The sequence below is a fragment of the Ceratotherium simum genome, chromosome 33 (genome assembly GCF_057802395.1).
Source record: "Ceratotherium simum simum isolate JZ-2026a chromosome 33, ASM5780239v1, whole genome shotgun sequence".
In the NCBI taxonomy this organism is placed as follows: Eukaryota; Metazoa; Chordata; class Mammalia; order Perissodactyla; family Rhinocerotidae; genus Ceratotherium; species Ceratotherium simum.
Genome location: NC_141932.1, coordinates 248454 through 377885, shown reverse-complemented (window position 1 = coordinate 377885; position 129432 = coordinate 248454). Strand labels below are relative to the sequence as shown.

Genomic DNA, 129432 nt, shown 5'->3' with positions numbered 1-129432 from the left:
GATTCATTACCTGATGAACAAAAAAAGCATGCTTGGTTTACAGATGGATCAGCTAAAATGTGAGGAGGACAACAAAAATGAAAGGCGATGGGCCGGCCCCTTGGCTTAGCGGTTAAGTGCGCACGCTCCACTACTGGTGGCCCGGGGTTCGGATCCTGGGCACTGCTTCTCCGGCCACGCTGGGGCCGCATCCCACATACAGCAACTAGAAGGATGTGCAACTATGACATACAACTATCTACTGGGGCTTTGGGGAAAAAAAAAAAAAGAAAAAGGAGGAGGATTGGCAATAGATGTTAGCTCAGAGCCGGTCTTCCTCACCAAAAAGAGGAGGATTAGCACGGATGTTAGCTCAGGGCTGATCTTCCTCACAAAAAAAAAAAAAAAAAAAAGGAAGGCAATTGCATATAACCCAAACACCCAACAAACAATCATAACTACAGGGAACAACAGGAGTAGCCAACATGCTGAATTATATGTGGATATCAAGCAATACAACAAGAACAAGGGCGACAATGCCATATATATACAAATTCATGGGCAGTAGCTCAGGGAATGGCCACCTGGACGCCTCAATGGAGGCATCAACAATGGAAGATAGGGGACAAACAAATATGGGGGCAACCTTTATGGGAGGATATATGGACTTGGAGTCAAACTACTGTAATAACTGTTTTCCACGTTGATGTTCATAGCCCCTTGATCTCAACAGAAAGAAAATTTAACGCTCAAGTGGATCAGCTGGTACAAATACGCTCCACAGCCACCAATCCAGGATTGGTGAGATGGGCCTACGAAAAAAGTGGACATTTGGGGGAACAGGCGTCATACAGGTGGACAATGCAGAGGGGAATCCTTGTCACACATGATGATATCACTTCTGCCATACAAAATAGTACTGTTTGTCAACAGCTTAACAAAAGAGAAATTCCCCATCCATATCGCGGGCAAATTAAACGGGGAACCTCCCCAGCTCAAATTTGGCAAACAGATTATATTGGACTTCTTCCGCGATCATGAGGCTGTATATATATTTGTACAGCAATTGATACCTTTTCTGGATATTTAATAGCCATCCCATTCCATGCAGCTACCCAACAAAATACTATAAAACTCTCAAATTTGTTTGTCAATATTATGGTATCCACCAATAAATACAAGGTGACAATGGTTCCCACTTTACAGGTAAGTTGGTAAAAATATATACAAAGGAAAATTATATTGATTGAATATATCATATACCCTATTACCCTCAAGCTGCTGGTCTTATTAAACAAATAAACGGGCTCCTAAAACAACAATTACATAAATTGGACAATGGGTCCCTCCAAGGTTGGCATACTCATCTGATTACAGCCTTAAATATATTAAATAATAGGCCTATAGGGCCAAATGACACTCTCCTGTTACCATCATTATCCTCCCCACCCCCCTGCACAAACAAAAGCCAGTTCACAAGGAGTTGTCTCCTTAAAATATTGGCCCCTTTCGGATAGGGCCATAACCCCATACAGGGCCATGGCTGGGGCCACAGGATTAGATTTGACAACTATTGCTATCGTTCATATACCAGCAAGGGGACAAAAACTTATCTCCACTGGACTAGGGATACAATTCCCGCCCAACAAGTTTGGGCTATTGCAAGGAAAATTAGGCTTGGCTATCAAAGGGACAAATGTTCTGGGAGGAATAATAGACCCTCACTATCAAGAAAAATTAAAATTCACCTTGTTAAATACCAGCACTACTGATATTGTCCTAAATCCAGGGGACAGAGTTGGGCAATTACTAGTACTCCCTTTATTAAATCCAAAAATAAAAAAAGGGGATCCTCCTACCATATTAACAAAAAGAGGATTACAGGGATTTGGATCTACAGATAAATGAAAACCTGGAGCCAAAGTTTGGGTGACATATCCCCCGAATACATCTCCCAAAGTTGCTGAAATAACGGCACAGGGACCTATTGCCACAGTAATAATAATGTATCCACAAGATACCAAGCTATATCATGTTCCTAAACATGCTATCTCTTTACATGAATACATGATGTTGCTGATGCACTGTCTAATCTCCACGATGCCTATAGTCACCTCCTGCTTCCTGAGGATACAAGCTCCAATGAACGTCACCGTGGGGGACCCTCTACATCAGCAATGTTAGACCAACCGTTCCACACCGATTGGACCAATAACCTGGACCCTGAATGGACAAACTATTTGGGCACATAAACTGACGGTTACTTCCCTTTATCCTAACATTTCAGATCAATCTCATGGTCTCAATACTAATTATTCTATCGTGTTGCCTACTGTTACTCTATGTAGTGGAGGTACATGCGCCTGTATTAAATAAAAAAAAAAAGCCAGATACCCCTTATTTGAATCAATCTCAATTTGTTAGCATATTACCAAATGCCACAAGGGCCTTAGGAAATTCCAATATATGGATGCATTTGGCTAAAAATGTGCTAAATGTTACCTCCTTTTGCTTATGTAATAATGATGACCCCAATAGTCTGCTCCATGCCAATTTATTAGGAATAAGCTTATCTGGCTTATACGTCCCAACCCTCTCCTAATACAACTACTATCTTTCCTGTATCTTCTATTCCTATTTCTGGGACCACGTCCACCACCTGTTATTGTCTCAATTGTACTTATATCCCAAATTTTTGTAATACTACTAAAACACCCTGCCCGGGGCAATTAACTCTGCCCGCAGAAATATTCTGGTTATGCAGAGATAAAGCTTTCTCCCATATTCCTCCTGAAAACTCTATGGCTTATGGAATGGGAGTTATTATTCCTTTGCTAGCACATTATCCCCTTGACACACATCGACAGACTCGTGCACTGGCCACAGATTATAATCCACATGTAAATTTATTACCAATATCTACTGTTGCTACTCTAGCCGCTTTGCTATTACCTGACCCTAAATTAACTATAAATAATTATTGACGTAGAACATTTATCCTGTTCATTAACACATGTGATGAATGATACTGTTAGAGCATTATTTGTTTTTTTTTTTTTTAAAGATTTTATTTATTCATTTTTTTCCCCCCAAAGCCCCAGCAGATAGTTGTTATGTCATAGGTTCACATCCCTCCAGCTGCTGTACGTGGGACTCGGCCCCAGGCTGGACGGAGAAGCGGTGCCTTGGGGCGCGCCCGGGATCCGAACCCAGGCCGCCAGCATCAGAGCACGCGCACTTAACCGCTAAGCCACGGAGCCGGCCCTAGAGCTCTATTTGTCATTTCAAAAAAATTACAAGAGTTAAAAAAAAAAGCCCTGATTCAACGGGCTACTTTAGATCATCTGTTCCTATTGCACAAATTATCCTGTACCCAAATACCTGGGATGAATTGTTTTAATATTTCTTTTTTTTTTTTTTTTTTTAAAGATTTTATTTATTTATTTTTTCCCCCAAAGCCCCAGTAGATAGTTGTGTGTCATAGCTGCACATCCTTCTAGTTGCTGTATGTGGGACGCGGCCTCAGCATGGCCGGAGAAGCAGCGTGCTGGTGGGAGCCCGGGATCCGAACTCGGGTCGCCAGCAGCGGAGCGCGCTCACTTAACCACCAAGCCACGGGGCCGGCCCATGTTTTAATATTTCTAATAAAACCTCAGCTATAAAAGACATGATTAAGGATCTACAAAATCAAATAGACAATATTTCTTATTCTAAAGGTTTATTTAACTGGTTACCGTAAAATGTTGGATCATTGTTTCAAGATTGTTTACTATTTGTAATACTTCTGGGTATCCTCTTTATGGGATGTATGCTCTGTAATTGTGTACAAAGTTCACTGGCTGTGCGGTTGGTTTCCTATGAATAATGGAGAGACCACTGCCAAACATAAATTGACGTAAGTAAAGCCAAGATGGACGCTTCATGACCCTCAAAAACCATCTGCACTAAAAAAATACAAAGCAGTTGCTTGTGATGGGAACTGGCCCTTCTCCCACAATACAAACTGCAATTGTTTATGTCTCAAGACTCTAGGAACGTCAGGAGCAAGCAGAGACTGGCCATCTGTGTCGGCTCCGGACAATTACTGGGAGTCACAGTGCACCGACACACTAGACAACACCTAATGTCTAAAAAAAAGAAACACCAGATGTTCCCATGTGGGCCCTCGATGAAATCCTAAATTAGAATCCTTGCTTAGCATTGCCTGAGCAGGAGTCTCACCTGTGGAGGGGACGCCTTGCCCAGGATCCTTTCTCTCAACCGGCACTCCCGCCTGGCTGTGCTGTTAGGACTCCCCCAGCTAAAGGCGTGGATGTTGTGAGTACCCGGTTTGATGTTACTTTCATTTTCCCATTCTTGTATTCTCGCATTTTACTGATTTTCTTTCCCTGTAGCTGTTTCAGCCTAATTTTGTATATCTCTATTAATAAACAATCATTGCTTACTTATTAGATATTTGCTCTGAGTGGTCCTTTGGGCAGAAAAGACACTATTCTTCAACTGATCTGACCCCTTTTCCCTGGTTAAAACAGAGGGCAAACAAAAAATTGGTAAAGGCAAGTTTTTCCTTATGGAAGAATTCCAGCAAATAGATGCAGAAGGAATGATATAATTAGAAAACCACTATTTTGTAACTCCTAATGAAATAACGGGTATAAGCAATGATCGCCAATGATTGCTAAGACCATTCTGTGAAAAATGTGGAAGAACTTTGTAATAGGTGGATCAAGCTGTCAATACTTCAATGATCAAAATAAACATCCCAGACGTGCCCCAGACATGTGAATTCTGATATGATGTAAGAAGAAACATACGCAACACCTATGAAAGACTGTCAAAGAAAAGTACAAACTTGAATCTAACTAAGCCTCTAGATCCAACTACCAGTTTACAGGAAAAACAAGGGAAAGAGGAATGACACCATAAGGGTACCATCACCAAAATCCAGAATGTGGTAAATCCTATGAGAAAAATTTACCTGGTTTCAACACATAAAAGGAAATAAAAGGAAAAAGCACATGAGGGGGAAATCCATAAATTACAAGACTTAAGCATACATTAACTAAATACTAGGTGTGAACTTTGTTCAGTTCCTAATTTGAATAAATAAAATGTAAAAAAATTGACACAATTGGGTGTAATTTGAACACTGGATACTAGATATTAAAGAATTATTATTAATATTTTCAGGTGTGTTAATGATTTTGTGGTTATGTATTTAAAAATCATTTTTCCCCATTATATCTTTTGTTTCCAATAGGTGTTGGTAACTTTATGTACTGATTTTTAAACAGCTTTACTGAGATATAATTCACATACAATTCATCCACTTAACCTGTACAATTCAATGATTTTTTTTTTTTTTTTGTGAGATCAGCCCTGTGCTAACATCTGCCAATCCTCCTCTTTTTTTTTTGCTGAGGAAGACTGGCCCTGGGCTAACATCCGTGCCCATCTTCCTCCACTTTATATGGGATGCCGCCAGAGCATGGCTTGCCAAGCGGTGCGTCAGTGCACGCCCGGGATCCGAACCGGCGAACCCGGGGCCGCTGCAGCAGAGCCCACGCACTTAACTGCTTGCGCCACCTGGCCAGCCCCTCAATGATTTTTAATACACTCAGTTTTACAACCATTACTACAATCAATTTTAGAACATTTTCATCACCTCCAAGAGAAACTGATATCCACTTAGCAGTCACTCACATTTCCCCTCAAACTCCCCCAGCCGTAGGCAACTACTAATTGACTTTCTCTATGGATTTTCCTATTCTGGAAAGAAATCGTTATCCTTTAGAGATAGACTCTTAGGTATTTATGGGTGAAATGACATACGTGGGATATACTTAAAAATAATCCAGTGATAGCTGGGAGCAGGTGGGGATAAGACTAAGTTCAAAAAGCAGAGTGCTAATGAAACCGAGCACGAAGAGGTTAAAAAATCTTCCCTGGGCTAGAAGTTAGCAAAAACTTGGAGATAAGCTTTGCTAACTGCAGCTGTGCATCCTCAGCACAATCAACTGTTGTTTAAAACTAACCATATCTTTCTGTCCCTCCTTAGTATATGAGTGAGCTGTCTTTCCCAGGAAATCAAGGTCCAGACATCAAGATTCAGCCTCAAGGCCAAACGCAGGCTGAAGATGAAAACTAACCACAGAAGTCCAGTCAGTCAAGAGAAAGAAATTCAGTCTTCAAGGCCAAACGCAAGCTGGTGGGAAGGTGCCAATCAGCACGGCCACACGCTCCCCCCTCCCTTACCTAAAACCCCAGCACATGCTCTCCCTCACAACCTTTAAAACCCCTTGCCTTGCATCTTTCAGGGAGATGGGACAAATTTGAGAGCTCTTGTCTCCTGGCTGATGTCATCCGAAATAAAAACTCTTTCCTTGCCATAAGCCTGGCATTCCAGTTTTTATTTGGTACCTCTTGTGTGGCGGGTAAAGACCCTGGGTATGTATCCGGCAACACTAACAGTAAATAAAGCTGGATAACGTATGGGGTTTCATTACACTATTCTCTTTACTCTTGTATAGTTGAAATTTTCTATAACAAAAACAAAAACGGTGATTTATGATATCATAAGGAAAAGCCCCAAAGTGGGCATAGGCAACATTAGTAGATTCGGTGTTAGCTGATTCAGTGACTCGAGAAGGATCCCATTACTGACTCTGGTTCTTTCCATCTTTCTGCTCTGCCATTCTCAGCATGCTGACTTTGCCTCATGGTGCTGGCATGGCCATACCGTTCTAGACATGACATGCAGACAATACCATCCAGAGGGAATAAAAGGGGACACACTAGTGTCCTATGTCCATTTTTGAGAAAGAGGAAAACTTCCCCGGAAGCCCCCAGCAGACTTGTCATTTCTCCTTGGCCAGAATGCCCTTGCCTAATTCAATCTCATAGCAAGAGACATGAGACCACTTCATAAGTCTCTCCCTTTGGAAGTTAGACTCCAGACTTCCTGGAAGACTCTACAAATCTCAGGGTCATTTTAGCAAGTGTGGGGTACGCAAGTAAGGTGACCGCTGTTGGGTAAAGCAACCAACGAGGTCAGCCCCAAGAGAGTCAGGCAAGGAAGGCTGGCTACAGGAGCACCAGACACAGAAGCACAATCCAGGAGCTTATGCGGCCTGAGGTTCGAGCAGAGCCAGAGTGGTCCCCGCCAGAAGGTCGGCCGGGGAAGGTTTCCTGCGGTCCCTCCTTGAAGAGCCAGGGCGCGTCAGCAGGCGGTGGGTCTCAGAGTCTGCTCCCTACAGGCCGTGAGCCTGAACATACACACAATGGCCAGACCAGACACAACACAACTCTGACCCACAACCCCTGCAGCCATCGGCCCCAAACAGTCAGGACTTGGTCACTAACTGCCAGCTTCCCTATTTTTTGCCCCTTGTCGCACTAAGGACCACTGGAGAAAGCCAAAGATGCTCCCCTCAGCGAACATGGGTGACGCGCTTCTAGTTAGCCGGCCTCCAACTTCCACACGCAATCAACCGGGCGCACGGAGCCCTTCCTGTCTGTCTCATGAAGCTTTCCCTCTCCGCCGCCGGCACCGAGCCTCGCCAGGCGCACGGGACGGCGGCGGCCGCTGAGGAAACAGCTCTTCACCGTCCTCCTCAGGCGGTCCTCGTTCGCGCCCACGCAGGCGAGGCGTCGGGAAGGCCCACGAGGAGCAGACGAGGCGCAGCACGGATCAGACACGAATCCAACCCGCGACGTCGGTCGCCGGCGTCCGCGCCGTGGCGTCGCGGCCTCAGTCGCCGGATGAGGAGAATCAGAGTCGTCCGTTGATCCGGGGCCGCGGGGAGAAGGGCGCCAAGGAGCAAAGCCAAAGGAAAGCAACGCCTTAAACCACCACACGAGCCGCTGTAAAATGAAAAAAGCTGTCTCGTCGACACCCGGCCTCAGGCTCCAGCTGGCGCCCAGACACCGTTGCCCTCCACGCCACCGCCGGCAGAAACCCCCACCGGCGCGCGGCCTTCTGGGACTTGTAGTTCGTTGCGCCGAGCTCGCGCACTTCCGCTGCCCACCGGAGGCGTCGCCATTGCCCCGCGAGCTCGGGTGAGTCTGCCGCCTGGGACCCGGGGCGGAAGCTCAGATGTTAGCGGTGTGGAGCGGGATGGAGGACAGGGCCTGGGCGGGCGGAAGTGACCTGGGCCGCGTCGTGGCAGGGAACGGGCCCGCCGAGGTCCCTCCTCCTGCGGCGCCGGGCAGCGGCCTGTCAGGTTCAAGTCTCTCCGGCTGCAGGAACCGGGCGGGAGCTGGTCCAGTCGGGGCCCCGCCTGCAGCAGAGCCCGACTGGGTCTGATCTTGTCCGAAGCTCCCTTGCTGCAGGACGGGGCAGGGGCCGGGCTGGTTGAAGCTCTCCTGCCGCAAAGGAGGCCCTGGGTGGAGGCTGGAGCGGCCTGTCAGCACCTAGCTGGTGGTGAGGATCTCAGGCCGGCATAGGGGGTCTGGGGCCTGCCCACCCAGCCCAGCCTAATGTCTCGTTTCCTCCCTCAGTGCATTGACGCCGCCCACCCTCAGGAGGCGCTCTCTGCCGGAGGTGGTAGCCAGGAGCCTCCTGGCAGCGGCCCCAGAGGCCACTCTAGCCCCAGAACATGGACACGTTTTCTTCCACTGGTACGTGAACTTTGAACTCAGTTTGAATAGAAAATATATGTTTTCCAAGTGAACAAAGAATTTGGGGCGGTCCAGGCAGAGCAAACAGCATTGACAGACTCCAGGGTGTTGGGGCCTACGTTGGTTGTGTTTGCTGACGCCCCAGGTTAGGGGCTGCAGAGGTGAGCAGGACTGGAGGTGTGGAGAGCAGGAACACGAAGCTTCCCTGTGCTGAGGGCTTGGGGTTGGATTTCAAAGAGCCTCAGGGATTAGAAGTATCTGGCTGTGGAAATAACTCAGTGCAAGGGGGAGTGGAAAGAGCAGGACTTTGAGTTTCCATTTCTAGTGAGAAACCAGGATGGAGATCACAGTGCAAGAGAGAGAGAGAAGGAATTTCTGGTCACTCTCAGCTGTGTTTGGGTTGAGGAGTCTGTGGAGGATATGGCTAGATGTGGAGGAAGGAATGGCAGTGGCAGGGTGCCTGGGAGGGAGGTTAGGGTTAGGGCTGGGCTGGACATGAAGCCTGGAGTAGTACCTGAAACTCCACCCCACAGGCGGGGAAAGAGGAAACTGGAAAAGGGAGGAGAAAGAGCACCCTCCTCCCCAGCCCTGCAGCCCAGAGGGACCCTGCCAGACCAGTGCCCTTCAAAGTCCAGCGTGAGGAACGGAAGGGGAATTTTATGTCCAAGTATAGTTGGTACGACTAAATCTGCCACTACTGTGTGTCAGCACGATGTTAAGCTCTATAAATGCAACTCATTTAATCCTCACAGCAGCACCATGAGGCAGGGCCTGCAGTTCTCCCAGATGTCCCAGGTGAGGAAACTGAGGCCCAGAGAGGTTAAGGAGGGCTGTTCAGGGTTCCACAGTGCCAAGTGGTGGAGCTGGGACTTTGAAAGCCGGCAGGCTGGCTGCAGAGTGGGTGTTCCCAGCCCTTGCCCTTGGATGCCTCTGGGCAAGGAAAGAGAAGATCAGAGGGTGGAGATGGACACAGACAGTGGGAGATTGCTCAAGGATGGGCAGGAGTGTCAGGACAAGATGGTTTCATGTAGGGTCTTGGGCACCCTTCTTGGGTGTAGTGTGCATTTGTGTGTGTTCAGAAGTGAGAGGGCAGGGAAAGGAGGAGGGGACTGGGAGTATTGGCCCTTCTGTCAAGGGCTCATCTGTGAGGAGCAGGAGCATAGGGGTAAGGGTGGGGCACTGGGATTCAGGAATTACCTTGACCAGAAGGAAAACCTTTCCCCTGAGCAGTTGAGAGGACCCACTAGGGAGGGTGCAGGCCTAGAGGAGTTTGTGTGCCAGGAAGGTGGAGTCGTCCAGGGTCATCCGTTGGAGTGAATTGGGAGGCGGGATTGCACGGAGAGGATAATGGTGAGAGGGGCCAGAAGAGGGAGTGAGAGCATCGACTTGCTGCTGTAAGTGGGATGGAGATGGAGTGGATGTCGGTGTCCCTGCATACCACCCAGGACTCAGAAGCTAGCAGGGGCAGGCAGAGAGGGCCGCCGGTGACATGGGGCAGATTGTGCAGAGCATCCAAGTGAGAGAGGCTGACTGGTGGGCCCCGGATGGAGGATGCGAAGAAAGAAGGCAGGGGCAGTGGGCTGGGCAGGGGTGTACCAGATGGGGAGGCTGAGAGCCAGGATGGCAGTGTGTTTAGGGCCATGGGTGCAGAGCTCCTGGCTTCCTACTCCCCAGCTTCACTCAAGCTTTTTCTGCCTCAGTGTCTTTATCTACAAAATGGGGACGATACTGTTAATCTCACTTGTGGGGTTGCAGGGAGGATCAGATGCATGAATTCAGGCAAAGTGCAAGGCACAGCACCTGGTTTATAAATACAGCCTGAGTCATCACTGGATTCTGAGGGGTGAAAGGCAAGGAGAGTGAGCCAGGGGAGGAGATTGGGGTCAGAGGCCCCATGCTGTTTTAATTCACATGTCTTGACTCAGAACAGCTTTTTGCCTTCATCAGCCATGCAGTTTATTTTGCTATGGATTACCTGTTCATGTCTGTTACTTGCTCCTCTTCTTTCTCATAAGTCTTTATTTTAATTAAAGAAGCTTCAGTATCATTTTGTCGAGTTAAAAAAATGATCCTTTTGATATTTTTATTGAACTTACATATTAAATTTAGGGGAGTTAATTATTTTTTTAACAGGATTTGGTGTTCTGATCTCAGAGCAGAGGGAATTGGCCTCTCTCACACTGTTGGGGGGAGTCATAGTGGTGTGAATGGCAACAACCATTTGCCGGAGCTTCTGCAACATTTACTGAAATTTTGAAATGCAGCCACCATCCTTTTGACCTTGCAGTTCTACCTCTTGGCATTTCTTTCTTTTTTTTTTTTTTTTAAAGATTTTATTTATTTATTTTTTTCCCCCCAAAGCCCCAGTAGATTGTTGTATGTCATAGCTGCACATCCTTTTAGTTGCTGTATGTGGGACGCGGCCTCAGCATGGCCGGAGAAGTGGTGCGTCGGTGCGCGCCTGGGATCCGAACCCAGGCCGCCAGCAGCGGAGCGCACACGCTTAACCGCTAAGCCACGGGGCCGGCCCCCTCTTGGCATTTCTGTTTCAGAAATCCACAAGTGTGTAAAATATACGTGCAAAGCTGTTTGTTGCCCATTACTTGTAATAGCCAAAAAACGGGACAAACTTAAATCTCCATCAAAATAACTTATGGTCCCTGGGTAGAATGGATGAGCAGAAAGCCATATAAAGGAGTGCAGCTGATGTGTGTATGGATACAGAACAGAGTTCAGGAGCCGTAAGTGAAAAAAGCTGCCAGTTAGTACACATTGATTACATTTGTGTGTGTGCACGTGTGAAGATAAAGCACATATTTTATACAGTATAAAATAAATATGAGCTTTTAGACAACATTTCTGGAAAGATACGCAAGAAATCACAGCCTTCCCTTTTGAAAATGGGACAGAATATTCTGACATTTCGTCTTGCACCTTTGTTTTTTATATCATGAATATGTGTTGGTTTTTTAAACATTGTCACCATTATGATTGTGACAGTGTTAGATAAAGAAATAAAAACTTTTTTTAATTTTATTTTTTTATTTATTTTTCCCCCAAAGCCCCAGTAGATAGTTGTACGTCACAGCTGCACATCCTTCTAGTTGCTGTATGTGGGACGCGGCCTCAGCATGGCCGGAGAAGTGGTGCGTCGGTGCACGCCTGGGATCCGAACCCGGGCTGCCAGCAGTGGAGTGCATGCACTAACCGCTAAGCCACGGGGCCGGCCAAAAACTTTTAAATATTTTTTTAAAAATATAAACCGTTGGGGGCCGGCCCCGTGGCTCAGCGGTTAAGTACGCGCGCTCCGCTGCAGTGGCCCGGGGTTCACAGGTTCAGATTCTGGGCGCGCACCGACGCACCACTTATCAGGCCATGCTGTGGTGACATCCCATATAAAGTGGAGGAAGATGGGCACAGATGTTAGCCCAGGGCTGGTCTTCCTCAGCAAAAAGAGGAGGATTGGCATCAGATGTTAGCTCAGGGCTGATCTTCCTCACCAAAAAAAAAAAAATCTAAACCGTTGTTGTTAATTGGTTGTAATTGTTGTGTAGGTTTCAGGAAAGAATATTTAAAGGAGACCAAGCTCTCTGTAACGATAGAAAAACATAATGTTTTTGGTAGGCAGAATAATGGCCTCAAACATATCCACATCCTAATCCTCAAAACTTCTAGATATATTAGGTTACATGGCAAAAGAGTCTTTGCGGGTGTGATTAAGTTAAGGGTCCTGAGCTGGGGAGATTATCCTGTATTATCTTGGCGGGACCAGTGTCATCACAAGGGTCCTGATAAGAGAGAGGCAGGAGGGTCAGAGTCAGAGAATGGGGTATGAGGACAGAAACAGGTCAGAGTGATGCGATTGCTGACCATGGGCCACAACCAAAGATTGTAGGCCCCCCTAGGGCCCCCAGAAGGAACGCATCCTGCTCACATCTTGGTTTTAAACCAGTGACCATAAGATAATAAATTTATGTTGTTTCAAACCAGGAAATTTATGCTAATTTGTTACAGGAGCAATAGGAAACTAATACAGAGTCGAATTAATTTTCTAAACTGTTTCAATAGAAATTGAGGGTTATGAGGAGGACAAAACATAGATGTTAAAGAGGATTGAATTTCTTGTCTCCAAGCAGGCAGGCAGGCAGGCAGGCCTCCTCACTGTTGGTTTGTGGTAAATCAGTAGAGATAGTGAAGTATAGGGAGGTGTTTAAAGTGTGACAGTTAGTAATAGTGGAACAGGAACATATGGTATAGCTCCCAAATCACCAAAGGGAAAAGCACATTTAAAGGAATTTGAGGGCCGGCCCCGTGGCTTAGCGGTTAAGTGCGCGCGCTCCGCTGCTGGCAGCCCGGGTTCGGATCCCCGGCGCGCACCGATGCACCGCTGCTCCAGACATGCTGAGGCCGCGTCCCACCTACAGCAACTAGAAGGATGTGCAACTATGACATACAACTATCTACTGGGGCTTTGGGGGAAAAATAAATAAATAAAATTATTTAAAGGAATTTGATTCCTCATGAAAAAGTAGAGAGGAAAAGCAGAAATAATAGAAAACATGATCTGCAGTGGGAGGAATGAGACCAGTTCTCACAGTCAGTGTGATAGATGAAACTCTGCTTTCACAGGCACTTTCAGACTGAATTAAAAGTAGAAAAATTAAAGTTATGTGCTGTTTACAAGGGACAGATGATCAGGGTGGCAAGGATGGGCATAGGTCTATTGGTGAAAGCAAATAACAAGGAAATGGGTGGCAAGATAACGTCAGATAAAGTGAAACTTTAGTGCAACAACATTAAGAGAAAGATACTTTTAGGGATAAAAGTTAGGCTGTAGGAAGATAGAATAATCTTGGTTATTGTTTGTGTACACCAGACACCATCACAAAGCTATAAAGCAAAAACTTACTAACATAAAGGAAACATGAGAAAAACCACAGGGGAAACTTGAACACATGTTTTAAAATTTGGCTGATCAAGAAGACAAATTAGAATATAAAATATAAAAAGCAATTAGAATATAAAATAAAATATATAAATTTAAATTATTTTAAATGTAATATCAAGCTGGATTATGTGTAGTTATTTATCTGCACACCTTTCTCTGTGCCGTGCAGACAGAACTGTTTGCTTTTCCCAGGGAAAATTAAAAAGATTGATCTGGACTTTCTTCTCTGTACACGGGCTGTTCCTTCATCGGATCTGTGAATCATGGAGTTCCCTCGGTCCTGGGTCCTCTTTTTCTCTCTGTAATTTCATTATTGTTCTTTAATTTAAACACTACTAAGTCTTATGGATTTAAATATTTTTATGTTGTTGGTGCCCCAGTTCCTTCTCAGGCTGGCAGATCTAACTGCCTGTGTAACATCTCCGCTTGGAAATTGTGTCCAATCTTAACCTGTCTTGATTCTCCTCCCTGTCCCCCACATCTGTCACACAAGCCATTCTGCCTCCAAGGTAGAGAATGAATCTGCTCGTTTCTCTCCATCACCCTGCAGTCCTTCGAGTCCAGGACTCTGACAGTAGCCGCTTCTCTTCTGTCACCGCAAGAGAACTCCCTCTTGCTACCTCTTTGTATTCACACCCAGCCTGCACCCCATCCTGTCCCTTGGCAACAGCTGATATGTTCTTCATCCCTATGGTTTTGTCCTTTTGAGAATGTTTTACTAATGCATTCATACATTATATAACTTTTTAAAAACTCTTTGTTTTGAAATAATTATAGATTCTTAGGAAGTTGTAAAAACAAAAATGTGTGGGGAGATCCTGTGCACCTTTCACCCAACCTCCCTCAGTGTCCACGTCTTTCATAACTATCTACAATATGAAAACCAGGACGTTGATATTAGTGCTTTCCAAGGAGCTTATTCAGATATCACCAGTTTTACATGCACTCATTAGTGTGTGTGTATATAGTTCTATGCAGTTTTATCATGAGTTGCTTCATGTAACCACCTCCACAGTCAAGATACAGAACTGTTCCATCACCACAAGGCTGCCTGCTATGTGTTTATATCGATACCCACCTCTTCCCCCCAGTCTCTAACCCGTGGCAACTACTAATCTGTTCTCCTCTATATTTTTATTATTTCAAGAATATTATAAAAATGGAGTCATACAGTATGTAACCTTTTGGGCTTGGCTTTTTTCACTCAGCATAATTCCTTCAAGGGTCATCCAAGTTGTTGCATGTATCATTAATTTGTTCTTTTTTATAGCTGAGTAGTATTTCATGGTATTGAGTATCACCGTTTATTTAACCATGCACCTATTGAAGGACATTTTGGTAGTTTTCAGTTTTGGTTATTATAAATAGAGCTGCTATGAACATTTGTGTACAAGTTTTTGTGTGGACATAAGTTTTCATTTCTCTGAGATAAATGCCCCAAGAGTACATTTGTTGGATTATGTGGTAAGTCCATTTTTAGTTTTAAAAAACTCCCAAACTATTTTTCACACCACAAATGGCTGTACCATTTTACGTTCCCACCAGCAGTCTGAGGGTAATCCAGTTTCTCCACATCCTCTCCAGGATTTGGTATTGTCACTTTTTTTGAATTTTAGCCATTCTAATGGGTGTGTAGTGATATCTCATTTTGTCTTTAATTTGCATTTCTATAATGACTTTTTATGTTGAGCATCTTTTCATGTGCTTATTTGCCATCTGTATATCTTCTTTGGTGAAATGTTTTTTCTTGTTTTTTGTCCATTTTCTAATTGGATTTTTTTTGTTTATTTAATATTGAGTTTTCACAGTTCTTTATGTGTTCCAGCTACAGGTCCTTTGTCAGATATGTGGTTTACAAATATTCTTCCAGTGTATAATATGTCATTTTCATCCTTTCGCATGGGCTTTTACACAACAAACATTTTTTTAAATTTTGATATTATTCCAATTTATGACGTATTATGCTTTTGGTATCAAGTCAAAGAACTCTTTGCCTCGTTGTAGGTCCTAAAGATTTTCTCCTATTTTTTTTTTTAATATTTTGTTTTATATATGTCTGTGATCCATTTTGAGTTGATTTTCATGTAAGATGTGACATAAGTTGAGGTTCATTTCTTTGCCTATGGATAATCTGTTGTCGGCACCATTTGTTGAACGTTTGTCTGTCCTCCATTGGATTCTTTTATACCTTAAAAAAATGATAATAAACTGGGCATATATTTCTGGGTCTGTTTCTGGGTTCTCTGTTCTGTTTCATTGGTCTAGGTGTTCTTCTCTCTGCTTATACCACACTGTCTTTTTTCTTTTTTTTTTTATAATTTTATTTATTTATTTATTTTTTCTTCCAAAGCCCCAGTAGATAGTTGTATGTCATAGCTGCACATCCCTCTAGTTGTTGTATGTGGGACGCAGCCCCAGCATGGCAGAAGAAGCGGTGTGTCGGTGCGCGCCAGGGATCCGAACCGGGCCGCCAGCAGCGGAGCACGTGCACCTAACTGCTAAGCCACGGGGCCGGCCCAATATACCACACTGTCTTGATTACTGCAGCTCGGAGTAAACCTTAACATCAGGCAGAGTGATTCTTCCCGGTTTATTCGTTTGTTTCAAAATTGTTTTACATATACTAGGGTCTTTCTCTTTCCATAGGAATTTTAGAATAAACTTGTCTATGTCTACAAAAAACCCTGCTGGGATTGTGATAGGATTGGTTAAACCTGTAGATCAATTTGGGGAGAATTGACAAGTCCTCTAATCCATGAATGTGATATGTTTCTCTCTCTTTTGTTTAATTATCCTATGAGATTGATGTTTTTCACTAAATTTAATGCCCTTGAGAGCTATCCAGGTTGTTGCATGTATGATAGTTCATTCTTTGTATTGCTGAGTAATTTCCCATGGTATATATGTACCACTCTTCAACTGTTCACCCATCAAAGGACATTTTGGTTGTTTCCAGTATTGTGTTATTATGGAAATTTCTGCTATCAACATTTGTGTACAGGCTTTTGTGCACATGTTTTCATTTCTCTGGAATAAATGCCCAAGAGGGTGATTGCTCTGTGACTTTTAAATAAATTAAATAAATTAAATAAATTTAATTTAAATAAATTAAAATTTTTACAACTTTGAACATTCCTCATGAATATTATTTATTGAAAGCCTTACTTTAAAAGGTCCACAATAAAACATCAAAAGGATGTTCCACAGATTGCTTTTTTTTTTTTTTTTACTTTTTCCCCCCAAAACCCCAGTGGATAGTTGTATGTCGTAGCTGCACATCCTTCTAGTTGCTGTATGCGGGACTCGGCCTCAGGATGAACGGAGAAGTGGTGCCTCGATGCGCACCCGGGATCCGAACCCGGGCCACCAGCATCGCAGCGCGCGCACTTAACCACCAAGCCATAGGGCCGGCCCTCCACAGATTGCTTAACTCTTCGCATTGAAGGTTTAGGCTACATCCCCCTCCATCCTTTTTTTTTTTTTTTTCACTATAATGTGATCTACATCTTTAGCCTTAAAACATGCTCTGTCTTTTCTTTTTTTTTAAAGATTTTATTTATTTTATTTTTTCCCCCCAAAGCCCCAGTGGATAGTTGTATGTCGTAGCTGCACATCCTTCTAGTTGCTGTATGTGGGACTCGGCCTCAGCATGGCCGGAGAAGTGGTGCCTCGATGCGCACCCGGGATCCGAACCCGGGCCACCAGCATCGCAGCGCGTGCACTTAACCACCAAGCCACAGGGCTGGCCCATGCTCTGTCTTTTCGATGATGGGCTTTCTAGACTCGAGATCTTGATAACTCAGGCTGTTGGTATACAGAGCAGCCACGCTGCTCTCCATTTGTAACAAATTCCCTCCGAGCAGCTCTTGTCACCACACCTCAGCCTGTGTTTGGGGTTCTTGGTTCTGGTGAGGTTGGGTAGCTTCCTGGCTATTCGTTTACTCGTTTCTGACTTGGCTGTTCAGACTTCTTCACTTTTATCTATTGGTGACTTTTAAAAAGAAAATCATGAGTTAGGAATGCCCTTCTAGATGTTATATAGCCTCAGCTCACCCATTTCTCAGAACAAGTCACAAAGAGATGAAAGCAATAAATTAAAAAGGCAGTCAGCAGAAAAGCTTCTGGCCTTCAGAACTGTAGGAGAATAGATTCATGTTGTTTTAAGCTACCACGTTTGTGCCGGTTTGTTCCAGTAGCCACAGGAAACTAATACACCAGGCAACAGCTTGCTTGTCCCTTGCAGCATTTGTCAGCAGAGTTTCCAGCAAGTGGGGTATGGGGTACTGTGGCTCTGGTTTTAGATTGAGGCCTCTGCTCTGGTGCAGCACAGCCTGGCACATGGCTCATCCTCTCAAGCCACAGGAGCCAGACCCCAGCCTCTGCCAGCTTCCTGCATGGGCCCTGAAGGCCCATATCCGGAGGACCCCACACCCACCACCACTTTGCTTTACTTTCCACTCATCCATGGAGATTTCAGTGATGCTTTTTATCCTTGCTGTGTCTCTTACGTGCTTTCTTTTTGTATCTTATCTGTCATTGGAGCAGAGTGGACACCTCAGTGTGTGAACTTCACTAGTAGCCCAGAGTTTCGTTTGCATGGCCCCTCATTGGCATGGAAGCAGTGACTTGAGGAGTCACTCAGTCACAGCTTTGCAGAGTAACGAGGTGCTTGTCAGATGGAAAAGCATATACTGATGACTGGAGGTGCGGCATCGTGAGCTTGGGGAATTGAAAGATGTTCCTGTGCCTGAAAGACACAGTGAGCATCTGAACCAGCGTTCCATGGGTAGTTTTAATCCAGAAAGTAACTTCCAGAGCCTGTCGAGGAATTTGGACTTTCACCTGTGGAGTGGGAAGCTGCCACTCAGAAGAGTGATGTGATAGAAGCTGCATTCCATAGTGGTCCCTGTGGCCTCCAGGGAGAAAGGGGGAAAGACAGGAGGCAGGACCCAGTCGGATCTGCTGTGGTATCCCAAGCAAGAAGCAATAGCTGGGCCAGGCATCAAGGACCAAGGGTGTGGAGAGGCACATGATATTTGAAAGGCGGGGACCCCAGGTCTTTGTGACTGACTGAATGTGACAGGTGAGCATGAAGGAGGTGTCAAAAAGAACTTTCAGTGTCCCAGCTCAACCCCCTGCATTCTCAGCACACAGATAAGGATCAGGTGTTAAAATAAACATTTCCAGATTAAGAAGTATGTGAGTGGTCTGCAGTGCAATTGGCAGAGACAAGGTGTAGGTTTGTGGCCCAGGAGCCTCTGTGTTTGTTATCACCTATCCTCCTCTGTCCCCGACCCTCCTACCTCCCTCTTTGTAAGGATCTATGTGATGACATTGGGCCCACCCAGAAAATCCAGGACAGTCTCCCCATTTCAAGATCCTGAACTGAAAAGCATGTCCAGAATCCCTTTTGCCATGGGAGGTAACATATTCCCAGTTTCTGGGGCTTAGCACCTGGACATCTTTTGGGGACCATTATTCAGCCAAACACAGTCATGGTAAAAAAAATTTGCAAAACCCCAATCAGTGCACAATGGAAGGGGTCAGCTGAGGCAGGCAACCTGCACCATGGGCAGAGGAGGAAAGAGTGGAAGGGGATGTGGACACAGGTTTGGTGGCATCTGGTGGGTGACAGCCTTTTGTGTAGGTTGCCTTTTCCTGGTCAATGAGAGATGAGGATCCTGAGAGTTGGCTGTCACTTCTGACCTAACTAGCTTCTGAGTTCTCCGTTTCACTCGGGAAGAGAAGTTGGTGAAAATAAAGGGGGCTGAGTGATCTAGAGCCTCAGATTTTCTGCAGATCTGCTAAACTGTGAGATTGCCCCCTAGCTGAAGTCCTGGTGCCCCTGTGACACAGCCTTGCCTTCGGGTTCCTTTCTGTCTGTGAAGCCGAGTTTCTCATCCCCAGCACTGTCGACGCAGGAGGCTGGGTCGTTCTCTGGTGAGGCTGTGCTGTGCGCTTTAAGATGCTTAGTACATCTCTCACCTCTACCCACTAGATGGTAGCCAGTAGCTTTCCCCTCCACGCCTACCCCTGGGCAAGTTGTGACAACCATAAATGTCATCAGACATTGCCAGATGTCCCCTCAGGGCAAAACTGTCCCTGGTTGAGAACCACCGCTTTACGGAAATGGCCGACTTTCTCACACGTCCTGGAGGTGTGTTTCGTGTTTCTCTTGGTGGCCTTGTCCTTTAATTGAACCTGACACTCACTGTAGTGGGGGGGTGGGGTCCCTGAGGAAACAAAGACAGTTTATCAGGCAGGATATCCCCAAGGGACAGAGGGGACCTCCCTGCAGCTGGTTGGGGAAGGGACCTTTCCTTGGGATGTGCAGGGCAGGACAGCCCAGGCCCGACGAGTCAGCCCTTTGTGCACTCGCCGTGTTAGGTGTGCACTGGGGGCAGTGTGGCCACTCTGAATCGTTGTGGGTGGATGGAGCTTTTGCCTTTTTGGGGGGAGGTCGCTTTGTTCTTTTGAGTAAGTTTAATGCTGCGAGTCAGGTAAGTGTGTGCTCGCACCAACTCTGAGAGACTTGCATGTTGAACGTTTTGTCACAGACTTATGTTCTGCCTTAAACGTTTTTTAGTGGGATATGAACGGTTTTCCCCCCAAGGTCCTTATTTGATAGCAGTTCTGATCATTCTGGCATTCCATTCCTTGTATGTGTATTGCTGCCATATCTGTCCTGGTCCAGCGCCAGGTCATACACAGCCCTGCATTGTGAAGGCATTGTCTTCTGCATCAGCATTGAAATAGCTGCTCAGCCCTCTCTCTTCTTTTTCTAGTTATTCTTGGAGGAGTTAAATGCTTGTTTTGCCTGAAGAGCATTAAGTTTGTGTGAGGAAGAGAGATGGGGACCCGACATACAGATTGTGCCCAGAAGGAGAGCGTCCTTGCGGAATTAAGGGAGCTCTCAGCCCCCATCTGCGTGTGGAAGCAGTCGGGTTCTCAGAAGAGATTGTCTTGGAAACGAGAGCTGGCGGGAAGCTGCCCCCGGGGGTTTTGTGGTTCCAGTAACTGCAAGTGTTGAGGCTCCGGCCGGCTGCGGGTCCTGTGTTCCTGCTGGTGGTGGCCTGGAGCAGGCCCCCCTGACACACTCTCTGTGGGGCTCAAGACCTAAGAGAAACCCCAGCACCCGGAGAACCACAAAGAGGAGATGACACTGGTGGAAGAACTTACCCAAGCATTTGAAGGCAAAGGTGAGACCTGCCAGAAACACAAGGCACGGAGAGAGCATGATTTCCCTGATGGGTGACTCAATCCTTGATTCTCCAGGAAAATGGGTTTTATAGAGAAAGTGGGGTGAGGAAGATGCCGGCATTCAAACCTGGGAGAATGGTGAATGTCTGCCTCCTGGAAGTCATGAGTGGCAGTGGTCGGTCCCTCCGGGCCTCTAGGCCAGGTGGTAGTTGTTCCGAGTTTCAAGGGGGTGAGGGTTCAAGCTTCTTTGTGAACCAGAGGCACCAGGCAAAGCAAAGGCGCATCTTTGGAGTGAGCAGTTGTTGGGTGTGAGCAAAGGCACGGCCAGGGTGTATTTCAGGAATGTTGGGCCATGCCAATGACCAGTGACTGGGGAGATAGTGCGCGTGCCTGCATGGGCATGAGTGTGGGTGTGCTTTTGGTACAGGTAGGGTGAGCAGGAGTCAAATATGGGGATAGATTTGGGGCAAGATTCTGGAGGGGTTTTGCTTGGCTGTCTCAGTGGGACAAGCAGAGTGGGAAGCGATGACAAAGTGAAGGAAAGCAGAGGGTGATAGGCGAGCCGCCCAGGCCATGGGGCAGCACCCTGGCACCTCCAGAACAGCGTGAGGGAGGGTGCACCTGGGACAACACCCTGTCACCAAGTTCCCTTAGCTGTCCTCTTGGGGATTTTCATATCCTCCTTATCCCCATTCCCCTCCTCCCCATTTTTGGAAACCAGCCGATGTTTCACTGTGGTTTTTTTATTTATTTAACTTTAATTTTTTGTGTGTGAGGAAGATCAGCCCTGAGCTAACATCCAATGCCAATCCTCCTCTTTTTGCTGAGGAAGGCTGGCCCTGGGCTAACATGCTTGCCCATCTTCCTCTACTTTATATGGGATGCCGCCAGAGCATGGCTTGACAAGCGGGGTGTCGGTGCGCGCCCGGGATCCGAACCTGTGAACCCCAGGCTGCTGAAGCGGAGCATACGCGCACTTAACCGCTGTGCCACCGGGCCGGACTCATTGGGATATTTTTAAATTGTACAATTGTTTTGTCACTCCACCTCCACCTCCCCCTATGTAGAAATGACAAGAGAAACTGGCCCTCCTTTGTTTGAGTGCTGAGGGGCGACTGCGTATCTGTGGGCTGGCAGTTCAGACACCCCGGCTCGTGCCTGGGCACTTACCTTGAGCCTGGGGCATCCCAGACCCGGGCAGCTGGTCCACTGTGCCCCTGGAAAGCCAGCTTAGCCGCCTCGGCTGACCTCAGAGCCTTGGACAGGGAGGCTGCGTGGTCAGAGCCCTGCCTCTCTGCTCCTCACACCCCAAGGGGATGTTCCTCTGCTGAGCTGGCCACCTCTCCTTTGTCTGGGGCTGGGGGTGGGCTCGCAAGCCTGGGAGTTCTGAGGTGGGGCTGAATCCCTAATTATTTCCTCAACCCCAGCCTTGCCTTCTGAGGATGTCTGCCCTCTTCACGACAGCTTCTTCAGGTATGAGAAGGAAATGGAAGTGCGATCTCAGCCGATCCCATCCCAGGTGAGTTAGGGAGCTTCACTCTCTGCCTCAGTCTCCTTGGCTGTAAAATGGGTCCAGGAATAGCAGCTGCCTCTTCAGGCTGGCACACACGAGAGCTCAACAGTGCTTCCTTATGCCTTCGGGAGAAACCCATGGGCTCCTTGCAGGTAAAGTGCCTTCCCTGCATGTATGAGCCAAGAGCTCCTAGGACCAGACCCAGCCCAAGTCTCCCTCACCTGGTTCCCTGGGCCAGGTCTCTGCTTCAGACTTTCTGTTCTTGGTGGTTGCTCAGTGGGCCTTGAGGGCAGGCAGAGCTGAGCCTCTGTACTCTTAGATGCCTGCAGCACGTGGCAGGGCGAAGAGCAGGTCCCTGACCTCGTTCAGGGTCCCAACACCCCATGTATTGTCTGCACGCTTCCCGGGTGCCAGGGCTCAGTTCCCCTCATGTCCTGTGAGACTCCCTGATGCCGGAGGCTGTCTTCATAGTCACGTCAAGGCAACTCATGCTGGAGAAGTTCATGGACACGTCCAGATGTCCGGCTAGTAAGTTGTGAAGCTGAGATGCCAACTCAGGCCTGGCACTGGGCCAGGGCACCTGGCCCCTTGCCTGCCGGCCTTCCTTGAGAGTAGGCTCAACCAGCCTTTTCTGTAAAGGGCTAGGTAGGAACTGTTCTAGGCTCTGCAGATCACATACGCTCTCTATCATATTTTTTTCACATGGTCCTTTAAAAACATAAAACCCATTCTTAGTGTATTAGTTTTCTCTGGCTGCTGTAGCAAAATACCACAGACTTGGGGGCTTAAACAACAGACATTTGTTTTCTCAAATGTTCTGTTCTGGAGGCTGGATGTCTGAGGTCAAGGTGCTAGCAGGGTTGGTTTCTGGTGAGGACTGTCTTCCTGACTTGCAGATGGCGCCTTCTCTGTCCCCACATGGTGGGGAGAGAGGCCTCTGTATCCCCTTCTCCTCTTATAAGGACACCAATCCCATCACATTAGAGCGCTCCCTTATGACCTCCATTAACCTTAATTACTTCCGTAAAGGCCCTGTCTCCAAATACAGTCACCTTAAGGGGTAAGACTTTAATGTGTGAATTTAGGGGGAAACAATTCAGCTCATGGCATTAGCCTTCTAAGAACACACCACAGCCCTGATTTGTCCCATGGGCTGGAGTTTGCTGACTGCTGATGCAGAACATTCTCTTTGACTGGCTTCAGATCTGTGATTTTGTAGAGAAGTGGGGGGTGGGGATCTCTGAGTGGGGTTCCGGCATTTCCCAGGAGAGAGAGTCAAGATCACTGGTGGGACCAGCAAGATGCTCAGAGAGAAGTGATAACACCATGGGCCTGGGTCTGTGTCTGAGCTGAGTATAGCCCAAAGGCGAGAACCCTGGGGGTGCTCCTGGACATCATCTTCAACACACACCGTCTCCCGGCCCTGTGCTGTCCCAGCCCCCCAACCTCCACATCAGGGAGGCAGGGCCCCATGGTAACACTCTGCTCTTTCAGCCCCCTGTGAGCTTCAAGGATGTGGCTGTGACCTTCACGCAGGAGGAGTGGGGACAGCTGGACTCAGCCCAGAGGATGCTGTACATCGACGTGACTCTGGAGACCTGCAGCCACCTGGTCTCCCTGGGTAAGGTGGGCTCTGGGACTCAAAGATGTGGCTCTTCTCAGTGGTGTTGCCCGGACTGGGCTGAAGCATTCCAGAAGTGGGTCCCTTTGAGATGCAGATCCTGGGTAGGCCACTTGTTCAGCCTCCACGGCAGGTTTGTGACTTGTGGTTCAGGGAGCAGGGAGTTTTCCCTGGGGTGGTGCCAGGGGCCTCCTAGTCCATCCACATCTGACCCCAGGGCAAAGCGCTGGGCCCAAGGACGTGGTTCTCCTTGTCTCTCCTTGTCTCCAGGCAGAGCACCAAGTCATGTGTTTTTCTCCCATTGACCAGGGCTTCTGCTTCCCAAACTGGATGTGATCTCCTGGCTGGAGCAAGGGGAAGACCCTTGGAGGGTGAAGCAGGGACCTCTCCGAGGTGAGAACAAGCCCACAGCCCAGTTGGTTAACATGGGCAGAAAGCTCTCCATAGACCCTAGGTCCGAGGATGAGGGAGGCCGTTTGCAAGGAACTTCCTCGGTGTTCTCTGCTGCCTCCTCATGTCTAACAGGGCAGCCGCGTTCTCATCCACATCAGCCTGTCCCTCCATCCTAGCCCATGGAGAACACATGTCACTGTCGTCTGGCCATTTCTCACCCGTGGGTTCACTCTGTTCCTGTCATCCCTTTGGTCTTCACCCCTCAGCCACCTTGTTTTATTCCCAGGTCCTCATGCTCCCTTTTTTCCTCGAGCCCCTCGTGCTGGCTTCTACCTGGGGCAGCAACTCCTCAGGCCTCCCCTTCAGGACTAGTCTTTGCCCTGCAGTTGGACGTCCACCCCCTCCTGCGTGTTGGATGTTCACATGACTTCTAGATGATGCTGAGGTGTGGTGAGAACTTGTGCGTCCTAGGAAATGGCAGCAACCTGTTCTTTCCGGGATTCCTACTAAGTCGCCATTCCTGGACCTGCTTCTCACCTCTTCTCATCCTACAGACCCACCTCCTTATGTGTTCCAGTGTGTCAGCCTAATTGGAATTTTTTTTTCTTTGACAGCTATATCAAGATACAGTTCACATACCATACAGTTTGCCATTTTAAAGTTTGCAAAGGCTTTTGGTATATTCACAGCACGTGCATCCATCACCACAGTCAATTTTAGAACATGCTCATCACCCCAAGGGGCTGCTTCTGATTTTTTTATTGTTTTGTTTTAATCAACAGACTTTATTTTTTAGAGCAATTTTGTGTTTACAGAAAGTTGAGCAAAAAAGTACAGAGTTCCCATATACCACCCGCCCCTCACCCACAGTTTCCCCTGTTGTTACTATCTTGCATTCTGTGGTACATTCATTATAATGAACGTGTATTGATATGTTATTATCAATAGAGATCGATAGTTGATGTTAGGTTCACTCCTGGTGTTGTACATTCTGGGGTTTGGACTGAGGTATAATGTCATGTATCCACCATTGCAGTATCCTACAGAGTAGTTTTACTGCCCTAAAAATCCTCTGTGCTCCACTTGTGTATCCCTCCCTTCACCCTAACTCCTGGTAACCACTGATTATTTTACTGTCTCGGTAGTTTTGCCTTTTCCAGATTGTCCTATGGTTGGAATCATGCAGTGTGTGGACTTTTCTGACTGGCTGCTTTCATCTAGCAGTAAGCATCATGTTTGTCCTTCACACCACCTTCTGACGTTCACACCACTTTCTGACATGCCCCCAGCCTGGAGGCGTTGAATTTATTGCATGTGTTCCTGCTCTTTCTTACCCTGTAACTCTCTTGCCTGCAGCATGTTATTTTTTCCTCTGAAGTCTCACCTACTTTTGCTTATCCTTGGTCCTCAAATGATGTCACTCTGAATTCATTTTACTGGCAGCATCTCTCTTGTCTGTCATAGAGTTACTTTCTGGCTGACCTGCACAGTCTGTCTTCCTCATTTCACAATCCTGACAGATACACTGCTGTAGAATGTTTAACCTCCTTTGCCCAGTTTCCAATGGCTAGGCACAACTTGGACACATCTTAGCCACCCAAATATTTCTTTCCTCCTTCTCGTCCCCAAATACTCTTTCACTCCGCTTCAATGAACTATTGTTGCATTTGAAAAAGTTCTCATCATCAGAGATTCCAAGGCCACACCCCAAAGGAACACAGCAGAGTTTTGAAAGGAGAACAGTGTTGGTTGTGGGGGTGTTGAGTGTAGGTAAGGACCTTGCCCAAGAGGGAAAGGCTGTCTTTCTTTGACACGAGGGAAACATCCTCCTGAAAGTTAAGAGATGGCCAGAAAGTGTAGTTAACACTTTGCTAGATGGAGGATCTTTGTCTCCTTGGTGAGCACAGAGAGCAAAGTATGGGGACTTGGAGCAGAGGCCTTGATAGCACTGGATGTGAGTGGCTACATAACTGAAATGGGCAGAGTGACAAGTAAAGGGGGACTCTTGGAGAACCAGGCAAGAGTCCTGAGCTGGAAGCCTGTGGCACTCGTTGTTAGAGGCCTGATATCTTCAACAGAGGGAGGAGTCCCCATTAGGACTGTAACAAGGGTGACTTTATCAACGGTACTGTGTACTGACAGTGCACTGTATGCCACACACCAGGTGAGGCTCACATATTGACTTGTTTACGCCTCACAGTAAACCTTGTAAGCTACGCGTTCTTGTTCTTGGCTTACTGCTGAGGAAAATGAGCCTCAGAAGTTGCCAGTTGGTGAAACCTGGTTGCAGCCCAGTCTGGCCAACCATGCTGCTTCAGGGACAACAGTGCTTTTCTGGGGAGTTTGTGGCATCAGTTTTGGAGTGGTTCAAGAGACTTTTTTCCTCTGTGAGCAGCCTGAAGAAATGGTAGAAATGGTGCATTAAGAATATTAAGTCAGTATTGGTATTGAGAGTCCTGTTTCAAGATCCAGAACTAGAAAATAGATAAACTAAGATTCTGGGTCAGTAATTTAGGTAGAGGCACCAGTTAGGATACTGCCTTAGTTTCCTGTGGCTCCTGTAACAAATTACCAGCTGAATGGCTTAAAACAACACAAATTGATTCTCCCACAGTTCTGGAGGCCAGAAACCCAAAATCGATATCATTGGGCTGAAATCAAGGTGTCAGTAGGGCCATGGGAGGCTGCAGGAGGAAATCTGTCCTTGTCTTGTCCAGCTTCTGGTGGCTGTGGTGTTCCTTGGTTCATGCCCACATCACTTCAGTCTTTAAGGCCAACAACTTCAAATCTCTTTGCTCCATGTTCATATCACCTTCTCTGTGTGTATAAAATCTCCCTCTTCCTGCCTCTTATAAGGACATTTGTGATGACAGTTAGGGCCCACCAGATAATTTCCCCATCTCAGGATCCTTAACATATCTGCAAAGACCCTTTTTCTAAATAAGGCACCATATTCACAGGTCCCAGCAGTTAGAACATAAGTATCTTTTGTGGTTATTGAGGGCTGTATACCTCAGATCCAATTCTTTCAGTGGATTCTCTAATCTTCACCCTCCCCTGCTTCTTCTTATTCCTTTGCTCTCTCTTCGGGGACCAGTCCTCCTGGGTCACCACCTCATTATCTTTGCTTGTTTTTTGTACTTTACCACTGATTTCCTGTTGCTGATCCATCCCTCCCTTTCACATCCTATGTGAAATTACAGGCCGTGGATTAGAAACCAACCCAGAGACACCTCTTCATACTTGGTGGTCTCCTTCATCCCACCCTCCCCTCAAATGCTTCTCCATCATTCAGGCATTTTGGATTTCTTTCAGACTGGAAGACTACTCTTGAAAAGAAAGAGCCAGCTTCCAAAGAGGATATTGCTGTGGAAGAACCATCCCAATGCGTGGAAGTGAAAGGCTGCATCCGGGAAGAGGGCCTGTGGTCGGTGTCATTAGAAGTGCAGGGTTGGAGGGACCAGCTAGGGGAGCACAAGGACTTGGCTTCTTTGAGTCAAACAGGACTCACCTCAGAGAGACTGTTTACTCAAGAGGAACATTGTGAGCATGACCTTCGGGGAAGTCGTCTGAGCTTAAGCCTTGTGCCTCCAACATTATCCACAAGAACACATTTCCATAAGTTAGACTCACAGGTTAAAAAGTTGAAACAGAATTCTGTTTTCATTAATCATCAAAAAGACTGGGCTGATCTGAAACCCTGTGAAAATCATCAAAGTTCTAGAGCCTTCTGTCAGAGCATTTACTTGAATAAACTTGCAAATGATGAAATGGGAAATAAAAAACCTTATGAATGTACTGTCAGTAGTGGCTCTTTCAACTATGGTACCTCCCTTCATTTTCGTAATATAATTTTTTCAGCAGAGAACTTCGATGACTGTAAGGACTATGGAGATATCGTTAATCATAGCATGTCTCTGAGTGAACACAAGCCAGTGCATTTTGGGGAAAGTCAGTGTGAGTGTGATGAATGCCTTGTACAAACTGAAATAAGTGATCCTGGAGAGGCACCGTTCAGATGTGAGGAGAACCGTAATGCCTTCCGTGTGGCCTCATCTTTTACTGACTGTGACATTCAGACCAGAAAGAAGCCATATGCGTGTAATCAGTGTGGAAAATCTTTCAGCTGTTGCTCTAAGCTTGTTGTACACCAGAGGACACACACTGGAGAAAAGCCCTATGAATGTACCTGGTGTGGGAAGTCTTTCAGCCAGAGCTATGACCTTGTTGTACATCAGAGAACTCACTCTGGTGAGAAGCCCTACGAATGTAACCAGTGTGGGAAATCCTTCACCCAGAGTTCCAAACTTATTAGGCATCAGCGAACTCACACTGGAGAAAAACCATATAAATGTCACGAATGTGGGAAATCTTTCAGGTGGAACTCGAACCTTATTGTACATCAAAGAATTCATACTGGAGAGAAGCCTTATGAGTGTGCTCATTGTGGAAAGTCCTTTAGCCAAAGCTCTGACTTTGTCGCACATAAAAGGACACACACTGGGGAGAAGCCCTATGAATGTAACCAGTGTGGAAAGTCCTTCATCCGAAGCACTCAACTTATTAGGCATCTGCGAATTCACACTGGAGAGAAGCCGTATAGATGCAATCAGTGTGATAAAGCCTTCGCTGGGAGCTCTCACCTCATTGAACATCAGAGAACTCATACTGGAGAGAAGCCTTTTGAATGTAATCAGTGTGGGAAAGCCTTTACTGGGAGCTCTCACCTTCTTTCACATCAGAGAATTCATTCTGGAGAGAAACCATATGAATGTAGTGACTGTGGGAAAGCTTTTCGGCAGCGATCACAGCTTGTTGTGCATCAGCGAACCCATACTGGAGAGAAACCTTATGAATGCGGTTATTGTGGAAAAGCTTTCAGCCAGAGGTCTCCCCTCATTGTGCATCAGAGAACACACATTGGAGAGAAGCCCTATCAGTGTAACATGTGTGTTAAAGCTTTCAGTCAGAGGTCACGCCTTACTGAGCATCAGAGAACACATACTGGAGAAAAGCCTTATGAATGTATCAACTGTGGGAAAGCCTTCAATGATCGGTCAACCCTTACAAAACATGAGAGAACACACACTGGCGAGAAACCCTATGAGTGTAACCATTGTGAAAAAGCCTTTAGCCAGCGGTGTCAACTTACTAGGCATCAGAGAATTCATACTGGAGAGAAACCCTATGAATGTGCTGAGTGTGGGAAATCTTTCAGTTATAATACATCCCTTGTTCAACATGAGAAAACTCATGAGAGAGAAACCCTATGAATAATCAAGATGGAAAAGCTTACTGCCAGGCCTACTTTACTAGACATCAGATGACCGAGGTATGAATCTCAGAATGTGATTCAGTGACCCCATGCATCAGAATTGCTTGGCGTAAGTGTTGAAACCACACGTTACCAAGCTTACCCTGATCTACAAAATCAGAATCTCTGGCAGTAAAACCCAGGAGCCTGCAGTTTCCAAAAGCAGCGCAAGTGATTTGTATGTACACTAAAATGTGTTTACTACTTCCTTTATCTGAGAAGCTATGATCATGACCACTGATGAAAAACTTTCAGTCAGAGCTCTTAACAGGAGTTGGGTACAGTACCATTCTGAATTTCCTACCAGATAATCTTTTTAATACAGCCACCCACCCAAACTTAATCAGATGTTGTCCCTGTAACACAGTCCTGGAAATGATGGGGGACTTGAAGATATTCTTGATACAGAGCCCCAGACACTTCATCTAGGAAGAAATCGTTGTATGAGGAAGTTGGTGTTGAGTGATGAAATATGAAACCAGCCATTTTCAATGTAAACCAGCAATTAACAACACGAATTAAAGGAAGACTGAGGATGGGAAGTCTTCTGAAATGGGTTTTGTTAGAATTAAAAGTAGGTTCTGAATATTTCAGGGACTCTGTTGTGCTCTAACTCAACTTTGTTGCTGAGTTAGGTTGACTATAATCAGAACTGGGTGCGTAGCAATATGGAAAATATCAGGTGAGTGAAAACAGGGCCCAAAATAGTATGTACACAAAACATTACAACCACATAAAAACATGTAACACAGAGGGTGGGTTAAGAATGTCAGCTCAGCTGCATGTTCAAAAAAAGGCTGAAGTGTAAATCAACAATGGTGAAGAACATGGGAGAGGCCATTACTGCAAACTTGAGCAAGGTGAAAGCAGGTGGGAGATGTCGCCTTCTGGTGCAGAGTGGGAAAGGCTGAAGCCAGGAGCGTGAAGAGGGCTGCAGCAGTGGTGGTCACGGACCTCTCAGAGATGCAGACTGATGGGTGGGCCAGGGAAGCAGGGTTAATTGGAGGTCTGTCCATGAACTCCAAATTTTCTCCCCCCATCTCCCCTTTTTTCCTTGTCCTGCATTAAGTATCTGGCTGTGGGTAAGCAAAAAATAAAGCAGGGAATGAGTTATGTGCTAAAAAATTAGTCTGGGGGACTAGGGAATCTGGTGTATTCTCTTGAACAAGGGCTGCCTTGTTTTGGAGTTTCAAGGACCTGCATCCTAACAGCTAGTTCTTGCCCTTTCCTCCCTAAAGCAAGGTGTGCTATTAAGCCAGCCCGACTCATCTGTGGAGCTTTCCATCTGCTTTCCAATAGCCACTTCAGTATGGATGGGAGCCAAGGAGTAACAGGCTTGAAGAGAGCCTTCAACATGGAAGAAAAAATGTCTAAGATAAAACAGAAAAACCAACCCCAAAGAGTACAGCTGTTCAGGGGAACCAAATATTTAAAATGTTTTATTCTAAGAGCAAGTCAAGAAATAATTGCAAACAGAAGATAAATACAAGATGCTGTTTAAAAAAGAGAATTATGATAACAAGAATAGACTATGAAATTAAAAGTAAGGTGGTTGGGCCAAAAAACAAAGAAAAAGAGAAACTTCCCAGAGCTGAAGGAAGATCTTCAGATCATGCCAACCACTATCCAGGATTGATAAGATCCATGCAGCCTGAGAAATTGAGAACACTACAATTTAAAAAGACATCACAGAAACTTCTGGAGAGAATAATTTTGAAACCAAGACAGGAATATGGTTTTGTAAAGAATGTTTCTTCAAATTAAAAAAAAAAAGGTAATCAGAGACTTCAAGGTAAACAAAGTGTTCAAGAAAATGTACAAATTGTACAAGACAATTGTCCAAATGTGAAGCAAACTAGAAAGGAATATTCATTTGACCCTGATCCTAATAATTCTTTCTGGAAGAGGCAGAGGACTCATGAAATTGGAATAAAAGAGAAGGAAATAGAATCAGATTGTTTTGATTGGCCCGTCACTGAACAGTGTTTGCGTAGATAGGATATAAACAGTAGGTACTGGTTTTTTTAATTTGAGAAAGAAACCCAGAGCTGTGACAGGATTTCATGATGGCAACAGAGTAGAGCACCATTGTCATCAGTCCTGTCACAAGCAGTCACAGCACAGCCTGCAGCTGTTATAAAGTAGAGGGAAAAGAGAAGTGTGTGTGTGTGTGTGGGGGGTCCCTGTAGCCTCCTCTGAGGAAGTAGGCTTTTAAATATAATAGGTTAGAGTACTTAGGAGATCAAAATTAGAGCTCGAAACTAATATGACAAAAATTGGAAGCAAATAGAGGAGCAGCGATGTCAAGTCGCTAGGCCAGGAAAGATCAGAATTCCAGAGGTAGCCTCAGGAAGAACTGGAATGGAAATGGTAAAAGTGGTTGGTGGGATATGTGACCGTTGGCTGGGGTGGGGCAGGAGACACTGCTTTCCATTTTAAACCTTCTGTAGTATTTCATTCCCTGGTGGTACAATTTTTATTTGGGTAACAAATTATTTCAAGTGTGTACCTATAGGCAAGCAAAACAACATGAGGACATCTGTGATTGTTTTGTGGGATTATGTACAGTTTTCCTTCTTTTGATTCAGTGTCACTGTGAGAGTAAACTGACAATTAAAATAGCAAGAACAAAAAAAAAGATGTCAGACTCTTCCATTTGGCCAATTAGAGTTGATTCCAGTAGGGAAGGAAGCCTTCTGGGCCTCTTATAAGTCCCTGGAATTAAAGGAGGTGGTTTAGTCTTTTAAGACTTGATTTTCCAGAAGCCTTATCACGAGGAAGTCAATGGGCCCCAAGAGTAGGGACCTGAAAGGTGCTGGCATCTTGGTACAACTGGGTAGAATCCCTTCTTTTTTTTTTTTTTTTTAAAGATTTTATTTATTTATTTCCCCCCCCCCCAAAGCCCCAGTAGATAGTTGTATGTCATAGCTGCACATCCTTCTAGTTGCTGTATGTGGGACGTGGCCTCAGCATGGCCGGAGAAGCGGTGCGTGCCCGGGATCTGAACCCGGGCCGCCAGCATCGGAGGGCGCACACTTAACCGCTAAGCCACAGGGCCGGCCCAGTAGAATCCCTTCTGAAGGGGCAAGACAGGTGTGTGAGTTTGCATAGCCACCAGGTACTGAATGTACTTCCCCAAGGTCACTCTGGCGGTTACCGGGTACCTTTCATAAACCCCTTTAAGTAACATAGCCCTCATGATTCATGTACAACCCTGAGGTTGAGATGGGAAATCCCTTGCCTACGGTGGGCTGGACAGAACAGGTAGGGACTTTGCTTCCTGGTTGAACACTCAGTCCTGCTCCTGGGACCAACGTTGTATAGCTTTCAGAAGATGCTGGAGCCTGGGAGGAAGGACCTGTCCAAGAGATCCTGCAGAGTGAATGTTGTTTGACTGCTTGCTGACCAAACATCTGAGACATGTTTCCATTCAGCAAGTCTCGAAAGTAGCCTCGTTCAAGGAAGGTGCTACTAGAGGCTCAGGTACGGAAGATGCCTGTGATGTTGCAGTGTGCTCAAGTCCCTTCTTTCCGAAATGGAGACACCACACGGGCTTGGCAGCCATGTACTCCTGGTGACTACACCCTGTGGGAGTCACACAGGAAGGATATGTGTGCAGGGAGTGGAAGGACAGCAGCTGGTGTGTACACAGGGAGTGCATCCAGCCCTGTCTGATAGGTATTCTACCCTTTCATGAGTCAGAAACCTGAGGCTCTTCAGGACCCAAGAAGTGGGCTCATTTGAAATAGGAATCTGAGACCTTTCCACACAAAATGATTCTCAGACCCAGAGGCCAGTGGTTCCAAATGGAAATGTGCATAAGACCCACCTGAAAGGAGGTGTTAGAATTGCAGGTTCCCAGGCCCGTCTTCAGAGAGTCCACTTAGGCTGAGGTGGTACCTAGGTATTTGCATAGTTCAAGGACACTTTCTCTGTTTTTTTTTTGGTAAGCTTTTGTAAAGAGGAATCTTGGAATTGTATATACATATACAGTCATGCGCTGCATAATGATGTTTTGGTCATCAACAGACTGCATATACGACAGTGGTCCCATAAGATTAGTACCATGTACCCTAGATGTGCAACAGGCTATACAATGTAAGTTTGTGTAAGTACACTCTGTGATGTTTGCACAATGATGAAATCACCTGACGATGCATTTCTCAGAACGTGTTCCCCTTCAGCGATGCATGACTTTGTCTGTTTCCTCTTTGTTGGTTTCACTTAGATTTGTGGCTTACTTTAAAAAAGACCCTAAACAGATACCAGATCTGTTAGGGGTGACCCAGGGGCTGCTTTTAACATAAAACAAATGCATCCACATGTTTTGTTACAACTAGCAGTGGAACTATTGGGGGTTCACAAGACTAACCCAACATCCAGAGATTTTCTAGAAGAATTCATGGGACTCAGCATATAGTTGTACTCAAGGCTAGATTTATTGCAGCGGTATAACAAGGATACACAGTTGGATCATAAGGGAAAAGACATGCAAAGGCTGGAGGAACCTGCATGCAGGCTCCCAATGCTCTCCCTCCCCTGAGGGGGTCATACAAAGCGCACTGGGGACCAGGCAAGTAGGCACCTTCTGCCTAGCATGTACCACATTCCGGACTCCCAGAAGGAAAGGGGGGGCTCAGTGTAAATCGCATTGTTTGCACAGTCTAGGCACAGGGAGACATCCTTATCAGTTAGGGTGCAGACAACATTCTAAGAGCCAAGTTCCCAGGTGCCAGCCAAGGGCCAGCCCTGCAAACAGGACCTTCTAAAACTCACAGCCTCAGGCCTGCTGTGTTAATCCTTTTTGCACAAGCTTTCATACCTCTACAAACATGAATACAGTTAGCAGTATTCACAGTACCTGTTCCATTAAACTGTTTAAATTGCAGCTCTGGCTACACAAGTGGATAAAGCACATGGTTCATATAGTTCTTGCTTGAGATTGGTTTTCTGGAACATATCACACCTGTCTTGATGTTCCTTTCCGTGATTCCATCTTGTGGGATTCCACCTCCAGACTTGAATCCCATTTGGACTGCTCCAGGCTTAGCTTATAATTTTATTTGTTTATTTATTTTTCCCCCAAAGCCCCAGTAGATAGTTGTATGTCATAGCTGCACATCCTTCTAGTTGCTGTATGTGGGACGCAGCCTCAGCATGGCTGGAGAAGTGGTGCGTCGGTGCGCGCCCAGGATCCGAACCCGGGCCACCAGCAGCGGAGCTCGCGCACTTAACCACTAAGTCCAGGCTTAGCTTAAATGCCACAGTGTCTTGATAAGAGAACAAAAAAATAATGCTCCATTTTTTTCTTTTATAACTTCCCTGAACATAATATACAAATTTACATATTAAACATTCTTGATAATGTCTGAGTCCAGTTTACCAGCTGAAACTTTTATTTACTCTGCAAGTTACTCTGGAACTTTTATTTACTCTCTAACCCCGCCGCTCCCACTACCCAAACACACAAAAAATGTCAGCTCATGAAGGTAGCAACTTTGTCATCTTCACCACCAACAGTTCCTGGTACATAATGGCCATTCTTTGTTCAATGAAGAAATGTTGGAGAACGGTTTTTTATTTTTATTTTATTTCATTGTATTTCTTTACTTGAGCACTGGAGGGATGAGGGAGGAAACAGGAGCAGATTTGGGGGGGAATCAGAAGAGTTTGGACAAGATTATGGACCCACTAGTCATTCAGCAAGTTTTCCTCAAGGTGCTGTGTGGCCTAGGACACTTATACTCACCTCTTTGTTCCTCAGTCCCCTCCCTTTAGATGAGGAATGTTCCCCAGGTGCCATTTCCTACTGCACAGGCTGGGACCAAGCAGTCATCCTGTGAGGGGGTTTTCAGGGACACAGAGTGAGTTAGTGGCCAAGTCCAGGCTGGAACTAGGATCTCTAGAGGGAAAAGTGTCGCTCCAAATGACAGAACTGTGCCCAGCTGTGTTCTCAGAGGTGGGAGGGGGAGTAGAGCATGTGGAGAGAGGCCCTCCAGTTGGAGCTGAGAAGATGCAGATAGCTCAGTGGTGGCTTTTGTGTCTCCTGCACACGTGGAAACCCTTCCCACATGCTGGGCTCAGAGCAAGTAAGGAGAGATCACCCTTTGCCTGCTGCACACTGAGGCCACACACCCAGCCATCCCAGGTGGAAAATAGCCTGTCGATCCAAATTTGAGGACTTTACGTCTGGCCACTTAGCAGGAGCCTTTCTCTGCTAGTTGGGGGGTTCCAGTCACCCTGCAGCCTGCCCTCGGAAACGCTCAATCCCTGCAAGGTCACCTCGCCCGGTGGTTCTCCTGGTGCTTGGCCCCATCTGTGCTGAGCTCCCGAGGAAGATGATCAGAGCAACCCAGCAGCTTTCTCCCATGAGATGGGAGACAAGGGAGCTGTTCCTGGCTGCCAGGCAGAGGGCCCAAGGGGGTCTGCCCCAGAGAATCCGGAGCAGAGAGGGTACCCGATAAATGCTGACTGAACAAACATAGAATGATCTGTGGTAGGCAAATGGTCTGAAACTAGCTGGCAAAAGTAACGCTAAGACAAACCAAAGTCCTTAGACGAAATGACTCAAACATGGCCTAGCAGTAGGTACGTAGATCTAACCTAGGTGATTAAGGAAATAAGAACTTAAAAGGTGAGTCACTGTTCCTTGCCCAATGGCTTTGCAAAGATTGTATTAAAATTGTAAAGCCTTACGTCAGGGGTTGGTGAGGGAGACACACCGATGGAGAAGTGTCAAGGGGCAGAGTTTGGAAAGGGACTTGTCTGGATATGAAGAACTTTACAAGGTTTCAGACCACTTGACACAATAACCCTCTCTGTTTTGCACAGGGATATTTTATAAAATATTATATAAAATATTTAAAATATTTTATAAAATAAAAGTTAAAATCTACAAAGATTTTAAATGGCCGTGAACCATTAGAAATAGTCCAACTGAAAACCGGTAGAAATACTAGGAAAATGGGCCGGCCCCATGGCTCAGCGGTTAAGTGCGCGCGCTCCGCTACTGGCGGCCCGGGTTCGGATCCTGGGCGCGCACGGACACACCGCTGCTGAGGCCGCATCCCACATACACCAACTAGAAGGATGTGCAGCTATGACATACAACTATCTACTGGGGCTTTGGGGGAAAAATAAATAAATTAAAAAAAAAAAAAAGAAAAAGAAATACTAGGAAAATGGATAAATCTACAGTCATTTGGGCAAACTCTAACATATTTCTCTCAGAAAAATGGCTGAGGAAGCAGTGATTCACCATGAAGCAAAGATTAACAAGCTTGACATAAGCGTCACAATACTTACATTCATACACTCATAAAACACACACACACATTTGTGACCAAATAGGTTTTCAAATAGGTTAATACATATCTCCTGCCGGGAACACAGTGAGCCCTTTCCATGGACTGACAAGGATTTTCGTCACATCAGAAAAGTTTCCTCGGGGCCGGCCCCAGTGGTGCAGCAGTTAAGTTAGCGCATTCTGCTCTGGCGGCCCAGGGTTCGCCAGATCGGATCCCAGGCGTGGACCTACTCACCACTCATCAAGCCATGTTGAGGCGGTGTCCCACATAGAAGAACTAGAATGACCTACAACTGGGATATACAACTATGCACTGGGGGCTTCTGGGGGACAAAAAAACTTTGCTCAGTGATTGCTTTGATGAATAGCTTCTTCCTCTGTTCCCCTTTCTCCATCTGGAGTCCCCATTATTTGCCCATGAGGTCTTCTGGATCTGTCTACCAGGTCTCATCTTTTCCATCAAGATTCCCGTCTCTTTATATTTTTGTTCTGTCGTGAGCTATTTCTTCTGTGGTTCTCAACAGAGACCCTCCTCTGTCCCAGTTTGTCTACTGAGGTTCTTAACTTGAAAGTCATTTTTTTGGCCCCAGAAAGTCTCTATGCTCTAGTTGGGTCCCACTTTAAATAGATGAATTGTGACTAATGTCTCAGTAAAGCTGTTAAAAATAATAAATGGAGGGAGGGGCCAGCCCCGTTGCGTAGTGGTTAAGTTCGCATGCTCTGCTTTGGTGGCCTGGGGTTCACAGGTTTGGATCCTGGGTGAAGACCTATGCACCGCTTATCAAGCGTGCTATGGCAGGCGTCCCACATATAAAGTAGAGGAAGATGGGCATGGATGTTAGCCCAGGGCCAGTCTTCCTCAGCAAAAAGAGGAGGATTAACCACAGATGTTAGCTCAGGGCTAATCTTCCTCACCAAAATAATAATAATAATAATAATAATAATAATAATAATAAAAAGAATGGTTCAATATGCTTGTATAGAAAGATTTCCAGGGCCGGCCCTGTGGCTTGGTGGTTAAGTGCGCGCGCTGCGATGCTGGTGGCCCGGGTTCGGATCCCGGGTGCGCATTGAGGCACCGCTTCTCCGTTCATCCTGAGGCCGAGTCCCACATGCAGCAACTAGAAGGATATGCAGCTATGACATACAACTATCCACTGGGGCTTTGGGGGGAAAAAATAAAATAAATAAAATCTTTAAAAAAAAAAAAAAAAAAGAAAGAAAGATTTCCAGAAAATTATTAAGTGAATAAAAGCAAGATAAAATTCAATGTGTGGTAGCCACCACTTGTGTAAAAGGGTGAAAAATATTTATACATATTTACTTGTGAACGCATGAAATACCTCCAGAAGGACACACAAGAAACTAAAAATAGTTACCCATGAAGGAGGGAAATTGGTGGTGGGAGTCAAGGGAGAGAGGGAAATCTCACAAGATAGCCATTGTACCTTATGAATTTCTAACCATGGGAATGTATTACTTGTTCAAAAACACAATTTTTACATTTATAAAAACAATGATGAGGGCCTGAACTAAGGCCTGTGTAGTGGAAATAGGAAAGAGCAAGAAGGAGAGACTTTTAGGAGCTAAAAATCCACAAGCCAGTTTCACTTTTCTGATACTGTGTAACAAACATCCCAAACATGGCGGTTTAAAACAATGACTTCTTTAATTTCTCACCATTCTATAAGTTGACTGGCATCAGCTGGATGGTTCTTCTCACTTAGGGCCTCTCATGCAGTTTCAGTTAGAGGCAGCGGGTCTGGAGGCATCTGAAGGCTCAGCATCCAAGATGGCACACTCGCACACTGGCAGTTGATGCTGGCTGCCAGCTTCGAGCTCAGCTGGGACTGTTGACTGGAGAGCTCACATTGGACCCCTTCACCTGGCTTGGGCTCCTTCCAGCATGGTGGCTGGATTCTAAGAGGGAATCTCCCTAGAATGAGCATTCCAGGAGACACAGGCAGAATCTGCAAAGCTTCTTAAGATACAGCCTGAGAAGTCACATCATCACTTCTGCCGCATTTTATTGGATAATCTGTCAGGGTCAGCCCAGAGTCAAGGGGAGGGAAAATAAATTCCGCCTCTCAGTGGGAACAGTGACAAAGAATTTGGGGCCATCTTTAATCCACCACGGAGCCTCAGTGACCAGGAGTAATAAAGAGGAATCTAGGGTGACACTCAACTTATGATACAGTGTTATGAGAGGTTTGGGGATTCGATCGGAGACGTAAAAGACACTTTCTATTCTAAACAAATGGACTGAAGGTATATTTTATTATATAGAGGATAGTAAAGGTGACAGTCTGCAAACAGATCTAAATAGGTCAAATATTAAGAGGGGAAAAACATCAGCCCGACTGGAAAGGGAAAATACCCACATCGGCTGAAGAGAAATGACACAAATCAGCCAGAAAGAGAAACACCAGGTTAACCGAAAAGAGAACGCATCAAATCAATTATTTCATATCAAATCAATTACTTTATATCAAATCAGTTACTCACAACATCTACGCCCCACTGCCGGGAGAGCTCTGTCAATCGACGCGGCTGGGCAAGGATCACACGTCCTGGGCAAGGTGTCCCTTCCACAGGTGGAACTCTCTCTAGGTGGAACTCTCTCTGAGGCTCAGTTTCTAGCAGTTTTTATACCATCAGTAATTTTTAGAGTAAGCAATTATAGAGTTTGCAGAGCAAGCATTTAGTGTTCCCATGCACAAATGGTTATTAGTGGCGTACGTGCACTGAGCCCCCTGGCTAACGTCCCAGCACAGTAGTTGTGCACGTGCATTGTTCTCTTTGGTTATCGTCCTAGCCCGGCACAGATGGCCAGTCCATTCTGGGCCAGGACGCTCCAAGAGCCTTGAAATGTTACAACTTGCAACTCTCTCCGTGGGAGAAAGGCCAGTTCCCGGGAAAAGGCCAGTTCCCACCACACAGAAAGCAGCTTTGTATTTTTTTTTTGTGCTGGTGGCTGTAGGTCAATGGAGCGGCCAAACATGGCTGTACTCATGTCAAGACATATTTGGCCGTGGCCGTCTCTATTAACCATAAGACACTATATGCACAGACAATGAACTTTGTACGCAAGTACATAAGGCACATCTAAGAATCTAAAATCTAATGACTATAATAATTATAAAACTATCTCGCAATAAAGGACCCAAACCCCAAGGTAACCAATCAAACAACCCCTTAGAATATGAAATGTTATTAACTTGATCTTGTAAATCATGTACAGCATCAAAGATAACATTAGATAAGATAACATTTAGGCCTAACAAATTAGCTTGAAGAAGTCTAGACCAGCCCCCATCACGGAGGGTAGCAGAAGGCAGGGTAATAGAGAAATTATAACTAGTTTTCTGTGACTGGTCAGATATAGGCTTATACTGAGAGATTGCCTGATGTTTCTGAGACCAAATTTTTTGGCCATTTATAGTCCAGGTTATAGGTCTCACTGGTGTAGAGCAGTTGGTCTAGCAGTGCAGGGTCAAAGGTTGTCTTATGGAGACATTAGTTGGCATGTAGGTCTGCAGCAGACATGGAAGTGCAGCACAGCATAGCAAACACAGCAGGAATATCTATTCACGCAAAGAAACAGAATTTTTAGGAACATGATATAATTGTTTATTTTCTGGATACATTATTATGAGCGTTGCAGTGGGCCCTTGGGCCACTATTTTTGCGGCACGTGGAGCCGCATTGGGTGGATGTGTCACCCACACCTTTGCTCTAGGTTTCCATCCATCTGTAGACCCAAATCTTTGCATTTTTCTTTTAGTTAATTTATTTGGAGGTTGTCTTTGTGACACATTTGGAGTCAGGAGGGGAAGCACCAATAATTGTCCCACTCATTCCCCAGACTCTACAGTTAGTACTGTGTCACTATCATTATATAATATAAATTTTATTTCTCCTTGATAATTTGGATCAATAACTCCTCCTAGTACATCAATACCTTTTGCTGTCAGTCCAGAGCGTCTTTTTAACAAACCAAAGGTATTTTTGGGAAATTGTACCCCTATCCCAGTAGGGACTATAGACTGCTTCTTAGGGGGCAATTGAATAGAATGAACAGTAGATAAATCTAATCCAGCCGCTTCGGCCGTGGCACGAAAAGGCGGTTTAGCAGACTGAGTCAGGGGCCAATAGGTTAAGGTCATAAGCTCATGGGTGGCGGCTGCCACTTTTGTAATCTTTGCTGGTAACAACCTTGACAGAGGAGTCTCATTAGGGCCTAATGGCCTGTTATTTAACACATTTAGAGCAGTACTTAGATGGTTGTGCCACCCCTTTAATGAGCCATGATCAAGTTTCCTCAATTGTTGTTTAAGCAATCCATTCATTCGTTCTATGAGGCCTGCAGCTTGGGGGTAATAAGGTATATGATAAATCTATTTTATATAATTTTTCTTGGTATAGGTTTGAATCAACTTACCTGTAAAGTGGGAACCGTTGTCACTCTGAATTTGCCTTGGTGTTTTATAATACAACTTGATTATATCTAATAATTTTATGGCACTCTGTTGGGTGGCCACTTTAGCTGGTATAGCCAATAAATAACCAGAATATGTATCAACAGCAGTGCAGGCATAAGTATATCTACAAGAATTTGGCAATGGTCCGATAAAATCTATTTGCCAGGTATGGGCGGGAAATAATCTCTTTTGGATATGACCTTGGTAGGGGTGTGGAACTCCCCGTTTATTTAACTGTTGGCATAACTGACACTGTTGTACTGCAGTGGCAATATCATCATGGGTGACAAGGATTCCCCTTTGTTGTGCCCACCTGTATGACGCTTGTTTTCTCAAGTGTCCACTCTTTTTGTGGACCCATTGTGCTAAGCCTGGGTTGTGCGTTGCACGAATCTGCACCAGCTGATTAGCATGAGAATTATGCTTTCGTTCTGCAGAAATTAAAGAACTGTGAGCATCAACATGAAATATAGTAACAATTGTATTTTGACACCATAACCATATGTCTTCCTATAATTTTTTTTCCCATATTTTTTTATCATTAATTTTCTAATCATGTTTTTTTTATTGTGGCATCTACGTTGCCAAACCTTGTGCCACTGCCCACGAATCAGTATATATATGACATTGTTGCCCCTGTTCTTGTTGAAGTGCCTGATACACCGCATAGAGTTTAGCATATTGGCTACTCATATTATCTCCGGTGGTGACAATTGTTTGTTGGGTGGATGGGTTATAGGCAACTGCTTTCCATTTCCGTGAGCTTGATATCATTTTGGCAGAACCATCTGTAAACCACGTATGGTTTTGTTGTTCTTCAGTCAATTGATCATATGAGACACCCCATTTAACAGGAGATTCTGTTATATCAGTCTTAGGTGACACAGTTGGCTCACTGTTATATTGAGACACTTGTTCATGCAATAGAGACAACCCCTTTGGGCCAGGTTTGGCGCGGTCTTGAATATATCATTTCCATTTGATAATATTAAATTTTTGTGCTTGTCCAATTTTATGAGTAACAGGCATGCTATGAATCCATTGCATGATGGGTATTTGAGGTCGCATAATTACCTCATGTCCCAGGGTAAGGCTTTCTGAGTCTATTAGAGCCCAGTAGCAGGCTAACAACTGTTTTTCAAAAGGACTATATCTTTTACTGGAACAGGGAAGCTTGCGACTCCAAAATCCCAGAGGATAACGTCGGGCACCTTGTTTTTGCCATAGACTCCAGCTGGCATACTGATCAATGACATCTACCTGTAACTCAATGGGTCTCGGTTTAATTGGCCATAGATCTAAAGTAGTCTGAATAGCATGCTTGGCTGCTTTAAAAGCTTCTTTTTGTTCCATTCCCCATTCAAATTCATATTTTTTCCTGGTAACTTTATATAAAGGTGCAAGGAGCCGACTTAAATGTGGAATATGTGCCCTCCAAAATCCAAATAATCCAATAAATTTTTGTGCTTCTTTTTTGTTACGAGGTGCTGCAAAATCTAATATCTTTTGTCTAGCTTTAGGTAAAATTTTTTGTTTTCTATTATTCTAAAGTACTCCCAAAAATTTAACATTTGAACTCGGGCCCTGAATTTTAGCTGGATTAGTTTTCCACCCATCCTCCTCAAGTGTGTCTATTACTTTTTTTAACTGTTGTTGTACCTTTTTTTCTTCATTTCTTTGGATCATAATATCATCTATATAATGTACTATTTGGACATCATCAGAAGCAGGTACCTTTGCCAAGGTCTCAGCAACCTGTCGATGGCAGATAGTGGGGCTATGCACATATCCCTGAGGAAGTCTAGTAAAGGTATATTGTTGTCCCAGCCACGTGAAAGCAAACTGTTCTTGGACACTTTTAGGTATAGGTATGGTGAAAAAGGCATTAGCCAAGTCTATGACTGTATACCAAGTGCCTGGATAACATTGCACTTTTTCTATGAGAGTAATCAAATCAGGGACGGCCGCTTGAATAGCCGGAGTCACTTTGTTTAGCTCTCTGTAATCTATAGTCATTTTCCATGTCCCATCACCTTTTTTAACAGGCCAGATAGGATTATTTCAGGCTGTAGTTACTCTGCGAAGGACTTTTACAGCCAAATAATCTTCTATGGTCTCAGATATTTTTTGTTGTCCTCCAGGGATGCGATACTGTCTTTGATTGATCACTTGCGTGGCAGGTGGAATTTCTACTTTATGATGCAAACATCCCACAATTACAGCATTAATATGAAAAGACAAAGCTCTAATAGCAAATTGGTATTGTCCATCAGCCAAATTTAATGTCAATCTTTTTAGAATATCAATCCCAATTATATATTCTGGTATTGGTACAATCATAACTAGATATGTGCGCCGGGGTAGTTGCCCAATTTGCATAGAAAGATTAGTGGTAACTGCCTGGATTTCTTTTCCTCCCAATCCAGTTATCAGAATTGATGTACCTTGAAACTTAGTTGGATTCCCATAGATAAGGGTGGCCTCTGCCCCTGTATCTACAAGTGCCTTCACACTAGTTGTAGATCTATTCTTCCAAAATATTTTAATTGGTACATGTGGTCTAATATCTTTTCTTATAGTGGCACTAATCGATACAGAGGTTTGGCCTTCCCCTCAATCACATAAGTCAGCAAGAAGAGGATCCAAGGGAGGAGGTGGTGCACTAGGTGCAGTAGGCACTGGGTTGGAAGCATTCTCTATACTGTCCCTTCTGTTCACTTGTTTTATATTCAGCCCTTTTTTTTTATATAGTTTTTATAATTTTCTAGTGTCAACTCCATCAATCTGGTCTTTAGGTACTCCTGCCTGGAGTAGGGCCAAAAACATATCACCTCGAGTTATTTTATCTTTTTTAAAGAATGTTTCTCTTTTTTCTCTTCTTGGAGAGTTTTCAGTTGTCTGCCAGTCTCCCAAGTCTGCTAGCTGCATAATCTTATCTGCAAGTGTTGATATAGGGCTTTTAGTTTCATTCATGAGAAGGGTTGTAATTATTTGTTTGTATGCCGGAGGTGCAGTTTTTATCAACTTGTTTCACACCTGGACACTTAAAGTCATTTCATTTAAAGCTTCACCACACCCCAGAAACACAGCCCGTTTCATGGTTTCTTCTCTCATCTTTTGGACACAATCTTTTAAAGTATACCAGGGTCTATTAGTGTCTGGCCACATATCATCCGTGGGGTATTTATCTTGAGCTCCTTTTACTGCAAGAGCCAATAAAGTGGTACCATCAGTGTCTTGTCCACGATCATTTGGGGGGTGAGCATTCATGCTCCAGTCTCTGAAAGCTCCCCGTATTACTGGATCATTGGACAAAATTACAAATTTAAAAGCATCTCCTGCATCTAGATTAATTCCTGTAGCGCCCATATCATATAGGCGAACAAGCCAGGTTATGATGGCTTCTCCAGGCTTTTGTGTAGCCCGGGCTAAAATATCAGAAATTTCTTGCTGGTTAAAATCCTCAATCACATCTTTCCTTACAGGATGATTACCATCTATTTCCATCCGCCGCCGGCGAAGAGGACGTGCCTCTGTGCGTTTGGGCGGTTTTTCCTCTTCCTCATAATCAGTTTCAGAATCATCATCCCAGATATCACCATCTCATGTGTCCGGGTCCCACTTAGGACCGGCCGATGCTATGGCCATATGAACTTTTCGTTCATTTACCTTTCCTCTCCTCTTTCTATATTTATATTTGGCAACTCTTACAGCAGCCTTTTCTGCTATAGCTTGGTAGTTACGAGCCTGATCTCCCAGTGCAAGATATTGACATTGAATCATAGCCAAACGAGACTGCAAATCTAAATTTTCTTTTTCCGAGAGTGCCTTCTCTTTTTGTATCTTATCCCTATCTTCTATAGCCCGGCGATAAGCAGTCAACAAACACCAACCCCGCCGTGCCAAAAAGGAAACATCATCTTTCGCTTTCCTTTCCACCGTCTGCAAAGCTTTGGTCACATCCAAAGGTTCAAATCGTCGCAGACGAGCATCCCAAGCTTCACATAGCCCTGACCTACGAGCCCACTCCCCAGCCAGAGTGCAAAAGGGAGGGTCCTCCCATCCTGGAATTTCTTCCACCTTGACTTCAGGCAACTGTAAATCTGAATATTCTTTTTCCAAGAGTGCCTTCTCTGTCTGTATCTTATCCCTATCTTCTACAGCCCGGCGACATTCCGTTTCCAAGAGTGCCTTCTCTGTCTGTATCTTATCCCTATCTTCTACAGCCCGGCGACATTCCGTTTCCAAGAGTGCCTTCTCTGTCTGTATCTTATCCCTATCTTCTACAGCCCGGCGACATTCCGTTTCCAAGAGTGCCTTCTCTGTCTGTATCTTATCCCTATCTTCTACAGCCCGGCGACATTCCGTTTCCAAGAGTGCCTTCTCTGTCTGTATCTTATTCCTATCTTCTATAGCCCGGCGATAAGCAGTCAACAAACACCAACCTCGCCGTGCCAAAAAAGAAACATCATCTTTCTCTTTCCTTTCCACCGTCTGCAAAGCTTTGGTCACATCCAATGGTTCAAATTGTCGCAGACGAGCATCCCAAGCTTCACATAACCCTGACCTATGAGCCCACTCCCCAGCCAGAGTGCAAAAGGGAGGGTCCTCCCATCCTGGAATCCCTTCCACCTTGGCTTCAGTTACCTTTCGTTTGAATAGGAAAGGCATCTCCTTAATCGAATCCTGCTCACAGCGCCAATTATGTTATGAGAGGTTCGGGGATTAGATCGGAGACGTAAAAGACACTTTCCACTCCAAACAAATGGACTGAAGGTATATTTTATTATATAGAGGATAGTAAAGGTGACAGTCTGCAAACAGATCCAAATAGGTCAAATATTAAGAGGGGAAAAACATCAGCCCGACTGGAAAGGGAAAATACCCACATCGGCTGAAGAGAAATGACACAAATCAACCAGAAAGAGAAACACCAGGTTAACCGAAAAGAGAACACATCAAATCAATTATTTCATATCAAATCAATTACTTCACATCAAATCAGTTACTCACAACATCCACGCCCCACTGCCGGGAGAGCTCTGTCAATCGACGCGGCTGGGCAAGGATCACACGTCCTGGGCAAGGTGTCCCTTCCACAGGTGGAACTCTCTCTAGGTGGAACTCTCTCTGAGGCTCAGTTTCTAGCAGTTTTTATACCATCAGTAATTTTCAGAGTAAGCAATTACAGAGTTTGCAGAGCAAGCATTTAGTGTTCCCATGCACAAATGGTTATCAGTGGCGTACGTGCACTGAGCCCCCTGGCTAACGTCCCAGCCCAGTAGTTGCGCACGTGCATTGTTCTCTTTGGTTATCGTCCTAGCCCGGCACAGATGGCCAGTCCATTCCGGGCCAGGACGCTCCAAGAGCCTTGAAATGTTACAACTTGCAACTCTCTCCGCGGGAGAAAGGCCAGTTCCCGGGAAAAGGCCAGTTCCCACCACACAGAAAGCAGCTTTGTATTTTTTTTTTGTGCTGGTGGCTGTAGGTCAATGGAGCGGCCAAACATGGCTGTACTCATGTCAAGACATACAGACGACTGAGTAGGCTGAGGCGACATGAAGGAGCAAGCAAGGACAATATGTGTGCTTTTGGACAGGTTATACTGAGGTGCTCAAGGGGCATCAAGGTGGAGCTGCCCAGTTTAGAGTGTTATCCAAGGTCAGGGAAAACCATGGCATATGCCTTTATTTCTTTTAAGTCTCACAAGAGAGCTGTGCAAGTGTGTTCTTTGAGCATCTGAGGCTTGCACTTGCTGTGATCTCTGCCTGGGACACTGTCTCCCTAAATATCTCCATGGCTCCCTCCCTGAAGGGTCTCCTTCAGGCCTCCACTCACACGCCCCCTCCTCAGAGAGTGGATTTTTAAGCATATAGAGAAATAGTGTGAAGATGCTTTAAAGGGATTTTCAAAAGAAAGATGCAGATGAAAGCAGAGTGAGCTCTTGAGACTGGATGAAGGTGTGCAAGAGGTCTCCCACCTGTCCACTGGGCTGACCACATTGTGTGACATCAAGCATTACTGTCTATCTCAGAACATGCTACATTCTCCATTTTCTCCATTTGAGGTGGCTTAGAGGTAGAGTTGGAATTCTCCACAGTTTTCCTATTGGCTTTGAGTCAAGGTAGGCTATGCTTATATAACAAATAGACCCAAAGTGAAATGGCTCCAACAGTAAAAAAGAAGTTGATTTCTCAGCTTAGGACAGAGGTTCCAGAGGGAAAGAGGAACAGCTGTCCTCCAGGGGCATCCCACAGAGACTCTTTTTTGTTTTCTTTTTCCTGTTTTGTTTTTTTTTTTTTTGCTGGGAAAGAGTCACCCTGAGCTAACATCTGTTGCCAATCTTCCTCTCTTTTTTTTTCTCCCTGCCAAAAGCCCCAGTACATAGTTGTATGTATTCTAGTTGGAAGTCCTTCTACTTCTACATGAGCCACCACCACAGCATGGCTACTGACAGACAAGTGGTGTGGTTCTGCGTCCAGGAACCAAACTGGGGCTGCCAAAGCAGAGTGTGCCAAACTTCAATCACTAGGCCATCAGGGCTGCCTCCCACAGAGACTCTTAATGCTTTTTGTGCCATACAACCCTTCGACAATCTGGTGAAGCCTGCAGACCCCTTCTCAGAATTGTGTTTGTAAACGCATGACGTAAAATGCACAAGATTACCAAGGAAGCCAATTATATTGAAATACAGTTATCAAAATAATTAAAAAGAAACCATTACAATAATATGAGAGCTCCTTTACTAATGCATTAAATGCTGTAATTTAGTAGTCACCCTAGTAATTACCATAATTTTGGAGTAGTGATGAGTCACATGGTATTTCAAGATATCTGCAATACTGTTCTGTGATATGAAAATGTGTGAATTCTCTTGGTGACAAAGTCACAGATCCAGCTAATACCACTGTGGTTTGTGACCAGCATTCAAAATGAAATGGAGGAGAGACATTTCTTATGTTTATCCATAAAAGAGACCTTTCCTTTAGGAAACTTGCACTGATTCCCATCCCAGAGATCTACTTCCCAGATGATATTTAATCTGGGATATTTAAAATCTGGATATTTTAAAATGTCATCCAAAAGCTATTTGGTCAAAGAGGAAAATAATAATCTAAATTTGTTTAGATAAAAAAATTAAAATACTCCATGTCAAAACCATAGGAATACATACAAAATTATTATCAAAGCTTCCTTTTAAAAAAAAGCCTATACTATAGACAAGTGTGTCTCAAGCTTTTTAGTCTCAAGACCCCTTCAGTCTTAAAAATCATTGAGGATCCCAAACAGTTTTTGTTTATGTAGGTCCTATCTGTGAATATTTGCCATATTAGCAATTAAAACAAAAAAATTAATATTTTATTAATTTAATTTATAAAAATAAGTACATTATATGTTAGCACATGTTATGGGTTGAATTGTGTCCCCTGGAAATTTACATATTGACGTCCTAAACCCATACCTCAAAATATGACCTTATTTTGAGGTAGGGTCTCTGTAGAGGTAATTAAGTTAAGAAGAGGTCACTAAGGTGAGCCCTGCTACAATATGACTGGTGTCCTTATAAAAAGGGGAAATTTGGAGACAGACACGCACACAGGGAGAAGTCATGTGAAGATGAAGACAGAGATCTACAATCAAGGGACACCAAAGATTGCCAGCAAACCACCAGAAGCTAAGAAAGATGGATAGGGCAGAGTCTCTCCCTTTCACGGCCCTCAAAAGGAACAAACATTGTCAAAACCTTGATCTTGGACTTCTAGCCTCCATAACTGTGAGACAATAAATTTCTGTTGTTTAAGCCACCTAGTTGGTGGTACTTTGTTCCGGCAGCCCTGAGAAACTAATACAACTTTTATTTTTTAAAACCTACTTTATGGGGCCGGCCCCGTGGCTTAGCGGTTAAGTGCGCGTGCTCCGCTGCTGGCGGCCCGGGTTCGGATTCCGGGCGCGCACCTACACACCGCTTCTCCAGCCATGCTGAGGCCGTGTCCCACATACAGCAACTAGAAGGATGTGCAGCTATGACATACAACTATCTACTGGGGCTTTGGGGGGAAAATAAATAAATAAATAAAATTTAAAAATAAATAAATAAATAAAACCTACTTTATGGAAAGTAACTACATTTTCCAAAAAAAAAAAAAAAAATGGTGATTAGTGGCATTATATTTTTTCAAATCTTTTTAATGTCTGGCTTGACTGAGGGCAGCTGGATTTCCATAGCTCCTTGTGCCTTTGAGAATTGTAGAACTCTCAGCACATAAGAACTCAGTCCGAACCTCTGTACTAAGAGACGACCAAACTCTAGCATGCCTTCTAGAAGCATGAGGCTGTGTTCCTAGGAAGACCCCAGCCTCCTATTAAAATGCCTGCTTGAGAAATGCTGCCAGGAGAATTTGCTGTTCTAGCCAACACCTGAGAATAGGCCCCTGACCTCCCTTTCTGAGAGCATTTACTAAACAGGGCTTAGAATTGTGAATCCTTTCTCTGTCCCTTTGAGATGTCTATGTGTCTCCTACAACTCAGAAGTGTCTTTCTCAGGGACCTGAAAGCCATTCCTTTGAAACATAATCATCAGGAAGGAGAGGGGCTCTGTCTCCAGTCTCTGTGGGAGAATAGAATCCTGACTTTGATAATTGCCAGCTAGCAGACACAGCTGGCCTAATCATATTTACACTGACCAACCTTTTGTAATTTTTCACAAGCCCCCACTCTCTCCTGCTTCCGATTCCCTCATTCTCACTTTAAAATGCCCAGTTACCTCTGCACAAACTCAAATGGAGCTCAGCTCTTTTCCTTACTGTCAGCAGTTACTGAATAAAATCTGTTTTCACCACTTTAACTAATATCCAGCTTTGTTTATCTTTAACACCTTCAATCTATTGCAATATTACTCAACCAGAAAACTCTACTGTACATTTGTGAGAAAATGGGAGTGGGAAAAAAAAGTGGTCTGGAACTCACTGACTCAGAGACAATCTCAGGAACCCCTATGGTTTCCCTGGACCACACTTGGAGAACTACTGCAATAGACAAAACCCTATAATACAATCAAGGAGAAAACAAAACTACAAGTAGTAGGAAAGAAAAAATTAAAACAATAGGGAAACATCATGCATCGAAGATTCAGCACCATTAGAACCAGGAGGAAAGTTGAGCCCAGTGACTGAATCCAGAATAAATACACAGGCTGCTCCTAAGGAGAAGATAATAGATCTACCCCGCAACCCCAACCTCAGACCTTCTCCACCCTCTGGGGGACTGCTGCTAAGGGGAAAGCAATATACCCTCCCGGGACCTTCTCTGCCCACAAAGAAGGGAATACTGCCTGGAAATTTCATTGGGCTCCCAGTAGAGGCCAGATTTGGTCTCCTGGAGGCTGGGTGATCCACGGTTCCCACAGCAGCTGCTGCCACCTGCTCAGGTGAGTGAACACGCCTGACATATGCTCCTCCTGGTACTGCTGACTCTGTGGGGAGGGTCCTGCGCAGGGTGACAGAGGACATGCCCAGCAGAGAGCAGAGCAGTTGCTGGACTGTAGGGGAGGAAGAGAGAGGCAGAGAAGAGAGGGCAGGGATGGGAGAGTGTGGACATAGCCAGCTGCTCCATCCCTACCAGTGACGACTGTCGTCCACCCCTTTATCACGTTGGTGATTTATCGTCTGTCTCCTCCTCTACACCATACGTGGGGCGGGGAGCTGGTTAGGAGAGTATCTCTGTTCACTCCCTTGCCGTGTGCCCTGTTCCTAGCACACAGTAAATGATCAAATACTTGTTATGGCTCAACTGCATCCTGGTGAACATCTGCTTTTTCCTTCCTTTTTTTTTTTTTTTTTTTTTTGCTGAGGAAGATTGGCCCTGAGCTAACATTCGTGCCCATTTCCTCTACTTTATATGGGACACCGCCACAGCATGGCTTGACCAGCGGTGCTTAGGTCCGCGCCCAGGATCCGATTCTGCCAACGGGATGCCGAAGCGGAGCGCGCACACACAACCGCTACGCCACCGGGCCGGCTCCTCCTTCATCTCTTTAAATAAACTTTTTAATGGCCTCTAACAGACCCACAGAAATGAGACACTGCAAAGGGAACAGCACAAATTGAGAAACAGAGCGTGATCAGCTCTCGGAAACCCTCCATGCCCCCTTCCGTCACTAGCCCTCCAAAATCTAATACATTAACGAATGTTAAATGTTCATGCAATTTTGGTGCATAGAAATATGCTTTAGGTGCAATGGCAGAGTAAAACAGGGAAGCCCCAGGCCTGCCCCTGTGCATGTCCAGCTGGGAGGCGCAGGCCCCGGGGTTTCAAGCCCGGGCCCCCACTCCAGCGCGGACCCACGGCATTCTGAAGTGGATGCCGGGACAGAGGCTCGGCCCCCACTCCGGTGTAGACAGACCGCATTCTGAGGTGGATGCGGGGCCAGAGACAGCGGCTCCCACTCCAGTGTGGACAGACCGCATTCTGAGGTGGATGCGGGGTCAGAGACAGCGGCTCCCACTCCAGTGTGGACAGACCGCATTCTGAGGTGGACGCGCGGGCAGAGGCTGCCGGACGCTGTCCGCCTGCCCGCCATCAACGCGCCGCCGCATCGTGCTGACGCGGACCCTCAAGTGCGAGGCTGGGAAGAAGATCTCCTACCATCCGGGTCCCCTCGGAGCCCGCCGCGCGCCCTTTTCAGGGACGGAAGCGCAGGTTACCCGCCGCCCACGGAGCATCGCAGCCGCAGTCGCGTCCGGCCCCACCCAGCCAGGACCGCCTTGCCCGGGCCAGCGGCCTGAGCGCCCCCATTGGCCGACAGCCAGCTCGCCTCCATTGGCTGAAGAACAAGCGAGCGGAGGCTCCCATTGGTCGAAGGCTCGACGAACGAAGGCTTCCATTGGCCGGGCGCTGCGGCACGCCGCACGGCCTTCTGGGAGTTGTAGTCGCAGCGTCTCCTGCGCGGCCGCCATTGTTGTGCAGGCGGTGAGTCCAGCGGGTTTTGTGGTGGGGGAGGCTGTCGGGTTTAGGGTCGTCTCGGGCGCCTGTCCTCGACTTGTTCTTCCAGGATGGACCCCGAGGAGGGAGCGGCGGCATTGGCGATGGCTACAGGGCTGCCGGCGGAACGGCTTCAGGTAACAATAGTAATAATAACAACGATGGCAGCGGGCCCCGGGCCAAGCGTCTCCCGCAGATAGTGACCCTTAACCCTCGTAGCGCACGGTGAGCAGGGCACGGACCTTATACCCCTTTACACACGGGGAAACAGGCGCAGTCCGGGCGCGCCGACTGGCCCGGATGCTGAGGGGTGGAGTCGGGATTCGAACCCTGGCCCTCTGGTCCCCGAGTGCGCATGCTCCGCTGGTACCGGCCCCACCCCTCCACTCCCCCGCCGTTCTCGGATGCGGCTTAGGGTCGTTCCCGAGGATAGGGTGGCCCCGCTCCCGCAATGCCCCTCCCCCGCCCCAAAGGCCGACCACCGTGATGACGGCAATAGTAACCATAGCGTCGGCTGGGCGCGGAGATAGCAAGTGTCATGGAGTAGAGATACCGTAATGTACGGAGTCGGCAGACCCCCACCGAGAGCCCCGCCCTGCAAGACCCCTTGCCTGGGGGCGAGGCACAACCCCGGGAGGTAAGGACGGGTCACCATGCACCGCGTTAGTGGGGCGGGAACGACTACCCGGGTCCCCCCACGCGGGGCCGTGGGAACCGCAGTCCAGGGCGGTCAGTGCTTGCAAGGCCATCTGGGAAGCTCCAGCAACTCTAGACAGTGTGGCCGCTGCCTGTGTTCTCCAGAGGTGTCTCCACGTGGCAGGAACCAAAAATAATTCATCATTCGCGAAGCTCGGCATCTTTGAAATTATGTACTTCTTGTCTTTTTTTGTTGTTTGCGGGGGTGGGGGGGGTGGGGGTTGCGTTATTTCAGATTTGGTACGCAAAGCTAAACTATTGTTAATCTTAGATTTGCACGTTTTCAGATGTGTGTTATTGCAGATTTTCATGAAATGCACCCACACTGTAGTTTGCTTTTGCTGTGGATGGGGGTGGGGCAGGGAGTGAGCAGTGTCAAAGAAAACCAGAGCTGAACAGTAGTTGATGCAGTAAAAGCAGATTTTATTCAGCAATAAGGGGCAAAGAGACCTCAGTATAAAACTGGGCTCAATTCCAAATACAACAAGGAAAAGTGGGGATTTATAGTGTGGGGGGCAGGTAATTCTTGCTAAACTGACCTAATGGGATTCTAGCTGAAGCAGGCCAAGTGTAAGATATTACCTGGAGGATTGTGGGGGATGAGGGCTTAGAAAGGATATCAAGAATGATCAGGTATGGAGGGTGGGGATTCTGGCTAAACTGACTTGACAGATTTTTGGTAAAATTGGGTGATGGAAAAATGGGTGCGGAAGCCTAAAGGTCAAGGCCTAGTTGAGAAGAAGGTTCATGGGCTGGCCCCGTGGCTTAGTGGTTAAGTGCGTGCGCTCTGCTGCTGGCAGCCCAGGTTCGGTCCGGGATACGCACCCACGCACTGCTTCTCCGGCCATGCTGAGGCCGCGTCCCACATACAGCAACTAGAAGGATGTGCAACTACGACATACAACTATCTACTGGGGCTTTGGGGGGAAAATAAGTAAATAAAATCTTAAAAAAAAAAAAAAAAAAGTCACATTGCTTTCTGCCTTCGTAGTTAAATCTCACTCTACCTTCCCCTTAGAAGGACAGTTGTGATTGCACTTAGGGCCCACCTGGATAATCCAGGGTACTCTCCCCATCTTAAAATCTTTAATCACATCCACACAGTCCTTTTTGCCATTTATGGTAACATTCACAGGTTCTAGGAACTAGCATCCGGATATCTTTGGGGGCCATTATCCAGCCAACCATAGCCAGGATGAAAGGGGTCATCCTGTATTCAAAGGTGAGAAGGAGCCATTCAAGTGTTTTAAGCAGTAATAGCATGGGTTTGAGAAAAACCATTCAGGCATCTGAGGGATGGGGGTAGGAGCGATACTGAGAGCTAAGGCACTGGGAGGGGGACGGGGGGCCCAGTGACTGGGATGCTGGTTGAGGCTAGGGTGCCAGTCCACTGTGGGAGAGAGTGTGGAGGAGAGGGGTCTGTCATAGCCCATCCCTCCAGGCCCCCACAGTGCAGAGCAGGAGGAGGGCTGCAGGGGTCTGGTCTGAGGTGGAGCAGCAAGGAGTAGGCTCTTGCTGGAATTCCAGGAGGAGACATGAAGGACTCATGCGATGCCACTGAGAGGTCCCATGGCCTGGGTGGACCAGTACATGTGGACCCAGGGCCTAGGCTGTCACTGGCAACCCGTGCTCCGTGGGTGGTGATGGGTGGGGGCAGGAGGCACAGGGAGCAGGTGTCAGGGTTGGAGGACCTTCTGATTGGGAGGTGAGGATACAGGGATGGGAGTAGAGACCTCTATTTCCAACCAAAGGGTTCTGCATGTTTCCTGCATGGTTTTTGTCAGAGTCACATGCCACTATACTGTAATTTCTTTAATATTTTTTAATTGTGTTTTTTCTTAAAAGAAAATACCTTTTTAAAATTGAGGTATTTAGTATGTGATTTTGATTTGCATTTCCCTGGTGGCTAATGATGTTGAACATCTTTTCATGTGCTTATTCACTATTTGTATATTTTCTTTTATATCTTCTTTGAAGAAATATCTGTTTAGATCCTTTCCCCATTTTAGTGGGGTTGTCTTTATTATTGAGTTGTAAGAGTTCTTTGTATCTTCTAGATACAAGTCTCTTATCAGATATGTGATTTGCCATTATTATCTCCCATTATGTGGTTATCTTTTCACTTTCTTGATAGTGTCCTTTGGAGCACAAAAGTTTTTAATTTTGATGAAGTCCAATTTATTTATTTTTTTCTTTTGTTGCTTGTGCTTTTGCTGTCATAGCTAAGAATCTTTTGCCAAATCTAAGGTTATGAATATTTATCTATGTTTTCTCTCTTTTTTTTTTTTTTTTTTGTGAGATCAGGCTTGTGCTAACATCTGCCAATTCTCCTCTTTTTTTTTTGCTGAGGAAGAATGGCCCTGGACTAACATCCATGCCCATCTTCCTCCACTTTATATGGGATGCTGCCACAGCATGGCTTGCCAAGCAGGGCGTCAGTGTGCGCCCGAGATCCGAACCCGCAAACCCCGGGCCACCACAGTGGAGTGTGTGTGCTTAACCACTGTGCCACCGGGCCGGCCCCCTTTGATCCATTTTGAGTTAACTTTTATATGTGGTTTGAGGTACAGGACCAACTTTACTCTTTTGAGTGTGGCTATTCACATGTCCTGTAGGAAGTGTTTTACAGTCGCTTAATCCCCATCACAGCTCCCAAGGAGTGATTCTTTGTAGACAAGGAAACAAGGAGGCAGAGGTGGATACCTGCCCTGTGCTTCTTGAGAAAGAAGTGGCAGAGCCAGACCTCTGATCCTGAAATATCTAGCTTTCGACCGTGGCCAGAGCCAGCCCAGAGAAGGGTTTCATTTGTGGGACACATTTTAGATATATTGCATCAACTTATAAAAATTGAAAGTTTTCACATAAAAACATGAGCTAATTTTTAGCTTCTCACCAGAGATTGGCAGTTCTGATGACACGGGGCCTGTGTTTCCCCATGATCAGATGGTTCTGATTCCCGGCTGCCACTTCAGACAGAGCACATATTACCCATCTCCTACAGTGCCGCCTCTCCCAGGTTAAGTGCCCTTGTTGGCTCTTATGCTGGCCCGCTTCAGTGGCTTGTGAGCCTGCTCAGTCCCTGGAGGCAGGTGGGTTTCTGACTCTTAACTGAACACCCCTCTTTTCAGGGAGGATGATGGGCCTTGCTTTGAATCAGAGGATTAGTTAGTGTATCAGTTAACTGTTGCTGTGTAACAAACTATCCCAAAACATAATGACTTAAAACAGTAACCATTCTTTAGCCCACAAATCTATGAGTCAGCAGTTTGGACTGGTCTCTGGCCTGTGGCCCCCACACCTGTCTGAGGTCAGTTGTAGGTCAGCTGTGATTGGCTTGGATCTTGCCTGGATCCTGTCACGTGCCCTCGTGGTACAGCTCACACCTGCATGCAGCAGCCCAGTAGGTGCCGGGTAAGACCTGACTCGCCTCACTCAGAACGTGCACTCTTTCAGGACACCAGCCTGTCCGTCTTCTTCCCCACTCCTCCTCCTGTTCCCCAGAGTGCTGGTGGGGACGGTTCACCTGATCGAGAGTGTGTGTGATGTTTCAGGAGCCGGTGACCTTCCGGGACGTGGCTGTGGACTTCACCCAGGAGGAGTGGGGGCAGCTGGGCCCTGCCCAGAGGACCCTGTACCGGGACGTGATGCTGGAGACCTTTGGTCACCTGCTCTCTGTGGGTAAGCCCCACCTCCCGAGCTGACGATCAGATTCCTGTGGTGACTTATTCTTTGTGGGTCGTGGGTCATAGGGCCTCTGAGGTGTAAGGGCTTGACCTTGGGCTGGGTATTAGGGACCTTGGGTCCTCATTCCCTGTGGGACATGCAGGCAGGGGAGTTCTTGTCCCAGTGCAGAGCCTTCACCTTGTTGGGAGGCGTCTCTGCATCCCCGTGGTCAGGAGTCTAGGGCTGGAGCCGGGCTGGTTCTTTCTCCCCAGAGCAGACCCCATATCCTGTGTCTTTCCTGTTTCCAGGGCCTGAGCTTCCCAAACCCGACGTCATCTCCCAGCTGGAGCAAGGGGCTGAGCTGTGGGTGGCGGAGAGAGGAACTGCCCGGGGCTGCTGTCCAGGTGAGACCCTCCGAGCAGGACCCTCAATAGGGGCAGCCCAGGAAGTGACGGCAGACAGGCTGCCTGGAAAGGGTGGTGTGTTGGGGTCCCCGAGACCACCTGCCGACCCAGAGATTACAGCGAAAGGATAGAGGAGAGTCAGCAGAGGGAAAAGGCAGATGGGGGCGAAGTCCAGAGGAAGCCAGGCGCAAGCTTCCCAAGTCCTCTCCTGGCAGAGTCACCCCAGACGAGCTGTGTCCTCCCCAGCAGTGGCTGTTGACAACACGGGAGAAATGCTGGCTACCAGGGGAGCTTGTTAGAGGCTCTGCCAGGGGTTTTTATTGGAGGCTGGTCACGTTGGCACTCCCTGCCTGGCACAGACCACGATTCCAGACCCCCAGGAGAGTGCAGATGTTCGCCATAAACTATATTGTTGGTCCAAAAAGTTTGGGCGCAGTGAGCTGCTCTTATAAGTTAGGGTGGTGGGAACTCTCCCGAAATCCAAGTTCCCAAACTAGCCAAGGCCAACCTTGAAAGCTGGCCCTCTGAGGACAGCAGCCTCGGGCCGCCCTGTCAGCTCTTCCCTGCACAGGGGGTCTGGGCCCTGTGCTCTAGTCCCCTGCCTGGAGTGCTCGCTGTGCTCCATGGCCTCCTCACGTGTGCTCCCCTTTCTCAGAGGCCGTCCACCTCTTCTCCAGGGGTCAGAATCCTGCCCCTTCCTCCCTTTCATATTCCCTCTCTCACCAGCCTTCTCAGCAGGCCCTTTCCACAGGACCATTTCTGATGTGTGAACTTGCCCTTCATCTTCTCCATTTCCTTCTTGCCTGCCCCATTCTGTAAATCGGTTCCCCACACCCTTCTGTTCTCTTAGCAATAAGGATTGTGTTCAGCTGTAAATACCTGAAAACTGTGGTAGAGCAGCTCAAACAGAGAGAGTCATTTTTCTCACAAAGCAGGAACCCAGAGGCAGCCACTGCTGGCTCAGCATTCCGCTGATGCCAGGGCTGAGGATCTGATTTTTCTGCCCTTTCCTTGGGATTATGGTGTGGCTGCCACAGCTCTGACCATCACATCTGTGTTCCAGGCAGGGGGAGAGGGAATTGGGAACAATGGTGCCAGTCACATTTGTCCTGTTTTATCAGAACTTCGGATGTTGTCCATTGAGGTCTCCTTGGTCAGGACTGGGTCGCATCCACCTGCCCTCACCCCAACTGCTAGGGAGGCTGGAAAGGGGGTCTGGATTGTCATATTGGCTTATGCAGGCGCAGTCCCTTCCCTAGGGCTGGGGCGTTGGTACCCTGAGCACATTTTTCGAGAAGTGGGCTAATGGCCACGGGATGCCCAACCAGCAGCGCCTGCGGCCCCGCCTTCTGCTGCCGGGCTTTCTGATCACCAGGGAATCACAGGTTCCTCCACCATGGAGGTGGCCCGTTGCCCCGGTGTGGGCGGTGTGTCTGCAGCAGATGCAGGACTGCAGGTGACCGTCTCCTCTGGGGCTGTGGAGCCTACAGCGCCCACACATCTGACAGCTTCCAGCCCCCACTGCTGGCCTGGACCCCTGGGTCCTGAGCTGACTCCTGCCAGGCCAGCCCCTTCTGGCTCCTTTGGTCTGAGCAGGCCATAGAATTCACCCATTTATTTATTTATTTATTTTTGTGAGGAAGATCAGCCCTGAGCTAACATCTGCCAATCCTCCTATTTTTTTTGCTGAGGAAGATTGGCCCTGGGCTAACATCCGTGCCCGTCTTCCTCTACTTTATATGGGACGCCGCCACAGCATGGCCTGACAAGTGGTGCATCAGTGTGCACCCGGGATCTGAACCTGGGCTGCCAGCAGCGGAGCACACTCACCTAACCGCTACGCCATGGGGCCAGCCCCGAATTCATCCATTTAAAGTGTACAATTCAGTGGTTTTGAGTATATTCACAGATTGCTTATCCATCACCACTGTCTAGTTCCAGAACATTGCATCTCCCCAAAAGTCACCCATTAGCAGCACTATGATTTGTTTCTACCCACAGAACACTTCTGACACTGAATGTGTGGGTTTTCTCCACACTGACAACCAATTCTCCAACTCTCCAGATACTAGCTGCGTGTCCAGTGATTCAGTCCAGTTCTGACAGTTATCTTGTGGTTGGCACAGACCCCACAGCTTGAGGACTCAGTCCCGTAAGACCACCCCACTTCAGACATCAGTCAATCAGGGCTCCCCAGGCTTCTGACAAACTGGCTATAAGTTGGGGGTTCCCACAACCCCTCCTCAGGTTCAGTAATTTGTTAGGACAGCTCACAGAGCTCAGGGAAACAAATTTCTTGATTTATTATAAATGATATTTTAAAGGATACAAATGAACAGCCAGAGGTCAGGGGTGGGGCTGAAAGTTCCAACCCCCTAATCACATGGTTGGTTCCTCTGGCTACCAGCTGCCATCCTGAAGCTACCCAGGGACCTCCAAGAGTCACCTCATTAGCATAAACTCATGGTTGATGGGGGCTTATTATGAAGCACAAATGACGTTCTTCTCACCCGTTTCCAAGGAAATTCCAAGGGTTTTAGGTGCTGTGTGCTAGGAACTCAGGATGAAGACCAAATATATATTTCGAATTACATGACAATATCACAAAGCGATCACTGCCTGTCACCCGTTCCTCCTAGCCTCTGGCAACGGCTCATCCAGTTTTGGTCTGTGGATTTGCATATTCTGGATATTCCACTTAGGTGGGATCTTACACTATGTGGCCTTGTATGTGTGGCTTCTTTCATGAGTATAGTGTTTTCAAGATTCAGTCATGTTGAGGCTCAAATCAGTACTGCATTCCTTTCTATGGCTGAGTAACATCTGTTGTGTGGACAGACCACATTTATTTATCTGTTCATCCGTTGATGACATTTGGGTTGTTTCCACTTTTTGACTCTTATTAATAGTGCTGCTGTGAACATTCCTGCACGAGTTTTTGTGTGGACTGACTCGTGTATTTTTATTTTTTTATTTTTTTATTTTTTTGTGAGGAAGATCAGTCCTGAGCTAACATCCGATGCTAATCCTCCTCTTTTGGCTGAGGAAGACTGGCCCTGGGCTGACATCCGTGCCCATCTTCCTCTACTTTATATGGGACGCCGCCACAGCATGGCTTGACAAGCAGTGCGTCGGTACACGCCCGGGATCCAAACCTGCAAACCCCAGGCCGCCGAAGCGGAGCGCGAACACTTAACCACTTGTGCCACCGGGCTGGCCCCCTGACTTGTGTTTTTATAAGATCCCTCTGGGTGCTGGGTGGAAAGTCCAGTTTGGGGGCCAGAGGCGAGCGAGAGCAGGGGCCTGCCACCCGGCCAGCCTTGGCTCCCCCAGCACCTCTCCCCCAGCCCAGCTCCTGGTCATTCCCTCTGTCAGAAGCCTGTATTTTTGAGTACCTGCTACCTGTCAGCTCTAGGTGCTGGCTGTGGACATAACTGGTGTGGTGAGATGGATCCTGAGTGAATGAATATGTAGAGTGTGCTGTGGACAGAGTTCCAGCAGGTGAGGGGGCTTCCGAGGGCTAGGGGCGAGCAGGGAAGCCTGGCCCCCAAAGATGTCCACGTCCTAATCCCCGGAACCTGTTCTGCTGGATTATCAGGCGGCCCATTGTAATCAACGGTCCTTGTGTGAGGGAGGCAGGAATAGAGATGTGATGTCAGAGACAGACTTGAAGATGCTAGGCTGCTGGCTCTGGAGGTGAAGGAAAGGGCTGAGGAATGCGGGTACCTCGAGAAGCTGGAAATGGCGAGGCAACGATCCTCTCCTGGATCCTCCGGGAGTGCAGCCTACCGACACCTCGATTGTAGGACTTCTGGCTTGCAGACCTGTAAGAAAATAAGTGGGTGCCGTTGTTAGGTGCTAAGCCTGTGGTAAGTTGCTACAGCAGCCATGGGAAACTAAGACACCTTCACTTCACTGCACCATAAGGAGGGGAGAGCCTGTGCTTGCTTGAGGGGCCATTCTTGTTCTGGAGGATTCCGGGACTGGGGCTGGTCCTCCCACAGTTTCCTGAAGACATGCGGGCACTTCCACTTGGGAATCTGGCCTGTCCAACTTAGGGTTTCTAAACTGGGCTCCTTGTCTCCCCCCAAGTCTGCTCCTTCCTTGCTCTGTTCACTGTCTCCCTCCCTGGCTCCTGAGGGCAGGGCTTCCGTCTGTCAGGGTCACTGCTTTGTCCTAGCACCTGGGCTTTGCGGGCCGCGTGCAATCTCAGTATTTGTTTTCTGTCACTGCTGTAACAAATTACCGAGAACTCTGCTGCTTAAAACAACACACATTTATGATCTCACAGTTGTGTCAGTCAGACCCACTGCTTTGTCTGCTCCGGGTCTCACAAGGCCAAAGTCAAGGTGTCAGCCGGGCTGGGGGTGCTTATTGGGAGGCTCGGGAAGAATCCGAGGCAGCTCACTCAGGCTGTTGGCAGGATTCAGTTCCACGTGGTCGTAGGACTGAGGTTCCTGTTTCCTTGCAGACTGTCAGCCAAGGGCTGTTCTCGGCCTCGAGAGAAGCTGCTCGTTTCCCTCTGCACTGCCAGCCTCTCCCTTCTGCCTCCTTCTGCTGCTTTTAAGGGTTCAGAATTGCTCTGGGCCCACCCTGATAATCCAGCATCCTCTCCCTATTTTAAGGTTGAAGGTCAGCTGGTGAGTGACCTTCATGTCACGTGTAGAATCTCTTCACAGCACTACCTAGGTGACTGCCTGATTGACAACTTTAGAATTCTGCCTGTCTCTGTCACATATTCTTCTAATTTCTTCAGCCCTTTAAAAACATAAAAACCGTTTGTAGCTTGGGGGCTGTAGTTTGCCGGCCCCTGATTTACCTGGACCCATGGCAGATGCCTAAGAAATTTTTGTTGAAAGAATGAATGAGTGAAGCTGTGTTTGCAGAAGGGGCACTTGGTGTCAACATAAGAGCAGAATTGGGATTTGCCTGGAGGCAGGGCATGTAGGTAGGACATAGGCCTCTCTGTTTTTTCCGAGGACCTCTCAGAGCTCTTGGGTTTTCTTTCAGGCTGGGAGCCTGGACCTGAAGGCCGAGTGCCACCCAAGGAACAGGGCCTTCCTGAGGAGGAGTCATCTGGTGTCTTGGAAAGGGAAGGCTTCCTGAGGGATGTTCCCTGTCCCGCCACACTAGGGGAAGACGGGGAATGTGAAGGCCAGGTAAAGACACCTGAGGAGAATTCAAAGCAATTGGAATTTAGCCTCGAGGAAGCACCAGTTGAAGATGGAGGCTACAAAAGTCTCGGACTTGGAGAAAACGGTGTCCTGAGTTCAGACCTAAATCCATTCCTGGAGATAACTAGGAGAGAAGGTTTCTGTACTTACGACTCACAGGTTACAGACTCAGAGTGTAAGTCAGGCTTAGTCAGTCAGCAGACAGGCTCCTCAGGAGGACAGCCGTGTGACAGCAGCGACTGTAGCAGAGCTTCCAGTCAGGCCGTTCCTGTTTTGGAACTTGCGCGTAGCCAGATACAGGATAAGCCCTACAAGTGCACGGACTGCGGGAAGTCCTTTAACCATAACGCACACCTCACAGTGCATAAGAGGATCCACACGGGAGAGAGACCTTATATGTGCAAAGAGTGCGGGAAAGCCTTCAGCCAGAACTCCTCCCTGGTTCAGCACGAGCGCATCCACACGGGAGACAAGCCCTATAAGTGTGCCGAGTGTGGGAAGTCTTTCTGCCATAGCACACACCTCACTGTCCATCGGAGAATTCACACCGGAGAGAAGCCCTACGAGTGTCAGGACTGCGGGAGGGCCTTCAACCAGAACTCCTCCCTGGGCCGGCACAAGCGGACACACACCGGGGAGAAGCCATATACCTGCAGCGTGTGTGGGAAATCCTTCTCGAGGACCACCTGCCTGTTCCTGCACCTGAGGACTCACACTGAGGAGAGGCCCTATGAGTGTAACCACTGTGGGAAGGGCTTCAGGCACAGCTCCTCCCTGGCCCAGCATCAGCGGAAGCACGCTGGGGAGAAGCCCTACGAGTGCCGCCAGAGGCTGATCTTTGAGCAGACCCCAGCTCTAACCAAGCACGAGTGGGCAGAAGCCCTGGGCTGCGATCCGCCTTTGAATCCAGGCCAGAGGGCTCCCCGGAGCGACAGGCCCTTCAGGTGTAATCAGTGTGGGAAGTGTTTCATTCAGAGCTCCCACCTCATCCGGCACCAGATAACTCACACCAGAGAGGAGCCCCGTGGACGGAGCCGGCGTCGTGAGCAGCCCTTTGGCCGGAGCTCGCACCTCAGCCGGCATCAGCATCAGCACGTGCACTCAGGCGAGAACCCTGGGGGCGAGACCAAGGCGGGACAGCCTGCAAGTCGTGCGCTCGCCCTATTTGACATCCACGAAATCATGCAAGAGAAAAACCCAGTGCACGTTATCGGGGTGGAAGAGCCTTCCGTGGGCACATCTGTATTATTTGACATCAGAGAATCCACGTAGGGGAGAAACTCTACAGAAGACTTTTGAACCACAGGTACAAAAATGTGGTAAGTCCACATATTGTATTCACGGAAAGGGGTACATGGGTAGACGTGTCAAATGTGACCGCTGATGTCCTAGGGACATGGTGCTTCATGACACCTGAGATGGTGGTTCTCAAGTCTGTCAAGCCCAGTGCCCCTTTAACCACAGATATTTTGTCTGTTCCGTCTATTACCATGAAATGAATTCATAAGTACTGTAGCCTACACACGTGTAATGTCAAAAAATCAGTATACAGCCCTGTTTTGTAAAAGATAATTAAAAGGAAAGTAATTTATGACAGAGTCAAGTGTCCTGGGTTGGTGCAGTATTTCTCCAAGGGACTGTGTGTGTTGTTACACCCAGAAATCCCGGGCATTGCCTCTTGCTTGCCATCTGACACACGGGGTCTAGTGTTGGCCACGGAAATATTGTGAGGGGCCTTCCTGTACAGGATGTGATTTTCCAAAGTGGTGACTAACTCTTGCAAAGTTTTGGACAAAACAAAATGCTGTTGCATTTCTGGAAGAGTCTGTATAAAATTCTAAGCATGCAAGAATTAATTTGTGTTAATTTTTTTTTTTTTTTTTAAGATTTTATTTATTTATTTTTTTCCCCCCCAAAGCCCCAGTAGATAGTTGTATGTCATAGCTGCACATCCTTCTAGTTGCTGTATGTGGGACACGGCCTCAGCATGGCCGGAGAAGCGGTGCGTCGGTGCGCTCCCGGGATCCGAACCCTGGCCGCCAGCAGCGGAGTGCGCGCACTTAACCGCCAAGCCATGGGGCCGGCCCTAATTTGTGTTAATATGTGAAGTTGACTTAGGATCTCAGTTCATACATTACGAACAGGTTGTTTCACACATACGTACAGGGGCCATTTCTGCACCTCACAGTCATTAGAGCACGCTTGGCTCCTGCCCACACGTCAGCCACAGTCGTGCCCAAATCAAATGACAGAGAAGCCCCCAGGAATTCCCACAGCATTCCCTGGGGGTGTCACAGCTCCTGCGGAAAACCATTGCCTTAGAACAGCCAGTGTTGCTGTACACCAGAGGTTCTCAGTCAGGGATGGCTCTGCCCCCAGGAGACATTTGGTGATGTCTAGAGACGTTTCTGGTTGTCATGACTGGTGGAAAGGGAGGGTACCACTGGCATCTAGTGGGTAGAGGTCAGGGATGCTACTAAACATCCTATAATGCCCGACAGCCCCCTCAACAAAGAATTATCTCTCCCTGAATGTGCCAAGGTAGAGAAACCATGCCGAGCACTGCAGCCAACTTTTTCCAAACTTTGAAAATTGATTGATCAGGGCTGTACTAACAATCCTGTATGTTTGATTTTAACAATTGACATCATTAGCTAGTTTATGCACGACGTGTTTTTTCAGTTTTTTTTTTTCACCATTTTGCAGCATTCATAATTGGTGAAAAGAAGAGAATCCACTTATTTTTCTGAGTAATCTAAATTTTAGCATTTTATTGTGGACATTGCAAAACACAGATAATATATTTTCACTGGTACCCTTACCTGCCACAGGATTATTTTCACCTCAGTCCCAGAAATCATGTCATTTCATCTGTTCTTGTGAATATATCTCTAAAAGGAAAGACTTAGGTTGGACCATGGGACAAAGCCATTTTCATAATAATTCTGAGCCGTCATTTGCCTTTTGGCCGTGTTGGTGTCTCACCGGGGCAGCAGCGGGTGTGGGTGAAACTGCCAGGGCCTGAGGCCCCAGGCCGTGTTCATGTTCTTCCTCACTGGGCATTGCAGTAAAGAAAAAAATGCTCGTTTCACACAGGAATGTGATGAAGCAGGAAAAATTATTAATTTTATTAAATCTCAAGTAAAACTATTGCTTTTATCACATCTAAACAGAAATAACAGTAATGCCTCAAAATATCATCCAGTATCTAGTGTTCACAGGTTGCCTCATGACTTTGTTTTGTTTTCTCCTTGGTTTGTTCTGATCATGATCTAAACAAGATCCACACAGTGCATTGGTTGATATTTTTCTTAGGTCTCTTCATCTCTCTGTCTCTCTTCTTTCTTTTTTAGTCTCTTCTTTTTTGGGGGAAAAGAACAACAGGGTACCCCAAGTGCTGTCGCCATCCCGAGCCTGCCCGTCAGGTCCTCCTCGCTCCGGCTGGTGGGATGACTTTTGATGGGGTGTCACGCCCCAGGCTGTGCTGAGGGGCCTCGTGAACCGTGTGAGCCCCTCTCCTCTCAGGTCATCTCCAGGTCATCTCCAAATCTTGCATGGGGTCTCTGCTGGAGGTCTCAGTTGTCAGTGCCAGGGAAAGCCAGACCCCTGAGGAAATGGTTTATTTTTATACGATGCAAGATATTCGAACATGGCTATTTTAATGTCCGCAGTCAGAAACTTCTTATCATCTTGCTTTCCTCCAACTTGACTCCTGAGGAAAGCAAAGCTCTCTGATTTTGTCTGTCTCTTCTTGAGCTAAAGAAGGACACTGTGATGAGGTGTGATCCCTGGCGTCTAGCAGCACAAGGGATAAAAAAACCAGACTTTAAACCTACTGCCCAGTTTCTACCCTAAAATGAAACAAGTCATGGACTATCGGTGAGCGCCACGCCTGTCCCGCGGGGCGCCGAGTTCTGTGCTCCATTGTATAGAATGGCGGCGTTTTGTTTGTGTGCCTGCAGTTCCCATGGCAGTTGCCTCCTAGTGAAGTTAAACATAGACCATAAACATCAAAAATCGGAAGGACGGAAAATTGATCACAGCACATCTCAGCTTGTAGAAATTGGTTTCCCAAAAATACCCGCAGAAGGGGTGCTGGGTTGGCAGAGCGTAGAGCTGAGTGGCTGAATCGTCGTCCTAGAAGGAGACAGCAGCAGATCTCTGGCAGTTGAGCTGCATGATCAGCACTCTCGCTGCCAGAGCAGCACGGTTGAGTGTCAGAGCTCAGTCCAAACTTCTCGTGTCCACTATTGTCCTTTGGATGCTGTGTGTCACAGCTGATGCAGTTTCCATTGTGGCAGAGCTGGCTTCCAGGATGCTCAGAGCCAGCTGTGCAGCCTGTCTCTAGAGGTTCTGCAAGACCCCCCGAGGCCCTGGTTTGTTGCTCTGCACCCTCCTGTCCTCTGGGCCTGTCCTCACGTATTTCCCTTGTCAGCTGCCACTTTTTACGGTGACTCTGTCCTTGTACCTTGGCCTGCACCACTTTCTATTTCATTCTTAGCAGATAACCTTCATTTACTAGCTGGGAAAAGGGGTGTTTTGAGACAGACAGTGCCTCAGTCTTAGTTCTGTGAGGTAGTACCATTTTACATAGAAGGAAAATATGGCACAGGACAAAGGTAACTAGTAACTGGAACAAAGCTAACCATCCCAAGGTTATACAGCTAGGAGTGGAGGTAGATTTTGAACTCAATACCCAGTTAACGGTGGCTTAAGCAAATTAGGCTTTGTTCAAATGCTGTGCATTCAGTGGCTCACTGATGTCAGAGGCAGGGTTTTCTTCAGATTTCTCAGCCTTTCCCTCATGGTCACAGGAAGACTGCTGCAGCGTCAGCCATTGCCTCCACAATCAAGACTGGAAGCAGACAGGGAAGGGCAGGCCAACACTCATCTCTGATGAGCTTTCAAAGAAAAGGCTGTTCCAGAAGCCTCTAGCAGATGCCCACTTCTGTCTCATTGGCCAAGGCTAGCTCACAGGGCCACCCTTACTGACGAGGGCCTCGGAAAGCTAGTGTTTAGCCTCTCTAAGCTCTGGTGGAGACCTGTGCCCGCAGAGGAGGTCTGGGAAGTGGGGGTGGATAGGCAACTAGCAGCGTCTGCCATCTTTCTTGTCTGGTCTTTCCTTGGAAGAATTGTTGGTGCTCCCCGTTGCCTGGTCAGGTGCCGCCACCTCGGCATCTCTTCACCTGCTGGATTGTCCAGCCTGCTGGCCGGGCCCTCCTTACAACCCTCAGTCCCCTGGCGTTCTGGGATGCTGCACTCTTCTGGATTCCTTCCACCTTTTGAGGGGCTGCTCGTTCTCCCTCTCTTCTTAAATGTTGCGGTCCCCAGGGCATTGTCCTGGGGGCCCATCTTGTGCTTCACACCCTCCCCAGCTGTCCTCATCCACACTCGTGGCTTTGCACTGCTCACTCCCAAATCTTGGTCTTGGGTGCCGAGTTCTGAACTTAAGGCTGGAACAGCAGCTGTGTGCTGTGGGCGGCTCCCCCTGGATGTGCCACAAGCTCCAAGAACACAGCCTTCGCAGAACAAAATGTCCTTTTCCAATCCACACCAGTCCCCCTGCCCCGGGCCTTTCATAGGGCATGTGGCCGTCCATCAGCCCATCCCTGAAGGCAGGAGACAGCTGTCCTGTTGGTCTCACCATCTAAACCTCTCGGCTCTCTTCTCTTCATCCGGTTTCCACTACCGCTCCTGGGGCAGGATGACCCTGAGGAAAGAAGTGACGTGTCACCAACTGGCCCAGCCACCAGAGCCCCACTTTTGACCGTTCCTCCTCATTGTCCCATCAGTGGTATGGGGTGCAGGCTCGGGAATGCTCCAAAGGCTGGTGCCCTCTGGTGGGGGAGGCCCAGCTGTAGCTTCCCGGTTCTGGACAGCTTGGGAGGCTGGGCCTCGATTGCCCCGTTCCCTCCACCTTGGCCCCCAGAATGGCAGCTCCTGAAGGGTCAGGTTTCCACAGTTCTCACAGTGGACGCTGGGTGGGCCGAGGTCACGATGGCCTCACTGGGTAAGCTGGGAACAAGCTCAACACTGTTGGCACTCACTTCCCTCTCCCGATGTCAGAGATCTCGGCAAATTTTCCACTGTTCGTTTCAGGTCACATTTTCTTCTTTCTTTTTTTTTTTTTTGTGAAGAGGACCAGCCTGAGCTAACATCCAATGCCCATCCTCCTCTTTTTTGCTGAGGAAGACTGGCCCTGGGCTAACGTCCGTGCCCATCCTCTTCTACTTTATATGGGATGCCGCCACAGCATGGCTTAACAAGCGGTGTCGGCGCACACCCGGGATCTGAACCGGCGAACCCCGGGCCGCCACAGCGGAGCGTGCTGCACTTAACCGCTTGCACTACTGGGCAGGCCCCTAGGTCGCAATACATGGTTTTATCAGTTTATAGAAGTAAGGCAAATTAATTGTAGCAAAACCTGAAAGATGCACAAAAGTAAAAGAATACACAAAAGTATGAAGATATATTTAAATTTTAATCCCTCATACTCCCACCATCCAGAGATGGTCATTGCCATTAAGATTTTGTTAATTTTCCTTGTAATTATTTCTTAAAATATACATGTGTGTGTACATATAGTGTACACTAAATCTTATAGATACACAAAAATATATATATGTAGTTATCTTGTGTTTAGAAAATTGGAATCCCTTCTAGTTCTCTTGTGACACATACTTCTTACTATATTTTGAGCATTTTCCTCTGACAGTGCATTTCATGTAGCTTTTTAAATAAACTTTCAGGAAAATTGTAGCAATGTGACCTCCACCCAGCACTTTACCAGCCTTGACTTTTATCCAAAAAGTAGCTCAATTTCCAGCTAAAGGTGGGGAGGGAGGGTGTATTGCTATTTATAATAAGAAGGTTTCCTCCACATTTCCAGGGGGAGTATAAATTGATACAGCCTTTGTGGAAGGCAGTTTATCAGTTGCTATCTAAATTACAAACACAAACCCTTTGTCTCAGTAGACCTCTTGCTGGGAATGAATCCTACAGATACATTTGTACATGTGCAGACTGTTTGTACATGCTTTTCACTATGGTATTGATTTCAAAAGTAAAAATTTGGAAATAATCTCACTGTCCCTCATGGGGAACTGACTAAGTGATGTATGGTGGAAGGTACACAGCCTTAAAAATGGGGCCTGTCTTTATGTACTAATGTGGGAAAGATCTCTCAGATACCTTGGTAAGAAAAAAGGTGTAAACTACAGTGTATAGTATGTTTCCACTTGTGTAAAAAGGAAACATTTGCTTACACACACACACACACACACACACACACAATCTCTGAAGGGTACAAAGTAACCAGGCGTAGTCGTTGTTCTTGGGGAGTAGAAATGGGGGGAAAAGGATGAGGAATAATTTTTCTCTATATCTGATATTTTTGGAATTTTGAAACGTGAAAGTATTACCAGTTCAAAAAATAAATTTAAATTAAAAATCTCAACTCTTTCAAATTAAAGTTTGATAATTTGTTTCGTTATTTACTGTCTGTCTCCCCCACTAAAACGTCTGCGTGACTGTGCATCTTGGCCACAGCTGTTCTGTATACACACGTGCGTGTAAATGGATGTGTTAATGGAACCAGCTGAGTGTAAAGTAGCTTTGACTCAGTGAAGGTTCCTGGAAGCTGCTTGTAGCATATGAATTTCCAAGTTATTTTATTAAATTCCGTATATCAGCCAGCCCAAATTATGACAGCCCACACACAAATTGTGGCCAATAGCCAAGACCCCCATTTTCAATATCTCCTTGCACATCCTTAGAGATATTCAAGTCCTTTCCCAAAAAGGTAATTGGGAAGAAATCTGCATCCAGTCTGAAAAGCAGTCTCCCAGTTCTCTTGTAAGGAGATCCAAGGTGAACATCTAGAATGTGCTGTCCTGTGTGGTAGTCACTAGCCACATGTAGCTATTTAGATGTAATTTTATTTTATTTTATTTATTTATTTTTTGTGAGGAAGATCAGCCCTGAGCTAACATCCATGCCAATCCTCCTCTTTTTGCTGAGGAAGACCGGCTCTGAGCTAACATCTATTGCCAATCCTCCTCCTTTTTTCTCCCCAAAGCCCCAGTAGATAATTGTATGTCATAGTTGCACATCCTTCTAGTTGCTGTATGTGGGACGCGGCCTCAGCATGGCCCGACAAGCGGTGCGTCGGTCCGGGATCCGAACCCAGGCCGCCAGCAGCGGAGCGCGCGCACTTAACCGCTAAGCCACGGGGCCGGTCCCAGGTGTAATTTTAAATTAACCAAAATTAAAAATTGTTTCTCAGTCACACTAGCCACATTTCAACTGCTCACTAGTTACAAATAGAACATTTCCATCATCTCAGAAAGTTCTTTTGGACAGTGCTGATCTAATGGTAGCTGGCTGAGAGAATTTTTTTTTTAATTCCCCTTGTGATCAGCTGACTAGTGGGCATGAAGAAGGGCCTGCACTTCAGGAGTCAGCTGCTCCACCAGGTCACACAGGCCTCTGCTCATGGGTGAAGTTTTCATGTCCCTACATTCATGTCCTACATCCAGGGACGTCCCTTAATTAAGGAAGGTAATTTGCATCACACAGGGCCTATCCATTATTGATTTTTTTAGGGAGTCATGGATATACAGAAAAATGCATGTACAGAGACATTCATTGCATATGTTTATAGTAGCTCAATTTCCAGCTAAAGGTGGGGTGGGAGAGTGTGATCGTGATCTATGAGAAACACATATTTGGTCTGTATCCCCGTTTCTGGCACAGAGCTCCTACAATGCTTGGAATTTCCTAATTGATGGGAGGTTGAATTACTCGCCAATGATTTAATCAATCGTGCCTATGTAACGAAGCCCCTATAAAATCCAAAAGGTCAGGGTTTGGAGAGCTTCCAGGTTGGTGAACACGTGGACATGCTGGGAAAGTGGCGCCTGTGGCGCCTGGAGAGTGCATGGAGGCTCTGTGCTCCTTTCCCCATAGCCTGCCCCATGCATCTCTTCCATCTGGCCGTACCTGAGTTATATCCTTTTGTAATCAACCTGCAGTTTAGTAAGTAAACGAGTTTCCTGGAGTCTGTGAGCCGCTCTAGCGAATTGATGGAACCCGAGGAGACGGTTGCAGAGACCTGGATTTATAGCCAGTCCCTCAGAAGTATAGCCAGTCCAGGTAACAACCTGGACTTGGCGACTGCTGTGCGGGGATGGGGGGAGTGCAGTCCGGTAGAACCGACCCCTTAACCTGTGGGATGTGATGATATCTCCGGGTAGCTAGTGTCATAGAATTGCTTGTTAGTTTGGAGGAACACCCCCCCCCAACGTTGGAATTGAGTGCAGAATCCAAAAGAGAGGGTAAATAAATTATGGTAAATTCATATAACGGAAAACTATGTAGCCATTTAATAAAGAATAGTTTTAGAAAAATATTTAATGAAGTGGAGAATGTTCAGGGTCTGGAAAAAAAGAGGAGTATGTAAAATCTGATTATGATTGTTTTAAATTATATATACGGGAACAATCAGACAAATCTAAATTGGAGGATAGTTTGGAAAACTGACTTGGTTTCATGAAAACTGTCGGGATTATTTAAAAAAAAAAAAAAAAGCTGAGAGTCCGTTCTAGATTGAAGCCAACTCGAGATGAGTCTTTAGTTTCGGCGTGAATAAGATGAAAACAAAAATGTACGTACGACGTTACTGGGAGAAATTAGCATACGGACTGTGGCATGGATAACGGCGTGGTTTCAAGGTCGTTTCCTGCGTGGGTGGAACAATGTACTTGTTCTTAGGGGACTTTTGCTGAAGGATTTACAGGGTTCGGGGGAAAATTCCCCAAACTATATACTTATATATGTATGTGTGTACGTGTATGTGTGCAAGGAGAAACAGAAAAAAGTACATGCGTTGTGTACTTAACCGAACAGACACAAAACTACCCTGATCAGGACACGTCCGGTCCGTCGTGCGCCCAGCGCGCGCAACCGACAAGTTCCCACGCTCCCCTCTGGCGCCGTCACCCTCTGGACTCCATTTCCCAGGAGGCCATTCACCCTGTGCCCGGCCGGTTCCAGGCACGCGGCGCGCAGAGCCCTCTGGGAGGTGAAGTCCCGGGCAGACTGCGGGCCGCTCGGCGGAAGTGAAGGCCGGAAGTGCCTTTGGCGGATGTGCATAGGCGGCGCGCGCGCGGGTGGCAGCGCCGGTGGCTCTGACGTGACTGCGGCGGAGGTGAGTCCGAGGTCCCGGCGGGGCGGCCGGGGTGAGCGTGAGGTCCGGGGAGGTCCTGGAGGGGAGGGCGAACCTGGGACGGCCAGGCTGTGGGGTCGGGGACAGGGGTGCCCTTGCCGGGGGTGGCGGGGGAGCGACCTGTGCGTGCAGGTGCGACCTCGGGTGTGTGCGTGTGGCTGGGTGTGTCACAGGGGAGGGGTGTCCTGCATGTGTGACACCACCTGTGTGTGCAGATGAGACCCCAGTTGTGTACCTGTCGCCGAGTGTGTCACTGTGCATGCATATCTGTGGGGAGGGAGTGTTGTGTGTGTGTGACGCCCCTGTGTGCAGGTGTGACCTCACGCGTGTTCCTATATGCCACATAGGCCGTAACCATCACTGCTCATTCGCTTTTTTCCCCAGCCCCTGGCAACTGTTAATCTACTTTCTTTCTTGGTTCTGGCCATTTCATGTAAATGGGACCATACAATATGTGGGGTTTTTGTGTCTGGCTTTTTTCACTGAGCATAGTGTTTTCAAAGTCCATCCGTGCTGTGCCACATGTCAGTACTTCATTCGTTCTTATAGCTGAATTATATTCCGTTATGTGGATGTACGCCAGTTTGTTTACCCAAATAAAGCTGCTGTGAACATTCATGTACAGGTTTTTGTGTGGACATGTTTTCAGTTTGGGCGATGAGGCAGTTGGTCTGTCCAAGGGGAGCCCATGTGTATGGCTGTGGCCACACTTATCTCCTGCTGCCTGTGTTCACCGAGCAATACTCCATTTTCCAGGATCTCAGTGCCTGACCATTGTGTGGGAGTAGACAGGAGGAAGCAGTGGCTCTGGGCACAAGAATCCATCCCGGCAAGAGTCACCTGCAACCTGGGACCTCTGCTTGGGACTAAGACCGCAGGCGCCGTCCTGTAGCTGCTGAGGCCAAGCAGCGGGAGACAGAGCAGAGTGGCAGGCCATGGAGCCCAAGGTGCCAGGTGAGGTGGATGTTGGTGTGGTTGTCACAAGGCTGGACATTTTCATAAACCAGATCTCCCTCAAAACATGCCCTGCTCCTGCTGCCTTCACTCTACTGCCCTGCTCTCCTCAGCCTAGTCCTGGCCACCACCTCCTCACAGGTCTCCTGCCTCCCCTTACCACCTCTATTGCCCTCTGCACAGCACCAGAGGGGTCTTTAAACCCTGAACGGTGCGGCCACCCCTCCCCTTAAACCCTCCATTTCTGCCCAGGTCCTCAGAGCAGGGTCCACAAACTCTTCTGTAAGGCACCAGATAGGAAATGTTTTCAGCTTTGCAGGCCAGGAGGCAAAACCAAGGATGTCATGTAGGTGCTTATCTAACGAGAGAAAACACACCACCACACACTTTTTTATGCTGAGGAAGATTCGCCCTGAACTAACATCTGTCACAGGTCTTCCTCTATTTTGTATGTGGGTCGCTGCCACAGCATGGCCGCTGACAAGTGATGTAGGTCTGCGCTCAGGAACTGAACCCCGGCCACTGAAGCGGAGCGCGCCAAACTTAACCACTAGGCCACAGGGCCAGCCCCCATCCACACATTTTTTTCCTGATGAAATCCAGAACTTTATTTATGGACACTGAAATCTGAACTTCATGTAGCATTAGTCTTCTTTTGATTTTTCCCCCCAGCTACTTAAAAATGGAAAAGCTATTCTTAGTTCACAGGCTGTACAAGGTCAGGCTGTGTGGCCAAGTTTACTGATCCTAATTTGGTACAAATCCACACTCCTTCCCATGCCTTCCAGGCCCTGAATGACCTGATTTCTGCCTGTTTTCAGGCCTCACCTACGGCTCTCCCATTGCCCATCACACTCCTCCCCCACCCCGCCTGCCACTCAATAGGGTACAAGCTTAGCTTCTACCTCAGAGGCCCTCCCTAGCCACCTAATCCAAAACAGGTGCCACACACATCCACATTATGTTTTCTTAGCACTTACCACATTTGAAGACTTTACACTTGTTCCCATTCTTCGTAGACTATAAGTTTCATGCTGTGGTGCCCAGTCCGTAGAGTATTTGTTAAATGAATGAATGAACAGCCTTCCACAAGAGGAACTATTTTACCTCATTTTACAGATAGAAAACCGAGGCCTCAGGGGAATTGAGCAGCCCAAGGTCACCCAGCAGAGAATGGTGAAGGTGAATCTGATCCTAGATCTGACAGACTCCACTCATCCATCATGCTCTCTGTTCCCAGCTTAGGAACGACACTGAGAGGAAGGTGTGGGCACTGGGTGCATCAGGGCCCCAGGAATCTGCTCACCACTCTTACCCTTGTGGGGAGGAGCAAAAGGCCCCTCGTCAGCCCTTCCCTCCTGGGAGTCTCTGTCAGGACCTGAATTCAGGACAACTGGGACTATCGATTTTCTCTCTTCAGAGCACTCACTCCTTTGTCCCCAAACAGTCCCCATAAAGAGGCATCCTGACAAGTGTCTGCTGCCACTGCTGTCCGTAAACCTGATCGCATGGAGCTAAGACCTTAGACTGTTAAACAGCATATAATTCACTTTGTATGAAGTTCAAGAATAGGCAAAACTCGTGTGCTGTCAGAAATCTCAGCAGTGATCACCTCAGGACTGGGGAGGGCCTTACCTGGAAGGGGTGCCTGGTGGTGGTTGTCCATGGTGCTGAAATGTCCTAGCGCTGAGCTGTCCAATATGGTAGCTATGAGCCTCGTGGATATTGAAATGTGAATTAGTTAAACTTAACTGAAATGACAAATCCGGTTTCCTAGTCACACACCTGCATTTCTACTGCTCAGGAGCCACGTGGGGTGATGGCTGCTGAATCAGACAGCACAGCCCCAGAACATTTCCATCCTCACAGAAGGTTCTAGAGCTTGATCTTGATGGTGTGTGCATTCGTCAAAACTCATTGAACTGAGCACTCGTACTTCTGTTGAAAAAATCTTTTTAAAGGCACAGACTTGAGTCAGACTGCCCAGGTTTGAATCCCCACCTGCCCATCACTTGTTCATGACTTTTAATTTAATCTCTCTGTACCCCAGTTTCCCCCGCTGTATAACAGAGGATGATGATAGTACTTCATTGTCCTCACGTTAGGCAACTCGGCTGGCATTGCACAGTGAGGCCTCGAGAAGCTCATGGCCTGGGGGTGGCATGGGGCTGCCACACAGGTGGCTGTGGCCGCCCACAAGGGCTTGGCCTAGGCTCGTGGATGGTTTCCTGTTTTAGAGGCAGGTGTCTGAGGCCCAGCCTCCAACCATGAAATCACAGGAATGCTTTCTATGGAGCCCTGAGCCCAGTGACCTCTTGCCTGGCTCCCAGGCTGGGAGGGGAGGGAGGGTGTGAAGGTGGTGTGGCCTTGGGCAGCAAGGACACCATGAGGTGTTTCTGTGTCGTGTTTCGTTTCACAAAGACTTTCCATGGCACAATGCCACCCGTCCTCCCAGGAGCCTGTCCTTGCTGTACCCAGAAGGAAATAGGCCCAGAGAAGGGCTATGGCGAGTTAGTGGCACACAGTGGAGCCGCAGGCCCAGGGCTTCCTGTTCCAAGCATGGGTCCTTCCCTGGGTCACCCTAGGTCCACCATGGCTGTGTGTACCCCTGCACCAGAGCCCAGGTGGGGTGCCATGTCCCCAGACTAATTATGGGGGGTGCGGGTCACCCCATCTGTCCGCGTGGACGCCGCCTTTTCCTTCCCGTCTCGATACCTCAGTTTCCTTCCTGTAAAATGGACCTGGTAGCATTGCTCCCTCGTGGGGACAGAGTGAGGATCAAGCAAGCTGATGGGAGGTGATCCCTGCGTGCCTGGCACAGAGTTAATGTTGGGCTGTGGTTCGGCTGAGCCCTGGAGGGAGCAGGCCCAGGGTGGCAGTGCAGGAGGAGACACCTGTAGGGATGTCGGGACTGGGGGCCAGGGCCCCTGGGGAAGGGGCCAGTGGCTGTCAAGGGGAGGGCTGTGCAATGAGGCCCTGGGGATGGGGGGGCCTGGGGACTTTGGGCTGGTGTCTCTGGGGCTGAGGGTGAGTCTGGCCTCGCTCCCCTCCCCTCCCCCAGCTCTTCCTTCTCAGGGGAGAATCAAGGAGGACAAGCCTGAGGCCCAAGACACCATGGTCCCAGCAGACACCTTCCTCGTGAGTTTCCAGAAATGCCCGTGGTCTCAGCGGGCACACTCATTTCTCTCCCCGCTTCTGTGGTGCTTCTGTCCCTCAGCGCTGGGAGCCCGCGTCCCAGAGCAGGGCCCCTTCCTCTGCCCTGGCCTCCCCTGCTCCTCCTGCCCCCGGGTGGGGCTTACTGACCTTGTCACTAATTCAGGGCACTTTGGAGGAACCCCTGCATCTGGGCAAATCTGGTACATGGGCTCTTTATGGCCTCTCTGTCTATCAGCCAGATATGCAGGAAAGGGACAGAGCAGGGCTTGGCAATGCAGACACCCGGGAGGCGTTAGCAGGCGAATGAGTGAGTGGTGCCCTGAGAGTGGCTAGTTGGGAGGTGGGGGCTTTGTGTGTTAAGAATGGTGAGTAGTTACTCTGAAATCAATGCTGCCTCCTGACAGGCCCCTTCTCCACAGGGTCCCTAAGGACACAGCCACACACAGGCAGAGGGGCTGTTGCCAGGGCCTGGGGGTGCCTCTGTGGGGGCACTAAAGGCCAGTTTGGGGACACATGTTGTGGCTGGCACCGAATGCCATCCCAGCCTCCAAGCCTCCCCTGCCTGGCCCTGAAGGTGATGGAGACCACACAGATGGCTTTGTAGGGGGTTGGCAAGGGCCGTCCAACTGTCCCTCTGGGGGCCGCAAAGCTGAACACTTTGGGAAGTGATGAGGAATCACCGTGTCTTAATCTTCTCGGCTGCTCTAACAAAATACCACAGCCTGGGTGGCTTAACCAACAGCAGCTTATTTCTCACAGTTCTGGAGGTGGGAAGTCCAAGATCAGGGTGCCAACAGGGCTGGGTTGTGGGGAGAACCCTCTGCTGGGCTTGAAGACAGCTGCCTTCTCACTGTCCTCACATGGCGGAGACACAGAGAAAGGGCTTTGGTCTCTACCCTTTCCTCTAAGGGTACCAGTCCCATCACGGGGCCCCATCCTCATGACGTCATCTACACCTAATCACCTCCAAACAGCTTCACTCTAAGGGTTAGGGCCTTAACATAGGGATTTGGGGGAGATACAAACATTTAGGTGGGACCCCGGTACCCAGTATCAAGGTGATAATACTGCCAGCTCTTGGCTTAGGCCACTCAGAGCATGAGCCCCCACAATGACAACAGGGCGTTTCCCGGAACATTCACATCCTGCCATTCCCCACAGGGCTACCTCTGGTCAGACGTGGCCCGTGGCTGAGCCAGTGCATGTGGGATGTTTCAGAAGCCAGTGACATTTAAGGACGTGGTTGTGGACTTCACCCCGGAGGAGTGGGGGCTACTGGGCCCAACGCAGAGGATCCTGTACCGCGACACCATGCTGAGGAACTACAGCAACCTAGTGTCCCTGGGTGAGGCCTCCCTGTCACCTCTTCATCCATGCTACTTGTGCGTGTATGTGTGTGTATATGTATCCCCTGCCTCATCCTCGGCCACTCATACCCAGGTGTGTCCTTGCTCTGACCACTGTCCCCCAGCCGAGTCCCCTCGGTGCAAAGACTGAACGCCCCACCCCACATCACCAGGTAGAGACCTTTCCCATGCCTGGGACATATGCACTGCACTATTTGGCCCTGGCTGACTTGTAGCAACAATATCAACATTTTCCTACTCCCTTCTCGCCATGGGCAGGACTTCCCGATTCCAAACCACATGTGATCTCCAAGCTGGAGCAGTGGGAAGACCCCTGGACTGTGGAGAGAGATGCCCCAAGAGGTCCAGGTGAGTGAAAGGAGGGTCTCCCGATCAGATCTGTTTATTAATTTTTTTTTAATTTAATTTTTCCCCCTTCTTTATTGAGGTATAATTAACACGTAACAATCCTATATATTCAAAGTGGTGTTTTGATATGTTTTATACTCTGTGAAATGATTACCACAATCAAGCTTATTAATCCGTCCATCACTGTACATAGTTATTGTTTTTTCCCCCCTGTGGTGAGAACACTTAAGATCCGCCCTCTTAGGAAAGTTCTGGTGTACAACGCTGTGTTGTAACTGTAGGTCAGTTTCTGTCTCCTCCTAGGGCAAGGAGGTGCAGTGTACACCCAACAGGAAAGAGCCGGTGGGTGCAGGAGCCCAGAAACAAACCCAGACTCACTCAGCCGTCACTCTCTTGGCCCGGACAACCACTGGTCTGCTGTCTGTCTCCATGGATTTGCCTGTTCTGAACCTTTCATATAAGTGGAATTTATATAAATGTATTCATGTATTTTCATATAGACATATAAGACAAGATGTGGTCTTTTGTGTCTGGCCTCTTTCACTTAGCATAATGTTTTCATAGTTCATCCACATTGTAGTGCATATCAGTCCTGCATTCTTTTTTTTTTTTTGGTGAGGGGGATTGGCCCTGAGCTAATATCTGTCACCATTTCTCCTCTTTTTGCTTGAGGAAGATTGTCACTGAGCTGACATCTGCTAGTCTTCCTCCATTTTGTATGTGGGACGCTGTCACAGTGTGGCTTGATGAACAGTGTCTAGGTCTGCACCTGGGATCCGAACCTGTGAACCCCGGGTTGCTGAAGCAGAGCTTGCAAACTTAACCACTACACCACCAGGCTGGCCCCAGTCCTTCATTCTTTTTTGTGGCTGAATAATATCCCACTGCGTCGATAGACCACATTTTGTTTATGTGTTCTTCACTGGTGGAGAGTTGGGCTGTTTGCACGTTTCGGCTACTGGGAGTGGTGCCGCCATGAACATTCCTGTACAAGTGTTTGTTCGATCACCTGTTTTGCGTTCTGTTGGCCAGGCCCTGCTCCACTGAGGGCCTGGTTGTAAAACACCCCCTCCGGTAGCTGACAGGTGGGGTGGCTCTCGGTGGCTTTGGCCACTGTCTTTCTTTTTTTTTTTTTTTTTTTTATTTTTAAAGATTTTTATTTATTGCCCCCAAAGCCCCAGTAGATAGTTGTATGTCACAGCTGCACACCCTTCTAGTCACTGTATGTGGGACTCGGCCCCAGGATGGACAGAGAAGTGGTGCCTCGATGCGCACCCGGGATCCGAACCCGGGCCGCCAGCATCGCAGCGCGCGCACTTAACCACCAAGCCACAGGGCCGGCCCTGGCCACTGTCTTTCTGTGTTCCTCTACCCCTTTCCTTCCCCACTGTGCGGAAAAGGGTTAGCACAGGAGGCCTGTGGCTGCCGTTCCCGAAAAGGCCTAGGACAAACTTGGATTTCTCTAGGGTCCCAACCATTGCCTAAATGATCAGAGTGGCTCACTGTGCCTAAACCATTTATGCGAACAGTGTGGTTTATGCTGGACACCTGCTTTCCTTTTGGGGTTCTGGAATTTTGGTACATGCTATGCGTGGGTACCTGCACGGCCAGCCCCCACTAAAGCCCTGGGCACCGAGTCTCTAACGAGCTCACCCGGTAGACAGTGCTTCCACGTGTTGCCAGAACCCCGTGCTGGAGGAGTGGGGCGCGTGCTGTGTGGCTCCCCTGGGAGAGGGCTCCTCGCCCCACGCACCTTTCCCCTTTGCTGATATTGCTCCGTGCTTTGGCTGTAATCAGTTCTAGCTGTGAGCCCGACTCTGCTGAGTGCTGTGAGGCCTGGTGGGACCCCACCCACCCACTCTCCTGTCCTCAGTCCCCATCCCCTGCCTCAACTGCGGGAGCCCCTTCTGAAAGTCGCAGGTCCACACCGTCCTGGCCAGCAGCTCGTCCTGGCGGCCCAGGCTGACTGCTGAGGTTCTAGGTTGGCGGTGCACATTCAGAGTGGGGTTTGAGCATGTCTCTTTGCTTGTTTTTCAGACTCAGAGCCTGGGTCCCGAGCTGCACGGCTGCCTCCAGACAAAGGCGCTCTGCCTGAGGGGCAGACGATGGGACTCACAGGGCAGGATTTCTGGCACACCGTCCTGAGAGAAGTCACGGAGTGTGGCGGCCAGGTGGCAGAAAGACAGTGCCAAGCAGTGACGCCCAGCCAGGGGGGGATTAGCCCAGAGTGGAGCCTTGCAGGAAGGTTCCCTTGGGGCCCGTTCCTCACTGAGCATCAAGATGCTCCCGCGGGGCCGCAGGCTCCCACAGGCCACAGTCACAAAAAGGGCCTCGCATGTGTTTCAGTCCTCGATCAGGGGCCCCCCTGCCAAGGAGAGGGTGTGTGTGCGGAAGCCTATGGCTCTTTCCCAGACCTTAGTCACCCACGAGGAGTCTACACTGTGGAGGGCGCGCTGGCGCGTGGCAGATGGGAGGATGCCTTGGGCAAGAACTCGAGCTTCGTGAGCTGTTGGCAGATTCCCAGCAGGCGGAAGCTCTACGCGTGCGAGGAGTGCGGGAAGGCCTTTGGGCAGAGCTCAAACCTTGTTCAGCACCAGAGAACCCACACAGGCGAGAAGCTGTACGCGTGCTGGGAGTGCAAACGCGCCTTCAGCAAGAGCTCGTCCCTCGTCAAGCACCGGCGCGTCCACACGGGCAAGAAGCCCTACGTGTGCAGCGACTGCGGCAGGCGCTTCCAGGAGAACTCGTCGCTGGCCAAGCACCGGCGGGTGCACACAGGCGAGAAGCCCTACGCCTGTGGCAAGTGCGGTTGCACCTTCAGCCAGAGCACCCACCTCATGCATCACTGGCGAGTCCACACCGGGGAGAAGCCGTTTGCCTGCTGTGAGTGCGGCTGAGCCTTCACTGACTCTTCGGCCCTCCTGATCCACCACAGAAGCCACACTGGCGAGAGGCCCTACAAGTGCCGTGTGTGCTGAAGGGTGTTCACCCTCAGCTCGTCGCTGGCCGAGCACATGCGCTGCCACACGGGAGAGAAGCTGTACGTGTGCCGAGAGTGCGAGAAGGCCTTCAGCTGGAGCTCGTCCCTCCTCAAGCACCTGAGGACACACACAGGTGAGAAGCCACATGTGTGCAGCGAGTGTGGGTGTGCCTTCAGCCAGAGCTCCTCCCTGGCCAAGCACTGGCAGGTGCACACAGGCGAGCAGTCCTACGTGTGCAGAGAGTGCGGGAGGGCCTTCCGCCAGAACTCCTGCCTGACCCAGCACCTCAGGATCCACAGCGGCGAGAAGCCGTTCACATGTGGGGAGTGCAGGAAGCCCTTCAGTGACTCCTCAGCCGTGGTCCTGCACCAGCGGGTGCACAAGGGCGAGCAGGCCTACGTGTGCGGAAAATGCAGGAAGGCCTTCAGCCAGAGCAAGGTCCTCACGCAGCACGAGCAGATCCACACGGGGGAGAAGCCCTTCATGTGCGGCGACTGCGGCAGGGCCTTCACGCAGAGCGCCTCCCTCACCCTGCACCTGAGGACATACACCCGGGAGAATCCCTACAAGTGCAACGAGTGTGGCAAGGCCTACATCCAGATGTCGCACCTCACCGAGCATTACCGGGTGCACACCGGGGAGCGGCCCTACATGTGCAACGTGTGCCGCAAAGCCTTCAGACTTGGCACACATCTCCTGCAGCACCAGCGCGCCCACGCGGGTGCCACGCCGTTCACCTGTAGCACGTGTCGGAAAACCTTCCCGGAGGCTGCGGCCCTCATTCTGCACCAGAGGATTCATGCTGGTGAGAAGCCCTTTGAGTGCCACAAATGCGGCAGGGCCTTCAGCCAGAGCAGGTCCCTGGCCCAGCATCAGAACATTCATTCCAGGGGGAAGCCGTGAGACCATGGCAAGTATCAGAAATCCCTCAGCCACTGTTTGGTTCTCTTACATCGATGACCTGGGGACGTGCCCAATGTGGCCAAGACCCATCTGCCCTGGCTGTCCTCCATCCTGCGGATGGGCGAGTGTCAGGAACTCAGGGCCAGTGCAGAGCAGGCCACATTGCACATGTCACACTTCTCCTTGCAGTGTCACCTGGTCAGGTGACAAAGCTGGCAGTGGGCCTCAGATCCATCTTCTCTTCTCCGTAACCTTCAAGGGGAGCAACGGCCACCCCCAATTCTTCACCTACAGGTTCCCCCTGGATGTCCACCAGGTGGTAGGAGAGAGCCACAGTGTGAACGATCATCCTCTCAGCAGGCCTGGAACAGCTCATTTCAAAGTTTTTGCCAAAGGAAAACTGTAATTTAAAAAAAAGGCTAGGGCCGGCCCCGTGGCTTGGCAGTTAAGTGTGTGCGCTCAGCTGCTGGCGGCCGGGGTTCGGATCCCGGGCGTGCACTGACGTACCGCTTCTCTGGCCATGCTGAGGCCACATCCCACATACAGCAACTAGAAGGATGTGCAACTGTGACATACAACTATCTACTATGGCTTTGGGGGAAAATAAATAAATAAATAAAATCTTTAAAAAAAAAAAAGGCTATTTTTAAAAGATGCTTTTCAGTTGTTGGTGCCTTGTATTAACTCAGGCCACTTGGTTTTGTTTTCCCCCCTCAGAAAGTAAGCTCTCTATGCTGAAGTGTGGTGTGTCACAGAGTCCAGCTGTTTAGAAAGAAAACTCTGTGTCATTCCTCCGCTTCACACGAGGACTTCATGAAAGTCAGACTGCGATGTCAGTGTAAGGTTTCAGCACTTTCTGAGCACTTGCACACACTGTCCCATTTCATCCTCTCGGCAGCCCTGGGACACAGGTGTTTTTATCCCCCTTCAGAGACAAAGTTGCTGAGACTTTGAGAGGTTAAACCCTTGCCCAAGGCCCCCTGCTAGAAGCCACTCACTTTTCAGGATGAAAACATTTGAGTTAGCAGGTGAGGACAGGGGGACAGAAGGGCCTCCTTCCCTTTCAGCGTATGCCCAGAGGTCTTTACTGTGAGGGGGCAGTTCTAGAATATAAAGTGCCCTTATTTTTTTTTTTTTTTTTGTGAAGAAGATCAGCCCTGAGTTAATATGCATGCCAATCCTCCTCTTTTTGCTGAGGAAGACTGGCCCTGAGCTAACATCCGTGCCCATCTTCCTCTACTTTATATGGGACGCCGCCACAGCATGGCCTGACAGGTGGTGTGTCAGCGCACGCCTGGGATCCGAACCCGGGCCGCCAGCAGCAGAGCGTGGGCACTTAACCTCTATCCCATGGGGCGGGCCCTAAAGTGCCCTTGAGAGAGAGAGACGGCGGGATGATTGGGTTCCCCTGAAGAAGCAGGTTGGGCTGTTTGCTGACTTGAGCAAAGGCAAAGCAGGAGACATTGGTTAAATGCCTGCTAGGAGCCAGGCGTTTGTTCCGATCACAGTATGAGCCTTTCAGTGTCTCGTGCAGCTTCGCTCAGGGGTTCTCTGTGGCCTCACCCGCCACAGCCCACCTTTCCAGGCTCGTTTCCCATGTCCCACCGCCAGCCTGTGTTGACCAAATCTACCTCTTCCCTGTTCCTTGGACAACCCAGCTTGTTCCGGTTTCCTGTCCTCAGCATCAACTCCAGGGTGACTCCTCCCTGGCTGAATCAGAAGCCTGTCCTCGTGTCCCCACAGCAGCACATACATTGTGTTGTCGTTGTCTGTGTCCTTGTCCCGAGCCCGCCCTGGACCAGGAGCCCCTTTAGCACACACTCATGTCTCAGGTGCCTCTATCCCCATCACCCGGCAAATGTAGGGCCTAAGTAGACAGGAAACGAGTGAGTGAACCAGTGAGACACTGAAAACAAAACGACAACTGGGGGGCTCCCCAAGACCACCTTCAGATTCGAGGACTCACAACTCAGAAAAGCTGACAGACCCTTCATGGTTTATTGCAGTGAAAGGATACAGATTATAGTCACGACAGTGAAAGGTGCACAGGCTGGAATCCAGGAGAGAAGGGTCACGCTCCCAGTTGTCCTCTCCCGATGGAGTTGTACAGACAGCTTACTTCTCCCAGTAACAATTGAGTAACAATACACGTGGACTATTGCCAACCAGGGAAACTCACCCAGGCCTGGTAGGTTTTATGGGGGTTGGTCACAGACATGGAAGGCTCGCATGACTGACCTTACTCAGCCTCCTGATGTCTCAGAGGTCAACCTGATGCAGCGTGACCCAAGGTCCCCGTCATAAACCACACTGTTGGCAGACTGGCGTGGCCCAAGGCCCCCAGTAAACAAAGACACTCTTACCAGGTGGGACATTCCAAGGGCTAGAGGTTCTCAGGAGCTGATCAGGGGCCAATCCATTGTTGCAGTGTGCAGAGTTTGGACACCCCAAGTCTGCCGCGTTAACCCTTTACTGCACACTGAGCCAACACAGCTGCAGCCCAGGGATGCCTCTTCTCCTGGCTGAGGGCCCAGCTGCTACTGCAACACAAGAGAGAAGGAGCGCCAGTCTACAGGCAGTATTGGTCGGGATGCTCAGGAGCTTCTCAGCAGAGGAGGCAACTTGGTTTTGCAGGGGCAAGACCACTTCGGGGGGGCGGTGCACGTTTGGGAGAGCACCCTATGAGAGCCCCAGAGACCAGGCTGAGAGGCAGGAAGAACTGGTCAGCCATTGGGCCTCTGAGGCACCACATGGCATGGATGGGGCAGGGTGTGCTTCCGGCTCTGCCGCACACCCGCTATAGCTTGTCAGGGGCCACAAACTCAGCCTTTGTAAAAATAGGGACCATGTACCGGCAGCAAGGCAGAGAGATGGGGAGGGATGTGATGGTGCCAGCCCTCAGCTCCCTTCCTGAGGCGTGGTCAGACATGAGAACCAGCTACATGCATCTCCATGGGTTTGAAACCCAGCACTGCCCCAGCAAGCTCTGGGTCTTCACTCCTCTGCCTCACTTTCCTCGTCTGTAAAATGGGGGTGGTGATGAGGGCCACTGCCAGCAAGGATTGAACGTGCTAACTTGTAGAGGAAACGTGTCCGAGGGCCCCCTGTCCCGTATGAGTGTTGTTCCACCGGGAAGCAGCCTCTGCCCGAGCGAGGTGGTGTGGTCACGGGTTGGCTGTGGTTGAGTGACGAGAAAGGAGAGCAGCCAATGACAAGCGCGGATGGCCCTGCAGCAGTTGTAGGGGCAGCAGCTTTCAGACGGGGAGGACCTGAGCTTTCCTGGCATCTGAGGGTCAGGGTGGAGGCTGACGAAGCGCCGCTGGAGCAGGGGCCTATTCAGAGGATGTCCCTGGGGCGGCTCATTCCTCCCATAAGGCCAGAGGGCCTTCAAGTTCTTGACCTGTTAGTATTTGTTGTTCTTCCGTGTGTGTCTCACACCAAACGCCAGTGTGCCAAGCGCTGCCCGGACCCTGCGCGGAGAGCACCTGTGGGCACTGGCTGCAGGGAGCAGAGGCTGGACCTCAGGCCATGGGGCACGGGGGCGTCCAGGCCCAGCCGGACAGTGCTGGGGCAGGAGGTGAGAGGAGTCCACATGGCCTCAGGGCTCTCACTTCACCCCTTGGGGTCGTCCCCTGGTGGGCTGCAGCCTGTGACCTGGGTGTCTCACACACACACAGGTGCTCACACACACACCATCACATGCTCACACCTGACAGATTCTCTCCATGACCAAACTAGTCAGGCTCTTCTGAGCTCTCTTTTTGACTAGGCCTCAAACCCTGGGCTTCTGGATCCTTCCTTATAGAGTCCAGTTCTAGCAAAAATCTTACTAAGTCAGTTTAGCAAGAATATCTCGTCCTCCACATCCGAGCACCCTGGGTATCTGTTCCGGTTGCTCATCCCCATCCCCAGGTGACGTCTGACCACCTGGCCTGCCTTCAGCAGGAATCCCCTCACCCCCTGAGGCTTCCTCTTAGTAACCTACCCACGGACCCCCACCCTGCTTCTCAGCTGTAAATTCCCACTTGCCTGTGCTGTATTCAGAGGTAAGCCCAGTTCTACACTGAGATCTCTTTTCCCCTATTACAATAGTTTTTCTTTTTTTTTTTTAATAATTTTATTTATTTATTTTTCCTCCAAAGCCCCAGTAGATAGTTGTATGTCATAGCTGCACATCCTTCTAGTTGCTGTACGTGGGACGCGGCCTCAGCATGGCCGGACAAGCAGTGCGTCGGTGCGCACCCAGGATCCGAACCCGGGCCGCCAGTAGCAGAGCGTGCGCACTCAACCGCTAAGCCACGGGGCCGGCCCTACAATAGTTTTTCTTAATAAAATCTGTCTTTACCACTTTAACTCCTGTCCAGCTCTGCGTAGTTTTGTGTGTGTGTGTGAGGAAGATTAGCCCTGAGCTAACATCTGTTACCAATCCTCCTCTTTTTGCTGAGGAAGATTGGCCCTGGGCTAACATCCGTGCCCATCCTCCTCTACTTTATATGTGGGACGCCGCCACAGCACATCTTGATAAGCAGTGTGTATGTCCATGCCTGGGATCTGAACCTGCGAACCCTGGGCCACCCGAAGCGGAGTGCACAAACTTAACCACTACGCCATCGGGCCAGCCCCGGTAATTTTTTCTTTAACAATACACACTCACTCCCACACTCTTACACATTCCCCAGGGCAGCTTACCAAGAATGCCAATGCAGTTACCTGGCAGTGGGAAATCTGGACCTCTCCCCCAGGAGCCCTGAGAGTGTGGGGTTCTGCTGACTTGCACAGTGGTGGGTGCTGAGAGGGTCTCTGGGGTGGAATCCAGGGCTGAGGGGCAGCTGCTGGGTCTTCCATGCAGAGGCTGGGTGGTGGGGGAGCCAGCCTCTGGGTGGGAGAGTATATGTGTGTGTCTGTGTCTGTGTGTCCACATGTGTGTCTATGTCTATTTTTTTTTATAACATCGTTATTAAGATAAAATTCACATACCATAAGTACAACTCAGTAGTTTTTTGTATATTCACTGAGATGGGCAACCATTACCACTAACTAATTTCAGAACATTTTCATCACCCCAAAAAGAAACCCCATACCTATTAGCAGTCGCTCCCTATTCCCCCTCCTCCAAGCCTCTGGCAACCACTAATCTACTTTGTCTCTATGGATTTGCCTTTCTTGGATATTTCATATAAATAGAATCTTACAATATGTGACCTTTTGTGTCTGGCTTCTTTAACTGAACATAATGTTTTCAAGGTTCATCCATGCATCAGCACTGGGTTCCTTTCTATGGCTGAGTAATATTCCATTATATGGCTAGACCACATTTTGTTTATCCATTCATCAATCGGTGGACATTTGAGTTGTTTCCAGTTTAGGGCTGTTATGAAAAATGCTGTTACAAACATTTCTGTACAAGATTTTGTATGGATATATGTTTTCATTTCTCTTGGAATTGTTGGGTCATGAGGTAACCCTTATGTTTAACTTTTGCGGAACCACTCAACTGTTTTCCACAGAGGCTGCATCATTTTCCATTCCCACCAGCAAAGTATGATGGTTCCAATTTTCCACATCCCTGCCAACACTTGTTGTTACCTGTCTTTCTGACCATAGCCATCCTACTGGGTGTGACATGACATCACAGTGTGGTTTTGATTTGCGTTTCCCTGATGACAAAGGATGTTGAGCATCCACTCATGTGCTTATTGACCATTTGTATATTTTTTTTGGAGAAATGTCTGCTAAGTCTTTGCTCATTTTTTTTTTTTAAAGATTTTATTTATTTTATTTTTTTCCCCCCAAAGCCCCAGTGGAAAGTTGTATGTCGTAGCTGCACATCCTTCTAGTTGCTGTATGCGGGACTCGGCCTCAGGATGAACGGAGAAGTGGTGCCTCGATGCGCACCCGGGATCCGAACCCGGGCCACCAGCATCGCAGCGCGCGCACTTAACCACCAAGCCACAGGGCCGGCCCTTTGCTCATTTTTAAATTGGATTTTTTGTTGTTGTTGAGTTGTAAGAGTTCTTTATATATTCTGGATACAAATTGAGTATTTGTGTGTCTGTGTGTCTTTTTTTTTTTTTTTTAAAGATTTATTTATTTATTTTCGCCCCAAAGCCCCAGTAGATAGTTGTATGTCATAGTTGCACAGCTTCCTAGTTGCCGTATGTGGGACACGGCCTCAGCGTGGCCAGAGAAGCGGTGCGTCGGTGTGCGCCCGGGATCCGAACCCGGGCTGCCAGCATCAGAGAGCACGCACTTAACCGCTAAGCCACAGGGCCGGCCCGTCTGTGTGTCTTTATGTGGGTCTGTATGTCTGTGCATCTGTGTGAGTCTAAGTGTGTGGCTGTGTCTGAGCAGGCACAACTTTGCCTCCCACTGTGGACAAGGGGAAGCAGAGGGTGTCATGATCGTCTGGGAAGAGGGGAGGGTTTATTATCTCCATATCTCCACGATACAGAGAAGGAAGTAGGGGGCCAGAGACGTGAAGTCATTTGCCCAAGTAAGAGAGTAAGAGGCAGGACTGGGAACCGAGATCAGCCGGGTCCCTCTCTGTAGACTATGCTTCCTATTGCATCATACTGTTTCTTAGCCAGTGGTCCTCAGTGTTGCCTGCACATTAGAATTGTCTGGACACTTTTATAAATCTGGATACCCAGGCCAAATCCCAGACCAATGAAATTAGGATTTGTGATAGGTAGAATAACACCTCCCTTCTCCCCCCTCAAACATGTCCACATCCTAATCCCCAGAACTTGTGAATATGTTACCTTACATGCAAAAGGGAATTTGCAGATGGGGAGGGTATCCTGGATTACCAGGTGGATCCATTGTAATGATAAGCGTCCTTATAAGTGAAGGAGAGAGGCAGGAGGGCCAGAGTCAGAGAAGATGTGATGACAGTGAGACAGGCACACACAACAAAGAATGTGAGGACAGCCTCTAGAAGGTGGAAGAGGCAAGGAAATGGAGTCCCCGTTAGAGCTTCTAGAAGGGACCAGCCCTGCCAACGTGGTGATTTTAGCCCAGTGAGACCCATTTTGGACTTCTGACCTTTGGAAATGTAACAGAGTTTTGTTGTTATAAACCATGATGGGGGGCCGGCCTGGTGGTGTAGCAGTTGGGTTTGGGCATTCTGCTTTGGCGGCCCAGGGTTCGCCGGTTTGGATCCTGGGTGTGGGCCTACTCACCACTCATCAAGCCATGCTGAGGCGGCATCCCACATAGAAGAACTAGAAGGACCTACAACTAGGATATACAACTATGTACTAGAGCTTCAGGGAGGGAAAAAAAAGAAAAAAGAGGAAGATAGAGGAAGATTGGCAACAGATGTTAGCTCAGGGCCAATCGTCCTCAAAAAAAAAAAAAAAAACCCACGACATTTGTGGTAATTTGTTACAGCAGCCATAGGAAACAAATGCAGCCTTTCTAGACACAAACCAGACCAGTTGAGTAGAGCCAACTGCACCAGGTGGAAAACAGGAAGAATGATGGTTCAGAGAAATGGTAACAGAAACCAGGAAAATCTGGGGCCCCCTTCACTGGTGGGTGGATGGGGAGGCAAGTTCTGCTTCGAGGCAGGGAGGTGTCAAGGTAAACATGCAGGGACACATCCATGATGTGAAGCTGCGCTTGGCAGAGGGGCCAGGGCTGGGGGCTGGGATGCAGGAGCTGCCAGACATAAAGCCTTTGGCAGTGCAGACAGGGAGAAGGTCACAGGCAGAGTTGGCAATCTGGATTAACTGACACTGCCCAGCGAGTGCCTGGTGCACAAAAGGGGCTCAACGAACATGTGGTTTATTGTTATGATTGTTGGGGGGGGCATCTTGGGGCTCTGCCTTCCACAACAGAAGTGTGACAGCAGAAGGCATAAACCCACAAGGAAGGGCAAGACCCAAGGAAATGAAGGCAACCAGTGCCATCCACAGGCCAAAGCCCAGCCCAGTGCTTGATGGATGAGATGAGATTGGTTGGGGAAAGCAAAGGATTCCTTGGATTAGGCCGCCTGTGGTGTGTCTACCACTGGTCAGAAAATGCAAAGGGATCATTTACACAAAATATCCAGAACAGGCAAATCCACAGAGGCAGAAAGCAGATGAGTGGGTGTCAGGGGCTAGGGGCAGGGAGAATAGGGAGTGACTGCTAATGGGTATGGGGTTTCTTTTTGGGGTGATGAAAGTGTTCTGGAATTAGATAGTGATGATGATTGCACAACCTTGTGAATATACTAAAAACCACTGAATTGTACACTTTAGAAGGATGAACTTAAGGTATGTGAATTACAGCTCAAAAAAATGTTCAAAAGTTTTAAAGGGGAACCAAAATGGAAAGAGGAGCAAAGGGGAAAGCCTGGGAAAGGGGCTGGAAGCAATGAAAGCCTGTGAGGGATGAGGGCGACGAGGTGCCTCAGGCCTTCAGGATGGTGGGAGGTGACACAGGACATGGCGAGAGCACGGCCACCAAGGCTATTCCCTGGGGTAGAGCTTCTGGTGCTGCAGGAGGTAAAAACTGTAGTGGAAGGCTTTGCCACACTCGCCACACACATACAGCTTCTCTCCCGTGTGGGTACACTGGTGCTCGACAAGGTAGGTGCTCAGGCTGAAGGCCTTGCCACTCTCTGGGCGCTCATAGGGCTTCTCGCCCGTGTGGGTGCGCCGGTGCTGGCTGAGCTGCAAGCTCTGGATGAAGGCCTTGCTGCACCAGCCACACACATATGGTCTCTCCCCACTGTGCATCCTCTGGTGGGTGACAAGCGCCGTCTTCCACATGAAGGTATGCCCACACTTGCCACATATAGGGCCTCTTGCCTGTGTGGACCGGCTGGTGCTGGGTGAGGTGCCCTTGAAGGCCCTGCCGCAGTCCAAGCACTCATAGGGCTTCTCACCCTATGAGTGGATCTTGTGATGCTCAATAAGCATGGAACTCTGCCCAAAGGGCTTGCCATACTCAATGCGCTGATATGGCTTCTCACCACTGTGCATCCTCTGGTGGCGGATCAGGGGCGAGCTTCTCCTGAAGGCTTTCCTACAATCCTAACACTTATAGGGCTTCTCCCCTGTGTGAATCCGCTGGTGTTTCTGCAGGTCTGAGCTCCCCTGGGAGGCCTTGCCGCACTCCCTGCATTTGTATGGCTTCTCTCCAGTGTGGGTCCTCAGGTGCAGTGTGTGTGTGGAGTTCTGAATGAAGACTTTCCTGCACTCGCGGCATTCATAGGGTTTTGCTCCAGTGTGGATCCTCTGGGGCTCAGTGAGCTTAGACTGGCACCGAAAGACTTTCCCACAGGTGCTGCATGGATAAGGCTTTTCCTTGGTGTGAGTCCTCCCTCTCATGCACAGTGAGGGCTGAGTGCAGCTTGAAACTCTTCTCACACAAGATGCACCCGCAGGGTTTCCTGTTCAGGAAACCTGCGACACAGCTGGATCTGGAACCTGCTCAAAGCTCCCTCCATGTGTAACTAACACGTGCAGTTTCTTCTCCACAGCAACACTCTCTGGTTTGATAGGGCTGGAAGGTATCTCAACACTTCTCACAACTTCACTGCCCCCATAGCCTCTCCCCACACTAGGATTTTCCATGCTGGGAACTGACTGTTGCTTTAAATTTTCTTCCCAGAAAAGAAAATGTTCCCCCACGTCCTCAGCAGGATTTCTGTTCTGGTTCCTTGAGCAGGCTTCAGGAGCACCAATGTCTGTGAAGGCAGAGCCCCGTGAGATGTCTTCTCTGATGACTCCCGTTATCATCCCCGTGAGGCATTGCAGCAGGTATTTGGATATGCTCTGTGGTCACCTTCCTTGATCTGAAAGAAACCAAGATCACAAATGTTGATTTTGTTGACTACCCTGAAAGAAAAGAAATCGAAAGGATTGATGAAGCGGATGGAATTATTGGCTTGATTCTTCAACCCTCCTGTGTACATACCCTTGGCCATACTTGCGGTTCCTCCCACCACAGGCAGCATGGATGCCTCTTCCTTGACTTTGGGTGTAACCCTGTGACTTGGTTTGGTCAAGAGAATCTGAGTGGAACTGCAAGTATGTCAGTCCCGAGCCTAGGTCTCAAGCCCACTGGCATCTCTGCCATCAGAATGAGATGAATTTGCCCTATGAGCCCTGCAACACAAGCGCAGCAGATGTGGACCCAACCTGGAGCCTGGAGCCAAGCCCAGCCCAGATCAGCCAACCCTTAGACTCACAAGAGAAATAAGCACTTATTGCTGTGAGCCACTGAACTATTGTAACTATTTGTTGCAGAGCAATAGGTGACTAATACAACTGTCAAATTAAAATGAATACTCCCTGAAAAAGATGAGGTTTGAAATCTGGGGAGAGGATGAGAAAGAGACAGAGGCAGAGAGGAAGAGGAGAGTCTACTCAGGAGAGCCCAGCAGCCCACAGCGCTGGTTGAACAGTGAGAGAATAAGCACAAAAGGGGTGGCCAAGCGAACAGGGCCTTCCGAGGTCTGGGGTAGGGAGTAGAAGGGCTACGGTGGGTGTGGGAGGTAAGTGAGAATCCAGCTGAGCAGCTCCAGCTCCAGGGAGCATTGTCTGTTGGTCTGCCATTCATTCACTCCCTCATTCATTCTCCAGCAAACTCTTCTCAGTGCCTGGGCCTGTGCTAGGCACTGAGGGTGCCCCAGCTTCAGGCTATGGAAAGGGTAGGACTCCTCCCAGCCCTAACAGCACAGACTCACAATCTGGGCAGAGAAGAAGGCATGGAGGACAGCCTCCACTGACTTTCCAAGTCACCCCATACCTGTTAACTGTCAATCTGGCTCTTCCTTCTTGCCCTCCCAGGCACATGAGTCTCCTCCAGCTGCTGCCCTCTCTCTCCCTTCTCCTCCTCAGGAGATTCCCAGGAAGTATCCCCACACTCACACCAATGCCCCTTCACCTCCTTATGGACTGAATTGTGTGCCCCCCCAATTCCTATGTTAACATCCTAACCGCCAGTACATCTCAGAATGTGCCTGTATTTGCAGGTAGGGTCTTTAAAGAGGTAATTAAGGGGGCTGGCCCCGCGGCATAGTGGTTAAGTCCAGCATGCTCCGCTTTGGCGGCCGAGGTTCCCAGGTTCAGATCCCAGGCGACCTACACCACTCATCAGGCCATGCTGTGGCAGTGACCCACATACAAAAAAATAGAGGAATTGTGGCACAAATGTTAGCTCAGGGCTAATCTTCCTCAAGCAAAAAAAGAGAAAGGTTGGCAACAGATGTTAGCTCAGATCTTCCTCACCAAATAAATAAATAAATAGAGGTAATTAAGGTTAAATGAGGTCATATGCGTGGGCCCTAATCCAGTATGACTGGTGTCCTTATAAGAAGAGGGAGAGGGGCCGGCCCATGGCTTAGCGGTTAAGTGCGTGTGCTCCGCTACTGGCGGCCCGGGTTTGGATCTCGGGCGCGCACCGACGCACCGCTTCTCCAGCCATGCTGAGGCAGCGTCCCACATACAGCAACTAGAAGGATGTGCAACTATGACATACAACTATTTACTGGGGCTTTGGGGGAAAAAAAAGGAGGAGGATTGGCAATAGATGTTAGCTCAGGGCCGGTCTTCCTCAGCAAAAAGAGGAGGATTGGCAGGGATGTTAGCTCAGGGCTTATCTTCCTCACAAAAAAAAAAAAGAAGAAGAAGAGGGAGAGAGGGGCTGGCCTGGTGGCATAGTGGTTAAGTTTGCGCACTCCACTTTGGCAGCCAAGGGTTCAAAAGTTCAAATCCTGGGCACAGACCAAGACACCACTCATCAAGCCATGCTGTGGCGGTGTCCCATATACAAAATGGAGGAGGATGGGCACGATGTTAGCTCAGGGCCAATCTTCCTCACAACGAAAAAGAAGAAGAAGAAGAGGGAGAAACACCAGGGGTGTGCTCACAATGAGGAAAGGCTACGTGAGGACACAAGAAGAAGGCGGCTATCTGCAAACCAAGGAGAGAGGCCTCAGGAGAAACCAAAACTGCCAACGCCTTAATCTTGGACTTACAGCCTCCAGAACCGTGAGAAAATAAATATCTGTTGTTTAAGCCACGAGGTCTGTGATATTTTGTTATGGCAGCCCTAGTGAACTAACATACCCCCCCAAGATCATGATCTACCTTCAGGCTCCCAGGCCAGCCTTGCTCTCCCTTTCAATGCTGCATTTCAACCCACCAACCCTGTCACCTCCACCTTTAAAACAGATCAATATTTGACCACTTATAGGCACCTCTACCTGCACCACCCAGATCTGACCTGCTCTGCTCACCAGGTCTCTAGCAGCTTTCACCTCCTGGATCTCCCTGCCTCTACCCTCACCCCAACAGTCTTCTCCTGTAACAGCTAGAGGAATCCTACAAAGAGCTCAGTCAAGCACAGCCCTCCTCTGCTCAAAGGCCTCCCATGGCTCCCACCTCTCTCAGGGTAGAAGTCAAAGTCCATTCTTGGCCCAGAAGCCCTGTAAGATCTGCCCCCACAGCCCTCCCCTTCCTGACCTGTCCTCTCCCACCTCCTTCCCTCAATCCACTCCAGCTGGGCTTCCTTGCCTGTACTTACCTCGGGGACTTGGCAATTGTGTTCCATCTACCTGAAACACTCTCCCTGAGTCCTTCCCTCTGTTCAGCTGATATGCCAACTCCTCAGAGAACTAGCTTGTTTCTTTGATTACCATCTGTCTCCCCACACAATAACATCAGCTCCATGGAGGCAGGCCATGCCTGTCCTCTTCACTGCAGTATCCGATCTGGAATGGCACTGGCCCCTACTGGGTGCTCAGTAAGTATCTGTGGAAGCAAGACACAATGTGCTCATTCTGGCCACAGGGAAGTTTCTTTTTTTTTTGTGAGGAGATCAGCCGTGTGCTAACATCTGCCAATCCTCCTCCTTTTTTGCTGAGGAAGACCGGCCCTGGGCTAACATCCGTGCCCATCTTCCTCCACTTTATATGGGACGCCGCCACAGCATGGCTTGCCAAGCAGTGCGTCGGTGCGCGCCCGGGATCTGAACCGGCAAACCCCGGGCTGCCGCAGCGGAGCACGCGCACTTAACCGCTTGCGCCACCAGGCCGGCCCCTACAGGGAAGTTTCTGAGGAGCTGCAGGGGACATGGTCAGAGGCTGAGGCCAACAAGCACAGCCCAGACCCACACAGCACCTCCTCCCTCAATGCCACATCTGCACGCAGGCTGGGCCACCATGCTCCCTGTCCTGGGCCCCCAGCCAGAGTCTCCTGCTCAAAATCTCTCACACACCCATATGCACACACAGAGGACAAGTTCTCATACTCAATCACACATCTTGGCATCCACTGTGTCACACAATCCCACCCATGATCACAATCACAGTCACTGTACAACATACAGTATAATCATAGAAAGTCTGGGACCTCCTATGACCATCATAGAATGTCAGGCCCTCCCCATCACCTCCATGACTGTCTCACAGACACCATCACACATTGTGACAGCCACACACAGATACACCATTATCACGTATGGTGACTAACACACAGGTCTCACACGCACAGAACTACCCACACAGGTGGTCGCAGAGAGTGACACATGCAGCCCAACCTCCAGGTCACATACAGTCACACAGGATAGACATGTGGAATCACCCATACATGGTTAGTGAGCCACACACACTACACACGTGACACACACCCCTCACAAAGGCACTCAAACCCCTCACCCCATCACACCAGCACCCACACCCCTCACTCCCTCACGCTAGCACCCACACCCCTCACACACCCCTCACTCCCTCACGTTGGCACCTACATCCCTCATACACCACTCACCCGCTCACGCTGGCACACACACCCCTCACTCCCTCACACTGGCACCCACACCCTCACACACCCCTCACTCCCTTACGCTGGCATCCACACCCTCACAAACCCCTCACCCCTCACACTTGCACACGCACCCCTCACATACCCCTCACACACCCCTCACTCCCTCACGCAGGCACCCACACTTCTCACACAGCCCTTACTCCCTCATGCTGGCACCTACATCCCTCACACACCCTCACCGCTCACGCTGACACACACACACCCCTCACCCTCTCACACTGGCACCCACCCCTCACATACCCCTCACCCCCTCACACTGGCACCCACACCCTCACCCTCTCACGATGGCACCCACACCTCTCACCCCTCATGCTAGCACCCACACCTCTCACCCCCTCATGCTGGCACACACACCCTCACTCCCTCACGCTGGCACACACACCCTCACACACCCTCACCCCCTCACGCTGGCACACGCACCCCTCACACACCCCTCACTCCCGCACGCAGGCACCCACACCCCTCACACACCCCTCACCCTCACGCTGGCACACACACCCCTCACACCCCTCACTCCCTCACGCTGGCACACACAACCCTCGCCCCCTCACGCTGGCACACACCCCCTCACCCCCTCAAGCTGGCACCCACACCACTCATACACCCCTCACCCTCTCACACCGACACCCACATCCCACACCCCTCACACAGCATTCACACCCCTCACACCAGCACCCTCAGGCCACACCCCCTCACACATTCCTCACCCCCACGCATCATACACAGTTTCGCCACCCTCACTCCCTCTGGCTGCACCCCCCACTAACCGCCACCACTACCCCACAAGCCCGGTCCGCAGTCCCCACGGCGCACGAGCCCACCCAGACTACAACTCCCAGCGTGCCAGGGGATGCTCGGGGCGGCCGGGGTGGTGGGGGTGGTGGAACGCGGCGCCTTCTGGGAATTGTAGTCCAGGTGGGAGGTCGCACAGGCCGTGGAACATGAGACGCGGGACATGCTGGGAGTTGTGGTCCCTGCGGGCCGGCGCGCCCAGTGGGCAGCGCGGTGCATCATGGGAGTTGTGGTTTCGATGAGCGGGTGCATCGGAGGGGTGGTCACTCCCGCACCTCGGCGTCCGCTTCCGGAAGTGTCAGCCCGCCCCTGGGGTGAGGTGGGTCTGGGTGGGGTCCCGCCGGGGTCGGGGCCGGAGAGGAGCACCGCAGGCCTCGAAGCCGCGAAGGTGCGGTGGCCCGAGCGAGATGTACTGGACCGACCGCGCGTGGATCGACTGACGGACTGTGAGTGCGGGACCCACCGATCTAGTGTGAGACGAACTGACAGACAGAGTGTGGGACCGACGGACAGACGAAGTGTAGAACTAACTCATCAAATGTGGACCAACTGACTGACCAGTTGTGTGTATGTGTCTGACAGACTGTATATCTGACTCATCTTGTGCGTTTCTGACTGACAGGTTGGGAGTGTGTGATCAAATGACCCGATCCAGTGTGCGACTGGCGGAGATGGTTGTTGTTTGACTGAGAATTTGTAGGTGGGTTGTGTGATATTGGGAGTGAGAGCGTGGGTAGGTGACTGCCTATGTGTGATTTCAGGTGTGATTGGGAGGCTCCGTGGATCTGACTGGGTGAGATGGTGACTGAATGATGATGAATGACTGTCGGAGTGATACCGTGTGATGGAGATGCTGTGAGGGCCTGTGTTTATTTGACTGACTATGGGTGACACTCAGAAAGTTTGTGTGCCTGGGTATATTTTGGGGTATGACTGACAGACCGTGCCTGAGATAGGGTGCGTATAACAACGTGATTGAGATTTTGTCAGAGGGACTGAAATTTGGGTCACTTGCAGAGAGTTCACCAGGCATGTGACAAAGCATTTGTGCTTTGCTGTGTGCTTATGGATATGTCCCCCAGCGCCTTCTGCAGGCTTAAGTCTGGCAGGGGGCTATGGAGGCATCAGATTGGGCGTTTACCACATGTTTGCTGTGTGCCAGGCCTGTACTGGACGCCCATTGTGGATCGCCTTGGGTAACCTCGCAGCAACGCTCTGAGGTAGGTGCTGTTATCAGATCGATACAAGTAAGGAGTGAGAAATGAAAGGACCGGTCTCCTCAATTGGTTGAGGAGTCATGGACGGGGGGACCTCGACCTGATGTGAGGTCAGCATGTTGGGAGTGGGCCTAGGTAGGTCCATGTATGTATTTTTCAGAGACTATCATCAGGGATTTTCCAGAATAGGGGCTCCAGGGGTGCAAAAGGGAGCTTGGAAGCTGTCGCTGCATTTATTGTCATCCCTGCCACCCCTGCTCCCCCTCCCCTGTACAACGCCTCCCCGCATCTGTGGATGACCATGCTCAGCCTTTCCTGGTCCCTCCGTTTGCTCAGCACCTGTTTACTGTGCACTTGCTGTAGGCCGGGCCCCAGGCACTGTGGCTCTGGCGTGCCCAGTCCCTCTGGGGAAACATGGTTACAGCACAGAGCTGGGGCAAGAGAGACCAAGGGCACTCGGAAGGATACTTAGCCCGCTCCCAGGTGCTGGGACGGCTCTTGGAGAAGATGGCCACTACAGTGGGGCCTGGCAGACCAGGAGAAATTAGTCAGATGCAGAGAGGGATTTTAGGACAAGAGAATAACAGGGACAGAGGCTGAGAGGAATGGGGATAATGGCATGGGCAAGGTGACAAGAGGTCGAAGTGAGCTTTACAGCGGAGTTAGGAGCTAGAACACAGCTTCGCTGCAAGTTGCTGTCTTGTTTTACTAACTTTCACTTCTCCCTGTGCCCAAGTCCAACGCTTATTATCTGTCTTTTTGATTATAGCCATCCTAGCAGGTGGAAAGTGGTGTCTCACTGTGGGTTTGATTGGCATTTCTCTAGTACCTAAAGATGTTGAGCATCTTTCCATGTGCTTATTGGCCATTTAAATACCTTCTTTGGAGAAATGTGTATTCAAATCCTTTGCCCATTCTTCAATTGGGTTGTGTTTTTATTATTGGAGTTGTTCTAGATACAGGTCCCTTATCAGATATATGATTTGCTAATATTTTCTCCCATTCTGTGGGTTGCCTTTTCACTTTCTTGAGAGTGTCCTTCAAATCACAAGTTTTAAATTTTGATGATGTCCAGTTTATCTGTTTTATCCTTTGTTACTTATCTAAGAAGACTTCGCATTATTTTTAAGTGTGTGTGGAACATTGACCAAAATCAACCATACATTGGCTCACAAACAAAGTCTCAGCAAATTTCAAAGGATTGAAATTGACCAAAGCACATTTTCTGAGCACAACAGACTTAATCTGGAAATCAATAATAAAAAGACACTTAGAAAACCCCAAATTGTTTGGAAATGAAGCAGCAGAGTTCTAAATAACCCATGGGTCAGGAAGAAACCACAACAGAAATTATAGAATATTTTGAACTAAATAATAATAAAGATGCAACATTGCACTTGTGAATGTGCAGCTAAAGCTATGTTGAGGGAAATTTTTACCCTTAAATATATGTATTAGAAAAGAAGAAAAGCTGAAAGTCAATTATCTAAGTACCCATCTCAAAAGCTACAAAATAATTAGCAAATAAAGTGAGGGGTTGATCATGCCACTCCCTGGGGAGTGTGTGAGAGGGGAGAGAGAGCTAGCTCTGTGGGAGGAGTGCCCCTCACGCCGACTGGCCACAAGGTCAGACCGCCTGGGTTTGCAGCTCAGCAACCGCCCATCCCTTCACTATCTGGGGAATTTGGGGCACATCTCCTCTGTTGTGTCTGTTTTCATATCCATAAAATGGAAAGAAAGTTCCCACCTCCCGAGTTTGTTGTGAATTTTATTTTATTTTATTTTTAAATTTTTAAAAATAATTTTATTTATTTTTCCCCCAAAGCCCCAGTAGATAGTTGTATGTCACAGTTGCACATCCTTCTAGTTGCTGTATGTGGGACGCGGCCTCAGCATGGCCAGAGAAGCGGTGCATCAGTGTGCGCCCGGGATCCGAACCCGGGCCGCCAGCAGCGGAGCGCGCGCACTTAACCACTAAGCCACGGGGCCGGCCCTGTTGTGAATTTTAAATGAGTTACTATATGCGAGCATTTAGAGCAGTGCCATCCTGATTACTTTGATCACCCATGTCTGTGTGAGAGGGAGGCACGTCTCACAGGCCCCAAGCCCACATCTGCCCTGCTCTGCAGGCGTAAGGGAGGGCCCCAAGTTCCACATGATGACGAAGTTCTGACCTTCCTGCAGACCCAGTTCCCAGGCTCCAGCCATCTCGTGTCTCACTGGAGCGCTGCTGCCTGATGGCCGTCCCCAAGAGCCCCCTGAGCCTGGTGCCCTGGGAACAGGATGGCTTCCTACGAGTGAAGGTGGAGGATGAGGAGGCCAGCCTCTCCCAGGGCCAGGAACCTAGCCTTGGCCACACTGCCCACCCCGAGGCTGCACGCCTGCGCTTCCGGCGCTTCTGCTATGAGGAGGCATCCAACCCACATGAGGCCCTGGCCCAGCTCCGCAAACTGTGCCGCCAGTGGCTGCAGCCTGAGGAGCACTCAAAGGAGCAGATGCTGGAGCTGCTGGTGCTGGAGCAGTTCCTGGGCGCCCTGCCCCCCAAGATTCAGTCCTGGGTGGGGGCCCAGTGCCCCAAGAGCGGCGAGGAGGCTGCTGTGCTGGTGGAGGATCTGACTCAGACACTGGACAAGAGAGGTGAGGGAGAGCGTCGGGCAGGTGTTCCCGGCACACTGGGGCAGGGTCTGGACTGGAACAGTGCGGTGGGGGGTTTGAGTTTGGGGTCGCCCACGCCCTGTTCTCACGTTTGTACCTCACCCAAACTCTCACACGCTGTGCCTAGCAGGTCTGTTCTGACTGCTAAAGACAAAAAGCCCAGCTCAAACCCACTGAAGCAAAGTAGGGAGGCTTCACGACTATATCCAGAAGCTCGGTTGACGGCATCAGGACTCTGTGATCAGGGAAGTTGGGCTTCCCTACGTTAGCTTCCTTCTTAAGTAGCTTCTCTCTGCAAGGGAGACAAAGTGGCCCAGCAGTGCCAGGCTTGTGTCTTACAACGTAGAAACACCAGGGGGAGAACAGCAGAAGGTCCCCGGGCTGAGGCCCCCTCAACCTGCCCAGTCTTGTGCTTGTCTTTGGCTGCCCAGATCCCAGGGACTGACATGAGCAAGGGCAGTTCCCCAAAGGAAAACAAAGCTGCTGGAACCAGATGAGGGGGCCAGATGCCTGAGGTGGGGTAGGGACAGAGACGCCAGGTGTCCCCATGCACCCCCTCTGAGCCCTCCCCGTGCTGGCTTTCAGGATCTGGGTGGGTCAGACCTGCCTCAGGCCGGAGACCCACACAGATGTCCCACATAGACTGTAAGACCCACATGGATGTCCTAGCCCCAGGAGGTCCCATGGGTCGCGGAGAAGACGCTGGGACAGTCCAGAGCAGGAGTGAAGGCTCCTCCTGGAAAGGCCCAGCCCGGCCCAGCCTGGCCCAGCCTGATGGTAGTAGGTGGTGGGGTGGGTGTGCCAGGCTCCAGGGAGAGTGGGTGAGAGGAACATGGAGTTTGGACACAGAAGAATCCCTCGAGGCTTGGGAGATCCAGCCACTGCTCCGCCTCCTCCTGGCTGTGTGACTCTGTCCCACAGTTTCCCTGTCAGTAATGGGGACCGTAGTGCAATACGTACCCCAGTGTCACGGAGGGGTATAAAGGAGGCAGCACCTGTGCAGCAGGTGAGATGGTGCCTGCCACAGAGTGACATGCGGTAATGGTAGCTGTTAGGACAAGTTGTCCAGCTCCTTGAGAAACAGACCTTTCTAGAAGAGGTTGGTCAGGTGGCCCTCCCTTGGCCCCATCAGCTATGCCCATGCAGATGTCGCAGGGTCAGGGTGGGGAGGGAGAGAGTGGTCCCATCCTCTTGCAGGGTCAACAAAGTCTTCAGAGAAAAGGCAAAACCATGCTGAAATGACGAGAAAGAGCCAGCGGTCCAGGCAGAGGGAAAGGTGGGGCCAAGGCCCGGTGGTGTGATATGGACTGGTGCATTCTGGGAAGAGCAGGTAGTGGGATGTTTCTAGATAGAGGAAGAAATAGAGGAAGAAAAGGAGAGGCAGGACCCAGCATGGGGCTGGGGAGTTTGGGAGTGAGGGGAGGACAGTGGGCCTAGAGGAGGAGGAGCAGATGCTAGAGCTGAAATCCCAATGTGGCCATCAGCTAACTGTATGATCTTGTACAGGTTACTCAACCTCTCTGAGCTAATCATGTGATCTTGTATCAGTTACCCAAGACCCTCCCTCAGCTGGGCCTCAGCCCCCTTGTCTGAAGTGCAGTCGTGGCCCTACCTTCTTCTGAGAGCAGAGTGAAGCTGAAATGAGGCAATGGAAGTTACCCGCTGCGCTTGGAGCCGAGCACATAACAGGAGCCTGATAATGGCAAGCAGCCCAGTATAGTATCCCTCTCTTACAGATGAGGAAACTGAGGCCCAGAGGAGGGCAAGACTGCCCAGGGCCCTGGAGCTGGGGCCGCACTGAGGGCTCGGGCAGCAGTCACTCCACCCCTCCCCCTCCTTCCAGACTCTGTCCCATGAACCATGCCAAGTGAGGGTCCTCGGTGCCCCGGACACCATCAAGGGGAGGTCGGGCGGGCAGGCCCTCACCTCGTACAAGCCCAGGCTCCGGCTGCCGAGCCAGCTCTGCCTTCACAGCCTTCTGGGGGCTCGGGCAGGCCAGGTGGGCGCGTCACCCACTCGCCACAGCAGCAGGTGTCTACTTGGGGTTCAAGGTAGTGTCTATTGTGGAAAATTTCACAACGCCGGCCTCCGGGGTTGATTCCCTCATTGAGCCGGTACTTACTGAGCACATGCCAAGCCGTCAGGCCCGGAGGGGAGGCTGCTCGCCGCGTGCGGGATGGAGCTCCCCCTCAACCCGCCTCGACCTCTCTTGACCCTCACCCCCTCCCTCGATCCCTTGCATCCTCTCTTGATCTCTCTCTCTTGCAGATCAGTTCAACCTCAGGGTTTTCCTTCTGACACTTGAGCCAAAATCAGGAGCCTTGAAGAATGGAGAGTTTGGGGTGTGGGGATCGGAAACTGTGATGCAGTTTTTGATGCTGTGGGAGGACAGCCCTGTGCCCTTTTGCTGTCTAAGACACCAGACGAGAAACTTTCCTTTGGAAATGGGGCCAGGTGTCAGCAGTGGCCCAGCTCTCCCCTTGCAGAGCAAGGCCTGGCCCCTGCAGAGTGGGGGAGGCCTGGGGTGGAAAGAAGGCTGACGCTGTCGTTCGGATCGTTTCAGGATGGGAGCCGGGAGCTGAGCTCTCCGAGGCCAGCTGTAAGCAGAGCGATTCCGAAGAGTCAGAGCCATCAGACGAGGCCACTGAAGCCCTCGCGGGCGGTGACTCCCCGGGACCCGCCTTTGGTGATGCCTGTGAAGCCGAGGGCAACTCAGAGAGGCGGGCGGGACTCTCAGGGGAGGTCTGGACAAAGTCTGTTGCCCATGAGATGGATTTCAGGGAAACTTCAGGGCCTCACAAGGACACCTCCACAGAGCAGCCCGGTTGTGAATCTGGTACCTTGGGGAATAGTCCCGGCGTGTGGCCAGACTTCACCTTGCAAGAGAAGACTCTTTCAGAAGAGAAATTCGATCCATTGGATGGCTGTGGGACAGAGCCTCCGTGCAAGGACTCAGGGAGGAAGTCCTCCAAGTGTGGCGGATGTGGGAAACTGTTCCGGAGCCCCTCGGCCCTTGAGGCACACCGGAAGAGCCATTTTCGGAAGACGCCCTACACCTGCAGTGAGTGTGGGAAAGCCTTCAGCCGGAGCACCCACCTGGCCCAGCACCAGGTCATCCACACGGGGGCAAAGCCCCATGAGTGTAAGGAGTGTGGGAGGGCCTTCAGCCGGGTCACCCACCTGACCCAGCACCAGAGGATCCACACCGGGGAGAAGCCCTACAAGTGCGGGGAATGTGGCAAAACCTTCAGCCGCAGCACCCACCTCACCCAGCACCAGCGGGTGCACACGGGGGAGCGGCCCTATGAGTGTGACGAGTGCGGCAAGGCCTTCAGCCAGAGCACCCACCTGACCCAGCACCAGCGCATCCACACCGGGGAGAAGCCCTACAAGTGCGCCGCCTGTGGGCGAGCCTTCAGCGACTGCTCTGCCCTAATCCGCCATCAGAGAATCCACTCCGGAGAGAAGCCCTATCAGTGTAAGGCCTGTCCGAAGGCCTTTGCACAGAGTTCCTCCCTCATTGAGCACCAGAGGACCCACACGGGCGAGAAGCCCTACAAGTGCCGCGACTGTGGGAAGGCCTTCAGCCGCAGCTCCGCCCTCATGGTCCACCTGAGGATCCACATCACGGTGCTGCAGTGACCAGAGAGAGCCCTTGGGACATGGCACAGCCTCCCATCAAGGCTCAACCTGAGAGGAGCCCTGAGTTCCGGAAGAGCCCAGAGTAATGGGGTGGGTGATCGATGAGTCCCCCCAAATGATAAGGTGCTTGAGGGCAGACTCTGGGTCTGTCTGGGAACAACTCTGCCTTTAGGGACCCGGATGGAGGCCTCAGAGCTGGGGCGATCAGGGTGAAGTTTCTCTCAGGACTCGGTGGTCCCAAGATGCTCTGGGCAGAGGTGCTCCAACTTCACATCCCCACGTGGCTGCTCTTCTTGCCAGTTCCTTTCCTGCTCAGCCCGGGAGGGCCGCCTGCCCACGCCTGCCTCTGTGCCTTCACACCTGCCTTTCACCCCACCTGTTCATGTCTAACTCCAAGGCCGACTTGTGAGGCTGCCTCTTCCATGAGGCCTTCTCCGGACCCGCGGTCTCTCACATTTTCCCTGTCTCAGTCGAGGGCGTGGCTTGACACTTGCAGGGCACCTGTTTCTCCCTCCCGCCTCCTTCCACATCCCACAGGTCATCAGCCCTGTTGGTTTTACCTAAAACTCACCTCTAGTCCATCTTCTCCACCATCGTCACCTCATGTGAGCCCTCGTCGCCTTTCATCTGGATTCCCACCGGGGTCTCCTCCTGACCCCTTTCTACCTTCATTCTCCACCCCTACCCTCCGTTGTTTCATTCTCCACACCGGCCTCCAGGGGGCTCTTTTGACAACCCAAATCTGATGGTGTCACTCTGTGCTGGAAAGCTCTCCAATGCGTCACCTTCCACAGCAGAGCTTCCTGAGTGGGTTACACGTCTGCCAAGATCTAAGATGCTTTGGGCCCCAAGCAGCCTCTCCAGTGATCCTCGTATGTGCATATGAATATTGTCATTTTTCTGGGTGTGCAATGATGTGAACATGGTCTCAAAGTACTGCCCTATGGGATATTCACCTGCCGTTCATGCTCGCTCGTGACCCAGCACCTGGCCTCATCTCCCTCCGTGGTCCCACCTTCCCTTCACCAGCCACGTGGAACTACATCTGATTCCTGAAGAAGCCATACTGTTTCCCGCCTACGTGCCTTCGTACCTGTGCCTGGAACCCGCCTCTCTGCTTTCCTCCAAGATGTTTCAAATCTCCTTCCCAACAAAGCATGCTCACCTCCTCGAGCCGACGTCAGCCTGCCCTGCCTGCTCCAGAGCCTCCTCCTTACCTCGTTCACGCCTCTTGCCATGTTGGGTTTACTCCCTGCAGAGCTCGCAGTCTGCTTCCCAAGGACACTGAGCTTCCACAAGCAGGGCCATGTCTTATTCTCAGCATCCACAGCACACAGGACACAGGAGGCCCTGATCCATGTCTGTTGGATGAATGTGCTGTGGTGCCTTCTCGGAGGCAGCTGCCATGCTCGGCCCTGCACTGTCTCCCTGCAGCTGTGGGCCCTGCGGGGCGGGGGCGGTCTGATTTCCTCAGGGCCCAGTACTCAGAAAAGCCTGACATGCAGTGGCCTCAATAAAATGCTACTGTATTGAGTCTGCCCTTTGTGGCCCCAGAGCCCCCTGGTGCCGTGGGCTCGGTGATGCCAGCGTCCTGTCAGTGTGCCCCCTGGCCTTCTGTCACAGTTCTGTACCCCTGGCCCGCTTTCAGGGTCCACGTCTGTAACCGGAGGTCATAGCCTCTGTTCCTAACCGTCAGGGCGTCAGTCTTCTTTCTCTATTTCTCTGACGATCCCATTGTGTGTGAACCAGCTGACCCGACACACCATCCCTCCCGGTTCCTCCTGTGTCTCAGACTCGTTCCCTCTCTGTCTCCAGTAAACACTGACACCAAGACTGACCGAGGAGTGAGGTTCAGAACAGGAAGGTTGAGACCCAGGGAGACAGAGGTCTTGTGTCTGGGTCTCTGAGGGTCCCAGACACACCCGGACGCAGGCCGACTGACTGCCACACACAGTGCGGCCGAGGGTGAGACTGAGCGAAAGTCGACTGACAGGGACAAACAGTGACGAGAGAGACACGTTCGCAGTGAGGTGATCGCATGGGCCTCTGACAGGCTGCAGGGAGCGGAGAAGACGTGGGCCCGACATCAGGCTGCCGAGCCCACTCCTCCCGGCACTGCTTCTAGGACCCTGGATAAGTGACTTCCCCGAACCTCAGTGACTGCTCATCTGGGAAGCGGAATATTAAGACCTGCCTTGTGCAGCACCTGACCAGGGCCTGGCCACTGGCGCCGACCTGTAGCGTCCACCTCCACCTCTCTCTGCCCTCGCTCTCCCCGCCTCTGTCACTGAGGAGCGGACTCTCCCTCCCCCAGCACTCTGAGCATCTCCAGCACCCATTTTTTCATGAAATACGTGTCTGCCCGTGTCTGTCTAAAGGGGGAGGTAGTCAGGGGAAAAAAGGAATCTTTATTAAGGGCCTACGTGTGTTGGCCAGTCTGCCAAATAATTTATATACATCATCTCCTTAATCCTCACACAACACTGAGGGCAGGACAACCATCCCATTTTACAGAGGAGAGGACAAGAGGTTGGAGGGCGTAGGTGACCAGCCCAGTTTACACCGCCAGGCCTGGAAGCACGGATGTGAGAGCACATCCAAACACGTCAGCAATGTCAAAGCACTGGTGTACTCACAAACCAGGTAAGACAAATACTAACAGATGGAATTTCTTTCACATCCAGGCGTATGTTCTTTGGGAGAAACACACCTCTTCTCCTCTAAATGGAAAAGCTGAAGGTGAAGGAAGAGGAGAGGATGTCCAAGGCAGGCCCGAGGCTGACAGAAGCCAATGGAGGTACATTAACTTCAGACAAAATGGAGGTTAACGCAGAAAAGCATTACTAAGGTCAGAGAATTATTCTATTTTTATAAAAGGGACAATGTATTAGGAAGATGTAATAGTTTTAAACCAGACAGGTCATAAGAGCCTTACTATGGGACAGAATCACAGTGAGAAACTGATGGAACCATAAGTGTGGTTGGAAATGCTGCCACATTCTTTGTGATGACAGCAGAAAGAATATTTGAGGAAATAATGCCTGGAAATTATCCAAATTTACCAAAAGGTATAAACTTACAGGTTTGGAAAGCTCAGTGAACCCAAACAGCATAATCTCATAGAAATCCATGCCCAGACATATCATAGCCGAACTGCTGAAAACTAAAAACAAATTAAAAAATTTTGAAAACAGCATGAGAAAAACTACCCATCATATACAGATTGATACAAAAGATCATGGGTTTCTCATCAGAAATCATTAAGGCCAGAAAGCAGAGAAACAACATTTTTAAAGTGCTGAAAAAGGGGCTGTCAATCCAGAATTCTATATCCAACGAAAATACACTTGAAGAATGAAAGCAAAATCGAAACATTCTCAAAGCAAAACTAAGACAGTCTGTGGCCAGCAGGCCTGCTCTAAGAGAAACGCTACAGGGAGGTATTTTGCGGGAAGGGAAATGATAGCATAAGGAAAACTGAAACTTCGAGAACGAAGGAAGAGTAACTGATTACAGATATTTGATCTTTAGCATATGTACGGCTGTCGAGAGCAAAATTGATAACTTGTCAGGGAGGGTTTCACTGTACATTGATGTATATACGACAACTACAACGCAAAGAGGAGAGGGGTTCAAGATCCAGTTAGCGATGTAGTTGAGGTTTGTACGTTTTACTGTATATAACTTATATCTCAAAGAAGAACCATTAGTGTACAAAATAAAATTTAAAAAAAAGAGGGCAGGATAAAGAGGTCTGTGTAGTGACAAAGCTTTTCCATTCCACTTCAAGTGGTAAAATATTAATTCTGGGTAGACTGTGAAGAGTTAAGTATACATATTGTAATCCCTAGAGAAATCACTAAAAACAACTATACAAAGAGATGATCAAAAACTCAATAGATGAAATAAAATGGAACTCCAGAAAGCATTTAAGGAAAAGGAAAGCAGAGCCCACAAGAAGGCAGGAAAAGGAAAACAGGGATCACAGAAGGAACAAATAGAAAACAAAAAAGGAGGTAGGGCTGGCCTCATGGCTTAGCGGTTAAGTGCGCACGCTCCGCTGCTGGTGGACCGGGTTCGGATCCCGGGGGCGCACTGATGCACTGCTTCTCTGGCCATGCTGAGGCCGCGTCCCACATACAGCAACTAGAAGGATGTGCAGCTATGACATACAACTATCTACTGGGGCTTTGGGGGGAAATCAAATAAATAAATAAAATTATTAAAAAAAAAAAGGAGGTAGACCCAAATCCAAAGGTATCAATAATTCTATTACATGGTAAATGGTCTAAACAAACCAATTAAAAGAATTTGCCAGAATGAATTTTAGAAAAATAAGAAACCCACTTTAAATATAACAATACAGGTAATTTAAAAGTAAAAGGGTGGAGAAAGATACAGAATACAAAAACGAATCGAGGAATGCTGGAGCACCTGTATACTGTCATATGAGGAGACTTCAGAACAAGGAAAGGACCAGGGATAAAGAGGGACAGCACGTACCGATGGAGGGTCATTTACCAAGAAGACACAACAATCCCAAATACACATGTACCTAGTAACAGAGCCTTAACATACGGGAAGCAAAAACTGAGAGAACTGATAGGAAATAATACACAGGTTCGCAACTATAGTTGGAGACTTCAACACCCCTCTCCAGAATCAATAGAACAAGGAGACAGAAAATCAGTAAGGATACAGAAGAACTGAGCAACACCATCAACCAACTGGATGTAATTGACAAAGGTGCCAATATTTGACCTTTTTTATCCACAAAGAAGTAATTTCCTATGATTTAAGCAATACAAACCTATTTTTAAGCCTAACATTAAGCTGTTACTGATGTTTACCCCAAAAAAGCAATGATCTAAGTTTCCACCTGAAGAAAATGACAAACAACAAATTAGTTCAGAAGTAAGTAGAAGGAAGCAAATAGTAATGATACAAGTAGAGATCAACAAAATAGAGAAAAAATGAGCAAGCAAAAAGTTAATTAGTTCCTTGAAAAGATTAATAAAATTGAGAAGCCCCTGGCTAGACTGACAGAGAGTGGGCTCTGGGATCACTTCTGCCCAGCCCTCCTGCTGCAGCCACAGGGGCCTCGAGGATGGGGGTTTCCTTGTTGTAGGAGGAGAGGGGGTCACACCTCCACCCTGTGAGGAACCTGGCCGGTGTTGGGCGGGCCCTAGAGCCGGTAGACATGGAAGAGCCCTCCAACCCATCGGTCACAGGCCAGAGTGGGCAGGTCACTCACTGAGGTTCCCAGTGAGTGTAGCCAAGCAGTCCCGGAGCTGGGACCCTGTCTCCCTGGGGGGGGGGGGGTGTCCCACCTTGCAAGGAACATCTGTCCAGGTGGTGCAGGGGGCTGAGCTGGCTTGGCCACCAGGGCCCACTCCCACCTCCCTAGTTTGGACTCTGCCTTCTCGTGGTCCTTGTTTATGCTCAGTGTTGAGCTTGCATTTTGAGCAATAAAGCCAGGTGGTAGTTTGTACGCTCAAAAAAAAAAAGTCTGGAGCCTCAAGCTACCTACCCACACCTGCTGGGGACCTGGCAGAGGTGCCTGGGGACTAAGAGGCAGAAGGGGATCTTGAAAAATGTGGGCCCAGGAGCCAAGCCTTGGCCCCTCTACCCTCAGGATCCCACCTGGAGCCCGTCCACCTTCAGCACCCAGGATCCCAGCCCCCCCGCGTCGGGCCACCATTGGCCAAGAACACCTTTTAAATGCTCTCTTCACATTTATTAATTCCTGGGAGGAATGAGAGAGAGCCCTCCAGGCCCAAGGGGGAATCTGGCCTCCAGCTGCGGCAAGAAGGATCCAAACCAGACTGGAGAAAGTACTTCTCAAGGATACCATCGGCAGCCTGGGTCTGCAGCTGGGTCAACTTCCTAGACAAATTCGACACAACAGAGATGGAGGGGAGGGAGATGTCCGGGGCCCTCCTCCCTGTGAAATCAGGGCGGACCTCACTGAGGCCCCTCAGGAGGGAAGTGGCTTGGTCACCTGCCAGCCAAGACCCCCACCCCCACCCCAGCGGGCAAGGCACACGAACCAGTGCGCTGGGAGGAGGGGCAGGGAAGGGGCACAATCTGGGCCAAGCGGGAGGAGGAACCCAGCGCACAGAACCCAGGGGAAGCCCACCTGCCACCCGGAGCTCCACCAGGTCGCTGAGCTCGGACACGAAGGAGTTGGGCCACCAGGCTCGGTAGCGGCAGCTGTAGTTGCCGGCGTGTTGGGGCCCCACGTAGGTCAGCACCAGGTCCGCCGAGCGGCCGTCGGCCCAGGCCGTGGACGCCACCGTGTCGCCTGCCCGCAGCAGTTCGAAGGTGACTCTGGGCACCTGGCCCGCGCAGCGCAGCGTGGCATCGCGGCCCGGGGTCACTGCCCCGCTCCACAGGGCCCGGAGCTGCGGCCTGGGAGGGGGTCCTGGGCGGAGCGCCGGGCAGTCAAGGGAGGTCCTGCCTCGGGCAGCAGCTGCCCGGCCCCCTCGGCGCCTCCCCCGCCAGAGCCCGGCCTGCTGCCCTCAGCGTGCTCACGGCCCCTGGGCGTCTGTGTCTGTCACCGCGTCCCCTCCTTCCCCAAGGCCTTGCGAGTTCCTCCGACTCGGCCCCGCCCTGAGACCCCCGGGACCCCCGCATCCGCCCTGAGACCCCCGGGGCCCCCGGCGTCTGGCACTCAGGGCCTCAGAACAGGGGAGGGAAGAAAGAAACGAGCGAGGGAAACTCGTTCCCGGCCGAGGGCACCACAGAACACGGTCTGGAGGCGGGACTGCGCCCCCTGCTCTGCCCCGCGGGGACCTCGGTGGGGACATCGGAGAGACAGACAGCCCCCGGGGACACGGGAGAGTCACGCGTGGCCCTGACGGGGACGACCAAGCAGGGGCCCCGCTCACCGCGCACGCGCAGCTCCAGGGGCGCGCTGGGCGCCGAGCCCGCGAAGGGCGGCGCGGGGTCCGTGTAGACGCAGCTGTAGTTGGCCGAGTCCGCCACCGAGACGTCGCGCAGCTCGAACTTGGCCTCGGTCCCCTCGGGGCTCAGAACCTCGAGCGCCCGGCGCCCGCCCGCGTCCTCGCGCACCAGGGCGAAGCGCAGGCCGGCCCGGGGAGCCCGGCACAGCAGCTCCACTCGCGCGCCGGCCGCGGGGCTCGGGGTTGCCGGATCCGCCAGGAGCTCGGGCGCCGGCAGCATCTCTGCGGGGAGGATGCGGCTGACCCGGCGCGGGGACCGGAGGCTGCACCCAACGCCTGCTCCAACCTCACGTCTGGGCCCCGCTGAGCCTTCGGCCCGAAATAGGCCGCCCCACCCTACCCCCGCTCCCTCCGCTCACACACAGCCCTTATTAACGTCTATAGAGACAGACGTGGGGAGGGGTCGTGTTTTGTCATCCAGCCCAGGGCGTGCGCTCGGAGGATCCTCTCCTGGGGCCGACGCCCCGTCCGCGTCCTCGGCGGGGCCTGCAGCCCCCAGCCTCGCCGCCCTCGACAGGCACCCGGGGGCTGGAGGGGACCCCGGGCTAGTGGCGCCTGCATAGGCTGTGCCAGTCTTGCGTGTTGACCCAATTATTCCTCGCGGGGCCTCGAGGTCCCATTCTCAGTTGGGGAAACTGAGGCCGCGATTGGACCCCGGCCCAGAGCCTGCACTTCCGGGCCCCCTCCGAGGCCCCCCTCGCGCCCCTCGTCCCCCGCACGGGGCTCACCGTTGCTTAGCAGCAGCTCGACGGGCGCGCTGTCCGAGGACCAGGCGCTCCGCGCGTTGCTCAGCCGGTAGCGGCAGGTGTAGAGGCCGCCGTCCCCCGGGGCCAGGGCGTTCAGGTGAAAGGACAGGCGGTCGGGGTTGGTGCTACTCCTGAGCACTGGCAGTTCCTGGTCGCCCCGCCGCAGCTGGAAGTCCACGCCGGCCAGGGGCGCCACGCATTCGAGGGTGGGGCTCGCGCCGGGGCGCAGGACCCCGGCGGACGCGTGCTCGAGATGCAGCGTGGGCGGCGGGGGCGCGGCTGCGGGGCGGGGAGGGGCGCTAGCGGGAGTCCGGCCACCAGCTGTGGGGCCATTCCCTGGGAGAGCTACGGTCAGCCCAGCCTCCAGACCCCTGCCTTGTGGCCCATCCCCAGTCTCCCCGCGGCACAGCAGTGCTTGTTCAGGCCCGGTGTGATCCAGGCAACTGTGTGGCCACTGTTTCCCAGACCCAGTCCTGAGCAGGGGTCTGCATGGTTGGGGGGGTCAAGGTAGACGCAGCTCTGTCCTCCAGGAGCCTCCTACCTCTGGAAGCCCTCTGGGATGGTCCACACACTCACCCAGCTCCTCAATAGTCACAGTGGCACTGGGCTGGGAGGGGTGTCCCGCTGCGTGGGTCCGGTAGCTGCAGCTGTAGTTGCCAGCCCCGTGGACTGGGAAGGTGACCTCCACGTCCTTAGGGGCCTCAGCCACCTCCAGAAACTTGTCATCACCTTCCCGCCTCAGCAGGAAGGTCACACCCCGAAGGCCCCCTTGGCACCGCAGCGTTGTGTTCAGGCCCGGTGTGATCCAGGACACAGGCTCAGTTGAGAGCAAGGGTGGGGGTAGGGACTCTGCAGGGGGGGCAAGGTTGATGGCAGGTTCTGCATACTTAGGAGACGTGGATGGCCCAGCCTGACCTGGGCCTCGACGCTCATGAAAATGTGAGAGAGATGGGGAGATGGAAGGCATTGATGGGGAAAGGGAGGCAGGGGCATAAAACAAGAGCAAGACATAGCAATGGCCCTACTGTGTGCCAGGCCGGCCATAAGCACTTTCTGGGGACTCAGTCATTTATTCCTCACAACCTTCTGGGGTCAGTACAAACATCACCCTCATTTTACAGAGGGGGAAACTGAGGCTCAGAGAGATCAAGTGACTTGCCCAAAGCCACCTGGCTGCTTGGAAGGGGCCGGAAGAGGAGAAGGAGGAGGGCGAGGAGTGGAGGAGGGAGGCCTCTTCGGCAGCCGCTGGCCCCACAAAAACCCCCACTCACCTACTCCGGTCACCTCCACCAGGTTGCCCAGCACCGTCCATCCACTGTCCATGCCAGAGCGGCAGCGGTAGAGGCCCTGGGTGTCACTGGTCAGGGCTCCTAGTGAGAACCGGTGCTCGTTGGCGGGTGAGCCAAGGTGCACAGGTTCCTGGGCCACCCCATCCTTGAAGAGCTGGAAGTCCTGGGTCCACAGGCGGGCCTGGCAGGTCAGCGTCAAGTTGGTCCAGGGCTCCAGCTGCCAGTCAGCTTCTGCCCACAGGTGCGGCCGGGGGTCGAATACTGTGGGGCCAGATCAGAGCTGGGCACGGGCCAGGGGCTCAGCCCTGCGGGTGCCCACCACCCAGCCCCTGCACTCACCGACGGCCGCCTCGGTGGTGGGGTGCAGTGACAGACCTGTGGAGATGCGCAGGTGAGGCGGGTCCTGTGCTTCCCACCCCGCCCGCCCGGGGACCCCAGCCCCATGCCTCACCCCCGAGCAGCAGGAGGGCGGCCAGCAGCGACATGGTGTCCACTGCTCCAGCTGGGGCAGTGTCTGCGGGGGCAAGACCGGAGAGGGGAGCGGGGCATTGACCTCTTCACGCCTATTTGTACCCCCTGAAGGGCTGCACGCAGCCGCTGGGGACAAAGGGCGAACTGCCGTGGCCTTGGGAGCCTCAGCAATAACCATAATCAATAATTATGAGTAACTAATAAACTAAGTTAATAGTAAATAATAAAAATGATAATTAAAAAATAAATGATATAATAAAAATAGCAAACAATAACATAGGTAAAATTAATAATGAATAATAAAATGATTTAAATGAAAAAATAAGTACAATTTTAAAAATAAAGATACAATAAATATTAAAACAAGTAATGTAATAAATAGTAATAGATACATTTAAATAAAGAAATAAAATGAAAAATAAATAATAGAATGGAAAAATAATTAATAAAATTACTAAGTAATAAAATGATTAAAGTGAAAATAATAAATAAAATTAATGATAGAAGTAATAAAACAACTAAATATTAAAAATAAAAATATAATAAATGACAATTTAATAACAAAAATACTAAATATTTAAAATATCATAATGAATATATTAAAATAATAAAGAATATAAAATTAATGATTTGTCTATGAATAATAATTAATAATAAATAATAATAAAATAGTATGTAATAAATAAATAATAGAAATTGGGAGGCGACAGCTGTGGTGTTCCCAGGGATCTGCGTGCAGGGACTTAGGCAGTAGGTGGTGTTACTGTGGCTCCTGTGTTAGACGTGAAGGAGGTGAGGCCAGGCGGGGGCTGTCCTCCCCTCGCCTCCCTCTCTGTGTGCTCTCTGATCTCCTCCTAAAACGGCTGGGATCCTTTTCTGTGAGGAGACGCTGAGCCCCACCTGCCATTGGTCAGCTGAGGTCACATGGGCAGGACCCCAGCCCACCCCAAAGCCCAGTGAACCCTTCCCCATCACACCCCACCCAGAGTGTGATGGCCAGGATGGGATTTGCCTGCATCTGGATGTTCTATAGTTGGCATCGTGGGGGCTTTCTGGAGGCTCATCTTGGCTCTTTCTGGGAGCTGTCATCCCTCCTCCTCCATCGCCAGTCAATTCTCCACTGTGTGACCCACCATGGATTGGAGCCAGATTTGCTCCCAGGACATTTAATTCAGACCTGTGCTTAGGTTGTGGACAGTTGTCTGAGCTGCCTGTGGTCATTCGTGTGGCTGTAGCCCGCTGCCGAGAGGCCAGGCCTCCCCCCTCCCCAGGGCCTCCCTTCCCCCTGGCACCCCCCCGCCCCCGGTCTCCTCATGGCCTCCCCCTCTCCCTAAGGCACAGCCTGATGGGAGAGAATGGGAGGGTGAGGACACAGTGTTCTCTCACTGGACCCTGAGGAAGTCCTGCCATACCCCACCTGGGGTCTGGTCCCCATCCCAGGTGTCCAGGCTCCCCATCTCCAGCTGAGGGCCCCCGGAAATCTCCCAACTTCCACCTGCCACCTGACCTGGCTTCCTCCTCACCCACTCATTCCACAAGCATTTATGGAGCATCTCCTGTGTGCCAGACACAGAGAAGACTGGGAAAACATGGACCCAGGCCCTGCCCACCTGGAGCCCAGGCTGGTCGGGGGAGACAGAGAAGGCAGAGGGTAGGTGCTGGGAAGATGAAAAATCCTGAGGACTTGGTGGAGACCGGGGGCAGATGGGCCACAAATGACCACGGGCGTTGGAGGGTCAGGGAAGGCTTCCTGGGGGGCAGAGATCTGAGGGGGCCAGGAGGTTGAGATGCAGATAACCAGGGGACAGCATTCCGGGCAGAGGGAGCAGCCAGTGCCAAGGCTGGGAAGCAGGACGGTAGGAGGTGGGGAGGCAGGGGGCAGAGGGGCGGCGGGAGGGGTCAGAGCGTCACAGAGACAGGGACTGCAGGGCTTGGGCACCTGCTGAGTGGGACAAGGGCAGGAGACTCCCGAGCTCTGCTTTCTCTGGCACGTTTGCTGAGCGCCTGCTGCAGGCTGGCGCCCCCACTTGGAGCCAGTGCCTAGAAGGTTGCATGTTCCCGGGGGGGGACAGGGGAGGAGGCCTTCCTTGCAGAAGGGACCACTGAGCGCCAAGGCCTGGAGGTGTTGCTGAGCCTGGGGCACCAGACAAGGAGGACTGGTGCCCGGGCCAAAGGGGCAGAGCAGAGACCACCAGACACTGGCTGAACCTCAGGGGCTGCCCAGGCAGGCAGGGTACGGTCAGGTCAGAGGTCTGCAGAGATGCAGCTGGCAGCCCGTGACTGGGGAGCTCGTGGGTTTCTTGTGGCGCTCCCAACGCCGGCCTTGCTGCACCATCCTGTTAGCTCCAGGACTCTTCGGGCAGCACCTCTTCCCTTGGCTTCCCCCAGCCCTATGGTGGTAGCGGCTTCCGGCAAGTATTAATCTCTGAGTTTCTGCAACATCCACTTTTGCTCTCCGAGCCTTGCAAAACGAGCATAACTAAGTCCCCTGTGTGAAATATCTAGTGTGGTTTGTTTCCTGTCTGAACTCTGGCTGATACGGTGATTGGTATCAAAAGGGGCCCAAGAAACAGACTCTCAAAGTTGGGACTCGGGGTTTGATTCGGTTCTGACTTTGGTCTGGAACACAGAGCCGAGCTCCTTCCATGGGGCGCTGGTAATCTATGGTAGGCAGTGGCATTGTTTACTTAAACTGTCACCTGTGGTTGCTTGAAATGAGGTGTCGACTGAAGCTGGTGACTTGGGAGACCAAGTGGCCATTCCAATGGGCAGTCAACGGCAGCAATGGTGACCTTATGGACATGGCTGCTTACGACCAATGCAGGGATTGTAAAAAGAAAATGACTGGCTCAGGGCTTTATATCCTTAGCTCAAGACAGAGAATCAGAGAGCTTCTAGGCTGGCCCTAAAAGAATTTCTGACTCTTTGTAGCCAAAGGGAAAATATAGCCGAACTCAGACACAAAATTTAATTGTGTGTATTTCAGAATTACAACCTATGTTGAATTCATAGATCCACTCAGTGTCATATGTGAGCTCTGGCACTGCCTGGGAAGGAGGCTTGGAATGGGGTTGTTTGCGTGGACTCAAATGAAGCTAAAAATCTTGTCACACTTGTACCAGGAACTGAGTTGACTTGTTCCAGGTCAGAGAACACACCTGAATGAACAGCTGCCATTAGAGTCACAGCCCAACTGTGCAGGATCATCACCTCACTCTGCATGACCGGCTGCCATCTGCATGGCCCACACAGGTGAGCTGAGTCGGATTGTGACGGAATCACCACTCCTGCGTCTTTCAAGTCCTCGATGGGGGCACTACTCTTTGCAGGTCCCCGGGTATGTGGTGCTAGTCTGGTTTGCCGTCTTGGCGGGGAAGGGATATCACATGGGCTGCTGCCTGGACCTTCCTTCCTGAAGGGTTCTCACCCTATGGGGAGGAGAGCCAATGTGGGGATTCTGCCAGGTGCTGAGTCTGTCTCTTCCAGCCACCAGCTAGGACTGCGGAAATAACCAGAGTAGGTGTGCACAGGCAGTGAGCCACCACGAGACAAACGAGCCAAAACTCGCCTTGTGATCCGACCACATAAAACCCCAGTTTGTTGTGGACCACGGTGAGTTTGGGGATTAGCCTCAACTCAGAGCCAATCTCTCTTAGTCATTGAAAGATCTGGTGTTTCCTTCCCCCCAGGAAAATGGCGGCAGGCCCCTGGAGGCAGATCTATGACTATTCTTGTGGCAGGGCTGGTCCTTTAAGAGGGATCACAATGGGGGCCGGCGCCGTGGCGTAGCGGTTGAGTGCGCGGGCTCTGCTGCTGGCAGCCCGGGTTTGGATCCCAGGTGCACACCAACGCACCACTTGTCAAGCTATGCTGTGGCAGCATCCCACATAAAGTGGAGGAAGATGGGCAGGGATGTTAGCTCAGGGCCAGTCTTCCTCAGCAAAAAGAGGAGGATTGGCATGGATGTTAGCTCAGGGCTGATCCTCCTCACCAAAAGAAAAAAAAAAAAAGAGGGATCATAATGCCTTCAATCTAGAGCATTGCATCTAGGAATGACCTAGGTCTGGAGACTGGGTGACATGTGACTCTATTGTGACATCGCAACTCAGGCTTTTCAACACCAGACCTAGAGTATTTCTTGTCACATGGGCCAAATAGCTTTTTAGTTAATTTCATTCCAAAGGACACCCTGATCAATCAGCCATCACTTGAAGACCTGTCATAACCTCACCTGAGGTCGCTGCCTTGCAAGGAGGTCCCTCACTGCCTCCTGGACCTCTAACTCTGGGTGGACAAGTAAAATCTGACCCTGAGGGATTCTGCTTGTACTTCAAAAGAATCGCAAGGCTTTGCTTACATAATTGGCATAAACCTGGGGAATAAATATGGGATGGCATCTTCGAGAATCCAGCCAAAGAGGGTGGGACACCACAGTGGACTGGATCAAATTTACCCATATGGGCTGGATTTGAGGTGTTGGACTGAGCAGCTTGAGGAAGGTTTTGTTTGGTAGGTTGACTGAGCCCTGGGCTCAACAGTGGCCTAAATTCAATGAGGTTGAATTGCCAGACCCCCCCTGGTATAATGTGGAGGGAGGGACCCAAAGGCTTAGGGGTGCGGGAAGGTTGAAGGGGGTTTATTGTGTGCAACACTGTGCGTGCGCACAAACGCACACACTCATACTAGAGAGGAGAACACTCTTGTTAGAAAGGCATCGAGAAATAGATTAGTTTGGAGGGCACGTGCAGCCCTGAACACTGCTGTAGTGGCTGTCCCCTGTCCCCTGTAGGCTGCATGGCCTTGGGAGCCGCTGCCATTGGGCCTCCCCGACTTCAGCGGAGATGAATGCCCAGCGTAATGGAGCTTAGGGGACAAGGCCTAGCCGAGATGCACACGTTACCCATCCTGGGCAGAAGGAATGTCGTGGTAAGCAGAGTGTTTTACCCCTCAGAGGGGCGGCTTCTGCTGGGGAAAGAGGTTCTGGATGACTCCAGGGGCTTAAAGTTACCTTCACAACTATTGATCTGGCAAATGCCTTTTCTCTACCAATATGCAAGCACTACCAGAAGCACATTTTCACTTGGCAAGGACAACAGTACACCTTCACAGCTTGCCTCAGGGCTGTCAATTCAACTCTCTTATTCTGTCACAATCCACACGGGTCTTGATCACCCTGACTCCCACAGAACATCACACCCACCAACATCGCCACTGTATGGGTGCCATGAGCTGACTGGATCTAATGAGCACGAAGTAGCAGGTCCATTAGATGAGAACGGGAGTTACACGCATGCCAGGGGCTCACCTCTGCAGTCAAGTGCCAGGGGACCTGGAGCGTGTTAGGATTGCCCCTCCTAAGAAAAAGGATCTGTTCCTGCAACACGCACCATCTACCTCTAAGAAAGAACAGTGGGTTCTCTGGCGGAACAGTGGAGGCCTCTGGATTTCGGACACCACGTGGACACCTCAGTGTGCTGCTCCAATCTGTTTACCAGCTGCAATTTTGTGTGGGGCCCAGAAGGAGAGACGGCCGTGCAGCAGGCCCTGGGTACAAAGCAGGCTGCTCTGAGCTTGAGCCCTAATGCCTCCAAGACCCAATGGTGCCGCTGCATGGCTTCAATGTGTCTGGCAAAGGATGCTGTGTGGAGCCTCTGAGGCCCCTAGGGTTTCAGCGTGGAGGGTCTCTCCTGTATCCCTGAGTTCCAGCAACAGCCATGGTACAGCTGCCCACCAGGAGGCCCAGCCCCTGCCCACCACCAGGCCCTGGTAGGCTCACCTGTTCTTTTCTGCGCCCTGGGGCCTAGAGTAGTAGTTGCGTCAGTTATGAATCTCTGGGTCCTGTTTTCCCTGTTTTTTCAGCCTTACAAACCTAAGTAAACAATTCTCTCAAAATATCTAATGAGGGTCGTTTACCTGCCTGCCCCCTGCTTCAGACAGCCCCTCCGCCGCATCCCACCCATGAGGTGGGCCAGCAGGTACTGGTGGGCAGGTCACCTGAGCTCTGGGCCAGCTCTGGGTTCTGCCTCAGGCATTGGGTACCGCACGGGCAGGGGTGCTCAGTGACCCTTGTGCCTAGACATTGCCACCTGGGAGACAGCCAAGCGGGGTCCTCATCCGCTGTGAGTCCTCAGGCTAATCCCGGTCCTCTGGCGGGGAGTGGGGGGGGAAGAGTGGGGGGGGGAGTGGGGGGGGAGCGGGATGAGAAGAGTCAGAGTCCGGCCCCACCCCTTCCCCCTCTCTCTGCTTCTCACAGCTCCCCCTGCTCGCTGCTGTCCAGCCAAGGAGGCCCAGGAGAGGGAGGAAGCACAGCACATCCAGGGGCAGCCAGGGGCCGAAGGAGGCTCCCTAACATGGGGGGATGGGTGGTGACAAGACTGAGAAACACACAGACTCCAGGGGCGACCCCACAGTACACAGCGGCGCAGGCCCAGGCAGTTCCCGCCTGGGAAGCGAGAAGCGGGGGCGGGGCCAAAGAGGTGGCCTTCCGCGGAGTGAGGGTGCTGGGGGCAGTCCCCCACCCACACGGACCCGCCATCTTCCAGGGGGCCCAGCGAGGGCGATAAATAGAGCGGGTGCCCGCGCTCAGCGAGGCCAGGGCTCTGGCAGCAGCCGGGGGAGGGAAGGACGCAGAGAAAGTCGTCCAGTGCCAAGGGGACGGGCCTCCGAGCCGCGTGCGTGCGGGGCGAGCAGAGGCCTCCACCAGGGGGGACGCAGGTGCAAATCTGCCTCCGCGCCAGGGGTGGGAGCCGTAAGTGGGGGGTGTGCCTGGAGGTAGGGACGCCCACCAGGCCCCGCGGGTGGTGCCCTCCGGCCTCACCCCGCCCCACCCCAGTCTCCCGCTCAGCGCGGGAGCGGCTCCTCCTCACTCTTCCTTCCCCGAGAGGCCTTTGTACCTCCGGCCGGCCGTCGCGTGCGCTCTGCTCCCCGTGGCTCTGCCCGCACCCCCCGGGCGTCCCCGCTGCCGGCATCACGTCTCGAACCCCCTCGCCGGTCTGCGTGCGGGCTGTCTGACCGCCTCCCCGCAGACGACAGCAGGGGTGTTGAGGATCACGACCAAGGGCAGGACGTGGGGACTGTGCCAACCCGAGGTGTGTGGATATGAGGCTGGATCCATAGAAGCCAGAAGAGTTTCAAGATGGCCAGATTTATCTTTTTAAAACGAACTCCTGGCCACAACTGTGGAGGAGAGAACGGGACGAGGGGATAGGGAGAAGGAGCTGAGAGCTGAGGATAAGCGACCACCCTGACACCTCCCCTTTGCCCCAGGCCTCCTGCTGCCCGCCTGGGTCCCCAGAGCAAGGCTTCTGACCTCCCTGCCCTTGGCTGAAGACAAAAGTCCTGTGCATCCCTGGATCCAGCTTCGGGGGAGAGGAGACAGGGGCCGAGACTCAGATCCAGCCTTCCTTCCTGGGGACCCCGACTGGGCCCCAGGTCTCAGCGTCACAGGGTTCTGAAACGAAACCACCACGCCTGCGGAAGCCCCCCATTCTCACCCGCCTAAGCACAGCTGCACCCCTCCCAGGACTGAAATTCAGTGCCTTCACCCCGTGAACCATCTCCCTGCCACAAGTGTCCCCAGCCTGGCCCCGGGGGTCCCGAGTGGGGCTGCGGCTGCAGGTGGTTTATCCAGCCGTGATCTTCGGCTCCCACTGGCGCTGCCCCGCTGCGCTCCAGCACATGCTGCCCACAGCCGCGGGGCTGCTGCTCGTCCTCATCCACTGGTGGCCGGGTTGAGCGCCATGGCCGCCAGGCTGACCCAGCCTCACCACCTCCTGCTTGGGGCTGGCCCTGGTCAAGGTGCGCTGCCCACGTGTGGTTTCTGGTGCTTGCTGAGGTTGGAGCGGTGGCTGAAGGGCTTGTAACCTGTGTGCACGCCCTGGTGCTGGGCCAGATTGGTGCCTTGATGAAGACCTTGCCCTGGAATAGAGAAACCAGGCAGGTGAGGCTGCAGACGCTTCAATTTCCCCTGTAGAGCAGCGTCCGAGGCTGACTGAGTCAGACCCCAGCCCTTTTGGGTGTCGGCAGCCCAGCCCGTGATGGGGGGACGCTGGGAGACCTCTGTGCCCACCAGGACGATGCCGCTCACATGTCCCCACACTTGACCAAGCACCAGGGTGCTGTAGGCGGGGGTGTGGATGCTAGGCTTGTGGAAAGGCTCAAATGCCGCCCTCCTCACCTGCACCAGCCCACTCAGGGCCTCCAGCTCCAGGGCCTCGCCCTCATCCCCTCGCTCCACGCTGGGGTTGCCCAGCACCAGGGAGTTGGGGACGCCTGTCTGTGAGGACGAAGATGGACCTGGCCACTTGTGGAAACACTAGATGTGAACCACCCCACCCCAGAAGGCTTGAGGTGAACACCTGGCCCAACCCTGGCCGTGTCTGTCTTCCTGGCCCACCTCAGCCCTGCCCTGACCGGTCGGCAGTCCCCTCCGCCCAGCAGGCAACCCGGCCAGGGATGGAGGAAGCCTGGTGGCCGTCAGGCAAGGTTAGGCCACACCAGGCTTCTGTCTGGGTCCAACCAGGCTGGGCCAGGGGCCTGAACCCAGGATGTGGGGCGGCCGTGCAGCCAGACCCCTGGGGGAGAGGAGCCGAGGGCGGGAGGAAGGAAGGGCCTCCTTGGCCCTGAGCCAACACCTGCACCTCCAGCTGCTCCTCCCCCAACGATGTCTCCACAGCGAGCAAATCGTCCTCTGTGGAGCCCCCAGCCCAGCTGGCACTCTCTCTGCACACTGGAACCGTCAGAGAACACAGGACTCCAATCCACTCACTCCAAGTGAGGCAGACCCCCCCCCCCATGCAGATGATGAGCCCGCCCCCAGGACTCCCGTCATCCCCAGGCCATCAGCAGGGGGCCCAGGGTCAGCTGCTGGGACAAGGAGAGAGCACCTTCGTGGACAGGTGCTGTACCTGGAACTGGGGTCTTGAAAGGGCCTGGGGGAGCCTCCTGCTCTCTCCCTCCTCCATCTTGGGGACCAGCACCCCTTGGGGCCTGGGGGCTGGGACCTGGGGACCGGAAGGCAGGCAGAGAAGGCTGAGGGAGTGTTGGGCCCGGCAGATCCATAGAGGAAACAAGGGGCACACAGCAGCCAGCTTCACGTTTCTCAGTGCCCGTCCCCTACTTCTCCACGTTCTGAGGACATGATGCTGAGAACATGTGACCTTGAGCACATCTGTCTGACTCTGAAGTCCGAGCCGAGACCACCAAGCTCTCACCATCATTCACCCACAGCACCTTCACCCACCAGCCCCAGCCCCAGCTGGGGGCTGTGAGCCAGGCTTAGGAGGAAGCAGACCCAGCCCCCACCCAGCCCACTCTCACCTGGAGTCCCTGCCCAGCCGGCTCCTGGCGCAGCCCCTCGACCAGGGCAGCAGCCTCCTCAGGGCTGCCTGGCCACTGTCCCCACACGTGGGCCTGGATCTCAGGGAGCAGGGTGCCCAGGAACTGCTCCAGCCCCAGCAGCTCCAGCATCTGCTCCTTGGAGCACACCTCGGGCCACAGCCACTGGCGGCACAGCTCCCAGAGCTGGGCCAGGGCCTTGTGAGGCCCCTTGGCCTCCTTGTAGCAGAACCCCAAGAAGCGCTGGCCTGGGGTCTCAGGGCCAGGACCACCCACCACCAGCGTTGGTGTACTCTGGAGGAGCCGGGGAACCAGGGCCAATGCCTTGCTTGTCTGGGCAGACATCATGCCCGTTCCCAGGGAGGGCAGGATGGCCACATGGCCCAGGGTACTTCCTCTGGACCTGGAGTCACAAAGATGAGCCTGTGAAAACAGTGAGGCCATGATGGCACCTCCTGGGACCCTCAGAGAGGAAGTGGGCTCTGCAGGCCTAGATGCTTCTGTTTGTCTGTGTGTCGGTGAGCCAGGAGGTCAGTGTCCGCACCTGTGTGTCTGTGTGTCTAAAGATATACTGAGGTGCCGAGTCTGTGATCTCCCTCACCCTCCCCTCCCCTCTCCCTGCTTTTCTTGGGGGCCTCTGCCCTGACTTCTTCAACTCCTTGGCTCCATTCATCCCCCACACAGAACGCCCAAGGCAAAGGTTGCAAACTGGACAGCCAGATTTGACCAGCAGATGGATCCTGCTTGACTGCCCCCCTCCACCACGTTTTTAGTTGCCAATGTTAAAAAGTAATCAGATGCTGGTGGAAATGTAAAATGGTGTAGCCTATGTGGAAAACACTCTGGCAGTTCCTCAAACGGTTAAACATGGAGTCACCATGTGACCCAGCAATTTCACTCTTAGATATCTACCCAAGAGAAATGAAAATGTGTCCATGCAGGGGCCGGCCCGGTGGCGTAGCAGTTAAGTTTGCGCATTCCGCTTTGGTGGCCTGGGGTTCGCCGGTTTGGATCCTGGGCGTGGACCTACTCACCACTCATCAAGCCATGCTGAGGTGGTGTCCCACATAGAAGAGCCAGAACTCTACAACTATGATACACAACTATGCACTGGGGCTTTGGGGAGAAAAAAAGAAAAAAGAGGAAGACTGGCAACAGATGTTAGCGCAGGGCCCATCTTCCTCAAAAAAAAAAAAAGTCCATGCAAAAGCTTGTACGTGGATATCAGAGCAGCATTACTTATAACAGCCAAAAAGTGGAAAGAAGCCAAATGCCCATCAACTGATGAAGGGATAAACAAAATGTGGTGTATATATATGTCTAATGGGATATTATTCTGCATAAAAAGGAATGAAGTATTGATATATCCTACAAGATGCATGAACTTTGAAAACAGGCTAAGCAAAAGAATCCAGACACAAAATGACTTCATGTTGTATAATTCTGTTTATATGAAATGTCCAGAATAGGCAAATCTGTAAGAAACAGAAAGCATACCAATGGTTGCCAGGAGCAGGGCCCGGGGGGAACAGGGAGTTTGGCTAATGGGTATGGAGTTTCTTTTGGGGTGATGAAAATGTTTTGAAATTAGATAGTAGTGATGGTTGCACAAATCTGTGAATATACTAAAAACCAATGAATTGGACACTATAAAAGGTGAACTTTATGGTATGTGAATATCTCAGTTTAAAACAGTCATTAGCCAATCTCAAAAGATTACTCATTATACAGTTTCGTTTACATAACATTCTTGAAATGACAAAACTGTAGAAATAGAAAACAGACGCCTAGTTACCAAGGGTTAAGGAGGGGATGGAAGCAGGAGAGAAGTGGATATGACTATAAAAGGGCAACATGAGGAATCTGCATGGTGATGGAAATATTCAGTATCTTGATTATTAATTTGAATATCTTGGTTGAATATTGTACTATAGTTTTGCAAAATGCTACCATTAGACAAAACTGGGTAAAAGGTACATAAGATCTCTTGGTATTAACTTCTGACAGCATGTGAATTTATAATTATCTCAAAATAAAGTTTAAAAAAGAGCCATCAGAATGCAATAAAAATCCATATTTGTGTCTTGAAGAACCAGAAAGCCTGGCCCCACGAGTCCCATGTTCCTGAGGATGGAGCCTGGCAGGGCTGCCCCTCCAGCCAGGGCCTGTGCTTCGGGGCTGCCCAGCTCCCTGTCCCCTCTAACAGGGCCTGGGAGTCTGCCCCGTCTCATCTCTGGAGAGCGTCCGAATTCCTTAAGGTCCTCCTCGTCTGCCTTCACTGCTCCAGCCTCCCCACCGTCCTCATATCCACCCTGCCTGCCCTTTCCCTGCCCGAAAGCCTTGTCTTCCAGTTTCCCACCCTGAATGCCGACTCACCATGGTCACAGGTCCGAGGCCACCTCCTGGGTCGGGCCGCGTCTCTCACACCCCCAACAGTGGGCTCTCACCCGACGGCAACCCCCAGGCCTGGGCTCTCCCCCACGGGAGCAGGACAACACACGCCGGGTGGACAAAGGGGAGGCGCCGCGCAGGGACGCCCAGCGGGCTCTGGTCTCGGGAGCGCCGGGAGCGGAGCGCAGCGGGCGCGCGGGGCGGGATGCCCGGCGGAGGGGAGGCTCAGCAAAGGCTCGGAGGCGGCGCCCCGCCCAGCGCGCACGGACGCAGCGTGGGGGAGGTCTGCGACACCCCGCGAGTAAACGGGGGACGAGGCGCGGCCGGGGAGCAGCACGAGGGACGGGTGAATGGATGAGTGGATGGGGAGGTAAACCTGAGACAGACGGCGGGCCAGAAAGCGGGAGGGCGGACGAACGAGCAGGGGGAAGGGATGCTGCACAAGTGAACGGCTGAGGAGGCTCTCGAGAGGCCGAGCGGCGGGCGACGGGGAACCGGGGGACCAGCCGCACCGCCTCGAGGTCGCGGCGCCGGCTCCGGGACAGTCGCGCGCCCGCCTCCGCCCCGACGCGGCCACGCCGAGCTACTTCCGGGCCGCTCTGGGGGGCGAGGAGGCCTCGCTCTCGGTGGTCCGGAGCGCGCCCCGCCCGAGCCCGAGCCTGGCTGGACGGCGGCCGTTCGCCTCACTCACCGTTCTCCGTCCGCCCCGGCGTCCACCCGGCGCGGCCCCGCGAGGACAGCGCCCCGGCCAGCACCCGGGCTCGGGCCCCAGGGAATTGGGGGCGGGTGGGTGGGCGCGGGCTGTTCTAGGAGGCGCTGATGCGCCGGGAGACACGACCAGGCGCCTCGCAGTGCTTACCACTGCGCCTGGGCAGCCGCTGCCGGCCCGCGTCAGCCGGTTTCCATGGGGACTGCCCAGCCGCCCCGCGACGCTCTAGCGTCCTGCGTTGCCGTGAACACGCTCCGCCCTCTTCCTTAGCCCATCCTGCCTTTTATTTACACACCGAGAGGGACACACACAGACGCCCAAGATCGGCAGGATCTCGGACACAGGAAGCAAATCTGGAGGAAGGACTGTCTGCGGCCAGAGGGACGCACACTCCTCATCCCTGTCCACTCTCCTCCGGCCACCAGGTCCTCTTTACAACCCCATGGACCTTGTCCAGAAGGGGCCGCGGGGCAGCATCTCGCATGTCCACGAGCGGCCCTGGCTGCCTTACCTTGGGGAACAACTCGTCCAAGCTGGAATCATGCTCTTTTCTGGATAAAATTTTCTCAGTTGCCCCAACTCTCAAGTCCAGTTGGTTTAGGCAAGTGTGGACCCAAACCCAGGCATAACAGGTCCATCAGGGCATTCCATTTCCCTGGCCCTCAGGATTGACACATGACCAACTTGGACCTACGGGTACCAGGGGGCAGGAATTCTTTCCGAACAGTTAGGGCTTCTATTTCCCGTGGATCTGGACACTGCGAGTAGCTGTCAGCTGGTCTGGCTGCAGCCTTCTTGTCCCCATGAAGGGAGAACCTGTCAGTGAGTGGAGCTCACACGAAGAAGCAGAAATGAGGGACAGTGTATTAGTTTCCTGTGGCTGCTGTAACATTACTGCAAACTTTGTGGCTTAAAACAACATAAATTTATTCTCTCACAGTTCTGGGGGCCAGATGTCTGAAATCAATTATCACTGGGCTGAAATCAGAATGTTGGCAGGGCTGACCTCCCTCTGGAGGTTCCAGGGCAGAATCCGTTTCCTTGCCATTTTCAGCATCTAGAACTGCATTCTTTGTATTCCTTGCTTATGGTCCCTTCCTCCATCTTCAAAGAACTAGCTGTAACATCCTGTTTCTCTCATTCATAAGTTAAACAAAATCTTTGACACATGTTCATTTTATATTTGCGTGAGAGTCATGATATTAGTTTTTTAAAAAGATTTATTCTTTAACAACACATAACATGCAGCAATAAACAATCCCAGGATCTTAGTGGCTCAACACAAAGATTTCTTTTTTGCTCATGTCACAGTCTGAGGTGGGTCAAGTGGCCTTCTGAGAAGGCTGTTCCTCCAACAGTGATTCAGGGACACAAGCTCCTTCTATCTTGGGTCTCTGCTATCCCTTATGGCCTTCTTGGAATTTTCTGCTGAACATCCTCTGTCCAGCTGGCTGATAAGTGAAACAAGTGAGAAAGATGTAGGAAATTTTATGTTGTCCATCACTCCATCCACATTCCGTTAGTCAGAACTCAATTGCATGGCCCTATACACTGTGGCTGCAAGGGAGTCTGAGAAATGTTGGTTTGGGCACAGGAAGAGAAAAGTGGACTGTAGGGCATTTTAGTCCATCTGTGCCATAAAGCCCCACAAATGCCCCCTTCACACCTAGGTTCACCATGGCAGCACTCAGAGTTGAGCATAATCCATCATCATCACCAGGCTTTGCCTGGTGGTCTCTACTGTCTGAGCTCCGCCAAAGGCCTCCTCATGCCCACTACACGCCCAGGGGTTCTCCCCAGCAGGAATTCCCTGGTTTTGACCGCACTCAGAGGCTCCCATACTCCCAGCCTTCCCAGTAGCCACTCAACTCCCTGCCCATATGGACTTTCTGGTGCTTGATGAAGTTGGACCACATGCTTCTCACTCTGATGGTGCAGTGACCAGCCTTCAAGATGGCTACCAAAATCCTCACCGCCTGGTGTTCACATCCTTGTCTGTGTGGTCTTCTACATTGAATCAAGAATGGTCTGTGTCACCAATAGAATCTGGTGTAAGTGACAGTGTGTGACTTGGACTCTTGTATCACTCACTCTGGGGGAAGTCAACTGCCCCGTCATGAGGACACACAAGCAGTCCTGTGGAGAGGCGCAATTAGGGAGGAACCACCTGCCAACCATATGAATGAGCCATCTTGGAAGTGGACCCTCCAACCCCAGTCAAGCCTTCATATGACTGCAGCCTCAGCTGCCTGCAATCTTATGAGAGACTCTAAATCATGTGACTCATTTTGGCCAATGAGTAGTGACTGGAAGTAGCGCGTAGCTCTGTTGGGCTATGCATTCAATTGCCAGGTGTGAGACCCTCAGAATTGGCCTCCTGTCTTTCGTATGAGTGGCCAGCCATGTTTGAGATAGTGGCTGCTCTGTTGTCAGGGGCCCTGATAAGTTAATGCAATGAGTAGTGCCCTTGCCAACCCACCATGTACAGCGTGAGCAGGGAGTTAGTGTGTTCAGTCAGTAGGATGTTAGGGTTGTGTTGCTGCAGCAGAGCTGAGCCCAACGGTCATGTGCGCTGTAGGGTCTCTCCAGAAAGAATCCTTTTGTGTTAAGGCTTGATGGAAAGTTTAATTACACTTACATATCAGTTGGGCTTCTCTCTGGCTTGAATGTTTTCAGGTCCATCAAGGCCTGTTGGTGGTTGCGGATCATCTGTGGCAGACTGACCACACAGGTGGAGTTTGCCTCCTTCATCAATCCCCTTGTGGTTACCAATGACTGATTTCTCAATAATAGAATTTCTCTCCAGAATGAATGTTCTAGGTGTCTGTAAAAGGTTGAGCTGTCCTTGGGGATACCACTTTATTTGGGTTTCCCTTCAGGGTGAATTCTGTGTGGACAATAAAAAAAAAAAAAGGTTCCATTTTTGCCTGAGGTGCTCCCACATTGGCTGCATGAGAGGGAGGAGCCTTCCACTGTCTCCAGAATGGCCTCCCAGATGCGCCCCATGGTGCTGCTCTCTGGAATGAGCTCTCAGGTGTAAAACGTGGTGGCAGCTATAGCTTTCCTCACATTCTTGCACCACCCAGGGCATGTGTCCAGCAGGACTTTGCTGACGTTCACCGGTATACAAGGAAGTTAAAATGGGCCCCAAAATGCTGAGCATAGAACCGTCAG

At 50.3% G+C, this 129432-nt stretch overlaps 6 protein-coding genes and 1 long non-coding RNA gene across 12 annotated transcripts; 4 read left to right on the top strand and 3 right to left on the bottom strand.

Moving 5' to 3' along the window:
* Positions 1-8085: 8085 nt before the first annotated feature.
* ZNF544 (zinc finger protein 544) lies at positions 8086-32429 on the top strand. 2 transcript variants are annotated; one of them, XM_087421968.1, is made up of 8 exons: positions 8086-8401; positions 8479-8598; positions 20332-20745; positions 22174-22265; positions 23754-23880; positions 24190-24273; positions 25419-25496; positions 27589-32429. In XM_087421968.1, exons 3-8 carry the CDS (start codon positions 20703-20705, stop codon positions 29544-29546), a joined length of 2382 nt encoding a protein of 793 aa, XP_087278094.1. In that variant the 5' UTR covers positions 8086-8401; positions 8479-8598; positions 20332-20702; the 3' UTR covers positions 29547-32429. The 2 variants fall into 2 exon arrangements, with proteins under 2 accessions (XP_087278094.1, XP_014649853.2); XM_014794367.2 differs by lacking the exon at positions 25419-25496 and having other exon boundaries at positions 8087-8401.
* A 6722-nt stretch (positions 32430-39151) lies between these two features.
* LOC147912675 (uncharacterized) lies at positions 39152-49312 on the bottom strand. Its single transcript, XR_015549564.1, has 2 exons — positions 46388-49312; positions 39152-41805 (listed from the first exon to the last, which is right to left on the bottom strand). It is a non-coding gene; the product is annotated as an uncharacterized LOC147912675 (long non-coding RNA).
* Positions 49313-52324: 3012 nt separating this feature from the next.
* ZNF8 (zinc finger protein 8) lies at positions 52325-64143 on the top strand. Of its 4 annotated transcripts, none has more exons than XM_087421990.1 (5): positions 52325-52491; positions 54186-54272; positions 56602-56728; positions 57022-57117; positions 62128-64143. In XM_087421990.1, exons 1-5 carry the CDS (start codon positions 52426-52428, stop codon positions 63561-63563), a joined length of 1812 nt encoding a protein of 603 aa, XP_087278116.1. In that variant the 5' UTR covers positions 52325-52425; the 3' UTR covers positions 63564-64143. The 4 variants fall into 4 exon arrangements, with proteins under 4 accessions (XP_087278116.1, XP_004439182.2, XP_087278118.1 ...); XM_087421992.1 differs by lacking the exon at positions 52325-52491 and adding an exon at positions 52499-52991; XM_004439125.3 differs by lacking the exon at positions 54186-54272 and having other exon boundaries at positions 52326-52491.
* An 8264-nt stretch (positions 64144-72407) lies between these two features.
* On the top strand, positions 72408-81384 carry LOC101397361 (zinc finger protein 74-like). The gene is made up of 6 exons (XM_087422028.1): positions 72408-72498; positions 73273-73470; positions 76532-76608; positions 77845-77971; positions 78252-78341; positions 80379-81384. Exons 2-6 carry the CDS (start codon positions 73452-73454, stop codon positions 81236-81238), a joined length of 1173 nt encoding a protein of 390 aa, XP_087278154.1. The 5' UTR covers positions 72408-72498; positions 73273-73451; the 3' UTR covers positions 81239-81384.
* A 15735-nt stretch (positions 81385-97119) lies between these two features.
* Positions 97120-105889, top strand: ZSCAN22 (zinc finger and SCAN domain containing 22). Of its 2 annotated transcripts, none has more exons than XM_014794399.2 (4): positions 97120-97283; positions 97920-98057; positions 100239-100691; positions 103273-105889. In XM_014794399.2, exons 3-4 carry the CDS (start codon positions 100292-100294, stop codon positions 104349-104351), a joined length of 1479 nt encoding a protein of 492 aa, XP_014649885.2. In that variant the 5' UTR covers positions 97120-97283; positions 97920-98057; positions 100239-100291; the 3' UTR covers positions 104352-105889. The 2 variants fall into 2 exon arrangements, with proteins under 2 accessions (XP_014649885.2, XP_087278145.1); XM_087422019.1 differs by having other exon boundaries at positions 97121-97283; positions 98000-98057.
* A 4210-nt stretch (positions 105890-110099) lies between these two features.
* Positions 110100-126333, bottom strand: A1BG (alpha-1-B glycoprotein). The gene is made up of 11 exons (XM_087421981.1): positions 123141-126333; positions 122729-122824; positions 116981-121739; positions 113803-113865; positions 113691-113726; positions 113334-113612; positions 112639-112911; positions 112045-112341; positions 111242-111538; positions 110491-110775; positions 110100-110237 (listed from the first exon to the last, which is right to left on the bottom strand). Exons 3-11 carry the CDS (start codon positions 117042-117044, stop codon positions 110230-110232), a joined length of 1602 nt encoding a protein of 533 aa, XP_087278107.1. The 5' UTR covers positions 117045-121739; positions 122729-122824; positions 123141-126333; the 3' UTR covers positions 110100-110229.
* LOC147912674 (zinc finger and SCAN domain-containing protein 1-like) lies at positions 121615-123506 on the bottom strand. Its single transcript, XM_087422307.1, has 3 exons — positions 123141-123506; positions 122729-122824; positions 121615-122097 (listed from the first exon to the last, which is right to left on the bottom strand). The coding sequence occupies exons 1-3, from the start codon at positions 123504-123506 to the stop codon at positions 121615-121617; spliced, it is 945 nt and encodes a 314-aa protein (XP_087278433.1).
* Positions 126334-129432: the final 3099 nt, after the last annotated feature.

Excerpts from the sequence above, each read along its gene's own strand:
- LOC147912674 (XM_087422307.1), bottom strand. The coding sequence starts at position 123,506 with ATGATGTCTGCCCAGACAAGCAAGGCATTGGCCCTGGTTCCCCGGCTC. Across the intron at positions 122,825-123,140 it reads CGGCTGGGCAGGGACTCCAG|GTCCCAGCCCCCAGGCCCCA; the intron begins GTGAGAGTGGGC and ends TCCGGTCCCCAG. Across the intron at positions 122,098-122,728 it reads TTTCAAGACCCCAGTTCCAG|ACAGGCGTCCCCAACTCCCT; the intron begins GTACAGCACCTG and ends TCGTCCTCACAG.
- A1BG (XM_087421981.1), bottom strand. The coding sequence starts at position 117,044 with ATGCAGAGTGAGGTGATGATCCTGCACAGTTGGGCTGTGACTCTAATG. Across the intron at positions 112,912-113,333 it reads GGTGGAGGTGACCGGAGTAG|AGTCCCTACCCCCACCCTTG; the intron begins GTGAGTGGGGGT and ends CCCCCCCTGCAG. Across the intron at positions 110,776-111,241 it reads CCTGGAGCTGCGCGTGCGCG|GACCCCCTCCCAGGCCGCAG; the intron begins GTGAGCGGGGCC and ends CGCTCCGCCCAG.
- ZSCAN22 (XM_014794399.2), top strand. The coding sequence starts at position 100,292 with ATGGCCGTCCCCAAGAGCCCCCTGAGCCTGGTGCCCTGGGAACAGGAT. Across the intron at positions 100,692-103,272 it reads TCAGACACTGGACAAGAGAG|GATGGGAGCCGGGAGCTGAG; the intron begins GTGAGGGAGAGC and ends GGATCGTTTCAG.
- ZNF8 (XM_087421990.1), top strand. The coding sequence starts at position 52,426 with ATGGACCCCGAGGAGGGAGCGGCGGCATTGGCGATGGCTACAGGGCTG. Across the intron at positions 52,492-54,185 it reads TGCCGGCGGAACGGCTTCAG|GTTCTAGGAACTAGCATCCG; the intron begins GTAACAATAGTA and ends TAACATTCACAG. Across the intron at positions 57,118-62,127 it reads TGCCCGGGGCTGCTGTCCAG|GCTGGGAGCCTGGACCTGAA; the intron begins GTGAGACCCTCC and ends GTTTTCTTTCAG.
- LOC101397361 (XM_087422028.1), top strand. Across the intron at positions 76,609-77,844 it reads TCCCAGCAGACACCTTCCTC|AAGCCAGTGACATTTAAGGA; the intron begins GTGAGTTTCCAG and ends GGGATGTTTCAG. Across the intron at positions 78,342-80,378 it reads AGATGCCCCAAGAGGTCCAG|ACTCAGAGCCTGGGTCCCGA; the intron begins GTGAGTGAAAGG and ends CTTGTTTTTCAG.
- ZNF544 (XM_087421968.1), top strand. The coding sequence starts at position 20,703 with ATGACACTGGTGGAAGAACTTACCCAAGCATTTGAAGGCAAAG. Across the intron at positions 24,274-25,418 it reads GAAGCAGGGACCTCTCCGAG|TTTTGCCTTTTCCAGATTGT; the intron begins GTGAGAACAAGC and ends CTGTCTCGGTAG. Across the intron at positions 25,497-27,588 it reads CTGGCTGCTTTCATCTAGCA|ACTGGAAGACTACTCTTGAA; the intron begins GTAAGCATCATG and ends GATTTCTTTCAG.